Source organism: Xyrauchen texanus, chromosome 22, assembly GCF_025860055.1.
Source record: "Xyrauchen texanus isolate HMW12.3.18 chromosome 22, RBS_HiC_50CHRs, whole genome shotgun sequence".
NCBI classification, from domain to species: Eukaryota; Metazoa; Chordata; class Actinopteri; order Cypriniformes; family Catostomidae; genus Xyrauchen; species Xyrauchen texanus.
Genome location: NC_068297.1, coordinates 20,383,909 through 20,528,087, shown reverse-complemented (window position 1 = coordinate 20,528,087; position 144,179 = coordinate 20,383,909). Strand labels below are relative to the sequence as shown.

The 144,179-nt window shown below is 37.9% G+C and overlaps 3 protein-coding genes and 1 pseudogene across 6 annotated transcripts; 2 read left to right on the top strand and 2 right to left on the bottom strand.

The window, feature by feature from the left end:
* Nucleotides 1–48,725, top strand: part of LOC127662676 (usherin-like) — a 388,775-nt pseudogene extending 340,050 nt beyond the window's left edge.
* A 12,104-nt stretch (nucleotides 48,726–60,829) lies between these two features.
* On the bottom strand, nucleotides 60,830–78,931 carry LOC127662174 (BTB/POZ domain-containing protein KCTD3-like). The gene is made up of 19 exons (XM_052153250.1): nucleotides 78,571–78,931; nucleotides 76,842–76,895; nucleotides 76,678–76,723; nucleotides 76,362–76,435; nucleotides 76,185–76,243; nucleotides 75,859–75,939; nucleotides 75,613–75,759; nucleotides 74,433–74,523; nucleotides 74,153–74,343; nucleotides 73,934–74,049; nucleotides 69,966–70,053; nucleotides 67,810–67,926; nucleotides 67,530–67,700; nucleotides 67,269–67,424; nucleotides 66,997–67,093; nucleotides 66,696–66,895; nucleotides 66,460–66,598; nucleotides 64,426–64,991; nucleotides 60,830–63,977 (listed from the first exon to the last, which is right to left on the bottom strand). The coding sequence occupies exons 1-19, from the start codon at nucleotides 78,639–78,641 to the stop codon at nucleotides 63,934–63,936; spliced, it is 2,508 nt and encodes an 835-aa protein (XP_052009210.1). The 5' UTR covers nucleotides 78,642–78,931; the 3' UTR covers nucleotides 60,830–63,933.
* A 1,893-nt stretch (nucleotides 78,932–80,824) lies between these two features.
* Nucleotides 80,825–113,726, bottom strand: LOC127662175 (receptor-type tyrosine-protein phosphatase epsilon-like). 3 transcript variants are annotated; one of them, XM_052153252.1, is made up of 22 exons: nucleotides 113,613–113,726; nucleotides 105,472–105,670; nucleotides 105,245–105,379; nucleotides 104,177–104,248; nucleotides 104,003–104,099; nucleotides 99,641–99,714; nucleotides 99,347–99,480; nucleotides 99,136–99,226; nucleotides 98,382–98,458; nucleotides 97,971–98,007; nucleotides 97,304–97,401; nucleotides 96,942–97,061; nucleotides 96,539–96,702; nucleotides 95,080–95,215; nucleotides 94,836–94,985; nucleotides 86,290–86,383; nucleotides 85,143–85,219; nucleotides 84,769–84,903; nucleotides 84,505–84,624; nucleotides 84,235–84,386; nucleotides 82,469–82,604; nucleotides 80,825–81,946 (listed from the first exon to the last, which is right to left on the bottom strand). In XM_052153252.1, the coding sequence occupies exons 4-22, from the start codon at nucleotides 104,241–104,243 to the stop codon at nucleotides 81,872–81,874; spliced, it is 2,034 nt and encodes a 677-aa protein (XP_052009212.1). In that variant the 5' UTR covers nucleotides 104,244–104,248; nucleotides 105,245–105,379; nucleotides 105,472–105,670; nucleotides 113,613–113,726; the 3' UTR covers nucleotides 80,825–81,871. The 3 variants fall into 3 exon arrangements, with proteins under 3 accessions (XP_052009212.1, XP_052009211.1, XP_052009213.1); XM_052153251.1 differs by lacking the exon at nucleotides 113,613–113,726 and adding an exon at nucleotides 110,394–110,492; XM_052153253.1 differs by lacking the exons at nucleotides 105,245–105,379; nucleotides 113,613–113,726 and adding an exon at nucleotides 110,394–110,492.
* A 6,110-nt stretch (nucleotides 113,727–119,836) lies between these two features.
* Nucleotides 119,837–142,985, top strand: LOC127662671 (tectonin beta-propeller repeat-containing protein 2-like). 2 transcript variants are annotated; one of them, XM_052153965.1, is made up of 20 exons: nucleotides 119,837–119,972; nucleotides 120,507–120,751; nucleotides 122,411–122,539; nucleotides 122,923–123,054; nucleotides 123,966–124,123; nucleotides 124,401–124,707; nucleotides 124,913–125,045; nucleotides 126,968–127,423; nucleotides 128,236–128,978; nucleotides 129,498–129,681; nucleotides 130,279–130,452; nucleotides 131,620–131,800; nucleotides 133,853–133,994; nucleotides 134,981–135,221; nucleotides 135,392–135,481; nucleotides 135,729–135,962; nucleotides 140,444–140,592; nucleotides 142,231–142,372; nucleotides 142,560–142,709; nucleotides 142,821–142,985. In XM_052153965.1, the coding sequence occupies exons 2-20, from the start codon at nucleotides 120,533–120,535 to the stop codon at nucleotides 142,970–142,972; spliced, it is 4,116 nt and encodes a 1,371-aa protein (XP_052009925.1). In that variant the 5' UTR covers nucleotides 119,837–119,972; nucleotides 120,507–120,532; the 3' UTR covers nucleotides 142,973–142,985. The 2 variants fall into 2 exon arrangements, with proteins under 2 accessions (XP_052009925.1, XP_052009926.1); XM_052153966.1 differs by having other exon boundaries at nucleotides 119,846–119,972; nucleotides 120,494–120,751.
* The last annotated feature ends 1,194 nt before the right edge of the window (nucleotides 142,986–144,179 follow it).

The window sequence follows — 144,179 nt, the reverse complement described above, 5'->3', positions numbered from 1 at the left end:
TATTTAATTTTTATTTAATTTATTTAATATATTTATGTACAATTTAATGGCACATTTTATGTTAAGAAAAAAGGGGAAAAACAAACAAACAAAATATCATATTTATATATATATATATATATATATATATATATATATATATATATATATATATATATATATTACACACACACACACATATACTGTATATGTAAAACGCACCAGACTTGAGCAATCTGGTAGCAATAGTGTCACGGACAGTCTTGTGAGCGTGCCTGGACCGCCGGAGTTGGGACTGTTATGTATGAGGTTGAAGCGCATTATCTTCTGTTCTGTGGGTTATTAAGGATGTTCTGGTTACATCAGTGTTGGATAGTGGTCTACATAATTTAGCCTTGGGTACACAATTTATAATTACACGTCAATATGTCACACATTAATATAGGAGAAATGTTTGTCTCCACATGGAATGTTAGTGGGTGGGGGCACCTTATATACAGAAAGAAGGTTGAATATTTTCTTAAGCCTAAAAGATCAAGAAACACACCTTTCTTCACAGGAAGCTGAAAAACTTGGCTTGGCATGCGGTGGGTGTGTGTTCTGTAGTGCTGGTTTGAGTAAGAGCAGGGGAGTCATCACATTGATAAGTAAGCATTTACAATTTAAATGTCTCAAACAGATTAAAGATAATCACTATTCTTTTGTCTTAAATAGAGGGGCAAAATCTAATTTTGGCTAATATTTATGCACCCAATGCTAAAGATTAATTAATAAATCACATCGACAGTAATTACCTTGATTAGTCATATAGCAAATAATATTGTATTATTTGTTTCCGACCCTAAAAGATCTATGCCTAGCCTCCATAGAATTATTATTTCTTTCTCCAAATTTTCAGGATATAGGGTGAATTGGTCTAAATCAGAAGCTCATGCTCTGACAGCATATTGCCCTGCCATGGCTTTCCAACCTGACGCCTTTCAATGGCCCAAGCAATGCATTAAGTATTTAGCCATTTTATTTCCAGCTAATTTTATTTATTTAGTTAGTTCATTTTGACCCATTAATCAAAAGTTTCTTGTGTGATGTGGATAGGTGGGCTTCACTACATCTATCAATGGCAGGGAAGGTCAATGTTATAAACATTTATTGTATCCCCAAATTAAATGATCTACTACAGTCTCTCCCTTTAGAAGTTCCTCTTTCTTATGTTTAACAATTTGATAGAATATCAAAGTCTTTTATTTGGAATGGTAAATGACGTCGCATTTCAGTAAGTTACAGACCAACTGAAAAAGGAGGCTTACGCTTCCCAACATTTTGTTTTATTACTATACTTTAAATCTCAGACACCTGGCCCATTGGTCTTTTCCACCTGAAAGAGCCCATCCCTGGTACAACATTGAACAAGTGGTCCTTGTCCCAATCTCACCATGGCAAAGGCTTTCTATTAAATTGCCTAGAGAAGCAAAAATGTATCCTATTATTTCACATTTACATTCAGTATGGACAAAGGTTTCTTGCCTGTTCAGTTTTGATACTCACCTAAAAGTTTCCTCAAGTATTTGGCTGAACCCCAAATTATGTATTAACAAGTCCCCCTTTTGCTGGAAAGAATGGAATGAGAGGGGTGTTGCTGCACTTAGTGACCTTTACGAAAACGGAGCTTTGAGATCATTTGAAAATATAATGCAGATGTTTGGGATTTCTAGGTCTCAATTTTTCAGTTATTCACAGTTGAGCCATCTACTTAAAAAATCTATCAGCCCCCTAAAGCTGCAAACACCCTCTGTATGGTACTCACAGCCTTTGGAAAGGGTCATGAAGTGTCAGTGTATTATGCCTTAACTGCCCTTAAGAGGTTATGGGAAAGATATTTTAACTTGGTATTGGAGGATGGGTCCAGAATTGAATCTGTTAGGTTTCATTCTGCTCCAGACTATTTATATTGGGTTATGGGGTGCTCATTAAAGTAGGTGGCAAATATGTAAAAAGATGGGTCCAAACTAGTGTAAGGATTGTTAGACAGATAATACTTAGAGGATGGAAGTCAATTGGTACTCTCATTTCAATAATGGTTCACTAAATCGGGCAGGGTGGTGGCATTTAAAAAGTTGTCATATAAACAGCTGGCAAAATAGACATATATGGTAAAAAATGGTTTAGGTATTTGGATACTTTCTGGATGGTTCTCAGTGAGGACCATGTGGAGAGAAACAGAATTGTGGTGGTAATTTTAAATTATATTCTTTGTTGATTTCTTTTAATAATTTTTAAAGAATTTGTCAAAGTACTGTTCATTTTTATTGAGTGTAATACTTACACAATCTGTTTGTTGCGTTAGCCAGCACGATGGAGGCAAAGTAAAAAGACCCTCTCAATTCCTAAATTCCCTCTCAGATCACCTTAAGGTCCATATTCCTTTCTGCACACCTCCGGGGTCTTGCCCAGCACACCAGCTGGCTACCAATGATCCACTACTCCTTTCTTCTTCCCCCTCACACAATCGTTGTATAGTGGACTAGGATTAACTTGTACACCTGCAAGCATTGCCCAAACAGTTGCAATTATTGCCCAGTCCAAAACAAGGGGAGCAATTACCACAGGGCACCAAGTTGTCGCTCGGTAGGACCCTGCTTGACCAGCTCTGTCGGTGGGAATGAGGAACCTGTTTTAATCTTTGTGGACACTCTGCAAGCTCACAAGCACATCAGGCCAGCACTGGGCCGGCCTAGACGTAGCCGGGGGAAAAACACCACCACTCGCGGCCCTTTCCTAATAGTCTGCCACTCCTAAAGACAAGAGTTGAAACCACTAGTGACATTCTATTAGAGCAGGATATCCAAGCCTCCATTATGGCAAATTGCTCTTTAATTCTTTTTGATGTGTGTGCAGGTTGTGGCAGTGACTGTCCAGGGGGAGCCAAAGGGATTCTGTGCTCCAGTGGTGAGCACGCTGGGGCCAGGGGCCCAGAGGATCAGCTGGCCTGTGCCGTCCAAACTGAACGGCATCATCAGGGAGTACCGCATCAATCAGAGTGAGTTGGTGTCATTCATACATATACAGCGGGGGAAATGGCCTACAATGTCACAGGTATTGCACAGTGTACTGTATGTTGCTTTCTGAGCATGAACAGAAAGCTGTAGATGATTTTGTATTAATATAAAGCATTATTGCACATTCAAGCAATGCTTGCTTCCCTTGCTGGTTGCTTAAAGTGTCATTTTAATTTATTTTCATTTAATAATTTTAATTTATATAGGTGGCACTTTGCATTTGTCTGATGTTTGTTATATTTGTCAAATGGCACAAAATAATTAACTAAATTAATGTATTCATACATTTAATCATACATGAAATCATTGATGTTTGTTTTTAAAGATTTATTATGTATGAATCTTATATGTCATAATGTTTTGGGGTAGTTGATGTCCTTTTAAACATTCTTTTATAATTATAAAGATGGAAGATATAAAAATTTGTAAACAATTGTGGGGGGAAAACACTTCAAAGATATATGGGACCTTAGATTTTCACTTTCCCTAATGCATTCATATATTTAATATATACACTCACCTAAAGGATTATTAGGAACACCTGTTCAATTTCTCATTAATGCAATTATCTAATCAACCAATCACATGGCAGTTGCTTCTATACATTTAGGGGTGTAGTCCTGGTCAAGACAATCTCCTGAACTCCAAACTGAATGTCAGAATGGGAAAGTGAGTGAAAGAAAGGTGATTTAAGCAATTTTGAGCGTAGCATGGTTGTTGGTGCCAGATGGGCCGGTCTGAGTATTTCACAATCTGCTCAGTTATATGCTCAGGATTTTCACACACAACCATTTCTAGGGTTTACAAAGAATGGTGTGAAAAGGGAAAAACATCCAGTATGCGGCAGTCCTGTGGGCGAAAATGCCTTGTTGATGCTAGAGGTCAGAGGAGAATGGGCTGATTCAAGCTGATAGAAGAGCAACTTTGCCTGAAATAACCACTCGTTACAACTGAGGTATGCAGCAAAGCATTTGTGAAGCCACAACATGCACAGCCTTACATTAACATTAATGCATTTGGCAGACACTTTTATCCAAAGTGACTTACAGTGCACTTATTACAGGGACAATCCCCCCCAGAGCAACCTGGAGAATTAAGTGCCTTGCTCAAGGGCCCAACAGTGGCATCTTGGTGGTGCTGGGCTTGAACCCCCGACCTTCTGGTCAGTAACCCTGAGCCTCAACCACTGAGCCACCACTGCCCCAGGAGTGGTGTAGCCCAACCTTGAGGCAGATGGGCTACAACAGCAGAAGACCCCACCGGGTACCACTCATCTCCACTACAAATCGGAAAAAGAGGCTACAATTTGCAAGAGCTCACCAAAATTGGACAGTTGAAGACTGGAAAAATGTTGCCTGGTCTGATGAGTCTCGATTTCTGTTGAGACATTCAGATGGTAGAGTCAGAATTTGGTGTAAACAGAATGAGAACATGGATCCATCATGCCTTGTTTTCTTGGCACACTTTAGGCCCCTTAGTGCCAATTGGGCATCGTTTAAATGCCACGGCCTACCTGAGCATTGTTTCTGACCATGTCCATCCCTTTATGGCCACCATGTACCCATCCTCTGATGGCTACTTCCAGCAGGATAATGCACCATGTCACAAAGCTCGAATCATTTCAAATTGGTTTCTTGAACATGACAATGAGTTCACTGTACTAAAATGGTCCCCACAGTCACCAGATCTCAACCCAATAGGGCATCTTTGGGATGTGGTGGAACGGGAGCTTCGTGCCCTGGATGTGCATCCCACAAATCTCCATCAACTGCAAGATGCTATCCTATCAATATGGGCCAAAATTTCTAAAGAATGCTTTCAGCACCTTGTTGAATCAATGCCACGTAGAATTAAGGCAGTTCTGAAGGCGAAAGGGGGTCAAACACTGTATTAGTATGGTGTTCCTAATAATCCTTTAGGTGAGTGTATATACTCACCAAGCACTTTATTGGGAACACTATAGGTGCCCAAAGTTCTGCTGTTGTAGCCCATCTTCCTCAAGGTTCGACATGTTGTGTATTCTGATATGCTATTCTGCTCACTACAATTGTACAGAATCTGAGTTACCGTAGCTCAAACAAATTTGTCCATTCTCCGTTGACCTCTCTCCTCAACAAGGGGTTTCCATCCGCAGAACTGCTGCTCACTGGATTTTTGTTTTGCCACCATTCTGAGTAAACTCTAGAGACTGTTGTGCATGAAAATCCCAGAAATCAGCAGTTACAGAAATATTCAAACCAGTCTGGCACCAAAAATCATACCATGGTCGAAATCAATGAGATCACATTTTTTTACCCATTCTGATGGTTGATGTGAACATTAACTGAAGCTCCTGACCCATATCTGCATGATTTTATGTATTTCACTGCTGCCACATGATTGACTGATTACATAATCGCATGAATAAGTAGGTTTACATGTGTTTCTAATATTTACTCAGTGAGTGTACATACTGTATATATATATATATATATATATATATATATATATATATATATATATATATATATATATATATATACTGTATATGCTCTATACATACTATATATATATATATATATATATATATATATATATATATATATATATATATATACTCACCAAGCATTTGTAGGTCCCAAGTGCAAATTTTAGAGTATAATAATATATTGTATTACATGTTATGTATTGATGTAGCATATTTCAAAAATGTATTAACATGTCAAAGCAGGCATTACATTTCTAAAGAATATTTAGAGCTCAAGATTAGACTTAAACACAACAGAAGTATTGATAGGTACTGAATGAGAGAGACAGAAGAAAGAAAAAGAAGAAAAGACAGAGACAGTACAAAGGTGGAGTGATGAATCAGTTTAGCAGTGGAGAGCAGCTGCCCCTACATGCTGCACCATGTTGGCCCTGATGGCAGCAGTGGCGCAAGAAAGACAGCGTGGATGTGCCGTGTCTCCTCCACGTGCCCTGCCTTTATTTATGCATGCGGTTTCTGGAAGCAATCTAATGACTGAATTTACACCTGATTCCCGCAATGAACAGCCAGCCTGCCCATCACTCCTGAGGTCTCTCCTGATTTGTGGGGCTTCTTTTATCTGCCTGGGAGAGAAGCAGTGTTTCTGGCCCCAAGCCATCCGTCACTACCGCAAGGGTACGCGCAGTGCTCACACCCACTTTCAACACCACCCGACCCAGCGCAGTCTCACACATGGCAATGGACAGCTGCACAACAGCCAGCACAGAGCATACACAAAGAGAGATGGATTTAGATTAAGTCCTCACATCCCAAGGAGCATTTCTGTTTCTTTTTTATCACTAGTTGTTAATTTCTCTTTTATCAAAGCTTATACCAATTTACAAGAATAGTAATGACTAGATTTTCCATTCCTGAAGGAAATACTAGTGCTTGCATGTCAGCAAGACAGAAGTATCAAAGTTATTGGCCAAGCTTAGGTTTTAGGCTTTAGTTCTTAATAAATGAAATGCTGTATCTGAGCCACTTGTTGATTATGTTTGAGAATCAACACACAATGTGACACTACCTTGGCAGTGTAAATGTGGCTATAGATAGTCAAATAGATGCTAAAAGAAAAGATCAAACACTATTCAATATGAAAATAGATTTAAGAAAGGTGACCAATCAGAATTAAGTTACAGTGATGCCATCCCTGTCCGTTACATGTTGAACAATACCAGTAAATGGGAGATTTTTAAACTATTATCTTATAGTTCTTAAAAACAGTTTGTAAAAACCCAAACTTAATGGCACACTTCTAAAATGATCTGCAAGTTTGATGATGATAATAATCAAATAAAATCTATATATTATTATTAATAATATTATTATTACAGACAATTAAACTTGTATCTTTTTATTATATTAATTCATTAAAAAAAAATATTAGATAATTATTATATATCTGTAGAATACATGTTTTGTTTCTTTTAAAAAAGATAGCACATACAGTATGTGGCAGAATTGTCTCTCTCTAGGGGCCATATGAAACAAATAATTCATGCAGAGGAAAAGAGAGAATGCTGCTCGCTCCAGCCTGTCGACAATATCAATGACATGATTATTAAATCTGAGTCAGGCATGTAGTTTTAGGGAGCATCTGACCTCTTCCCAGTCATGATTAATCAAAAATGAATTGCATGCAGGGAGCTGTTCCTTTGAGAGGTTGCTGACTGGGAACATCACACAAAGCAAGAAAGAATGACATTCTTACTTCCTGTGTTGGAGCTTATAGGAGAGAAGGTTTGTGTAATTTATTTGAATATATTTTAGAATCTCCACCTTACGTGTAACATGTTTAGTGTTTTTCTGTGTCTTACATTTTATGCCATGTCTTTTATTTTGAAGTCTTGTCATTGGTTCACTCCAGGTTTACACAAGTTTTTGATATCAAGTGAATAATCCACCATTATGTGTCTCATGCCTAAGACCACTGTCTCTGGACTGCATAATTTGTTGAAATGCGCTGGTTGTAATTCTTTGAGGAAACTTTTGAAAAGATTTGAACAAAGTCAGGCCTGAATCAGTTTGTGTTTTTAGTGGTAAATAGATTTTAAAACCTTTTATAGGTCTTTATATAGGTTACATAGGTTTGTTCATGTCTTGTATTTTGTAAATTCTTGTTTTTTGATTGATTGTACTTTATTTGTCCCATCGCTGGGAAATTCTTCTTAGACTCTTCTGTTACAAAACAATGTAGCCTACAAACATCACATGTAACATACATCTTTGATACAATTATATCCCCACTGTCTACAATTCATTCTCACTCCCCCATATATAACACAAAGCATAGTGAGTATACCTATTATTTGTTCACAGTGTTAATAGCCATAGGCAGAAACGAGTGCTTGTACTTGTTTAGTCTGCACCATGGGACCCTGAATCTTCTCCCTGATGGAAGTAGCTGAAATTCATTGAAGAGAACATGAGTACAATCCGCTACTATCTTATGTGCCTGTCTAAGTTGACACTGTTCTTAAATCAACTGGAGAGATGTGTAGGTTTTAACACAAATGATCTTCATGGCATTTTTGGTCAAATTAAAAATCTTAAATTTAGTTTGTGTCGACAGGTTACCAAACCAGACTTTAATGCCATACCTAATGAGGCTGTCTAGCTCTGCTCTATACAACAGCACCATGATATTATGGTTGACAACAAAAGCCCCACGTCTTCGTAAAAAGTATAATCTCTGTTGTAACCTGCAGCATAGACTGTCCACGTAAGCCTTCTGTGAGCCTTTGTGTTATTTCTTTAGTTTCTTGTTCCCATTATTTTTTTTCAGGGGTGTTTCATCAAAATGAAAATTCTCTCATCATTTACTCACCCTCATGCCATTCCAGATGTTTATGACTTTCTTCTGCCAAACACAAATAAGATTTTTAGAAGAATATAATTTGGTCTACACAATGCAAGTGAATAGTGACCAACATTTTAAACCTCTTGCAAGACGATGAGTGCACCTTTAAATAGATTTTTTTGTGCTGTCCGAATTCATGTATTGTCAGAGTATGCACTGCATACTCTGCACTGCAAGAACGTACTTCGAGGTATGCAGGTGATTAGAATGCATTCCAAAACATGTTCCATATCTAAGGTTAACTTTATCCTGTATGGCAGTAACAACCACCAAAAATAATCTACTCTGGTTTTATTAAACAATTAAACCACAAAGAACTTTCTTGCCATGTGTAGCACTTACAGTTGAAAGGAGCCACCCATCTAATCATAGCAAAGAATGCAAAGTCAGACATGAGTATTGTTTATTTTATCTAGCTTTCCAAAAGAATGTGGATGAAATTCCCCATCTCTGACTACAAAGTGTTCGGTCCAATCATACTGTAAACCACGGTCAAATGTAAACAAAATAAAATGTTACCAAGACAATTTCATTTTCTTATGCCAATTATTGAACAAACTTTTTTTTTATTTTTAAACATGCAAGAACTGACAAACCATCTGGCGAAAACAAGGACTTAAATATACAAGGGAACAAACAAGGGGACGAGGAACACCTGGGGAAACAATCAGGGAATAAGAAATAATCAGGGAGAACCAATCAAGGAATAGAACTACAAAGGACTACAAAAAGCCAACAGGAAACAGGAACTAAACAAAAACTTCAACATAAAAATGGGGTTTAAAGGCAGAAATTTTAAGTTTATACTTTTATAAAAGTCCTTACATTAATTCTCCGGTTAAAACTCATGTATTATTTGAGCTATAAATTTGTTTAAATTGTCATCACAACAAGTCATTTTAGGGTTTTAGGGTTTGTTGACTTTACATCGTCATGGCGACAAAGTTGTAAAATTGGCCATAACTTTACACAGAAAAGGTAAATACTAAAATCTTGTATACATGCATATTGTTTACATCTTGTGGCTATAATTAAAAAAGGTGAGTATTTTAACATTAAAAAAGGGGCTCTCATTCACTTAAATTGTAAGTGCCTCATTGTAAGATTTTTGCTTTTTTTTAAAGAAAAGGACGGGCAAGTCAACATTTATTTATCAATATTAATATGAATCAATATTGTGCCACAAATGCTGTCAAATGAGCATACTGATTCCTGAATATTCCTTTTCTGAATATATATATAATATTCCTGAACAGAAGGCAAAACGTGTTTAAACAGCAGGTTTCCCATGTACACTACTTCTCTGTTGTTCTTTGTGCGGAATCTCCTGCCGTGTAGTTCCCCATATAGTCCTCCCTTAACATGAGGCAGAGAAACAGCTCAGACCTCCCTCCCACTCTTCAGCAGCTCTCTGCCAGAAGCTGTCTGTCTGTGCTCCAGAGGGAGTGCTGGGAAGCACCACATCTTTTGTAAATAAGCTTGAAATCAGCTGGAACTTCCAAATGGCTGGAGCTCCTCAAAGACTCACTGTTGACCAAAGATATTTCATTGAGCAGCGGCCGTAAGGGGCATTCTGAGTTCTTTCTGTTCCTCTGAAGGCCCTGAAGTTGGCTGCGACAGCACGCACCAAACCAATCAGCTAGCCTTGGATCCCGGGGTGAGCGAGGAAGGAGGTGAGGGGATCTGATGGCAGATTTGGCTGGCTGGCAGTGTGACGTGTTTAAGACTTGGCTGGGGATGATGGCAGGCGTAGGCAGACTCGCTGGTGGATTGTGCCGTAGTGCCGTTCAATCGCTGGCAAGGGACTGCAAAATGCCTTTGCTCGGGTTTCCTTTGTGGAGAAGCTCTAAAGCCGCAATGAGACTTTCATGTCCCTCTGCGTGGAGCCAGTTAATCCTCCAAGTGTTTTGTGCCATGCGGCTGGTATGAGTCGCTGTGCTCCGGCATAGACTGCTGCTGTGAAGCACCTCCGTGCTGCTTAAACCCTCCAAACTTCCTGCCCTCCCTCACTTGACATGATTGCACGCACACCAGACTGCTCATCGCTCTTGCGTTCTTTCTCTTCAACTACAAAGACACTTTAAACAACACATCAGAGTGGCATTCAATAACAGCCTTAGCTTTTTATATTTAGTACATGTGAAACAACTGATACCAAAGGACAAGCATTAAACAATTTTGCAGTAAGTTACATTACTTATTTACATATCTTACATGATGTGAGTATACACATCATTCCATACAATCAATGAAAGGCTGAAATGAATTGAAGTTGTGTGTGATGCATGGATTGGAAAGTGATCATGTTCAAACATTTCTTTGCACCCCTTTGTAACCACAGGAGCTCTGCGTACGTCCACACACACTGCGAGAGCCGGCCCTTTCATTTGACAACATTCCCAGCAACAAAGACAGTTCCTGTCCCCTTTGTAATTGTAATGAAATGAGACCAAATAAATGAAAGGCATCAATAATTAAAGCATTATTAGTTTTAACTCTGGCTTTAACACATAGGCAAAAATACAGCGAGGGAAAGATTTAAAGCTTTTTTTTACTTAACATTTTTTAAATGAAAAATACATGGTATTTTGATGTTAGGAATATTTAGTTTTTCCTAACCTCATTGATCTTAAATATGCTTATAGACTTGACCTCAAATGATTTGACAACTTTATTTACATAAAGGTGATTTTTATTTTTATTTATTTATTTTTTTTATGAATGTTTGTTGCAGCGATACATTTAGAAAATGTATTGTTGTTAAATGACCTTAACACTGACTGTTTAAATGGATTAAAATAGACATAAATAAATAAATAACAGTAGAAATGCATGCCAACACACAATGGTGCTCTTTGTTTTAGTATAATGATTTCCAAAAATGAGAAATATGCCTGAGAAAAAACTTTACATTATGTACAGCTATCAAGATGCACTTGCTCATTGCAAATTAGCTTCTGGTAAATTAAGAATAAAATCCCCAAAGAATCTAAAATATGTATAGCTTTTCATTAACTCATGCGAATTATTACTCTCAATTACATCAATTATGTTGCAAGCCATGCGTTTAATTGGACATTTGTAAATGAATTAATAATTTATTAACATACAGTACTACATTTTATTCATGTGTATTTCCTACCAGAGCTCTAATTCGTAGTAAATCTTAAATGTTTTATAAAGTTTAATGCTCTGAAAATTATTATAAACTAAGTATGAATATATTTCCAATTGAATGTAATATATTTAGATTACATTTAAGCAATATTATCTGGTCCTAGCATGAAACTTATGTAAGCATATGCATTCATTGATTAGATTTAGACCAGTCTTACCGAGTTCCCTTACCTCCCTTATCTGGCCCGTTTGTAGCTGCTTTGTCAGAGTTAAGAAAGGCCTGCTCGTGTCCTGATAGAAGAGAGGAGAGGAACCTCTACCTCCTAAATTATGCGCGAGTGGGAGGAAACTGATCCTGTAATAGGCATCAAGGGTAGTCTCCTGGCTTGGCCGACACGTGGAGCCCCCATATCACTTCATAATCCCCTCCAGACAGAAAAAAAAAACATTAAGTAATTGTAGACAGGAAGTGGGCACTTAATTATTTAGAGGTTTTATCAATCTGGCAGGTAAAGTGAGTAAGCATTGCAGACCTTTTCTCATTAGGCCGCTATATTCAGAGATAGCACCTATCAGCCATCATCTTCTCATATTCTCTAATGCAAACAGGAAATGGCAGCTTGTCAATACAAGACCTTTTTATATCATTTATTATGTCACACTTCCTCGACATGCTGTACGGAGCAATTTGACAGTTATGGCATTGTTTCACTTTGTATTAGCTGTGTGCTACAAATGGGATGGTGTCCTTCGAAGGGTTAGAGCTGAAATTATTGATTTTTTTTATTTTTATAAATTTTTTTACTTTTTTATTTGTCATTTTGATTAAAGGCGCATATGTCTTTAACAATCTAAGGGTGCCCCCTTCAGTTTGTTTGAGAATTGAAATCAAGGCATAAAGGGCTTATAAGGAATCATTACATCTGTGCATGATGTAGTGAATGGATCCATGTTTTCAGTCTGGAATAATATTCTATATATAATATATAATATTCCTATATATTAATAATTACAATTGCTGCTTGTGATTAAATATCATATGCTTTATCGAAGTCAAATTGTGAGTCCATAAAATACAGACGTTTTTAAATTCTCTAATGAAATGATCTGTTATTAAATGCCTTAATGTTCACGTAAAAAAAAAAAAAGAAATCTGAAATCTTCATGCTTTTACTAAGATTATTTCTAAAACAAACCTCCCAAAGGATAATTCTCACAAACCATTCAAAGGCTGTTTTTTTTTTTTTTTTTAATAATGTAATCTTCCTATTAACTTAGTAGATTGATCTCTAAATTAGGTTGGATTTACGCCATGCAAATTACCCAGCCCTCCTTCACACTTAATGCCATAATAACTTAGCCCTCAACACTATAATAACCTACCCCTGCTAGAATACACAGCTGGACATGTTTTGCATGGCGATGTGTGAAGTGAAGCTTTAAAGGCAGTATTCAGCGGTTGTTCCCTGTGTTTAGTATGCTCAACAGAATTCTTTACTTAACCCAAACACAGCTCAACGTTCTGAAAACATTTATCTGTGTTTGGGTTAAATGAGAGAGGCCGGCAGGCATACTAAACAGGAGCTCGGGTGCATGCGTTTCTCCAGATGTGGAGGCAGTTCTGGCACTGTGCTCGGTGGACACAGGCATGGCTTTATATGGTGAACATAGTTCAGGATTAGAGTGATATTTAAAATCTTGAAGGATTAGAACCAGATTTAGAGTTCTGACTGCCGAAGCTGCATTTTTATTTTATAGGTCTTGTGTTAGACCAAAAATTACTTTGTGTATTATACAAATATAAAATACATTTATAATTTTTTGATATTTACAATTTTGTTAACATTAAATAATAGAAAACCCAGACTCTTACATGGACTTCTTCTGGAATATCTATATACATACCAGCAACTTGTTTGTTTTGTGTTGTTTTCAGTCTTAGAAAGAAGCCAATATGTTTCTTTGGTTTACTGTGTCCAAAATGTCTCAGTTTATATTATACTAACATGCACTTTCAAATAATGCCCAAATACAACATTATTTCAGTTTCCTTTTTTAAATTATCTTAATTTATTTTGAGTAAGCAAAAAATAACAGGTAATCCCATGCCATAAAACATATTGGGTTATTTATAAAAAAAATTCAAATTTATAATAACAGATCAAAAATAGTGGCTTGAATCTGTGGCTGTTTTAATTGTTTATGTGTGTGTATATATATATATATATATATATATATATATATATATATATATATATATATATATATATATTGTTTCCATTATTTATAAAATAATTTTGTTGTTAATTGGATTAAAGCCTATAATGGGTAGATTTATATTTCAGAGTGCGAAAATATTATTCAGCATGGTTAAATCAGCTGTAATACATATTGAAGTTAATACCTTACAATTAATTTAAAATGCCAATTCTAACAAGCATCGGCGAATATGTAAGTGAGGTTGTGTACATACAGGCTAAAAGCAAGGTGTATTTTTGCTGTTTGTGTAGGTCTGCAGGCTCACACCAACTCCAGCTTCATTCTGATTGCCTGCACTCCTGCCGGCTGCGGAGCAAGTCAGCCATCTATGGGCTGCACGTTGGAAGATGCGCCAGCAGGTAAATGCACATTCACGTACACACACTGACACATACTGTAGCACACATCCTCTCCACAGTTCCACCAGAAATTTTCAATACATAATCAGATTTGTATTCCTTTTGTCTTTTTTTATATGACAGCCAGTTCACACCAAGCCTTTTACACAGGCTAAGAAATGTTTCAGGGGTTTAGATTTACATTTCATATCCATTGCAGAACCTGTAAGATGTTTATACATAATAAGATTGTATAGACTATATAGATTATAAGACTATTCTTATAAAAAAAAATGTCCAGGAACTGCAGGCTCTTTGCTTTTCCAGCATTTGAGTTCTCCCCAAAAGTGACACAATGATGTTAATGTCCAGCTTTGCCACTCAGGACCACAAAGAGACTCATACATAACTATCATACAAGTTTACAAGTATTCATTGATGCAAAAGGAGGCAAAACATACAATATAAAGAACCAAAGGTATATCTAAACTTTAAGTCAGGGTTATTAAGTTATTTTGTCTAGTGGAATACACTACAGGAATAGTTCCCCAAAAAATGAAAATGTATTTAATAACACTCATGTTGTTCAAAACTTGTAATGCTTTCTTACCTATTGTGGAACACGAAAGGACATGTTCTCTTAGTCCCCTTTAACATTTATTGAATGGAAAAAGAGCAGCAACTACATTCTTCTAAATTTCTACTATTGTTTTCAGCAGAAGAAAGTAATTTGGGTTTGCAACAACATGAGAGTGAGTACATGATGACAATTTTCATTGTTGAGAGAAGTATTATAAAAATGCTAAAAAATATTTGATCTCTCCTTTTTTAAATGCTTAATATCTAACAGAATCTGCAAAGGGCATGTAAACGTATAATAAAAGGGATATGTAAACATATGAGCACAACTTTATGTAAAACATATAACACAAAAATATACTTCAACCTGGCAGTCTATCAACCACATGTCTTCTCATGCTCCCCTTGTCTCTCCTCTCTCTAGACGTGTGGGCAGTGCCCAGATATATGCAGGGGAACTCCACTACAGTGGGGCTATTCTGGAGCCAGCCACTCAAGTCCAACGGCCTGCTCTCTCGGTATCGGTTGCTGCGTGACGGAGTGGTCGTCTTCACCAATGATAGAGGAAAGATGAGCTACACAGATGCTGGCCTTCAGCCCAACACCAGGTTCTATCTATCAGCCATCTTTAACAAGCCATTAGCACTTGATTATCGATGACATCTAATCCTATGTGTGTCTTAAAGAATCCCGGGACTCTACAATAACAGAGCTCTTCAGTAACAGAGCTGCTCTGATACCGAATCATTAAAAGTTTTTAAGAGGAGCAAGCTGGGAGGCTAGATAATGAGCAGCATTGGCTGGGAGAGTCGTAATGATCGAGCTCCCCTTGTGACTCAGGATAGGACAGCAGCCTAGAACTTTTCTGCTGTTGATGGAGAGGCAGACTTAGCTTCTGTATCTTATTCTGTATAAATAAGCAGACAGCCAAATAGGATAAATAATGCTTGCTATTTAACTTTCAGATGGGTGACCCATTTCAATAGGGAAAATAGCATAAATTTGCTAAAATTATAATATTGATTTATGTCTGTTTTTTTTTTAGAAACTGATTAGAGTATCAGATTACAAAAATCAAACACTTGCAATTAGATTAAATTAAGGCTTCTGCCTTCAAAATGTTCATGAATGCACTTTTGTGACAACTTTTGAGACTTGTTTTTGTGACGTTGATTCACAAATATAACTGGTCTGATCTGTTACGACACATGGATGGTATTTGTAATGCTAAAATTGCATGAGTAAATACATTTGATGTGCCTTTTTGAATTGTATTCATAAACAGACAAATAGCGAGTAAAACATACACACTCACACAAAACTACACTTTTAGTCATGTAATTTGTAATCAGTTCCAGATTACATTTCAGAAGAAATCTACCCAGCACTGGTTATTTTAAATATATTATTTTAATATAAATAAAATATTATGTGCAAAAAATATATATATAGTACTTTAAATACCCAAATTAATATACAGTACTTAATATATAATAATAAAAAATATAATGTAATAAAATAAAATAATATTAATTTATCAAATAAAAATAAAATAAATCAAATAATAATAATAAAATCTTACATAATTAAATATTATATACAGTATATATAAAATATTTTTAAAGTACAAAAAAGAAATAATGTTGAATAATGCAAAAAATATTTAAGAACATATTGTTTAAGTAATTATAATAATGTACATTTTATTGACATGAATGTTTATAGGAATTCAGCTGTGTTATTGTCTTATTCATAAATATATCCATTCTTAGCTTCTGTGAAATCATTGTTGGATGGCTGTAAACAGAAAATGCTCACAGGGAAGCTGTGTGCAAAATAATTGGTTAGTGCAATATGTTGTGTAAATATTTACAGTGCTTCAGTTTCATAAGCTGCTTAAGGTACAGGATAAATCTGTTTGTTTCATTATTTTACAATCAGTGATTCTAGATTGTTTAATGCATTCTCTTCTGTGTGTGTGTGTGTGTGTGTGTGTGTGTGTGTGTGTGTGTGTGTGTGTGTGTGTGTGTGTGTATTTATCACTTTGTGGGGACCAAATGTCCCCATAAGGATAGTAAAACCCGAAATGTTTGACGTTGTGGGGGACATTTTATCAGTTCCCATGAGAAAAACAGCTTATAAATCAAACTAAATTGTGTTTTTTGAAAATGTAAAATGGTTAGAGTTACCGTACGTTCACACCAGAGGCGGCGAGAGCGTCAAATCGACCGGATTCATTTTCAATGACAACCAGCGTCTCTCAGTGGCGAGAAGCGGTGCGGTGAGTCTTGGGTGGCGTGGGCGTCAGATGGAAGTTCAAGTGCAGTCAACATTATGGTAATGATCTGTGACGCGGTTCGGCGGCAACCTATTGGAATATAGAAGTGCTCCGCTCTAGCGAAGTCTAGAGAACACAACCGTGTAAACTTTGGTTCCCACCAAACATGAGTTCCGAAGATAAAATGGAGGAGAAACTAATTATTGCCGTGGTGGGTTTCCCAGTAATATATGACCAAGACCACAGTTATTATTACAAATGTATTTTATTTTGATAACAAACAACTATAATTTTAATTACTTTCTGCCATCGATCGATTTCTTATTTTCACATTTTAAAGAGTTCATGAGGATATACGCTACTTGTGATAGGTCGGCAAAAAGTAAATGGTCGACATGTCTGGATGTTTAAATTGCGGCCCCTTTAAATATAGTTCACAAAACAAAGCATTCTGAACAAACGTTACCACCTACGTCAGAGCGTCCTCGAGCGTCGAAGGCAGGGCAGCCAGAGCGAATTTTTACGCTCTCGCCGCTTCTGGTGTGAACGTACAGTTAGGGTTATAGTTGGGGTTAGGGGATAGAATATATACAGTATAAAAACATTATGTCTATGGAAAGTCCCCATAAAACATGGAAACCCAACGTGTGTGTGTGTGTGTGTGTGTGTGTGTGTGTGTGTGTGTGTGTGTGTGTGTGTGTGTGTGTGTGTGTGTGTATGTATATATATATATAGAGAGAGAGAAAGAGACAGAGAAGAGAGAGAGAGAGAGAGGGGGGGGTAAAAAATTACATGGGACAAACACCCCATAGAATTCTGTATAAACATTCTAAGAGTTCAGAGAAGAACACCTACTAATGCATGCCGGGCCGAACTAGCCAGATACCCCCTTATTGTACATATTGAAAAGCGATCCCTCAAATTTTGGACACACCTAAATTCAAGTTCCCCTAACACACTGCAACATGAAGCCCATAAAACACCAGTCCCCTTTGTCAGCTGGCTCTGAAACTCACAAACCCACTAACCCACTAACAACTAACAAACACCAGTTTCAGACCAGCACTGCTGAACAAAACCAGATCAGAATAAACCAAATCATAAAAGAAAGCAAAAATTCATATTTGGACCATTGGGAAAATGAAAGTAAAAACCAAAGCAAATTGGAATGTTATCGGGCCCTAAACAGATCATATAATCTGGCAGAATATCTGCACACTGTAAGAGATCCAAAACAGAGATGGATCCTCACTAAATACAGTCTCAGTGATCACAGTCTGGCCATAGAAAAAGGCCGACACAGACAAACATGGCTTCCAAAGGAAGAACGAGTCAGTGCTCACTGTGACACGGGTGAGGTTGAGACAGAGACACACTTTCTCCTTCACTGTGATAAATTTACAGAGGTGAGAGAGAGATACCTCCACAAACTCTCAAACCTCATGCCACAGTTTTCCAGTTTGGCAGAAACCGATCAGATGCTGGTGTTACTGGGGGAGGACCATCATGCATCAGTTGCAGCTAAATTCATTTTTGAGCTGCACACCCTCAGAAACCAATCACTGCCTTAATGTACTTCATTCACAGTACTTTTATTTTCTTATGTTCATAATGTCATGTTAAATGCATATTTTATTTTATAGTGTATAGTGTATATTGTTATTATAGTTTTTATTTTATTTGATTCATTACCTTGCACCTTATTTTAATTCTATATTATCATTATTATTTGTCTTGTCATTATCTGTTTTGTGTATTAATGCTTTGGCAATATTGTATGTAAACACAATCATGCCAATAAAGTACTTTTTAAATTGAAAAAAAAATGAAATTGAGAGAGAGAGAGAGAGAGAGAGAGAGAGAGAGTTTACCTTTTGCAAAATGCAAATCAAAATCACACTGATTTGAACTGTCAAAACCATCTGTGTCCTCTAATTGGACAGTTTGGACAGGTCATTCGGTCACCTGATCTCCCTCTCAGTGTATCTCCTCTGGTTTTGTAGCTTTAACCCAACTCAGGGATAGCCATGACGTTTAATTTGCTGTAATTCCAGATGACCTGCCATAAGGAATTCCCCTCTCCTGTGCTCTTCTCTTTCCCTTTCTTCATCCAATTTAGCTATGTAAGGAGATTTACATAGGTAGACAAGTGGTTCATTATCCAGAAGGACTATAGGCAGATGTAGAAAACTGTTAAGGAGGTGAGGGGGGAGGGGGAATTTTCTGCCTGCACTCCTGCTCATCGATTATTTATGACAATGTTGATTAGCTGTCACTTACCTCGCAATTGCAGAAAGTCTCACTGACGAGTGAAATATTAACCTTTCTCCCCTGTGGGGAAACAGGTTAGCATTGTGTTTATTTGCAACACATACATACAGAGGCACCCTATGTGTGTTTATTCACAGTTCTTGTCTTGCGAGACTTCTGGAACATGTGTGTTAAATGTATCCTCTGATAAATATCCTCCCCTAATGCTTTCATTACATGCAATGAGGGTGGTATATAATAACTGATGTGACTATTTTAAAGGGATAGTTAATGTGGAGGTATTAATGGCTGGCGATGGAGTTTATGGCAAATTAAATGCCTTTAATGTTGAACATGACCCACATACATTGCTAATGCAGACCTTTGCACTGACACCCATCCCTGTTTAAAAGGCAAATCTATCTTCTGAAGTCATATATGTCTTAAAAGAACCTTCCGCAGAGTGTTTTTATAACCTACATCAAGCATAAATACATGCACGCACACACTTCCCTTTCCATTCAAGTACATGTCCGTTCATATCATCTGTCATGCCTTTCACAGCTCACAGTAGAGAGGCTGATCAGCATTGCATTAACAGTGCCATCTGTTAAAAAGTACTACAGCATATAGATCCAAGAGGGACTCTTCCAATCAATCAAGTCTAATATTAGAAGTAAAATTAAAAGAAGGCGTAGTCATTTGAGCATTTTCTAGTTTCAAGGGATACTTGAGCCTAACACTGTATACTAACCAGAAGCAGCAAAACCAACCTGTATTTTAAGATATCTCTTCCAAATTAGAGTTTTTGCCAGCCACACCGGTCCAATATTTTCTCCTCATAATTGTACATAAAACATCAAATATGTTCTGACTGACTGTGATTATGCTGTGCCGTGCAAAAGTATTGCATACAGTGTAGACGGACTGATTGCTTGTCACTGGAATGTTACTGCATTGCTAAAAATTAACATTCATTGTAATTAATTGTTTATGGCCATTATAAGAGCTAACTTACTGTAGATCTACCTAACATACCTACTCTGTAAATCATAAAGTCACTATAAGGGTTGTTAGTTATAACAAATTATAATAAAAATGCAAATACTGCAAAACAATTCACAATCAGATTGACATTTTTGGCCTATATTTGTGGTTATAGTTAACCATGTTTCCCATTTACACTGACATTCATACTATATGTCAGCTTGTGAAGACTCTGATGAAAGATGCACATCCTCAAACAAAACTGTACTTGCTGTGAAAGACACTGCTTAATGGCAGAATCAATGCCCCCACCCCTTTCACGGATGATGAATAATTAAACGCAGCGTCGACTCCTACCTGAAATGGAGAATTTCTGAAACGGAGGCAAATTTAACTTCTGTGACAGGATAAATTAGTTTCACAGTTTATTTATTTATCTCCTATCCATCTTTGTTTCACAGATACGTGTTCAAGTTGTAGGCAAGCCCCAGCGGCAGGAGAGGCCTCAGTGACAAATATGTCACTCAGACACCGCTGTCCTCCCCAGAAAGGATTTCTCCTCCATATAATGTCAGCCTCCACGGCCACCGCCCCATTGTGTCTGGTCACCCCCAGGTAATGTTTATAACCTCATACACTATGCAGGCTCTCTATTTAGCACTCACGCAAGGCTGATTTATCCTTGCTCGGGCCTGAGAGAGTGACGGCACGTGGCAGGGATTTACGAGTAGCGTTGTGTGTAATTTACCAGCAGCCCAACATGGTCGTGATGCACATGCATCAGTGCGAGCCGGACGTAGATGGGTCCCACCAATCAATTAGCATTCATACCTAAGTGACAGCTTTTCCTAACTTCTGTGTGATTTAAAGGTGAGTTGTTTGATATGCGCTCGCCCTTCACCTGCGTGTGTTCTCCCATCACTGTCAAATATTTTCCCATTCATTCTCTCTTTCTTCACTGTTGCTGTGGACCTGATGTGAAGTTCAAGTTGGTTACATAGACACCAGAAAGCAGCTTATTGCGAGAAAACTGTGTTCCTGTTTACGCACAATGTATAAGCGGTTTATTCTTTACTCTCATATCCATGGGACTCACTCAGTAACTTAATTTCACAGTGACGCTTATGAAAATAACAAGCATGGCATGTGAGAAAGACTGTGCTATTTTATACTCTGTTGCTTCACTTTATTTCCATATATTCCAGAGTTGTTTCTTTGTTTGTTTCCTTCACTTTCTATCATGACCAGCAGCTGAATTGCACTGCAGTATTGTGGTTTCCCTCTTACGTAAAGCTCTGGGATTTTCCCAATGTGCGAGCGCATGCGAATGTGAGGGACAATCGATATTTTACATTGGTGTGTATAAATGTGTCAGGATCCTATCACTTTGTCAGTCATGTTTATAGTGGTGACAGTATCCTGACACTCATGTTCTGTGTTTGTGATTTCATGTTCCGAGCATGGTGTCTGGGTCCTAACTCAGCCTAGTTCGGTTTAGAAGGGTAAACGGGTCGGGATTCGGACACTCATGCTCCATGTCTCGTCTTTTGTGAGCGCATGGCTTCGGTTTCTGTCCTCTTGTCATGTGCTCTTCTGTCAGACTTGTGTGATGTGTGAGTGCACATGGCTGTGTTTGGTTCCCCATCACCATGTGCACTCATGTCTATTTAAGTCTGATGTGTTAGCACATGGATTTGTGTTTGTCTTGCCATGTGATTCCCTAACCCCGCCTTCTCATTACCCTCATCACTCTCCTTGTTTAGTTCTTCTTATGTTAATTGCCTTCACCTGTTCCTTATGTGCCTTACCATATATAGTGTGCTCCCTTTCCTCTTGTGTTTGTCGAATCATTTTGTTCAGTGTTTTGTTTGCTCAGCCTCCAGTCCTGTTTGTCCTTTTGTCTTTCAGTTTATAAGTTTGTTATTTTTTTGCTTTTCAGTTTTCTCCCTTGTGAGAGTATGTTTTTCCCTGTGTATTGTTTTATTTAACAAAACATATTTAATTGAACTCAATTGGGTCCTTATTCCTGCTAACATACTCTGACATGAATGGGTAGGCCTATAGTGTAAGTGATTTTTCCCAAATCTTTCCGCTTTGACACATTGTTGGGCTCCATCCTATGACGTTTGTTATCCCGGTCTGTTCTGCACTCTTCAAATACCTAGGAACTGTGCTTTTACATATTGCATTTACATGGCCAAATTAGGCCACTCAGAGAAATCTAGGTGTGTAAAAAAAGCGTTCTCTTAATCCGTTAAAAAGCATAAGAAAAACTGCATTTTTTTTTACATGACGTTTCAGAACGCCACTTTCTATTAAAACCCTGGAATAAACAATTTTCTTAAGTACATGTAAATGCGGTCACTAATGAAAGAGTCTTTGTCCAAATTTAATCCAGGTTCAGGGATTTTGATAAAATTCATGGACAATTGTGACAGTTTTCTTTATAGTTGGGCCCTCCCATAGCTCCTCCTTACAGGGCTTTGTAAGATTAGATCTGTCTACAGTCTTAGTTTGTTCACCAAATTTTATGTGTGGTTTGCCAGAATAACATAATTGGAACAGGGCTAATCTTACAAACTAATTTTATAAAAGGGTAAACATAATCTGTAGTGTGATTTACCCACAAACCTGTCTTTAAAGTAGTTTCAGCTGTAGTTTCTTTTACCTTGCAAATTTTTTTTCAAGTTTTGTAGGATGAGGTCATGTCACACAACCTGTCCATGTTGGCATTTGCTATATTTGGATTCTGCCAAGTGACCAAGGGCCTGAAATTTGGCATGGGATTGCAGGTATTGCACACAATTTTAATCATTCCCGCAAGCTCCATGTTCATCGCACGGGAAATTCCCACACAATTTTATTCACTTTGCAGTGCAGCTGTGAATTATTAAACCAATAGATACAGGGGGTCTGGTTAGCACTGCGAGTGAAGATGCTGACTACCACCCCTGGAGTCACGAGTTCAAATCCAGGGCGTGCTGAGTGACTCTAGCCAGATCTCTGAAGCAACCAAATTGGCCCAGTTGCTAGGTAGGGTAGAATCACATGGGGTAACCTCCTCGTGGTCACCATAATGTGGTTCTCGCTCTCGGTTGGGCATTTGGTGAGGTGTGCGTGGATGCCGCAGAGAATAGTGTAAAGCCTCAATGTGCGCAATGTCTATGCAGTAAAGCGCTCAACAAGCCACGTGATAAGATGTGCGGATCGACTGTCTCAGATGCGGAGGCAACTGAGATTTGTCCTCCGCCACCCAGATTGAGGCAAGTAAATACGCTACCATGAGGATTAGAGCACATTGGGAATTGGGCATTTCAAATTGGAGAGAAAAGGGGAGGAAAAAATACAATAGATAAAGATGAACAAATCAAATAGATAAACTTGTTTATCTCTAACTCTCCCTCTCTCCCACGTGCAGCTGTATACTTTTGAGTGTAGTGTAAGGGCGTACAGTGAGGGAGCGCTTTGTCCCATAGTTAGGCAGGGGACAAGGGGAGGGAAACAAAAAAAGTGTGCCATCTACACGCCGTAACGTGATCGTGCCAAATTAACAAAAATGTTTTTGTTGAAAACAAAAAAAGGAGGGAAAGGCCAACGTGAAGCGGCAGTGGAAGAGAGAGAGAAAAAAACACGTACTCTCCGGTTCTCCGATACGCTGAAGCATGGTCCTCGGACACTCCTCCACCCTCTAATGGATGACAGCCGCGCCTCCCTGGATGGATCGGAGGCAGACCTCCGGCCCCTGATGCATGGAATGCCCGTCGCGTTAATGGTGGACGGTAGGGGTCTCCCCACCCCTGGCAGCGGTAACTGCTCCAGGCGGTTGATTGGGAGCCCCTCCTCCGCGTTGTTTTATTAAAAGTGCATGAAGGAGTTGCTAAGTTTTTAAAGGGATAGTTGATCAAAAAATGCTCATCATTTACTCACCCTCAGGCCATCCTAGATGTGTATGACTTTCTTTCTTCTGCAGAACACTAAAGAAGATTTTTAGAAGAATATCTCAGCTCTGTGGGTCTAAACAATGCAAGTGAATGGGGCCAGACCTTTGTAGCTCCAAAGGAAATATAAAAACAATCCATATGCATCCAGTGGTTAAATCCATGTCTTATGAAGCAATAAAATAGGTTTGGTTGAGAAACAGAACAATATTTAAGTCCTTTTATACTCTAAATCTGCAATTTCACTTCCAGACGTGAAAGTGAAACTAAACAGGCACCACATGTGAATTAAAAGTGAAAGTGGAGATTTAGAGTTTTAAAAAAGACTTACATTTTGAACTGTTTCTCCCCCACACAGATTATACTGGTTCTGAAGATATAGATTTAACAACTGGTGTCAAACAGATTACTTTTATGCTTCTGATCACTACAGAGCAGAGATATTCTTGTAAAAATCTCAATTTGTGTTCTGCAGAAGAAAGGAAGTCATACACATCTGGGTACTCTCTTGTATTTATGGGTGAAATATCCCTTTAAGCTCCTCATTCCAAATGTGGAGAAATGTTGTCATCTCCTCTATGTCGGTGCATTAGTTTTGTAGGCTGTTAATTTAATAGCCAAAATATTTGGAACTTTGTGAATATTTTGTTGTAAGTTTGTTGTAAATTTTGGATGTTTTAGTGTTTTGAGTTTTATTCCCCACCAAAGTGTGTAAATCCCCCCCATATGAGCCGTGTGAGGTGGGAATGATACAACTTTAAGGGAAATTGCCAGAAAAATGTACCAGTATTTTTAAAAAGGTCATGTTCACACATGACCTCTAACCTGAAAAATACAATACATTTTCTGGGAAAGGCTGAATGTGTGAAAGGGGCTTACAAGAACAGACCTGCAATAAATGTTTGGGTCCCAACCCACACTGCTCTTGTGCACCCTTTCCTCTTTCTCTCTTTTGGATTGCTGAGGTTCTGGTTGTGGCTGCAGCAATAATCATAAGCCTGTTGTCATTGTTGTGGTCCTGAATGATTTACAGCACTGGGCTCATCTTCACATCCTGCTGTGCACTTGGGCCAAGCATTCTCCCACATGGCGAGCAAATACAAACTCTTCCCCCCTCTTTTTTCTGGGACTGTAGTAAACGTGGATACTAGTTCATTGACTTCATCCCAGCCCCCCCGGTCTTGAGCACACACATCGACTAGCCTGCCCTCCTGCTCTGCATTTGTGTGTAAGAAACCCTTTACATGTCAGATCTGTGTGTATGCATTCACCTGCTCATGTATCCAAAGCCTATCTTCTCAAATCTGTATGCACATATTTGTTTTCCTTCAAGAAGGCACGGGTGGCATGTTTAAGTGTGTGTGCGCATATTCACACACTCAAGAGTGATTTTATAGGCTAGATTTGAGCAGTCCTGATTGTCTGCCTCAGATGGTCCATCTTTTGCTATTATTGCCCCATTATGGCTCTCTCCTGTGAGAGGATCCCCTTAAACAACCTCAATTACACTATAAGAGCCCTTAAACAGCCCTGATATCCACAGAAAACATTTACATAGGCCGGATCTTTTATTGACTTTACATTCCCAGAGAGGCGAGCAAAAATCTATGGCTTCAAACTACAATATCTCACGCTTGGTTAAGTCAGAATGCAGAAATGGGCCCCGTTTTAAGCCACACCTGTGCTTGATGGATCAGATCTGATGGCATGTTCCTTTTTTTTTTTCTTTGTGTCATTATTTCTTATTAGAATCTCATTCAAGTTGAAAGTGCGAAAACTCCAAAGTCAGTGATTGGTTGTAAATAATAGAACTTAGGGACCTGTGCGATTGAACTTCTCGGGCAGGGAGCTCTGATCAAAGCACCATCTAATTTTAGCGGGTTTTTGTGTCTTAGGCAAAAGACTACATCTGCTCGGGGAGACGACAATGAAGGAAGTTGAATAATTTAACTTTTTCATTTGTAAAGATAATCAGCCCATTCTGAATACATCTTGGGTCTCATAAATGTTGAATACCCTATCAGCCTCCAGTTGCCGTAAATTATGAAAGATGCAAGTGATAGGAATATTAACAAAGTATGGATGCCACAACTCTCCATCCTTTAGTTCAAATGCATTACGGAGGACGTGAGTGTGTATCTGTGTGTTTCGGACAGCTGTAGGATGGACGAAACGGAAGTTCCTGCATGCCTAGAAGGATGTTAAATCAAGTGCAATGCTTCCTAGTGTGTCAAATCCACTGTCTGTCAGTGCTTACACTTAAAGAATTGTAAGTTAATACAGCTGCTGGTTGCGTGTTTGGTTTCACAGTGGATTTTTTACAAACTATTTCTGTTAGTCATGTGGCAAAAGTGAAGATGAAAATCAGTTTAATGATTTGTGAGGGTTTGTTATGCATACAAAATACATTTTTCATTTTGATATTACAATGTGATTTTTGTGTCTGGTATTGTGGTGTGTATAATTCAACTGCACCTTTGGAATATGAGATCCTGCTGAAAGCAGGCACTGAGCGGCCCCTCATCCGTCAAGTTGGACCAGAGCACGTCCTGTTACTGAAAGGACTGGACCCTAACACCAACTACCACATTCAAGTGCAATCATACCAACCAGGTATTCATGTGCCCACTGAAACATGTGCCCATTGGTGGGGTATTAAACCAGACTATATACACTATATATACTTAAATGCTATCAGTTTAACAAGAAAATAAGCCACTTTGTATGATAAAAGCACTTATATCACTTTATTCACTGTCTCCTATTTATTTATTTATTTATTGTGTGTGTGTGTGTGTGTGTGTGTGTATATAGTTGTGTGTTTTGTAGAGCTGTCAATCGATCAAATTAATAAATGGACATGACAATTAATTGCTATTAATCGCCTACATCATTATTTGCTGAAAAAGGCCCCCAAATAAAGATAATAAATATTAAAACGCTGCCAGTTATTGATGCGGCTATTTAAAACAGATGTACTTCAAGCTTGAGTTACCCGTATGGTAGGAGAATCCGTACTTTTATTATGGAATTTACGTATTCGTCAGGTTGTATGGGAACGTGTTATTTTTTATATAATTATTAGCACTAATTTAACACGTTAAATCGACAGCCCCAGTTTTTTGCCTTTGAATCAGTTACTGTAGCATACTGGTTTTACATGCAAATGTAAAAATGTGTCTATACGTACAAAATTCTTTGCTAAATCTGACAACACCTCCCTTTGGTGACATACAGAGCTGACCTCAAATGGAAAATCAATTCCTAATTATATTTTATTAAAATTATATATATATATATATATATTAAATCCTTAAAATGCAAAATGCTATTAGGGTAAGTCTGTAATAATTATAATTAGCTTTTTTAATAAAACACTCTATAGAATGCCCTCATTGTGTGTGTGTGTGTGTGTGTGTGTGTGTGTGTGTGTGTGTGTGTGTGTGTGTGTGTGTGTGTGTGTGTGTGTGTGTGTGTGTGTGTGCATGTGCGTGTATTTATCACTTTGTGGGGATGTCCCCATAAGGATAGTAAAACCCAACATTTTTAGGGCTAGGGGATAGAATATAAAGTTTGTACTGTATAAAAAAACATTATGTCTATGGAAAGTCCCAATAAAACATGGAAACACAACATATTACAACAATACTCTCATACATAGTCAATAAAACATGCTGGCCTGACCACACTACAGTATGCTGCTGACTACACAATATGTGATCACTCAGCTCTCTGATGATAATGTATACTGAGGACTCTTGTCTGCTAACCTGTGGTAATCTTCCTTTCTCTTTGTTAGAACAGGGGTTTCAGGTCTTTTTTGTCATCTTAATCCATATGGCTTAAATTATTTACTTGAGGCACTCCCAGAGATTTCAAATGCTCTATCCCTTCAATAAATATAATGAATAGAACATTTATTATTCATTGACTCATTTTAAGTATAGTTCAGAATAACATTTTGTTTTTAAACATTTTAATAAAAAAATATGCCCTTGTTATTTTAACTTGGCATTGCAATGTTTTTCTCTCAAACCCCCTGGAGTTTCATTATGTACCCCTATGGTGTGTGACCTACCCCCCAAATTGGAATAAAACATTGGAATTTGCTAACTCAGCCCTGTTTATCGTATTTTCTAAGACCTGCAATTTCTGTGCAAACTTTTGCCTCTTGAGGGCTTTCTCTTGTGCAGATCACAGGATTAAAAGTGCAGTGGAGATTGATTCGAATTTACCCACATATGACTAAAAGATTTACTTGACAAAATCACAAAATGAACAGATGGAAATGAAAAATCATTAACATAACTCATGTCATAAGCCATTTTAATATGATATCTGTCTGTAAATATGTTAATGATTTCTCTCAATGTGACTTTTTGCAGATGTCAGTAGTAGAATAAAGTTGTTTTGCTTAGAAATTATGTGAGGCCTCTATTTTCATCATGTTTTTTTTTTTTTTACATCCTTATAGCGTTTCTTATAACTTTGGCACCAGTTTTTTGTTACTGAAATTTAAAGCAGCAAGTAAACTTACATTTTTCATTTTAGTGGGTTAAAGGGTTCTGCAGTGCTAGATATTTTGGCTGTGTTAAAGTATGTGTGCTCTGATATCAACCATGACACCTTTATCAACCTCCACTGCAAATGCACTCATTGCAAAGATGTTGTCAGGGTAATGTCAGTGGAGTGCTTGCACTGGAGTGTATATATGTGTGTCCACGTCAGGCCATGTTTGAAAGGTAGGCCGGAAACGTAGTCAAACACAAAGAGTAATTATGCTGTGACCTTGAGGTGAACAGGCCAATCACTGCTGGTTACACTTGTCAACATTTCCTCTCTATTTCCTATGCAACTGACAGCAGAAAAAGGCAGAATAGAGTGCAGAGTGCTAATGTGGACATCAGCTGTATATCAGTGACTGTGGTATCTGAGCGAGAGAGAGAGAGAGAGAGAGAGGGGCTGATCGGCAGCTCTAAATGGAAGATGACATTGCCCTGCTGACTTTGATTATTCCAGGCACACTCAGAGCCGTTTGAGAGCAATATGAAACAGAATGCTATGATGCTTGCTCCCGCACAGAGGGAATAAAGCTCAGTCTGACATGGCACAATCACATCAGAATGCTTTGCTCTGCTGTTACCGGTGCTTACTTCAAGGAGAATGGGGAGCGATGCACTTGGGAGTATCTCTATCATTACCCTGCCATCATTGGCCTTTTGGTCGGAAACAACACAGTCAACCGTGTTCGAAATGTATTGCCTAAAATTGTGAATGCCAATTTAAACCATTCAGGTTTGGAGTTGAAGGATTTTAGACAATGATCAGATTAAACCATAAATTGAGATGCCTTTCCTACAGTCTCAGTCTAGTCTATGGATGGCAGTGAAAACAGTGTTTACCACATCTCCTCTCCTCTCTGCGTGAGCATAATTTTGTGTGTGTATTAGCAACTGGGTAAGGTTTAAATCAAGGGCACTGCAGCTTGTTGACCAATGTCATTCATATGCAAGGTCAGATCAGTCTAAGCCCACATAAATCTTAAGAAAATATCATTAGCATAGTCTCAGTTGCCAGGGCGTTCCAGCAGATGCATCACTGGATTTCATCTTAGCCCTGATTTGAGAGAGGATAAACTCGGGCAAATACATTTACACATTTGGAGGCAGAGAATTCACTGGTGGCTTAAAGGACTCTGTGTATTATTGTTATCTGCTCATCTTAATACCAGCGATCAGCATCATGCTAAATGTAATCGGGTTAATGTGCTACTGTGTATGCATTCAGCTCATCGAAGGTTATCTGAGATGTGAGTGTAGTGAGTGTACTCTCCTTTGGAATGTGTTCTCCTTGTGTTAAACTTACATTACACAGTGGAATGAGGAATTACCTGGGATAGTCCTTTTTTGGTTTACAGAATTACTGTAAATCAGTCCGTAAGAATACATCCCTGTTCATTGCACATGCATGTCTATTTAACAATTGCTGGTGAGACTGCTTGTCTTTAGTGATGATTCATTACTAAAATAGACAGGTTGCTTAAAGGAATAGTTCACCCAAAAACAAAAAATTCTGTCATTGTTTACTCGCCCTTATATCGTTCCAAACCTGTATGACTTAAAAATTCCTCCTTTTGTTCTCTAAAGAATAAAGAATGACCTGTTCACTGATTTCAGTAAAATGGCAGTTGATAGCGACTCACTTTAAAGTTTAAAAAAGAAGCCAAAAGTGTCATAATAGTAGTCTTATGAAGCCTTCTGAAGGTATGCAATAGGTGAGAAACAAACCGAAACTGAAGTTAATGTTATAGGTATTATTTTCATTATTAGTATTTTTGCTTTTGCAAAGTTTAAGGCCTTTTCACACCAAATCCATGACGAATTTGCAAGACGAACCTCTGACGGAAAGTTTATTCACACAACGAGTCCAGAAAAATTGTAACAAAAAATTATTTCACTCCTGTACAGAAGGTGGCGCTGTTGTTGTTCTACAAACATTTATACCTGTCTCCTGCCCACACCTCCAGCTGTTAGAGATTAATACTCAGAGGTGGGTAGTAACACGTTGCATTTACATTTACTTGTGTAACTTTTTGAAAAAAACTACTTTTAGAGTAGGTTTAAAGGAGGGTACTTTTACTCTCATTTTTACTTTATTTCTAATGATTATTTTTTTTTAACCTTTACTTCTTTACAATGGGTGGCGTTCCCGTCATTACATTACTGGTTTTAATTTTAATTAATGTGTAATTTATTGATGTCACAGTCTGTCTCCCTCATTTTCTTCAAGGACTCTTATTTTGAAGTTTTCCCCTGCACTACGTTTCCCAGAGTTCACTGCCCTAATCACTTCTATCTGCTCATCATCCGCATCTGCCTTCCATTCCCTCATTATTTTTCTTGTGTATAAATAGCCTTTAGTTTTCTTCATCATTTGTCAGTCCTTGAAGTGTTGCATTGTGTAATTGAAGTTTTGCAGTGTTAATGAAGTGTATTGGTGTTTTGTTGTCTTGTGAAGTTAGCTCCATCATTTGTTCTACTCCAGTGTTTATTCCACTCAAGCATTATAATTAAAGGATTTAAAGATTACACTCCTGCGTCTCCTCTCTTCCACTCCTAGACACCAATGTTACAATTGAGAGATTATTGAATGGGACTTTTACAAGAGTGGAAGTTCACAGCTGCGCGCGCTGAGCCGCTGTCACAGACTGGCACTCAAGTCATCAGTGCTGCAGCATCAAACTCTTCAAAGTGAAACACTTTCTTTCTCTGCAATGCCTTCATTTAACACCAAGACAAACTGATATTTCAAGATTAAATTCACTGCTCCATCTTAAGGCAGCACGCTGAGGTAAGTTTTGGCTCTAATTCTAATGCTGGCTTTTCTGTGTAATGTTATGGTTGTTTTCAGGGTGACAATGTAAATGGGCTCTTATGACATCAGTTTTTAAGTGTAAATTTTTTAAACTATGTGCTTTGTCGCGCATGTAATGAGCAGTATTTACGCATTTACCCCGCACCCTCGTGGGGGTATTGGAAACTACTTCAGGCGGATTAACTGTATAAATCCATGTAAACATCTAAGTTAAGTGTAAATAAATGTCTTTTGCTCTGCCATTTGCGTGATCGACAACGTGAGCGTGAACAGACAGCATTTCTGTGCGTGCATACATGGTGCACAGGGCGCGCGCGTGCGTGGTTGTGTCCGAAATCGTTCAGACACTGACAATTTCCTGTATAGTGAATGGCAGTTAGTGCACTATATCTAAGCAGTAAGTGAACAAAATGAGTGAGTGAATTCAGACGCTGACGTATACACAGAGTCAGAGCCCTGGGGCTGTCGCAGAAACAACATCACATATGAAATTAAAATACTTGGGCCTTACTTTTTATTCTTATTAAATGATATATTAATAAAATAAATCTTCATTCTTTTTTATTTTTAATATATAATGTGTGTTAATATAAAGAGTACATTTTGAAAATTATCTGTATGTTTTGACTCTCTGTATGTTATTATGTTATTTTAATCAAGTAATGATTTGTCAAAAAGTAATTTAATACATTCAGCATTAACTAAATGCAGGAGTGAAGGAAGCAGTAAACTCCCAGCTCGTACGTCTTCCCCGTGTTGGATTATGGGCAATTTTTTATATAATTTTCAGGGGTGTGTATCAGAAGTACGCATGCAGGTGTTTGCCAGTTGATTAGCGCCACCAACATGCTGTATTGAGCAGCTGCAGCGACTGACAAAAAGTTATGATCTCATTGGTCAGCCAGTTTTCATTGCAGTATAAAAAAAAAAATAATTATAATTGTCGGCAGACGATTTGTTGGATTCATTTCAGGTTGTTTCTTACCTAAACCTATTGAATGCCTTCCAAAGACTTGGAATATGAAACACGAGTTGCATGAGTTTACTCAGAGGTGGGCCGTCAGGGCCAGTAAGGCATTCTTTGCTGTCCTAGAGATTGTCAGAATCAGAAAATTATATTTTTATAATTTAATATATATTTCATTAGTGCTACATGTATTTTACAAAGTTCGTTCCCATCAGTCTATTAATAGTATTAACATGCTACTTCCAGTGCAGCTCATTTAAATTAGATATTTTATCCAATCAGATTTTCCACTGTGCTGTCTCTGGGTGAAAAATCTACCCCAAGGTGAAGTTCCCTTATGAATCCCCTCTGCTGTTGTAGCAAATAGGGAAGATGTTGCTGATTGTCATCTTCTTTAACCAGTCAGATTTCGAGTTTGCCATGTTGGGCATATTCTTTGACCCGCCGTAGCCTTCTAACTGTCCTAGCCGCCTACGTCAGCATTTTTCACGTGGCATGATAGGAGGAGGACCATTAGCTAACTGAAACTGAAGTACAACTAACTAGCATGTAAACTTTCTTCCATGTGATGTTTATATTTTTAGATTTTTTTACCTAGCCTGTAGTTTTATTTTAACGCACAATGGCTGAAGGAGGAGAAGAAATTGATTTGGTGGCAGATTTACTGACAAAGTCTTTTTCGAGAAGGACGACTAGGGAGAAAGGGTCGACTAACCCCGCAGCTAGCAGGCCTGTCCCAGCCAGGGAAAGGATTTGTGCGGCACTTTCAATCGACCAACTATGAAAGATACACCTGGCTTACAGCGTTGAATGAACATTGCAAATTGTATTGCTAGGAATGCCTGTTATTTGCAACCGAACGATATGGTGTTTGGAGCCACACTGGGTTTGCAAACCTGAATTGCCTAACCAAGGCCGCAACGAGACATCAAAGCACGGCAGGACACTTGCAAGCAACAGTGCTCTTGAAAACGTTCGGAGACACCCGAGTGGATCTACAACTCAGCAAACAAATGCGAAGGGAAACGGAGCTCCACAACGAAAGAGTAAAACAAAATAGGGAAATACTGAAAAGATTGTGTCATCTTTCTAGGTAAATAAGAGCTCTCATTTAGGGGACTTGATGAAAGCAAGGAGTCCACAATAGAGGTAACTATTTCGAGCTTATTTCATTTCTGGCCGAGCACGACAAAGATTTGTATTACCACCTTTCCACTAACAAAGTGTTTACTGGGACTTCAGGCAAAATACAAAATGACCTGATTAGTGCTATAGCTGAAGTGATGGGAGAGGAGATAAAAAGGGAGATCAGTAAAGCTCCTTTTGTCGCAGTTATGGTGGACGCAACTACAGATGTGAGTATTGCATTCCAGCTGGCACTGGTGCTCCGTTGTGTGACAGACACTGGAGTCAAGGAGAGTTTTGTCAAATTTGACGATGTTATGAGTGGCAAGCGGGCTGATGACATTGCTGCTCTCATTATCCGATTCCTGGAGGAACAAGAATGCCTGGATAAAGTTGTGGCACAGTGTTTTGATGGCGCTGCCGTCATGGCATCTAGATTAAATGGGGTGCAGGCTAAAGTTAAGGTGATGGCTCCTATGGCTTTATTTATACTTTGCTATGCACATCGACTTAATTTAGTACTGACTCAAGGGGCATCGAAGCTTAGAGAATGGAGTGGTGGTGGCGTAGTGGGCTAAAGCACATATCTGTTAATCAGAAGGTCACTGGTTTGATCCCCACAGCCACCACCATTGTGTCCTTGAGCAAGGCACTTAATTCCAGGTTACTCCAGGGGAATTGTCCCTGTAATAAGTGAACTGTAAGTAACTTTGGATAAAAGCATCTGCCAAATGCATAAATGTAACGTAAATGTAAATGAATGTAGGATCTGTTTTACACATCTCAATGGCCTAGCTGCATTTTTTTCCTGCTTGACGATATCTGTCAGCGACGTCTTCCTCGTGTGGCACAAACAAGGTGGCAATATAGTTCTAGATTGGTCAGCACAGTCTTTGAGAAGAGAGTTGCCCTAAAGGAGCTATTTGAGCACATATTACAACACCATGATGAGTACGACGAGGATTCTGTGCGCTGTGCTGAAGGATACAGTGCACATCTGGTTGATTTTGAGTTTTGTTTTTTGCTTTCTACGTTTCATGTGATATTTGAGTATTCAGATGTTCTTTTTGGTATACTGCAAAACACAGAACAAAACACTCGATGTACAATTCAGTCTGGCAACAATGGACGAGTTTTGTGACAATATTGAGAGGGAGAGAGGGCGATTGGTGAGATTTATGAATCTACTTTGCACGAAAAAGGTGGGCCACGCACACGGAGAGGCCAAGCACAGGGGGACATTCGCGCAAGGTACCAGAAACTCCACAGCGACATTTTGGACAACATCATAGCCCAGATACAGAACCGGTTTAAAGACCACGAGAAAGTCATGTTTCTCTCCCACCTCGACCCTCAGCGGTTTCATACATACCGGAAGAAATTCCCAGATGAAACCTTCACCAGATTAACGCAGAGCCACGGAACTCTCTTCGACCTACCCCAGCTTAAAACAGAACTGACTGTAATGTATGCCATGACTGATTTTGAAGGAAAAAGCCCTGCTGACCTCCTCGCTTTTCTTCAGCAGAAAGATCTATGCGGGAGCATGCATCAACTTTACGCATTGGCATGTTTGGCGGTGACCATCCCAGTATCTACTGCCTCTGTAGAGCGGACATTTTCAGCCCTAAAACGCATTAAAACGTATTTAAGAAATAAGACTGGACAGGCTCGACTGTCAGCACTGGCCTCCATGGCAATCGAGAAGGAACTTTTATTGGAACTGAAACGCACCGATGTACTGTACAACCGTGTCATTGAACTCTTTATAAAGAAAGAACGGAGGATGGGCTTTTTTTCTTCAAATGATGAGCAGCTTTGGTAAGTTTGATGTATTTTTATGTATCTTTACTAGCCAGGCTGTGAAGTTAGTGTTGTAGGTTGCGGTCCATAGTACTGAAACACAGCGGAGGAGATCGATAGACAGACAGATTTAATCTTGGCGCCGGGCCTGTTACTAGCTATTTATTATCATTATTGCTTGCTTTAGATCGTTGCTACTAGTGTGAATAATGTTCAGATTCAGTGGCCTGTCTGTGCTTTTGAGTGTGTGTGAGTGTGGCATGTGCATTTATGCCCAGCAGCTTGGCTAGAATCTGGGAAGCCTGTTGATTCCTGATTGTGTTATTTGTGTTTTATGGCATTTTTGGCATTGAGTCAATGTGGCTAGTTGTTGTGAGTTTGTTCTTGATTCTTTGGTAAATATTTATTTGGGCTATGTGATGTCTTTGTGATGCAACATCCTTTCATACTGTGTAATAGTGGTATGTAATAATGATGGTTTCCTCCCACAATTAAAATTAAATTAGCGGCTATGGGGTGGTTACGTCGAATGACACTATTGATTAGCCTATAGACCTGATTAGTGTCAGGGTGAGGTTATTCGAAGGCAGTTTAATTGCGGGAGGATAGCACCGAAGGCCTATGTGTAAAATGCATGGCCTGCCACTGCTTTTACACCTTTCATTTTAAATTTAAAGTGAGCTACTATCAATGGCAATTGTATTGAAATCAGCGAATGAATACAATGATCAAAAAGAATAGGGACATCCTTTAACGTATCTTTTGCATTTTGCAGGAAAAAAGAAAGTCCTAAGTGCGTGAAACAAAATGAGAGAGTACTAAATAATGACAATTTTCATTTTGGGATGAACTATCACTTTAAATATTTTTTATGTTATTCATATCATTATTTTTGAGCATTATGTATTTAGAATTTCAGAATTACATAAAATGTCAGTTACCACCATGGATTAATTTCAGATTATTTTACTCTGGATAGGGGCACCCGGCACAGTTGCCCTCTTTCCCCACTATTGTTCTGTCTTGCCCTGGAACCATTAAAAGCTGCGATAAGAACGGAAGATGATATTCCAGGGGTGACGGTGGAAGGTATGGCACACAAGCTTTTGTTTTACGCAGATGATATTTATTATTCGTCTCCGACCACACTAGATATATGCCTTGCCTCCACAGAATTATTAATTCCTTTTCTAAGTTCTGGGGATACAGAGTTACTTGGTTTAAATCCGAAGCTTTGGCTCTGACAGCGTACTGCCCAATAACAGATTTTCAGCCGGGCGCCTTCCAGTGGCCCAAACAGGGCATCAAGTATTTGGGTATTTTATTCCCAGCAAATTTGTGTGATAGAGTTAATTCTGACCCTTTAATAAATAGGTTTTTGAGTGGTGTAGGCAGATGGGCTTCATTACATTTTTCTATGATTGGGAAGGTTAATGTTATTATAGCAATTTGATAGCATAGCGAAGTCCTTCATCCCAGATTACATTTCAGTAAATTGCATTGGCTGATTAACATAGGTGGGCTGGGACTACCCAAGATTTTTATTTATGCATTCGGTCTCAGACATTTGGCTCACTGGTCGCTTCCACCCGAGTGAGCCCCTCCCTGGTTTTGTATTGAACAGGAATTTATTGCCCCTATTTCGCCATTGCAAAGCCTTTCTATAAAACTAACCGTAGAAGTTAAGTCTCACCCGTTATCACGCATTTACACTCGGTATGGACAAAAGTGTCCAGAGTGTTTAATTCGGACATTCATTTAAATGTTGCCTAGAGTATTTGGCTGAATCCAAAATTATGTATTATTGAATCCCCTTTCAGAGTGGATTGTGAGGGAGGTTAATGCACTTGGTGACCTATATGAGAGTGGATTATTGAGATCCTTTGAAAATTTGGTTCAACATTTTGGGATTCCCAGATCTCAGTTCTTTAGGTATTTACAGCTGCGCCACCTGATCTAAAGCAGCAGATACTCTAGGAGTGGTAATTACTGCTTTTGGAAAAGGTCATGAGGCATCAGTGTATTACTCCCTGCTAATTCAGAGTCTGGGGGACAGAGCTTCAACCTCTCAAGAGATTATGGGAGAAATATTTAAACTATGGAGGAGGGCATGTGGGCTAGCATTAAATTTTTTTAACTTGGATAAAAGCGTCTGCCAAATGCATAAATGTAAATGTCAAAGACAAGATGAAAAAGGTGCATCATGAACATTATTCAATGATTTTAATAAAGCATTCTGTTGATGAAAATATGACGATAAAAATTATACTGCAAGGTAACAGTGCAGTTCCGGCCCGGAATGGAAACTTCAGAGTAGAATATACTGGCTGTAGCATTGTTATCGGAAAAGCCAGTATTTCAATTTAGCATGTTTCCTAATTCTCTAATGACATATTATGGTAATTTTATGATTTAGTATAGTAAAAATATTACATATAGCACCTTTATTCCAGTATGTTGGGCATTTCTCCGATTGAGCTGCATGAGTTGAACTTGCTAACACCGGCAAAATTAACTGCTTTAAAACGGGGTAAATACCTCATTTATTTGCATCCTATTTATACATGAGATTCATCAATATATCCACAACATTTATGGAACAACTTAGCATCTGCACAACAAAACAAATGATCATGTGAACTTAAATTAAATTATGTGCTCATCAGGATATGCATAATTTGTATTGCGTAACTTTCGTTGTGAATACACTGTTTCCATAAGAATCACGCCACACACTGTAATACCTTTTCACAGAATATAAATAAGTCTCTAAAGCATGAAGAATTCAGAATATAGGCTAACTTCTTTTAAGCATAGGCAGTACGATTATGAGAAAAATACATGGTAAAGTGTGGTGCTGAAGATAGACGGCAGTGAGCCCCTCCCCGCTTGCGGTCAGCGGTCTCAGACCCCGCCGCGTTTCAACGGTAGGTCGGGGTCTTCTCCGCCCCTGGCAGCGGTCCTGACCGCTCCAGGCAGTCAGTTAGGAGCCCTTTCTCCCCTCGCGGCTGCTCCGTTGGGGTGGATGGTAGCAGCGAGAACTCCACTACAACGTATCACCCCTCCTTCCCGGGTCTTCGGCACCAGTGTAAAGGGGTTCAATGGAAAGGAAGAGGCAAGAACCGGCTTGACAATATTAATTATATTTTAATGGTAAACTTAAACAAAAGACACAAACATCAACACAGCCTTTATCCGTCGGAGGCTTAATTAGCCTGATAAGGGACCAGGTGTGCAGCATCACGACCTGGCCCCGCCCTCCGCCCTGTCACACTTGCATATAAGTGCATATCAGAGCACTTCCCTAGAGATTATCTCAGTGTTGGCCATGGGTTTCTGGATGCAACTCATGGTTTCCAATTCAGCTTGAGCATCTGAAGTGTTACAACCTCTAGCATCAGTATCTGAGATCATCCATCAGTGATCAGCTCATTGCTTGCATGTTAAAACAGATTCCTCATTCACCAATGTTCCACCTATTAGAGTGGCTGCTTCATGACATTCTTGTGTTTGAAACAAGGACAAATAGTGTGCTGCTTTCCCCACAGATGCTCACAACTGCATCACGGCCAAATATAAAGGCTCCAGCTTCAGCTCCTGTACAAAAACATGTGCGAACAGAGCAGGCTTGCCCCCTGATAGCAGCAACACAACAAGGGAATGAATCCAGATCCCACTGCGGAGTTCAGCTTCTCCCACAGAGCTCCAGATAGATGCCTGCCTAATAGACAAATTAATTATTTTGGTAGCAATTAATGAACGTCATCCAGGATAGGCCTTTTATCAGCACCCAGAGTAATTTACAGTTGCACTTCTATTCTCTTGGCAGTCCTTTGAGTTTGTCTTGACCTCCAGAGGTCGGCTTCAGTGGTGAATGTGTGACGTCAGTTTGCATTTAATCAGCTCGTAATTAATTTTTCACGTATCCTCAGCCCTCTTGATTTATGACCCTGGCCTCCTATTGGCTGAAGCAGATTTATCATTTTGTAAATGTTTACTTAAATTATTTTTTTTAATCTAAGATTAAAAATGAAAACTGTCACTTTTTCCTAATTTATGCAGTCATTTTCAAAACAATTAAAGTTAGGGAATAAATATCATGTACAGTAATTAGATTAAAATCTAGTTAGGAATTGCACTGGCATTTTCAGTTTTTTATTTTTATACTGACATTTACATTTATGCATTTGGCAGACGCTTTTATCCAAAGCGACTTGCAGTGCACTTATTACAGGGACAATCTGTTCTGCCCCCCTCTTTGGACCCATTGCAGTTTGCCTACCACAACAACCGCTCCACCGATGATGCCATTGCATCTACAATACACACTGCTCTCTCCCATCTGGAAAAAAGGAACACATATGTGAGAATGCTGTTTGTAGACTACAGCTCAGCATTCAACACCATAGTGCCCTCCAAGCTTGATGAGAAACTCCGGGCTCTGGGCTTAAACAGCTCGCTGTGCAGCTGGATCCTGGATTTCCTGTCAGGCAGACGTCAGGTGGTTAGAATGGGCAGCAACACCTCCTCATCACTGACCCTCAACACTGGAGCCCCGCAGGGCTGTGTTCTCAGCCCACTCCTGTATTCCCTGTACACACATGACTGTGTGGCAACACATAGCTCCAATACCATCATTAAGTTTGCTGACAATACAACGGTGGTAGGTCTTGTTCACTGACAATGATGAAAGAGCCTACAGAGAGGAGGTGCACACTCTGACACGCTGGTGTCAAGAGCACAACCTCTCCCTCAACGTCAGTAAAACCAAGGAGCTTGTTGTGGACTTCAGGAAGAAAGACGGAGAACACAGCCCCATCACCATCAATGGAGCACCGGTGGAGAGAGTCAGCAGCTTCAAGTTCCTCGGTGTCCACATTACTGAGGAACTCACATGGTCCGTCCACACTGAGGCCGTTGTGAAGAAGGCTCACCAGCGCCTCTTCTTCCTGAGACAGCTGAGGAAGTTTGGAATGAACCACCACATCCTCACACGGTTCTACACCAGTACTGTAGAGAGCATCCTGACTGGCTGCATCACCGCCTGGTACGGCAATAGCACCGCGCACAACTGCAAAGCCCTGCAAAGGGTGGTGCGAACTGCCAGGAACATCATCGGAGGTGAGCTTCCCTCCCTCCAGGACATATACACTAGGCGGTGTGTGAAAAAAGCTTGGAGGATCATCAGAGACTCCAGCCACCCGAGTCATGGTCTGTTCTCACTGCTACCATCAGGCAGGCGTTATTGCAGCATCAGGACCCGCACCAGCCGACTACATGATAGCTTTTTCCCCCAAGCAATCAGACTGTTGAACACTTGATCTATCAGGATCAATAATTAGCACTGCACTTTATTAATCTATAATCTCACACTGGACTGTCAACATATTCTCCTCAATATACTACTTCATATACATTATATATATATATATATATATATATATATATATATATATATATATATATATATATATATTTCATATACTCCTTACTTATTGTATTGTATATTGTGTATTCTATATTGTGTGTATTGTATATAATTATCGTGTTGTGTAAGTATGTGTACATTTGATATGTAAATTGTGTTGTTTATTGTAACTGGTATATGTCTCGTCACTGTCATGACTGCTATGTTGCTTGGAACTGCACACAAGAATTTCACCTACTGTTGCACTTGTGTACATGGTAGTGTGACAATAAAGTGATTTGATTTGATTTGATTTGATTTGATCCCCCCCAGAGCAACACGGAGATAAGTGCCTTGCTCACGGACACAATGGTGGTGGCTGTTGGGATCAAACCGACAACCTTCTGCTTAACAGTTTAGTGCTTTAGCCCACTACGCCACCACCACTGACAAAATGGGATACACATGACATGGATTTTAGATTTGATAAGGTCTGTCTGTCAAATTACTATGGATCTATGAAGTGGGAAAAAATGGACAAGCTTTGTTTAATATATTTTGAATGTTAAATTGGTATGCATTATGTGTAGTGATATTTTGTAGTACTAGGATGTTACTCCTTTTCAGCACAATACCAAGTAGTTTAGAATCAAATATTAATTTAACTGCATTGCCCTGAGTTTTTCCATGTTCCTCTGCTCAAGACACTGTCCAATCACAACACCTGCCATGGGGAAATTGTAGTGTGGGTATTAGTGCAATTTCTCACAGCTACATCTATAATCCATCGATCCTGCTGAATCTTTTTCAGACCCTGACTTTGTGCTATATCAGCTGTCCGCCTGCAATGTCAATACTTGGCCTGCGGTGGGGCATCATATTGATTTTGGTGTTGCCAACTGTTGAGTGGCTACAGGTTAATGTTCTCTAAGTTGTTTTTATTACTGAGAATAAAGGATTATGCATAGAATAAATTAGTCATCACTGCTATACCATATAGCTATTTTTAGTCTGATAAGGAAGTTACATTCAACCAGAGAAAAACATGCTGTAGGTGTACAGTAGTACAGTGTTGGGGAAGCTAATTTGAAACTGTAGCTTGTCAAGCTTTCAGAGACAAGTTACTTTTAATCAGTGATAAGTAGAAAAATTAGCTTGTTACTCTAAAAGCTACTGTCTTTTGAAAACAGCAAAATTGCTGTCACGCAATTAGTCGTGCCACTGTTTTTTTTTTAGTAAATGCCCAACATTAGTGTAAATCAAATCAACACTAAAATGTAAAATATTTAAAAATATTTTCTGCTTGGTTTAGTAGTTGTTACGGAGATGCTCAGCATCACTTGAGCAGAGTGAGACTGATCTGAGCATGCCCATCCACTCTCACTCTCTTTTTATTTTGGTGGGCAGGGCTGCTATTGATCCCTGGCTATGCTGTGTGCTGTAACTCGTGCCAGTGTGTGTGAATAATGTGGACATCATGGTGGCAGGACTGAATGAGGCTGTGGAGCACAGGCGGTCTGAGTCGCCAAAAGCTGCCTCCCTCACCATGTGTGCAGACGCTCTTCATTACCGAACACTTATCAAGCCTACATGAGAGATTAGGCAGGCCCAGTTACAGCCAGCACCAGACCCGGCTCGTCTTGCTCTCTCTCTCCCTACCTACTTCTCTTTTTCCTTTTTCTCATTCTTGCACTTCCCTCTTCTTTTTCCCTAGCTCTCTTTTCTGCTTTCCATACAGTATGTAACCCCCTCCATTCTTTTTACCTCTCTCTCTCTTCCCATCTTGTCCCCTCCTGATCTTTCCAGATGTTGCACAGCAGCCCCATGAGAGCCCCAGTGATGGGAGATGTATTAATACATCCTATTGATTAGATCAGGACCCCTGACAGTCATTTTCAGAGATACCATCTGGCTGCTGTTCCAATGCCTTCACCCAAACAGGACGTGACACCTTTTTAATCTCCACCGGTGCTCTATAGATGCTTCAGCGTTTGCACACAGAACTCCAACTCTGTCGGAGTGGCAAGCAGAGATGCAAGCAGACCTGAAGGGTGCAAGAAATTAAGGTTATTACACAAATTGTGCCATATGGTCCAAATATTTCAGAGCTGAAATTTACGGCAATAAAAATGGCTCCTGCCTTCCTAATGGTGTAAATTACAGCTTAACCATGGCTCTAATGATGTCCTTCTGCTGCCTGTAACCACTCTAACATGAAGGACATTGTTTAAAAAATGCACAGGAAAATAAATAAATAAGGGGGGGTTGAAACACTGGCAGCATGTTTACAATCTGTTAGTTTATCATTAAGAACACAGTGAAGAGTGCATAAACATGATGGCAGAGCGTTGGACCATGTCTTTGAGTAGACTCATATATGCTCTATTGAAGTTGTGCAGAATGATCCGAGCAGAACACAGAGCAGCTCGTTTGGGCCCTAGTTACATCCAGTTGCACTCCTTTTCTGAAAGGGCAAACAGAGAGGAGCTCCCAATGGTCTACAGGTTTAGATTGTGTATTCCTCTGAGCCTCCATAAGTTTTTATCTCATTCAGGGCTTTACCCAGTCAACTGGCTTGGTGACACAGAGTACAGTGTTTTAATTTTTATATATAAACCATTCACTTCAAGATTCAACCATGTGAACAGAGGTTGGAGCCTTGGCTGCTACATGTTTGATATATTAAGCTGAGGTGCTCAAAAGTGGCCATTGTGACTTCAGATTTGGTTCATGTAAGATCGTGATCTGATTCTGATCCCCATACAGAAATCTAAAATATGAGGATATATATATCATTTAAGCAATATCACACAAGCAAGAGGGCATTATGGCTCTACGTAAGCACTGCTGTGATTCGGTCACAGGCAGCGTGTCGTAGGTAATCACAGCAGTGCTGATTTAGGGCCATATAGCACGATTGTGAGTGTGATATTGCTTATATACAACAGTTCAATGAACAATTCAATTTTAAATTTGTACTTTACATACAGTATATTGCCATTTTTCAGGTTTCTGTGGGGGAATGGGGGAACATGTTAGAACAGGGCCATTTTCACATTTCTATGCTAATTTTGGGGGGAAATCTGCAGAACTCTGTGGAATACATTTAAATGGTCAAATGTGTTACACTGAGGAATAGACTTTTATTGGTAGCTGAAAACAATTAATTTAGTTGAAATATTTAATAAACAAAAATACACTGAGTGTGCAAGGTGTAGAACTTTGAAAAATGACGGACGCAATAATTCTCTGGAAATCTACATGGCGTTGTGTGGAGCTCTGTGAGAGCAAAATCCATGTGGGCCTGTGTATAAAAAGCCAAAATAATAAAATGCCTATAAGTGAATATATAGTAACAGTGCAATGAAATTCCTACACAGTGCTTAAGGCTGATCTCGACTTGATCTTGTGTTTCTTTTGTAGTACCATTTAAAAACACTCTGGGAGTGCCTGTTAATCTAATTTCTGACTTAAAGTGCTAAAGTTAGTGGGACGCTTGACTGCATGCTTCTATTCTTATTTTCTGAATACAATTTCCATAATTTATAGTCCTGATTGTCATACATATTTGACCACATTCAGAGGACGTAAACGGTTCTGTGTCCACATGTGTGATTGCATGCATGAGGGTTTCCTTAATCAGACATTGGGCTAGTCTGAAGAACAGCACAGTGATTCAAGAGCTCTCTGTCTGATTGAGGCTTTGTCTAAGAAGAACTTTACATTTAAACCACAAATAATTAATCGTGTCGAGGGCATCTCAGGAATTGGGTTGTTGTCTGATATTACTACAGAATAAAAGGGCACACTTTAAAATAGAAGCTTCAAAGTCTGTAGAACCATTTAGCAGTTGAGCTAAAGGTGAATGCAGGAGTTGTGATATAGTTCCATTAAAGGAATAGCAGGATTGTAGATAATCAGATGCATTTAAAACATTTTCTGCATCTGTATCATGGGGATCCCTGTTCTCAGTCGGCTTCAGTATAATCAGGCCCAAACAGAATCTACCCCCATTCTGGAAATGTGAAATGCCAATAATCCATAGACTGCCAACGGCCCTTGACACCCCCTTGTTCATTTATTTATTATTTTATCTAATACTTTCAGTTACCAATAATTAATTTAAGCGTTATTTCACAAATCTTTTACCATTTAAATCCATTCCAATAAATTCCACATTCTTTCCCTAAATATCTGAGCAGTAAATGTGAAGTAAGCCTAAATGTAGAGCTTAAATTTGATTATATAAAAAGATCATATAATAGACCATATAAAGTACTTAAAGGAAATATTAAGAACTTTAAGAAACAAATACATTTAAAATGACCATTTTCCAAGATCAGTGATAAAGATCTGTCATTTATTTTTGTTAGCAACTTAGAAGCACCCAAGCATCTGTGCATTACCTTCTAAAATTTCCATAGATCTCAGACAATACATGGCAATAGATAACTCTATTTGATGGTTTTTGTTGAGGCATGTCCTGGGTTCTGTAGCTGTTAGCGTAATACTAATAAAATCCAGCGCAGGGTAAAGGCAGCAGTGGCAGGCCTGGACAGTGTGTCTACTGTATGCAAATGAAGCAGTCCCACACCTTTGAAGGGTCAGGAATCTCCACTTTCATCTAATCATCATAATTGTTGTGACAAATCCACATGGTTATTCTTAATTAAAATCATCCCCTGGCCCAAGCAGCCCCCAGCACTGTCACAAGAAATAACACATATGTTAGCAGCTGATGAGACAAGGGAGACCTGTGCTCAGTTGAAAGAAGAAAAGAAAGGGGTATAGGAAAAGGTTTTAAAATACTTTTTTCCCTTTATGAATCCCTGAGCTAATGCTAAATGTGCTTCTGAGACCGATACCTCTTTAATGTTTAAAGCAACGAGGCCTATTTCTGGCTCAATTACTGGAACTCCGCTTTGAATCGTGATAAAGTGTAAACTGTGCTTTTGTCAAAGAGAAGAAATCTGAACACTTTTGGCTTCAATATAGAAACTCACACAACCCTGTGGATTACAAGGTTATTAACTATATTTTATTGCATAGCTTCTTTTCAGTACATTTACTTACAAGAGGAAAATTGCATTATGTTTATAATGTCAGATTTTTGACTCTTTTCTATGCATCCTTATGCTATATATAGATTGCAATATTTAGATTTTGATTTATTCTCTCTTTGCTACAGTATGCTATCAGGGGCGAAAAATTCATCAAAATGTTGGGGGGGACAATAAACATAACAATTCTCAAGAGCAATTTTTGAAGGGGACACCATGGGGTTTTTTGTTGTTGCCCCGTTTGCATTTGTATTATTTTATTTCTTAAACAATTATTTTAAGAATATATCATTATATTATTTACAATACACATATTTTAATGATATTTTAGGGACAACTGATGGAGTCCTGACCCCCGACACCCCTCGATTTCCGCCTATGTATGCTATTAAAACATCTCACTCATCCCCTTTTAAAAATAAGAAATGTGATTCTATACAGCTGAGAATTTGGTCATTTATTTACAGTACAGTACGGTGGATCTATGCATAACCAATTCTTTTAATCAAAACTTAAACAATTCCCGTTTTTTATTTGCAAATCTATAACAAAAATCAATTCTCTTAGTTACATTTTAATGGCTGCCTTGTGTATCCTAGATGAGTGAGCGTCTGCTTGTTAATGTCTTGGTGCCCGTGTTTAGGAAAGTGTTTGATAGCATTGCCATCTAGGGGCAGGATATAAGTCTCTGTGCTGAAATAAAGTGAATGAAACAGCTGTCTCTATTGACAATGTGCATATGTTTGATGCTTTATAGTCCAAATGTTCTAAATTTTTCAACCACATAAAAAGGTAAATGCTCCAGTGCCTCCCAGCGATGTAATAGATTGGGATGTAATATTGGCAAAGGTATAGTAGAGAGGGGGGAGTGCAGGTTTGCTGTTTACTGAAAAAAAAATGTCTTTGTTAATTTGGACATTTTATTCCAGTAATAAAAAATGCTGTTAAAAACAAACACCTATTCACAAAACTCTGATTAAACATGACTTGCAACATATGTTGAATTCCTCTTTAAGAATATAATTTTGTGTTTATTCTATTTAATATTCATAGTTTTGTATAGTTCACCTTTGCTGTTAAATGCTGATGATTTTATATAGCTTAAGTATCCCCAGTCTTGATCTAGACATAAGTAATACATTCATGGAAAATATATTTTAAAATATAATTTACTTTATAATGTGTCTTCTGTTTAATTAAACATTTATAAATAAATAAATGTGTTCTGCTACAAAATGCATATGTTATTATTGTTTATTTTATTGACATTATTTTTAAAGTTATTAATATAAATTATAATTAAAATATAACTAATATGACATATAATATATGATATAACTGATAATAATTATAATTGTTGTATTATTTTTGTTTATTCATTTTAATTATAATTTATATAAATAATAATTATTTATTATCATTATTATTATGAGAGTTTATGTGCATGTGTATATTTATGTATGTTACTGTGTGTGTTATTTTTGTTTCTTTGTGCTGTGTTGTAGGGCTCATGTGTTTGGGATGAAGCCATATACCACATTCAATGTACGTGTAGAGGCAGTAAATGGAGCTGGCCAGGTGTCCACTGGACCAAAATTCTTGAAGCCTCTCCCAGTGGCCTGGCAAACTTTAATATGGAGAAAATAGAACATGGTCGAGCTCTACTGCTACAGTGGCTTGAACCAGCCCTTCCAAGTGGAGTAATCAAGGTATGTTGACCTTCATGAAGATAACATTGCAATGTCATGCTCTAGAATATGCCTTCAATTAACCTTGTTATATCCACAGATGTACTACATGTACTACAGCCAAGATTGTTTTCATTGAAAAGAACACCCAAGCTAACCACTTCTCCTACAATATGTCTGGCCTGCTACCCTGGAGCAGGTACAAGTTTCGTGTTCATGTTTGAAATGTGGCAGGATATACTGATAGCCCCTGGCTCATGGTTCACACTAAGCAAGCTCCTCCAAGTGGATTGACTCCTCCAATTGTCAGTCATATAGAAGGCAAGCCCAATGAACTCTTTGTGTCTTGAACACCTACTTTGAAGCCCAATGGTGTTCTTCTGACCTACAGGATTCAGAGGGACAATGTTGGCTTTCATTTCAGCTTTGACAGTGAAGTGTGTTCAACTTCACTGAAGTAGATTTAACTGCATACACTCTCTACATCTATGCAGTCATTGATTGCACTGTGGCTAGCTGTGTTACCAGTGAGCCAACACAGATCATAACATTAGAAGTTGCCCCCGCTAACGCAGAGCCACCAACTGTATCTGACCTCACTTCTAATTCCCTAAATGTGTCTTTCACTCTACCATCCTTCCAGAATGGGGAGATCACTGTATATATTCTCAATCAATGACGAGGGGGTCTACCAGGGAAAACGGTTGAGCGTGCTGGTTTTAGATCTACAACCACACATTAACTACAACCTAATCTTAACTGCATGCACCAATGGTGGCTGCACTGCCAGTTTGTCCATATCAACACAAACCAGGGAAGCTGTTAAAGCCCCAACAGTTAAAGTCACAGGCCCAGAATCAGTGTAGAGTAAAGTTATTTCTCAGTGTAGAGTAAAGTTACACTATCACTGCCAATAACTGTCAGGGTGCAGCTACCAGCCCACTTGCCATGGCCAGGACTCAGCGCCCTCTGGTGTAGCACCCCCAAGATGGCAGGCTGTGAAGTAATTCAGCATCATGGTGCAGTAGGACCCCCCGCTCAACCTCAGTTACTCGCTTTACAAGAAGGACCCAACTGAGCCAAACGTGAAAGGCTTTATCTTTGCTTCACAGCAAAATGTGCTGAGCCAAAGTTTCTCCCTCTGCACTTAAGTCCTACAACAGGAAATAAGCAACCCTATAAATCTAGGGGCTCTTTTGTCTTGTCCCAGGAGGCAACCAACCAGGACGTGATTGCAAATGCCTAGCAATAATAATAATCACCTAGAACACTATAGTAATGTCCTAGCAACTACCCAGAACACCACAGCAACCACCTGGCAACTCACAAACAGCCACTCAGAACACCTTGGCATCTGCATGCCAACACACTGGCCACCACTTACAACACCCTAGAAAGACCTAGCAACCAACCAGAACACTATATCAACACCTAAGCATCCCTAGCAATCCAAGGGCTGTTTTGACTTGCACCAATAAGCAACCCCATACCAATCACCCAGAACACAGTAGCAACCACCCAGCAACTTGCAAATAACCACTTAAAACACCTTGACATCTGCATAGCAACACTCTGGCCACCAACCAGAACACAAAACCAACACCCAAGCAACACTTTCAATCTAGGAGCTCTTTTGTGCCAGTTGACAACCACTTGGCTACCAACCAGAACACTCTAGTAACATCCTAGCAACACCCTAGCAACCACCAAGAACACTCTAGCAACCTCCAAGCAATTGCCCAATACACCCTAGCAACCACCCAGGACACACAACCAACACCCAATAAACCCTAGCAATCTAGGCTCTTCTGCGTAAACAACCACCTAGCAATCACCAAGAAAACTATAGTAATGTCCTGGCAACACCCTAACAACCACCCAGAACACTAGCAACCTCCTAGCAATCGCCCAATACACCCTAGCAACCACCCAGAACACAAAACCAACACCCAAACAACCCTAGAAATCTAGGGGTTCTTATGTGCCAGAATTAAACCACCTAGCAACCACCCAGAACACAATATTGACACCCTTGCAACCCAAATATTCTAGGGACTCTTTTGACTTTCGCCAAAGCAACCATATTGCAACCACCCAGAACATCCTAATAGCTGCCTAGAATTGCCATAGTAACCACCCAATATAACCTAGCAACAACATGCCAACACCCTAGCCACCACTCAGTGCAACAAAGCATCATGGTGACAAGTTTCACATTTTCTACTGAAAACATAATCTAGTTGATTTATTTAATGAAATTGTGATTTTAAATTACAGTTCTTTTTTTGTGTTGAGGCTGAAGATTCAATCCAAATGAGTGTTTTATTCTTTATTACGAATAAAAATATGTATGCAAGCCATAGTACACATTAGCTCCATAGTTCCCATTTTAAAAATTCATTGATAAAACCAAATGAGAGAAGAAAAAAGAGGGAGAGGGAGAGAGACAGAATCGTCTAGGGCAAGGGAAGGAGTTAACCTTGAGCCTTTTGTAATGTTTCCATCCTTGGCATAGACAAAGGCAGTCACAAGGAGGAGGCACTCAGATGAGGAATGACTAAAGTCTGAGCTGTGTACGTATGCTGAAGTGAAATCCAGATAAGTGGGGTGATGATAATGGTTCATCAACATTATCAACTCACCACTCATTGCCTCTTCAAACGACCTTCCCTCTATTCTCCTGCTCTCCTCTTGTATCTCTCTTTTCTCCTTCAGTCCATCGCTGGTGACCTACGGAAGGAGAGACCTATTCACTGTCTATTCTGCCAAATATATTGGAAAATGGACCAGAATATCATACAGAATTTGGGGTGGGCTCTTGGCCCAGCAATAACCCACCTAGAAACCACCAGAACAAAGCAATTGTCTAACAGCACTCTAGCAACCAACCAGAACACTCAAGCAACCACCTAGCTACAACCTAGCAACCAACCATAACATCATAGCAGCCTTGCAAATCACTATATACAAAAAATACCCTTATTTACTTAGATAAGCAAATAAAAATATGTTTTTGTTTATATTGGTAATGCATCAAGTAGACTATAAAAACTATATAATGGTATAAAATCATAACTTAACTATTATAATTATATAACTATAAAATATATAATAAAAAATAAATAATGTTAGCACTTGGATTTTAATATTTATTTATCTGTATTTTATTTTTATTTATTTATTTTATTTTTTTTATTTTTTTAATAATGGTAGAAGCCTGATCCCTACTTGTGCTGCTGCTAGAGACTGGTCTTCAATACAGACACATGAGGCGTCCCCTACTGGCCAACCTGCTCCATTGCTGGAGCTACAGACCAACACTAAGGTCATACAGACCATCTTTCTGTTGTCCTGGTCTCCTCCAACTGAACCCATTGGCAAACTACTGCACTACAGGCTGTACCGGAAGCAGGTTTCAGACACATAAAGCCGATCTGCATCTACACTGGTGTACCGCCTCTCCTCAACCTCTAGCCACGATGACAAACTCCTACCCTACACAGCCTACGAGTACAGGTCACACAGCTGTTTAGTTTTTGTACTTTGTGCTTAGTTTACACTCTGGGTTTCGGTCATTAGTGCATTTGATTTTACATTTTTATATTTACTAATTTACTACAATACAAAAAGAAAGAACAGACTTATAGGAATAGTTCACCCAAAAAATATATTTTTTGTCACCCTTTATTCACACTCATGTTGTTCCAGACCTATAATACTTTCTTTCCACTGTTAAACACAAAAGGAGATGTTGGGCAGAATATTTGCCTCAGTCTCTGTTCACTTTCATTGCAATACTCACTTTCAGTAGTATTACTGACCGGTACTACCACTCCCTATATGCATATTACGCAGTAGTGCACCTACTCCTTATGGGGGCACCATCTTCACCGACTGCCGTTCCTTGCACATACGAACCACGAGACCCCCACCAAAAAATATTAATAATTCTCCCTATTTTTCACGATCTGATGTTGGCAGGTATGGTCTTGCTAATGAGAGTCTTTATGGCGTGGTGTCAGATTGGTGTTTTAAAAATGTGTCTCAAGACTAGAATATCATTCATCAAGATTTGTAATACTTCATAACATATCAATGCATAATATTTAAAGTAATCATGCTACAAAACAAGATTAAATATGCCAGAGAAACTGCTCCTTAAGTACATTAAATTTGCATGATTATTTGTTGCAGCTGTGTTAAATGTTATGCTCATCCATACTCTCTCATTCACATAGACATGTGTTTAATCTAACTCACAATATTCATCGCACGAGACCTTTCTTAATTGACAGCCTAGCCTTTGGAGCAAAATAACATTAGCATTTGACTGTCAGACTTGAGAGGCATGGGCTGATCAGGGCTAAATTGATAGAGTTTGCGTGATTGTTCCATCTTATTTATGAGCGGTAATTTATGACAACTGGCGGGCGGAGCTGAGTGATGACGGACAAGCGGCAGGGCCATTAATCTGGCCCTTGGTGAATGCTGACGATAATGATCGAAGCCATTGAATTAGCTGTTAGGCCTCCCAAATGTACAAGTATTGGAAAGACCTTTTAATGCCTATTGGCTCTCCCCAGGGAGGTTGCTAACTATGGATTTGTGTAGTCACTGAAAGGATGTCCATGCCTGCTTATACTGTGGTCCAGTTTCTGTGACATAAAACACTGTTCTTAATCTGTCCGTGCTGTTTTTTTAATTGTCTTTCTATGTAAATATGTGCTGAACCGACGCCTTTGACCGTTGCTGTTTTTCAGCGTCTCGCGTTGTGCTTTGTTTTTAAGACACAATCAATTTATAAGACCTTTTAAAAACACAACTCGAGACTTTTTTTTACTCAAGAACATGTTTGGTCTGAACAGCCCCTTAGGATTCATTTTAGACCAGATTCTTGGACCTTTTTGTCTTTTGTTCATTAACAGTCCTATCAAGAATTCTTAAGTTCCCCTTTAACCACAACACACTATTATTTACTCATTCTGTTCCAAGCCCGTGTGACTCTTTGAGGAACACAAAAGGAGATATTAGACAGAATAAAAGCCTCAGTCAACATTCAGTGTTACGGCATGAAAAAAAGAGGCAATGAAAGTGAATGGTGTTTTCTTTTGTGTTCTAAGGAAGAAAGTTAATTGAGTCATATGCATTTGGAAGAACATAAAGATGAGTAAAAGAGTTTTGGGTGAACTTTCATGACTTTTCCTAAAAACAGTCAAGATTATGGCTGAAAAACAGACTCACCACATATCTTTTGCTACATAGGGACAACTTGCACATATTGCACACATTATTTTGTTTTATTTTCTTAAAAATGAACTGTAAAAATCACAACATATTTTTAATCTATTGACTTTAAAGATGCACTCAGTAACTTCCGGGGCTTAATCGTGCTTATTCGGGGCTAATGGTTTTTGGGCTGCCGATTACCCTTGGGCCAAAGAAGGTCTGCTGGGGATTGAGGTAAGGTCAAAATCACAGGCCGAGTTTAGCAAGACACTTGTGCTGCGTTTCATTCAATTCGGATGTGGGATATTCCTACTTGAATTCTATGAACTCCGACCATAAAGGAATTCCATTGCCCAATGCTTGGAAAATTACGTTTACACAACCAAAACTACAACACTTCCATTAGCATAAAAATGTTTTGACTGTTTCCTAGCAACCCAACTGATAAATAACGCTGCTACGCTAGCATTTGTGCTACAGATGTAAGATCATCAAAAGAGAGTTTAATTTACTGTGTAAACCAGTCTCTGTAAACGTTTGTTAAACAAGCATTAATATTTTGTAATGTAAGAACTTTTGCTCTATTTATCAATATAATTTCATAAAAGTGAATGTTTATCACTAACTTTGTACATCTCTGGGTGCTGACATATTTGTGACATCACTCACCTGCATCTCAGTGAAAATAATTCCGGACACATTACAGATCCATTTAAAAATGTACAATGGACAAAGAGGTGACCATACGAAGAACTTTCCATGGTTCGAGATTATGGACGGTGTGCTGATATGTCCTGCTGTTAGTGGAGAGACCACTCGGGACACCATGTCAGTTAAAGTCAGTGAGTAGTCAACGTTAAATTATCCTGTTAGCTAGCTAACATTTCCATACAATATAAACTTGATATTCTAGATAACTAGATAACATGTGTTACTCTTTTAGCTTGTGAAATGGGCGGGGTATGTGACATGTGCACCAGGGTGGTGTATTAAAGGTGGTTTTTAGGGAAATGCTGTGGGGCTTTTGGCCCAATGGTGGGAATACAGAGCGATTTTGGTCTCATAGCTCGTGGCCCGAGGCTATTGACCCCAGCTGACCTTTTTGGTTAGTGACACCTAGTGGCGTGGATGCAGCATCATTCAAAATCAATAGTTTTCCATTGTAGAAATTCACTATTTACAGTCAGCCATGATTCATTTAATCTAAGTGTAAAAGTGTCCAATAACAAAACAGTTACTGAGATTAAGTGAGTAGTATTCAGATGGTCATGTGATTTTTAAAATGGCAGCACCCATGAGGCCCTGTCGCATGTAGCATAAAACTTGATTGATTGTCTATTGCCCTATGCTAAAGTAATTATTTCAGTTTTAGATAACTATTTGCTTGTTAATGGAACTATCTTTAATGTTTTTGTCTTACCTTGTCCCCTTTTGTTGTCTTTCACTTCCTTCGTTCTTATACAAGGGCAAGTGTTCCAGTGAAATCAAACCCATCCCATGTTAAGAGGCTACATATTTTATTGACACTTTTATGTCAAATCTTAATTAGTCTAGTGCTCCTAACAGAAAGGGAACTTTTGTCCCTGTGTCCATGACAGGGGCGTGGCCACAGCCAATGTCGCTGGGCAGATTCAGTCCTTGCAGTGTACACCCACATCCATTAGAGCTCGCTCATGAAATAGTTTTATTTTCCCGCGTTAATTACAGCTCTGTATGCAAGTGCTCCAATAGCTATAAAAAGTCTGCACCTCATACAAGGGCACCAAGATGTCCTGGCTGTCTCCACTTTAAAGCATAGCGCCCATATCTCTTTTCACTAAATTCTTATCCAGCAATCATAATGATTTATCAGGGAGTCATTTACATAAGGTTAATGCTCTTCTTTGTCCTGTGCTCATTCTTAACACTGCTTTTCTGCACACATGAACTGTCACTCTTTCTCTTCATCTCTGTCTTCCCACCACGATGACCTTTTCTCTCTTAGGGTGACAAGATACTGGCTTCGTGACCCCCCCTTCTCTTCTGTCACCCCATGACACCCTTTTCACACCCACCCCCACCTCACACACACAAACACACACACTCTGACACATCTAGTCGTCACTTTGGCAGTAGACAGGGTTCAGATGGAAATGTAAAATCAGCCAGTGCCTCATGCAGTCCCTACATATTCCCAATTAGATCTATCATCTGGATTGATCACTGTGTAATTGGTTATTATTGAGGCTAATTTAACCCTATCTACAGAAACATCCATCTGCCTGCGCTATTACAACTGACAATCTACAAATTACTTACCCATGCAAATAGCGACCCCACCTGACCTTTTAGCGGCTCATCCCGTGTAATTATACAAACAGCTCATCTTGTAAATAAGATTACTTCAACTTTCCATATGTTCATTTACGCCTTGATAAAGGTGAAATTTAATTTTCATGTAGATTTAGACCAGAGTGATTCTGTAATGGATGCTGATGTTCTGGTTCTTAATGACAGCAGGGCTTAATGGGAGGAAGACTACTGACTCCTTAAAGCAGTTGGAGGGGTAGTTTCCTTTTGCAAAAGGCGCCAGAGCCTGGCTCATCAGGTGAAGGTGACTCTTTAAGAGGAGGAAGGTGTCGTGTCTCCATTCTGTCTGCTGGGCCATCACATAATCAGTGTCTGTATCAGATCCAGCCTTATATGGGACTACAGGTTTGAGAGACCACAGATGTCTTAATGCACTCACCTGTAGCTTTGCATTCTGAGGTTCCATCCTTTAATACGTACCTACAGTATAATCTCTGATCCACGCACACAAAGCTTTAGCACACAGTAGAAATATTGTAACTAACTAACTAATCATGCTTAATCTGAAGACTCCTTCCAGCATAATCAGATGAAATTTAAAATGCAAAGAATACATAAATGTATTATTTTTAAACGCAGCAAACCCTATATGTTGTGCTACAGATGATCTAAAAATAGCTACTAAACTACTGAAATCGATTAACCAAACAGGTAATATACAGTCTGCTGGTCAATCGCAAAATAAACCCCAACAGTTTGTTGTATATATGGTAGCATTTACTTTAAATTGTTTAACTTGGAAGTACCAAGTCTCCAACAGTAACAGTTATTTTATTTAATTACTTGCAAATGCCTGAAGATAAATCGCACAACCACCCAGACTATTTCACAGACAGTCCAGGCTGCAATACATATACAGGGAAGGTAGCAGCTGGGAGTCTGTGATGCACAGCACACTCTATAAAAACACACAGGTGAACTTTAATCCCACTCAATTCATTCACTATTTACCCAATTCACCACAACGCTATTATCATTGCCCACCCATAGAACGAACTCAAGTAAAATTCCCCACATAAGTCACCACCTCTCTATCCTCAACTTCGCCCATGTTCCTTCTTAAACGCTTCCGTTTCGCAACAACACCCAGGTGCAGGCAATCAAGTCCGGATTTTCTTCTTGCATACAATATTTTCAAAACTGCAATTTGCACTTTCTTCAAATATCCAGAAGAGGGAGTGCTAACAATTTTCTTGCCGTTGCCTCTGTATGGTGATGTCATAAACAAAACTGTCTACACACATATACAAAACACCTTAATAGCATATTAAGATATTTATATAAAAATAATAACATAATGTGAAGTTATGTTTCAAACAATATAAACAAGGTTGTATTTGTGAACATTAGTTAGCTATATTAATAAACATGAACTTGCTTTTACAGTATTTATTCATTTTAAACTTGTCAATTTCAAATGATACCAATACATTTTTTTATGTAAAAGTTTCGTTCGCTTCATTAACGTCAATGCATTATGAACTAATTTGATATAACAATGAAAAATAAGACTTTGACAAATTAAGATTAATGTAAATTTATAGAACCTTATAATAAATTGTTAAAAATATAAATTAATTTTCTCTTTGAATTAAGTTTCTCAATTATGTTCGATTTCTTTGAAAACAAGACTGAATATCTTTTCATTTTGCTCATCAATTAAACGTATCTTTAGATATTTTTACTCAATACAAGACAAAATACATTAAGTAGTTTTATTATTATTAATAATTTATTTATTTTTACATAGCATTACCAGTGGGAAAGAATAAGCGGTGTACAAAATATGTATAATATCTTACATATTTTGAAATATGTATGTTCACCATGGGCACTAGGGGGCAGGCAATGATCGCTATATTACAGGTTAACAACAAGAGGGACTCAGTTAGGACAGGAGAATATGTTAGAAAAGAGAACTAATCATTTTAATAGCTGTAAAGGAAATGTACACTAAAGGCCTATTGAAATATGTTCATCTGTGCAGTTCAATCAAAATACTTCATGGCCCAAATCATAAAACATTAAATAACATTAGCAACATATATAAAAACTTTATCTACTTTTCTGGCTTCTAAAAGCCAGCTTAACACTTCTACCCATTTAACATCTCTGTTCCTCTTTAAATCTACCACCTTTAACTTTCTCTGTCCTGGCATGTGCCTGCTGCTCCAGAGACCTTCCTCAGAGCTCTGCTCTGCTTTAGCCTGATGAACCCATGGTAAGAACTCACCCACACCCCCATTCTTCTCTGGGGTGCATTTATACTTGTGTGTCTGATTTTATTTTTTAGCGTCTTCTTTACCCATAGTAAAGAAAACACAGTCCCAGCAAAAGTTCACACAATTAATGAAAATCATTCACTCACCCTCATGCTGTTCCAAACCTGTATGATTTCTCTCATCTATGGAGCTTAGCAGAATGTTGAATTCAATGAAGCAGTCAGCTGAGGACATGTGAGGTTATCCTCTTGTTTAGTTGTGTCTGGTCTTCCACATCTCTAATATTGACTAATATTGACCCCAAGACATGCCAGTATATTGCATACTGTTGCAACTCAAAAACAAAGACAATATTAAGCTTAATTTAATGAACCAAATAGCTTTCAGTTGTGTTTGATATGGCAAGTGATTTTCTAGTACCAAATAGCAATGTAGCATGATTACTCAAGGATAAGATGCTGGATTGATAGCTGTTGGAAATGGGGCCCATCAAAAATGACTTTTTTCAAATAGTGATGGTGCTGTTATTTACATCAGCAATGTACTGACTATACATTGTGATCAGCTGAATGTCACTTTGGTGAATTAAAGTACCAATTTCCTTCTGAAACACCAAAATCTGTACATTATTCCAAACTTTTGGCCGGCAGTGTGGGTTTGGAAAGATATGAAGGTGAGTGAATGGTGATATGATTTAAATTTTTTGTGAACTTTCCCTTTAAACAAGTGGTAAATCTGGCATGGGGTTTGAGCAGATTGTGTACTGCTGATGATATAGGTAGGATTAAATGACTGCGGTACCCTTATCATCTTATGTATTGTTAACCTCACAATACACAACTTTCCTCAATCAGTGGCTTGTTTTTTGCCATTTTCTCATCTTTCCTAAATTACTCGCCGCTGCATGGAGATTGAAAGATCAGAGTGTTCAGTGGTGTGTGTATGTGTGCTTTGCTTTGGGTGAGTAACATCCATTGTGGATCTACATTATAAGGGTTTGACTGACACTAAGATTGGAGGCACCAGCAACCACAGCTACCAGACCTCCATATCTTTGCTGTGTGTTCCCAGTCAGAGCCAGCTCAGCCATGCTTATTCTCAGAATTTTTGCATCAGTGTCAGTCAGCTAATTGACACTCAAGATAAGAAATCTCTAGGCGGTGGAGCCTGGGATGCTTACCTGCAAGGCACTGACAGCGGCATGGTGAGATGATAGGGGTAGAATTTTTGATGTGACAAAGTGATAATATACCATGTAGTACAAATGTAGCACCCATGCCTTTAAAGGGATAGTTCACCCAAAAATGAAAGTGCTGTCGATATTTACTCACCCTCATGTCGTTCCAACCCTATGACTTTCATTTAATTTTAATGAATATTCCGATGCATCTATTCAATACAATGGCAGTTGTTAGTGACTCACTTCAAAGCTAATAAAAGATCACGTTCCAGATCTTCTGAATCCAGAGGATAGGATTTATTCATAAACAATCCAAAAATGTTGGTTGTAATTTTAAATAGATGGACCGGGATATTGATTAAAGTTTTTCCTTTTGTACTACGCATAAGAAAGAAAAGCTTACAGGTTTGGAACAACATCAAGGTGAGTAAATTATGACATAATTCTCATTTTTAGTTGAACTATTTTGTTTGAATGTACATTTTATGTAAGTCTTCCAGGTTAATGCATGCATGCATGTTACAGAAAGATTTTCCATTTAGCCATAATCAAACTGGGTTAATTCATTTGCCTTGGGAAGAAATTGCCGTTGATAATGACTTTTTTCAGCATGTGGGGGATGAGGAGTTTGTGGAGGCAATGAAAAGCTACAGTTCAGCGAAGAAGGATCAGTGCATATTTACAGACACTCACTTGTAAAATTTTCACACAGATGCATATTTATTTAGCTATTTTTGTTTTAATGACATGCCATAGACTTATTTTGTTTTTATAGAATAGTTATAAATAATACAGAATGACCTCTAAAAGAAAACTTCTAAAATGTCCTTTTTTATTAATACTTTTTCCAATTGAGGACATTCCCAGATGTCCCCAAAGGGCGGTTTTGTTAGATATAGCTAACGTCTGAGGGCATTTTTGTCACAATTTACTCCAATACTTGCTTACCTCAATTTTCTTTTTCTACATCTGACAAATGGCTGAGTGAATATGTTATCACATTAACAACTAAATAAAAAAATGACCTGACTTTTAATTGTGAGTAACCGTTTTAAATTTATCGTGTCTTGAATTCAGAGGAAAACATAAATCATTTGTTTGGAAGGTACCTTCGTTTTATTTGGCTGACCATGAAAAACATGTATCAGTTATTCATCATGCTGGAACTTTTTTATTAGTCAGCTGGTTGTGAGTTAGACGTGACGGTCACTGATTAGAGTGCACACTAGATTGTCTTTCCTCTGCAAATGTTGCAAGTGTTGACTAACTCTTAATCTATGTCCAGCTCTGATGTCACTCCGTTGCTTCCAATTTAATTTTAAGAACGGTGCTATATCAAATTTTTATTAATTTTAATCAACCATTGGCTATACGTACTCAGACACACTCAACTGAAATATTTGCCCCACAATGCTCTTAATCTTCTCACAAGTGGAGAATTTTATTCTTAAACCTAAGGAATCATTTAGGGGAGGTGAAGACTTGCAGGATGGACTAAACTGATCTGGTAATATACTTGTATGGAAATTTTTGTTAAATCAGAAGTGTAATTCTACCTATTGAATTGAACATAATTTATCTATGCTATAATTTATGTTTAGCATTGATGCACAGCATACCCTTCTGAAAATAGCACTACATTATTGAAGCTATAAATGGAAACTTTTGACCGGCAGTGTAGCTATGAAATATTACCGTAATCATAAAGCATTCATGGACACAGTGTCTCCAAATTATTCATGCCAACATAGAGAGCACATCCTCAGGCTACAGGGGAAAGTAGAAAATCCAGTAGACATGTCCTTTTCTGTCCGTATTAATGGATAGTTCTGCTAATGTGGTGTTTTGCCTGCTAGACTGAGCAATAAAGTGTGAACATTTGTGATGATGCCAAAAGATCAAGGGTCTTAAATGTGTGAGAAACTCATTGTCGTCAATGTCGCATGTTGATGTTAGACGTGGTATGTGTTTTTCAGTAACAAAGGATGTTTTAAACCTGTAGAGTGTGAATATATTTATTATGCATAATTATTTCAAACATTAGAAAAATGAAACACTATCCTATAAAACATGGATTGTTGCAATAATGTATTTTTTTTTTATTAAAAGTTCTTCCTCAGAGGTCTTAGTGGAACAGTATGTGTGGGGATGGTGTATTGTACTCTGGAACAAGTGTTTCTATAGGTGATCAATCATTGATATATCAAACATCAAGTTTGCAATGTCAATGTGTCCATTCTTATTAAAAAAGTCTGAGAAGGTGCTACATTTGGTTTACTTTATTGTGTCACTGGAAACGTACAGAAACTGAGTACCAGTATGTAGAGCACGTGCCAATAAGAGTTTCAGTCCGATTCCACACCTGTACTTTTAGACACGCATCATATAACATGAACATGATCCATGTTTAGTAGCAGGCCAATTTATCTACAACTATTCTTGTTAGATAAAACATCATTTATTGAGCCATCTTGCATACAGTAATAGGCTGAAAACACACAGAAATCAGGTTGTGACAGTATTTCTGAAAGCAAGCATAAGGTATTACACTTTTGTCGATAAAACATTCCTTAACGTCGAAAAATCTCAGACAACCTGAAATGATCAATGGCATGAAAAGCGTATATTTGATAAAACAAAAATTATTGACCAGTTATGCACACAATATATTAGACTAAAGGTCAAAGTCTTGACAAATCATTAGTGCATATTAATCAGAAATTGTTTTAGACTTCATATCATGTTGTAATAATAACCTACATGTAGGTGCAAACAATCACAGCAAACTAGAACATTTTAAAATTACTTCCAGGATTCCAGAAAACATGAACAACTTATTTTTTTAGTAAGTGTCAAATGAGAATTATTTAATTCATTCGGCTATATAGCCTACAGTCAGCACTGTCACCATGAAAATGATTGAATGTTTGCATAGCATAATTGAACTGTGGGACCTTATAACTTCATATCATTTCCGTTAAGTACTTTGTTAATGGCTATGATTCGGACATAAAACAATTTAAGCAATAACCTCACTTAGTAACATAGATTAACATTAATAACCTATATTGGATATCCATCATCGAAATATAGGTTTATACTATATATTTCTCAGTGGAGGCATGAAACTTGTACACAAATTGTAAAGGATGGTAAAGAAAGTGACTATGCGCATCAGTCAAAATAAAATTAGCTTCATGTAAAATATAAACAATTCTTTACAATTTGAATGCAAATGATACATTTATGCTTTGTGATATTCAAAGCATGATGATTTAGGAGGCCTGTTCAGACCTAATGCATTAGTCCAAATTGTATGTTATTATATTAAAACATGCAATTGTCAAAACTATTAATTACAAAATTATTATTTATTAATTAGTATATTATTATTTTTGATAATTTGATGTGTTTTGTGAGAGGGCTGCTTGCCTGGGTGCCTTTGGGGTTTTATCATAAATTTACCAATTTCAAGTTTTGATTTTGGTAACACTTTTCAATAAGGTTGTTTTCATTTATATTTGGTAACTTCATTAGTTAACATGAACTAACAACAAGAACAAAACTTTTACAGCATTTATTAATCTTGGATAATGTTCATTTAAATAACTGTAACATTATTTAATGCATTAGGAACTAAACATGAACTCACATTGTACAATACTATGTTCTAAAATGTAAATTAATATTAACCGAGATTAATGAATGATCATGGTGAGCACCAAATTCATTTATTGATGTTAACAAATATCAAAATAGTAATTCAATTAACCTAAAAGTTCTATTTGAAAAAAATAATTAAAAATATCACTGAAAAACTGTTCATTAGAACTTTAATATAATATCAGATAGCTAAAAATGATCCAAGATCAATTATTCAGTTTTTAATCATGGACTTAAATCTGGTTACTTTTTACTCTTACAAAAACTTTCCTTATCCTATTTTAATGTGCAAACAATAACTTTAGTGAACTAAATTACTACATTAACTATAAGTTTACTTCTACAACTATAAGTAAGTCATTTCATAGGATGACTTCCCAAAAGTGTAAAATGTGGCTCTGTGGTGCACCCAAAACCAATGCTGTGAGTTTGGGATGTAAATGTAAATGTAAAAGTAGTTCTAGCAGGAAGATCTTGGGATTCATTTATCAGGCATCACATCCAATCACAATACAGCCTCCAATTTATAAGCCTGCCAGGTGCCTCTCATTTTTCACATAGTTCCGTGTTTTCACCAGTTTAGGTCCCGTCCTGGGCAGGGGTAAGCTCCGCTCCCCTGCCGTTATTGCCTCTGGCAGGATCTGACAGTTCAAGCTGCATCACAGCCCTAAACTGTAGGACGGGGCTTATGCCAAATGATACAAGTATCTTTTATGGTATTCCAGTAATCTTGAGTCTTTCTGATAGAACTACAGTACCTGTTTAACCAAACAATGGCAGATGGGGGGGTCGGGTCCAAAGGGGCATTAGAAGTGTTTGGGAAACCTGTTTGGAAATAATGATTGTTGCGATTCCTACAAGCACAGAATTTATCCAAAATATACTATATATTATTTTATATATTGACTGAATTAATGGTTATATAACTTCCAGGTGAACTACCTGTAAGTTATATAATAATTAATTAATTCAGTCAGTCTGTGATGTTAAAATAATGCATGATGCTGATATTTAGATTTGGGCATTTTAATCTGTAACTCCAGTCTAAAAGTCTGTTATTTTGGTTTCACTTAAATAAATTGCACGTCTATGAGAAATAGTGAAAGAGAAAAAAAAATGGTTATCTCACAAGAACAGAAGCTATCCAAATTAGTAAAAGGCACTGAATAATTTCAAAAATGTCTAGAGCAAGTAAAAGTCCCTTTTATGAAATGCAATATTAAAGGCTTATCATTCCTGCATCCCTCATGGCAACACAGAATTCTAATCTTCATTTCAAACCTGTTCATTATTTGTAGTTTATCCGCTGAATCCCCATTTCATTATAAACTGACAAATAATGATAGACAATAAAGTGCATTGCAGTGTTTAGAAAGGTACCGTTAGTGGATAGTAGCAACAGAATTGTATCATTCAATTAATATGGAAAAAATAGGATAAAAGCTCATATCATAAAATTACTTTTTATATTTTGCAACAAAGGTGCATGCAGAAAAAACTGCAAATGTTATGTGATATGATCATTTAACATTTTCTTCTATTCACAGCTCATCGTAAACTATTCTTTCATGTATAGCATGTTGATAAATTTACATTAATGAATGAAAAGTCGAACATAAGCAAATATAACCTAAGCTTAAACGCTTGGCAAAGCCAGGAAGAGAATGAGGCCCAGATGGTTGAAGTGACAAAAGCACATGATGTTTTCACAAAATAAAATTAGTCAAGATTATGCCTTCGTCTTTCCTCTGAGTGAAGGAAACCTAAAAAAAAAAACAACAAAAAGGAAAAACAGTTTCTGTACTGTCTATTTTCCCTTTCATTTTATCCACAGTAGTTAAGGTTTTTAGCTGCCAGCTGATATCCTTTCTAACTTATTAACATTCACATTAACCCCTCTATGATCAAATACTCCTGAAATCAGCCAATCATTGACCTTCTTTAATCTGTCTGACATTATTATATGTGGAATGACTTCTGTTAAAACATGCGTCCTGCTTCATCATTCTGAGTCACTTTGACCCAGAAACACATTTGATTTGCACTATAGATAAAGGAAAGTCCCAGCTGTCTAATGGCATAAATCATGTTTCTACTCCAAACCACTACTGAGGTATAAACATTTACATATTTGCAGAGACTTTACCCAATAAACTCAAAATTTGCCACAGGGTCAAAGTGAGTCACAAATCAGTGCAAAGCATCACTCACATGCACTTTCAGGGCCCTTGCGATGGCGTGGAGATGTGGACAGTTTAGTTGGAGATGGGGAAGCAGTGCTGGATGAGTCACTGCTCGCTCCATCGGCCCCTGCAGGTGGGGAGCTCAGTTGTGGAACCGGAGGTGCCTTTTTTCTACCCAGAAAATTAGCTTCAAATGCCGCTCTCCTCCTCCCTCCCTCTGGTCTGGACTCCAAAGCCCCCTCATCCATCAAATGGGACCTCCATCGTTGGTCTGCAGGGCTGTCTGGGGGTTTGCGTGCAGCTGCAGACTGGGTTTCAGACACTCTACTCCCCCAAAGCTCCGTGGTGGAGTTTTTTTTGTCACCATCCTCAGCAATGCTCTCCCCCATAGATGGCCGCATCTCGTCCTCAGTGGATCCACACTGTCCGGTGTTCTCCAGCAGGGCCTTGGTCAGGTTTAGGCTGTGGAAGTCTCGGTAGCTGTGGAAGCTCTCTGTGCGTCGAGCACGGGCCAGTAAGGGGCTCTCTCGGTAAGGGCGCAGGGCTCCGTAAGTGGCTGTCTCAGGGATAGGTTCGTGAGCTTGCAATTGAAGACTGTAAACCACAGAAATTGTAGCACTTTATATTAGTACATGATTACAAATGTATTAAATCTAATACAGTGGGTGCTCTATACAATACAAGCTGCATTGACAGCATATGTGGCATGCAGTTGATTACTAAAACAAAATCATTTCAATGTATTTATTTCTCTTAGTTTGAAAAAATAAAACTATACAGTAATTCACAATGTTAGTCTAAAAACAACAAAAAAGTATAACATGTTCACTAACAATTTCTCAAATAAAAAATTGCCATGTCCAGTAGCAAATGTTTGTAATTCTCTGATTCACAAATTACCGTACATTTTCTGATTCCTCAATAAAAGTGCAATGTTTTACTGGTATATTAACACTTAAAAATCCCCCGAGTAAAAACTAAAAAAAGACTGATCATCGCAGTATGATATTTCAGACTTGATTTTATGTGGATCCAATGTTTCTTTTTAAATCTTGTTGTGCATGTTTTGTATGCTGAACAAATTGGCGTGAATAAACTGTTAAGGCCAAAGCATACTTCAATGTTCTGCATGCCGCTACGTTTCGTCATCAGCACAGATTTCCGCATGCAGCCAAGGTTTTCTAGACACACGGACAGCCCCCTTCTGTGCCCATTGTCTGCCCTGCACATGCACCTGCATCTCCCGTTAACTGTGCTAAAAGACTATCGCAAAGCAGTCAAAGTGAACATGCATCAATGTCCATATGTGCTTCAAACAGTGTACTTCGAAAGCCTGAGTGATTGACCATGTGCGAGACAAAGCAGCACGCATGAAAAAGTATACTCTTGTCCCAGGACCCTTGGGGGGCCGCAAGGGTGTGCTAGGGGATCTGCTAGGGGATCCGCAAAAACTTTCAGATAAAAAAAAAACTGTTCACAATTTTTAATTATTAGACATTTTTACCATTTCATTCTGAAATCATTAGATTTATCATTAATATTTTATTGTATAGATCCTTTTTATTGTAAAAAATAATCAAACAAATTGGTATATCATTTCATACATTATGAAAAAAATAAGGGTTGTAATTCACTATTTTCTGTAAAGCTACTTTTACAAATGTATTTCTATAGTGCTTTTCACAATACATATAAATATTTAAAATAAAATATTTGTATTATATTATTTTGTAAAATTTTATTATTAAAAAAAGTTACTTTTCTTTTAACATTACTTACCATCAGCCTAATAAGTAAATATTTTCAAGATAATATTTGAATAATGTTTGGGGGCTTTAGCAGTACAATGACAATATTAAAGCAAATTATTTAATTTTGCAAACAAGAAGTCTTAATATCATGTTTACCATTTTTCCTCACACAAGGGGTCCTTCGCAAGGGGATCATCAAATTTGGGGGTCCTTGGTATTAAAAAAGTGTATTGCCTTAGACTTTATACTCTATTTCTCTCATTAGGATGAGCTTGTTAGGTTGTAAGGGATCAGTGGAGGATGTGGCAGACCTGGAGGAGGACTCCCGTAGTCGGCTATGTTGAAGCACAGAGGGGGCAGGGCTGATGTTGGGCGTGGCACAACGAGATGTGCTCAAATCACATTGGTCAAGGAGCTTCAGCAGCTCCTCTTCAGTTGGACCTCCCACCTCTGCAAACAGGTAACAGAACATTTTAACCCTATAAATCCAGGAGGGCTATTTCCCCACAGTATATCCTACAGTGTGATAATCGATTTTTTTCAGAACCTGGCTCTCGCTTGCTCTTGTCTTCGTTCTTGTTGACCATGTCCATGGCTGTGCTTAGGTCCCACATCTGAATGCTGCCATTTGCGTGGCCAGTGAAGAGGTAACGGCGGGGTCTGGAGCCCATACGGCTGGAGCCCTCACACTCTCGCACTGTGAAACATGTGATGGTGGTGCCGTCTACTGCCTGCACTTCACAGATCCTGCCATTCAGACAGAAAAAGATCTGTAATCTGAAGTATTTTACTTTTACTCCACAGAGTCACGCTGGTCATAGTTTCATAGTGCACGTTTTAGCATGTACCTTTTCCCGGTAGAAGAAAGACGAACAAAGAGTTTGTTGGTAATGGGAATGACTTTCTGAATGAACACCTGCTGGTCGTCTCTCTCTCCAAATGGACCTGCATGGAAACAGCATATCAGATACTTTCACTGGCTTGATACTTTCATAGAGGCTGTTGGCTCAGTGCCTTTTCCTCACCTAGTCCTAATATTTATGACAAAACTAGATATTACTAGAACTTTCAATAGTGCAATTTTCCTGAAGTGCTCAAAAGCTATGAACAAATCTCTCACCGATGTCATTGCCAGAGGAATAGCTGCTGTGGCTCTCCGTCTCCTCCAGTGAGATGATCTTAAAGGATGCCAGTGGAGTAGACCCTGGTTGGGTGGAGATCATGCCTCTGAACCGTGTCACCGTCCATGTGCGTACATGGTTGTTGTCAGCGCACACTTAAACATGCACAGGGCCAAATTAATGAAATTGCAGTAATTTCAGGCCATTTTTAGCATACTGTCCTCAACTCTATCCTCATACAGTTCCAGAGTATTTATTACCTGACACTAAGTGCTTCTCAGAGAGCATGATCTTAGTGACGGGGCTGCGGTGGACAGTAAAGGTCTGGAAGAGCTGTGGTCCAGATCCTACAGTCTCTGGATGCTGTACGATAACACGCACGGCACCTGAGCTGGTTCCATAAGCGATCTCAATCCAGTTCCCACTCACACCTGCAAACAGAGCTAGATCCCTGACCAAACTTGTTGCTAGGATTTCGAAAGTATACTACAAGAGCAGTTGAATTCATTGAAATCAACAAGATGAAGAAGATGAACTCACTGGTTTTAGGAGTCAGGTAGACGCTGAGGGCTGTGATGGCATCGTTGGATGGGTCGTGGTACAGGTCTGTCACCAACAAGTCATTGTCCTTCATTCTCAGTGGAAACTTCTGCACATCTGAGAGTGGAGAGAAAAGTTATTTTATTTTTATTTTTATTAATATTAATTTAACATATTACAGATAGATATTACAGCTATATAACAGAAACAGTGACACAACATTGCAATTCTAAACACATAAAGGGCAAAATCAATTACTCCAATAACTTATGCCTTATTAATGTGTTACTTTGTGAATCACAGCAGTCCATTTGTATAATGAATTTTACATGCATTTGTGACCTATTTACTACTTGAGGAATAATTGACCACGGACCATTGAATTATTGAAAATAACCCGAGGTGGTAATGCAGTCACGACACAAAGCGGAGTTATTTAAATTATTAAATGGGCCGGAGTCATTTATTCCACTTATACCACAGTTACCACACCTTAATACATCTTTCAGGATTTCATCAAGACATTTTCTGGTTTTCATCCCTAAAACGCTCTTATGAGAGGAACTACTTACTTTCACTACACATTCAGTGTCTTGCTTTAATACAGTCCGAGCCATCGTTGCTAGTTCCAAACCGTCACTTTAGAACTAGCAACGGAGGATTGTGAGGCTTGCGCTGCTTTACATGAGGACTAACTGGAGTATTAAGGTAGTGTGTTTGTGCGTGTGAGTGAGTGAGTATGTGAGTGTTTGTGAGAGTTTTTATTTGAGGGATCGAAAGAGAGAAACTAAGAGATTTCTCAGAGACATTTTTTGTTGCAGCTCTCATCAGAAGTAACATCGTTTAAAAATCGCCACAATGTTAGATTAAGCACTTCTCAGCAGCAGTGAGTGTCACCATATTTCTGTTGTAAATGTTAACTTTTTGTGAACCCCACTGAGATTCAGGAGTGCGCTGACATGGTGGCTCTGTTTTTCGCTCGGGAGTAAAAGTGTGTGCGTAATGCGTATAATGGATGTGTGTGAGAGGGGGAGGGGCACGAGGGTTTTTCCCACTGATATTTCAGATAATATAGAAGTTTTATTGATCAAGTGTATCTAGCTCTGATCCAGCTCAAGCCTTCGTTGCTAGTTCGAAAACGTCACTTTAGAACTACCAACGGAGGATGCGCTTCTTTTCGGCATTGAAGTGACAAGGTAGTGTGTGTGTGTGTGTGTGTGTGTGTGTACAATCCCAGTGAGTCTCGGGGGTGTGCAGACTTTGCTCCCGAGAGTTTGGAACGGTGCTTTTCACTATAGCTATGTGAGGCTGATTAGGGCAAAATACACTGAAACATAAAAAGTTTCACATATTAAAAGTTATTTTGGATAATAGAAACTGTTGTATTTATCAAGTCGATGAGGTTCAGCTCTATTTTGTGTGTGGGTGGGTCTGGGTGGTTTACAAGGACATTTATTTAGGTTACAAACTGGTAATTACAAGGGCATTATGCTATAAATGTGGTTTATGAGGAAATTTCTAGTGTCCCCATAATTAAAATCGCTTAAAAAAACATACTAAACAATGTTTTATTATAAACAATTATAGACATTGTTTGATGTTCTTAACTTAATGATTTACTTTAACCAATGTCTTTGTTTATATGGTTATTTTGCTGTGGTAGGATTTATGGTGTGTGGGGGTGGGACAGGGAGAGAGCGAGAGAGAGAGAGAGAGCCCAAAGATGCTTTTCAATCAAAATCTAAATAAATGTAGGATATTATAGACATTGTTTGTCATTTTTATCCAGTGTACTTAACCAATGTCTTTGTTTTAATTGGTTATTTTGTTGTGATAGCATGTAGGGCTCTTTGAAATAACTGAAATAATTTGGTGAAGTGATATGGAACTGTTTTGCAGTCAAGACCTGGAACTACTTCATAGCTGTGCATTTACATGAAAAATAATTGCACACCTTAGAACGTCCGTCAACCAATCACAATCAGGCATTCAACAGACCCATGGTATAAATTAAATTAATTGCACTGATGTCCATATGCAATTGTTATTACATTACAACACAGATTCTGTTACTGCCGATTTCGCATCTCATTAACAACTCACGTCAAACGAAATGCACACACCGTCTGCAGCCCAGGGGAAGATTAGCTGCTTACCGATATAATAAATTGAGCCATTGTTACAGCCAAGCAAGAGGAAGGAGCCAGCAGTGTCACAGCTTGTAATGGGCACTACATCCTGCACCTGTAAAATTTATAGTACACAATGTAAACATCAGAATCGTGTCTTCACAATATTACCAAACCTAGTATGAAATGGGCTCTTTAGTGATGCTGAAAGATTTTATGTATTATAGAGATAGTGTATCCAAAAACATTGTAATATTTTCTCACCCTTGTGTCATTCCAAATTATTCGTTTACATCAAATTGGTTCTTGTATGTCTTTTGAAAGTTTGTGAATCATCATTGACAACAAAACTGGTGCAACACAACTTACAATTTTGTTTCTTAATCTATCATATGACCTGAATATATCACGCCAGTCGTAAGGACGTTTATGGTGCTTTTTTTGTCGTACAATCCCAATTCGAAAGTTGGGACAGTGCGGAAAATGCTAATAAAAACAAAAAAGTTGCGATTTGTAAGTTCTATTCACCTTGTGCTATACTGAAAGCACTACAACAACACATTATTTTATGTTTTACACTTATTTCAAATCAGATGATTGCTACACCTCCAAAAAAGTTGAGACGGGCAATTTAGGACTAATGCGTAAAACATATGCATCCATATAAATTGAGCTTTTATTTTGCCGTTTCTGTTTGTTTTTGATGGTAGTTTTTCACCTCCAGATAAGTGGTTTACTCCATGGCCCAGTGTGATTATTAATCCCAGTAAAGCTGTGATTCAATTATGTAAATACATAGTCTGTATGTGCTGCATACTTCAGGGTGCTGTCTGTCATCTTACACACTCAAGAGTGCGTGATTATAATGATGAGGTGTTTTTAGTGTATGAGCAGCCGGCTATACACATTCATGTTGAAGCACACGTTCCTTGTAGATTATTTATTTATTCCATTAAATAATACATTTTTTAGTTTAATTATCACACTAGGACATATCAAAATTGTCATTTGATTAATTGTACATTCAAACATTAATTTACGTCCAAATATGTCATATTCCACAACGTTCTACATTTTATTACTAATGCCATTTTTACGACTTTTTTACAAAACCATGGTATAAGCTCATTTATAATAAGCTTCGATTGCTGAATTATTGAAAATTCATTCACATCCCAAGGTATTAAGGCTGAATCACCATGCTACCAACCCAGTGTGAATAAAAAAAAAAAGACAAATCAGTGGTCCGACTGTCATCGTAGTCTAAAGTTTATAACTCACTGGGATGCAAACTCATGAGGGGCAATAAAGGTTAGACAAACTCTGATCGATGAACAGGTTTTTTTTTTTTAAAGAATAAGCTAAAAGCACCAACTTGAGCTATTTTAATTCAATTGAGCAGAATTAGCAGCAAAAATAAAGGGTATTTTGGTGTGGCTTACTTCTGTTTCACAAATTTGTTCAGTTTCAGTAATTGACTAGTTTAGTGACCACTTGTGGAGATGCTGATATGTGGTGACAAATGAGCATCTTATGTGCTATGAGTGTTCACATCTGAAATCTGCCAAGAGACTTTAAGCATTATAAGAACAAAGAAGACCTAGAATTTCCGTTCAGTTTGTGAACTGCTGAGCATGACTTTTCAAGACAACAATAATAGTATAATAATAATAATAATAATGAGTATCAATAATGTCCTTCTCCTTTATTCAAATTTGCATGTCAAATCTACTGACTTTTAAGAACAAAGCAGATCTAATGTATACATTTCCTACAATATTTAAACTGCAGAGCGTGACTTTTATCAGAAAAAAAACAATAATAGCCAAATAATAATAATTTTGAGTTTCGATAATGTCCTTTCTTCATTGTAAAGTGCATTTCATATGAGTTGAGGCGTCAACGTTCTGCTCAATGCCAGCATCGAGTGGCGCTTTGCCATTCACATGAAGTGTTGAAGTAAGCGTCGTGGAGGGACAAATTACAAGCTTGTCAAGCAAGAAAGCAGGAGGTGTGCACAACAAATATTGAAAACAATTATTTGGAAGATAAAAAAATTTCAATTGCTTTGATTGCAGAAAGGAAAATGAGGACTTGTTCATGTTTAGGTCTTAATGAATTTTTCTGGTGGATGTAACTACTGTAGTTCAATAACTGGGGTCTCTTGATACTCTCCATAAATTTAAACTGTTTAAAAATATTTATTGTAGCTTTGTCCTCTCAAAGACACTGACCCGAGTCATGTGAATGACCCTCCACATGTATAAACATCAGTCACTTTTACACATTAATAGCTCTTCCACCCTTTTCTCTCCGTGATGAACAAGGTGGAATCACATGCCGATGCCAAAGTAAACGAACAACATGCCCCTCCAATTCAGTCTCACGGTACATGTATCAGGTCATTCAGTCTGTTTGTGAATGAGAACTTTCACGCTTCTGACTGTGCACAAGCTGCTGTAGCCAAGCACATGATTGTCCATAGCTGTAACAATCAAGCGATCTGCCTCGGTTGGGGCGCGATTGCCAAGCACACGATTGGCTGCAACTGTAATCAATCATGAGGTTGAAAGCGCCATTAATCGCTGATGTTGTTTCATAAGCAAAGCCATTGGCAGTGACAAAATGATACAAATTTGTGTTTTTGATTCCTTTTCCGAGTCACCGTCTTTACCATGTTTTTGTAAATGTAACAGAAACCTTGCTAGCAACACAGTCAAACCGTTTTATTATACTGAAATATTTTCTAAGACAAATAATAATTTTCCAGGACATTTAGGTATTTTTCAAATTTTCCATGACTTTTCCATGCATGCACTGCAGTTTTCCAGGACACGTGGGAACCCTGATCACTTTCTTAAAAACGGTCATGCATCTGTAATAAATAACATGACATGGGCTCTGGAATACTTTGGTAAACATTTGTCATTAATCACTGTTCCCCACTGCATCCACAGATCCAAGTTAAGGCTTTACAATGCAAAGCAGAAGCCATACATCAACACTGTTTAGAAATGCAGCCGACTTATCTTTGCTCGGTCTCATCTGAGATGGAAAGTTCGACAGTGGAATCATGTTTTGTGGTCTGACAAGTCCACATTTTAATTAGTTTTTGAATAAAAAAAAAAAGAAAAAAAGAAACCAGCCATTATGTTCTCCGGGTCAAATGGAGAAAGGACCATCCAAGCTGTTATCAGCATCAGATCCAAAAGCCAGTGTCTGACATGGTATTAGGGATGTGTCAGTGCATATGGGTAACTTGCGCATCTGTGAGGGCACCATTAATGCAGATATGTACACATTTTGGAGCAACATATGCTGCCATCCAGACACCCTCTTTGCCAGGGACATCCCTGTATTTTCCAGCAGGACAACAGAAATCCACATTCTGCCTGGATTACAAGTGCATGGCTGTGTAAGCAGAGAGTGCGGGTGCTAGATTAGCCTGCCTGCAGATCTGACCAGACTACAATTGTGAACGTGTGGTGCAAAATATGGCAACCAAGGCCCTGTATAATTGCGAAGCGTAGTAACACTAAATAAGTGTTATTAGAAGAAAAGGTGATGTTACAAAGTTGGAAACACTCGACTGTCCCAACTTTTTGTAGCATGTTGCAATCATCTGATTTGAAATGAATTTTTTTATATATTATCAAATAATATGTTATTTTAGTGCTTTCAATACAGCACACAAATCCATTCTTTTAGTTTTTATAAGTATTTTCAATACTGTCCCAACTTTTGGGGAATTGGGGTTGTATATTGAGCTTACTTTCATTGTACTGGAAAGAGCAGCATGGACATTCTTCAAAATGTCTATATGTTCCACATAAGAGAGAAACTCATATTAAAAATGGGTTAAAAATGACATGAGAGTGAGTAAATGATAACAGAATTTTCAATTTTAGGGTGCACTATTCCGTTAAAACAACTTGATTATCAACAAAATATAAACTGGAGTGACTGTTGAAGTGAAAAAATCGGAATTTCTCTACCTGCCAATGCTGGGTGACGGCATTCCACACTCCAACCTTTCCTGTGTGACTGGTGGCAACAAGTTGACTACCAATGAAAAACAAGGAGTCAACAGGCACTCCAAGGCTGAACACACCTTCACAAAAACACAGAAAAAGAGAGTTATTATAACAGAAAACCAATAGACCAGAGAATGAGGTTTAATATGTAATGATATAATTTCTGTTCTTTGCTCCCACCTATTTCACTTCCACTCCCTCCATCCTGGATACTCCAGAGTATAATGCTGCTCTCAGAAGATGCTGCAACCATCTTGTCTTTGTCTCCATGTGGCCCGCCCACTACTTTAGCATTGAGGGCCACCCGCTCAGTGGCCCAGTCCAGGTATGGGCTGGAGAACACCTGCTGCCAGCCAGATGATTCCTTTATCCTATATACCAAACACAGTCAACCTATGGCAAGTCACGACCCTTACTATTTAATATAAATGTAGAAGTTATCAGTGTGACGTAGATTTACCTGTAACAAATGACAAAATGTGCATAGGCAGCTACAATCCAGTTATGATGGCCAGCAACAATCAGCACCTTCCTAGGGTCGACTGGTGATCCTGTTGTAATGCAAATAAAAATGGAAAAAATACCACAGTATTTTGAAACACAAGCAAGAGTAAATTTTAAGAAATTCGTCTTTAAAATATCAGCAAATATACAGTTATAAGGCCATGACTCTGTGTGGATGATTATTATTTCTAAAATAAGTTAAATTAGTTTTCTCACATGACTTCGCTGGGTACTGGGGAAATAAAAGGCATTTTAAGATGACCTCACCCTGACAACTGCACTACTGCTTCTAAGTGGCCAACTTTGTCTTCATGGGACCCCCCTCTCTCTCTCTCTCTCTCTCTCTCTCCGTTTTCAACAGCACAATACCAGAATGGAACACATGCTATAAAGACAGCAATAGCAAACCCAATTCTTCAGCTCTCTCTCTGCTGCCTCTGGTTTACTGGTAGCTGTAATTATGAAAATTTGAAATCCCACTTAAACTCTGTTCTAACATTGCATTGGGTGGTGCTGGAAAATTCTGTCATCATACAACCCTTTTGAAGCCATAAGATAGCATTGTGTGAGGATCAGGCTGAAATTAAAGTTGCTATGCAATTAAAATATTCGATAGATTTGACGTAGATCTCATTTGTGACTAATGATTTAAATTGCAGTCTGTTCACTACACAAAGTTATCGTATGGCTTCAGAAGACTTGGAATATAGCGCATGAGTGGTACAGATTACTTAAGTCGTACGTTTTTGTCATTTATCATTGTATGGGAAAGAGCAGCATGAACATTCTTCAATTTTTTTCTTGTGTTATACAAAAGAAAGTCATATGGGTTTGGAACAACATGAGTATAAGGTTTATGGGTTTAGGTTTATGAGGACATTTCTAGTGTCCTCACTAGGGGATATAATCTATATTTAAACCCATCACAATCAAGTATTCAACAGACCCGTGGTATAAATTAAATTAATTGCACTGATGTCTTTATACAGTTGTTATTACATTACAACATTGATTCTGTTACTAGTAATAATGATAGCAGGATTTTCATTTTTGGTAGAACTATTCCTTTAAATCCCTCAAAAGTGACTCTCAGTTTCATTGTAACTACATCTTGGCATTGAAAGGATTGTGCTCACCCAGTCTTTGAGGTCCATCTGCCCCACTGGGTCCAGGGAGAGAAGACTGTGGGGAAGAACGTGAGAAACTCCCCTCTGCTCCACTGGGAACCGAACGCTCTTCCTGGCCTGCAGCCTGTCCACCAGCAGTGCTCCGGGCTGGGATAGCTGAAGAACAAATAAATTCATGTTTGGCACATAGGAAGAAGGTTTTCCCTCTTTCTTTAGAATGTCAGAGATGTTTCTACAGATCTACTGTAACCTTACCTGGTGGAGGGAGGTAGCCATGAAAGAGCACACTTCCACATGAAGATCGTTCCAGTTCTTCACAAAGAAGTAAACGTCGAACTAAACATATCAGTGACAGACAGGAAAATAAGAAAGAATACTATATAAAGCACCAAATTCAGGCAAATTTGTTTAAACTGACTAGTTATAGTACATTAGTTTACACAAACAAAAGTAATTTTAAAAAGTAATATCAGGTAGAAAGACCTCCTTAAGGTCCATAAATAGCTCCCAAACAGACCGTGTTTACTTTTAACAGTACACAGACTAGATAGCTAAATGCTTTCCATCTGGTTATGTCTTACCTAAAGGTGTAATACCATAGAACTCTGCTTCATGTCTCAGGATGCTTATGTTAACCCCCCTATCAGAGGAAGCCGGAAAATGACACACATATGAGTATTATTTGTTCAGTGTTGTCTGCAATATTTTCTCAAATCCTGTTTAGTGATGGAAATTTCATTGGAGTTGTCATATCCTACCTTAAGTCTAATTCTTTTGTTCGAAGGAAGTTTAAAATAGGGGCAAATGTTGTTGGGTCTCTGTCAATAAATATCTAAAAAAAAAGATTTAATTTAGAGACTTAATTACAAACTGGTTTTGAGCTGAACAACATTTCAAAATTTTCTGGCGTAATGGATTAGTCTGAAAGGTCTATTTTTAACAAACAACACACAAAGCACACTTTAGTAATCAGTGTTTACATCATTTGTTGTTGTTTCTTTCATTTTTAAGGTAATTACAGTAGGTACGTAAGACTTTTGGTTAAGTCAGAGCATGATACAAATTTCCACTTACAGCTCCAGTTTCATCCCGTAGCGTTGATATTCTCCCACTAAGTAAACTAGGGAGCAACAAACAGATTTACACAAACTTATAAAATGCTGTTTATAAGATGAATGAGTGTGCATATCCAATATATTTACAAAGCTCTCGGTGCAGCTTCAGACATCTTATTTTACCTTGAGAAGAAAGAGTCAGGAATCCATGTCAGAGTCTGTCTTGATGTGCTGAATCTGAAAGTATGAAAATAAAATATTATGATAATTTTCTTTTTTTCTTTGAATTCATGAGGTTACGTCACAAATGATTGCGTACAAAGAAAATGTCTGTAGTAATTTGGCTTTAGTTTGCTTAGGTCTACAGCTACAGTAATCTTTTATAAACAAAAACAAAAAAGGTAAATGTTCCTTACCATGCAAGTGAATGGTGACCAGAACTCAGAAGGTCCAAAAAGGACATAAAGGCAGCATAAAAAAAAATCCATAGATTCCAGTGGTTAAGTCCATATTTTGTGAAGTGATATAATAGGTGTGGGTGAGAAACAGACCAATATTTAAGTCCTTTTTTACTGTAAATCTGCACATTCTCTTCCACATTCTGGTGTCGAAGTGACTTTAACTTTCACATTCAGCCACCTACTGATCGAGGCTGGTCAATGGCGGTGTTTCTGTTATAGTTGTCTTGTTTATGATGACATTTATCACCTTTTATTTAGTCTTGCATATTTGTTCATAGGGAATCAGAGAGTGTGAAAGGTGTGATGAGTCTGAGGGGTGTTGGCAAAAGGTGTTTGAACATACTTTATTTTTGTAAGTCAGTTTGCAGCCACTAGTAACACAGAAATTACACATTTCATCTTTTAATATTAAATATAAATAAACAAACTTAAATATTGGATCTGTTTCCCACCCACACCTATCATATCACTTCTGATGATATGGATTTAACCACTAGAGTTACTTTCCTGCTGCCTTTATGTCCTTTTTGGACCTTCAAGTTCTGGTCACCATTCACTTGCATTGTGAGGATCATCAGAGCTGAAATATTCTTCTGAACAATTTCATCTGGGATGGCATGAGGGTGAGTAAATGATGAGAACATTTTCATTTTTGGCTGAACTATCTCTTTAAGGTCAAACAACCTAACATGGGGGTTTAATGCAATACTAATAGCAAGCATATGTATGCATAAATCACGTTAAACTAATCAATATTTGAACACTTGCCCAGCTTGAAGCTACATTAAAATGGCTATTTCTGTACATACAATAGTGTATAGGCCCATATCCTATAATTTATGTAGCTTCCTACTATCATTAAAAGAAAAATTGTCTTGAAAATATTAAGGCAGTATTCAAGCAAATATTAAAATAAATAACCATAAAGAACAATCCCCTGTTCTTTAGTCTTATTTGCATATGTCATTTCCAGTTATTTCTCCTTCCAAAAATGTAACATTACTTTTCAATACAATACCATCGTTACAGCAGTGCAGTCAAACTAGTTATACGTGAATACAGGATAAAAAAATAAATAAATAAAAAAATAAAAAATCCTGCCTGTTTTATTATTATTATCCATGATCATGTAGGAACTGGGGATGAAGAACAGAATAGTATTTTACTGTTACGTAAATTAGGGCACATTAACAGTTCACAAATCTAAAGACAAGTGGAGAATACTGGTCATATAACCCAAATCAATACCAAAACAATAATAATATTATCTTGATATTTATTGAAATAGGACCAGAATTTGACAGGTTTCGTGAGAAACACCATATCTGACTCTGTGTTAGGCCTTACGACCTTACCACATCAAAGTCAAAAATTGCGGCGCTCTGACGTAGCCTGAAATAAAACTATATTATGACGTCGAGTATATCTAAAGAATCTTGACGTCAGCGTACCTCGTTCCACCGACATTTAGTTGGATGATATCACCAATTCCAGATGTTGAACTGTTACAAATTCCAGCCATCCTTTTAATTCCGCACGGTTACCGAGGATGAATAAACCCGATTCTATCCAGTTTCTGCATTTATCCAAACAAATTCCTGAAGATATTCTTGATCCTTCCTCACGTCCCAGCGAGCTCCATAAATTATGCGTCATAAGAAGGGCGTATTAGATGGAGATGTTCGCATACAATGTCCCCCATATTCAGAGCTTTAATAAACGATTAAAAACATTGCCTTCAACTATTTATGGCCTTTTTCAGTAGCCTGTGCAACATGGGAACGTTACATGTACCGCTGTGGCCGCCATATACCGATGCTGGAGCACTGTGTGGATTCGATCAGAGCGTCAGCCAATCGGATAGCGTCATTCCTAACACAGGATGTAGACCCCGCCCAGTGTTTGTGAGTCTTGAGCACACAGTTGGACCCATACAGAAGGCAGAGGCTGATGAAAACACATTCTCCAGTGTATTCTGAAGCAAGGAATTATGTGAACCGATTTTTCAAGGCATTAGTAACTTCAATACTATTAATGATAGGCCTAATGTTTAGCAATTTAAACCACTGCAGTGAAATGTGTGAATATAATTATTTCAATAGGCTCCCTTATCAAAATATCTTTGAAATGCCACACTATTATGACATAATACTGCATTACATACAAATGTATATTATATGTACAGATGTTGCTGTTTCAGTAAATTGGTACATTAGTTCACCAAAGTGCCATTCAACTGACCATAAAGTATTGTCAGGTCACATTACTGATGTAAAACAAAAACAACAACAACAACAACAAAACAGCACCATCACTATTTGAAAAAAGTAATTTTTTATCAAATCTAGACAGGCCCCATTTCCAACAGCCATCAATCCAGCAACTTATCCATCAGTAATCATGCTACATTGCTAATTTGGTTCTAGAAAATCACTTGTCATTATATCAAACACAGTTGAAAGCTATTTGGTTAATTAAATTAAGCTTAACCTTGTCTTTGTGTTTATTTTTGTACAGTATGCAATAGACTGGCATGTCTTAAGGTCAATATTAGGTCAAAAATGGCAACAAAAAAAAACAGCTTTCTCTATAAACTCATCAGTCACTCGTTGTTTTGAGGAATGATGGCTAGACAATCCTTGAAATTGCCAAAAACCTTTTCATACAAAGGTGTAATTTTGACCAAGAACCTGATGGTCACTCTGACTCAGCTTCAGCATTTCTCTGTGGAGAGAGAAGAACCATCCAGAAGAACAACCATCTCTGCAGCACTCCACCAATCAGGCCTGTATGGTAGAGTGGCCAGACGGAAGCCATTCCTCAGTAAAAGGTACATGACAGCCCGTCTGGAGTTTTGTAATATTAATTGTTCACATTATTAATGTCCTGACTATATATTGTGATCAGTTGAATGCCACTTTGGTTAATAAAAGTACCAATTTATTTCCATAAGAGCAAAATCTGTACAACTTTTGGCCACCAGTGTACATATCCTGCACAAATATAGAAACAAATGTTGCTCCATAGACAAAACTTTTTGCTGGTTATTGAATTATAAGAAAAAAAGGTTATTTTAATTGTGAGCATAGAAAAATTGTACACAACATTAAGTTTTTAAGTGGATGATTGATATACGTTTATAATAAATTTATATAAAAATGAATTTTTAATAAATTCCTTATAAATAAAATAGCAATGCCAACCGGTTTTATGCAACCATTTTCCTTACCATTGTTTATTTACAGTAGGTCAAACTGTCCAATACAGTTTTCAAGTTAGTTTAATTAAGTTCTGAATAATACTTATGGATCATAATGTGTAATTTTATTGTTACACTTTTTGCAGTAGCCTATGTACAAAAATTTTAGTGAGCTAGGTATTGTGCATTACAAATTTAGTTAAAAATAAATCAATAAAATAAATAATAATAATAAATACAAACCAATAAATAGCTTGGTTGTCCGTTGAATTTATATTTTACAATCATAGAAAGTGGGGTAAAAACAAATGTGGAACATGTCTTCCACAATTCATGTCAGCAGAGGTCATCATCGATGGCAGTTTTGAATATTCAATTTAGGTGAATCACTTCTATTCATTTGGTGTGGAAGGTCTTTTTATGTCAAAAGGTGTAAATTATATAGACAAAAACTCACAGACTAGAACACAAAAACACAAGTATTAATTAAAACATTTATTGCAATGTGTTAACCAGGAATAATGTTGTACAATTAAGGCATATATGTAAGTCAATTTCTCTCCATAATTTATCACCCTGTTGAAAGAACAAGGTTTTGATGGCACAGAGGACTTTATCTTTGACCTTATTCTACAAATGAGCAGACAGAAAGTGGGGTATTAAAAGAAAACTATTGTAACTCTTAATGAAAGTGTCACAAAACAATGCTCTTGCTGCAGCATGTATTAATGACTTCAAATGTAGCAACTACCAAATATCAATACAAGATTTGTTACTTCCTTAAAAAAAGTCTTATGTTTTAATCCATATCTGACCTTGTATTATCATATTTATAGTCTGTTATGAACCTGCCATTAACTTAAAAGGGTCCCTATAGCATCTCAAACAGGATCTCTGTTGCATCTTGTTATCTTGGTTGGCTGATTGGCTTGAAGTAATAAAGAGCATTACTCTACATAAACTTTAAAGCCTGCTAAAGTTTCATTAAGTGGTTCGTCAGGATATGTCAGATGAGGTGAAAGATGAAGAACATTTATATGGTACAAATGACATATCATGGCTGATACAAATCTGAATCTGGCCAAGAATTGCTTTATAATTCAAATTTGGATGTATCCTAATAACTTATAATATAAGTACGCACAAATAATCATGCTACATTTTTCGGGGAAGCAAGCAGCAGGATAAATAGAAGGAACAAGTACTGGTAATGTAATTCCTTACAGTTATTCAATCGTGGAAATAGAAATGAACATCAACAACAATTTTTCAATATCATTTTGTAGTAAATCATGTTAATGTGCACAAAATATGCTGGTCAAATTAAAAAGAAAAAGAAAATATTTCTGTGCATATCAGAATATTGACACATACAGTATGTAACAAAAACAATGCAAAAGAATTGATGTGGTAAAGCCACATTTCTGGTCATATCCAAAATATTACCATACTGCATACAAATAAGAAGAATAGGAAATGTCAAGAGCATGGAGTTTAAGTAATATTTTCCTTCTGTTTAAATATAATAGAAATTATTTGTTGGTAAGTGGCATTCATTTGAAATTAGCATAGTCAGAGTAGATGTCGACAAAATCCTGTACCACTCTGTAGCAGAAGTCATACTGTTCCTGTGAAGAAAGTGTTAAATACATAATATCAGAATTCCCATAATTATGTGATTTTCATCTGTGTGCCCAAAGAATATAGAGAAACTTATGCCACACATAAAGTGTATTTCATTGCATTTGGTACAAAATACCAAAGCAAGCTGTATCTGCAAATAAATTACTTTCTTTGCTTTTCTTAGAACTAACTTCTCTTTTTTTAGGCCATTTTTGCAACTAATGGCACTTCAGGCCAACTTAACCCAAGGACATTTAATGGATGAATGAAGTCAGTTTGACAATCAGAAAGTGTCTAAATACTTTTTGTCTTTGTTTTGAACAAAATATCTGTTGTTTTACTTTGTATGGCATGAAAATACTGTGTGCACTATCTTTCTTTAAATTGTAACTTACTGTTTGATACTGTTTTTGACTGATATTTGATATGTTGTTATCTAATACAATGACATTCACATTTGTGACATTACATATATACACATATTTTTGGGTACCACTGTATGTATGTCAGGCCAGTTATATTCTCACCACAGTTTGGACCATATGTGGTCTCTGAGTGCGTAAACTCTTCACAGTCTGGAATACGTCTAGTAACCCCTCTGCTTTGACCCGCTCTAGGATGTTACTGAGGGCAACGAAGGTTCCGGTCCGGCCTGCACCAGCACTGATGTCACCAAGCAAGAGAGATTATTTTAATACCAGGTTTGCACCAGTTTGTTTCTTTTGCCTTAGAACAAAATTAAAGTCTGTTCAATTATGCATTATTAGTAGGTGTGTGTGTGTGTGTGCGTGCATGTGGGAGAGAGAGACAGAGACATGTAGAGTAGTGTACAGTGCATCCAGAATGTATTCACAGTGCTTCACTTTTTCCACAATTTGTTGTATTACAGCCGTATTCCAAAATTGATTAAATTAATTATTTCCCAAAAAATTCTACAAGCAATACCCCATAATGACAATGTGAAAGAAGTTTGTTTGAAATCTTTGCAAATTTATAAAAAAAATAAAAAAAATCACATGTACATAAGTATTCACAGCTTGGCACACCTATTTTTGGCCAGTTTCTCCCATTGTTCTATGCAGGACCTCTCAAGCTCCATCAGGTTGGATGGGGAGCTTCGGTGCACAGCCATTTTCAGATCTCTCCAGAGATGTTCAATCGGGTTCAAATCTGGGCTCTGGCTGGGCCACTCAAGGACATTCACAAAGTTGTCCCGTAGCCACTCCTTTGTTATCTTGGCTGTGTGCTTAGGGTCGTTGTCCTGTTGGAAGATGAATCTTCGCCCCAGTCTGAGGTCCAGAGCGCTCTGGAGCAGGTTTTCATCAAGGCTGTCTCTGTACATTGCTGCATTCATCTTTCCCTCAATCCTGAATAGTCTCCCAGTTCCTGCCGCTGAAAAACATCCCCACAGCATGATGCTGCCACCACCATGCTTCACTGTAGGGATGATATTGGCCAGGTGATGAGCGGTGCCTGGTTTTCTCCAGACATGGTGCTTGCCATTCAGGACAAAGAGTTCAAACTTTGTTTCATCAGCCCAGAGAATTTTGTTTCTCATGGTCTGAGAGTCCTTCAGGTGCCTTTTGGCAAACTCCAGACGGGCTGTCAAGTACCATTTACTGAGGAGTGGCTTCCGTCTGGACACTCTACCATACAGGCCTGATTGGTGGAGTGCTGCAGAGATGGTTGTTCTTCTGGATGGTTCTTCTCTCTCCACAGAGAAATGCTGGAGCTCAGTCAGAGTGACCATCAGGTTCTTGTTCACATCCCTGACTAAGGCACTTCTCCCCCGATTGCTCAGTTTGGCCGGGGGCCAGCTCTAGGAAGAGTCCTGGTGGTTCCAAACTTCTTCCATTTACGGATGATGGAGGCCACTGTGCACATTGGGACCTTAAGCGCTGCAGAATTTTTTTTGTACCCTTCCCCAGATCTGTGCCTTGATATAATCCTGTCTCAGAGGTCTACAGACAATTCCTTGGACTTCATGGCTTGGTTTGTGCTCTGACATGCACTGTTAACGGTGCGACCTTAGACAGGTGTGTGCCTTTCCAAATAATGTACAATCAACTGAATTTACCACAGGTGAACTCCAAACAAGTTGTAGAAACATCAGTGGAAACAGGATGCACTTGAGCTCAATTTTGAGTGTCATGGCAAAGGCTGTGAATACTTATGTACCTGTGATTTTTTTTTCATTTTTTATTTTTAATAAATTTGCAAAGATTAAATAAAAACATGACAAACTGTGGAAAAAGTGAAGCGTGTGAATACTTTCCGAATGCACTTTATGTACCTGCAATGCACCACTATAGGGTTGTTTCCAGATTGCTGCTGTTGTTTCTGCACTGCAGCAATAATATCAATCATTCCCTTTCCATCTGATGGGATTCCAATCTCTGGCCAGCCGTGGAAGTGGAACTGTCTGATTAAGCGAGTCTGCTTCTCCTACAAAGAGCACAATTCAGTCTCAGCACGGACAACAAATTGTATCATTATAAAGGAAGCTCCTAAGTTAAGCGTATGATGGATCATAATATACTTCTTTTTAACACTGTTGACTTACATATGAAAGCAGCATGTCTCGAATGCTGAAAGTCTCACACAGTGTGTCTCTCTTTAGCTCCAGTGCATACTCTCCAAATGAAACAACGCCCTCCACTGGCCAGTAACGGACACACTTCTCCTAGTGTCAGAGTACAAGCGAGAAAATGAGAGGAAGTGAATGTCTGAATATTTTCACTATACCTCTTTTATCAAGTTAATTAATGTTAATTATGTAAACTAATATAAATGTATAAAGATAAATATCTAAATGCATTAATTGTACCTGCTCTCTCTCTTTAAGCTCAGTCAGCATGACAATAGAGTGGCACTTCCATTCCCAAACCATGCGCCAGAAGTCCTGCACAGTGTGAACCAATGGTGCCTGAGTTGCAATATAGTAATCCTTCTGCCTGTAGCCCTGCAAAGGTAATGCATACTGTTATAAGCTCATTTTGTAAGGCCTTTTTTAAATATATTTACTAATACACACAGAAAGAAAGTGAACAAATGCCATGTTAAATGTGATTGTTTTTTCACTTGAGTGAACCAAAGGTATGTTCTTTGCGAGGCCATTATTTGAAATATCAGAGATATTTTATAATAGTATTTACAGTATTGTTACATATTAATAGCATTGTTGTTTTTACAGATACTTACATCTATGAAAGATGCATTAATGTAATCTGTGAATTCTTGTCCTCTCCTCATGGATAATATTACCCTGTTGAAATCATCTAGTAATAAGAAAGTATAATGATTACTTTAGGAAAGTTATGGATCAGTTTTTGAAAGAAAGAAAGACTTCACCAAAAGGACTGAAAATAAATCATATAGAACTGGATTGCTCATGACATCAAAAAAAGTGAAGCGACTGCACCACCATATTGCTATGCTCAAATGTTCCAATGTCTCTATTGACTTAATAAGAAATCATCTCATTTCATTAGTCATTCAATCACCGATTTTATATCTGAAATATGCATGTACATTCCTACAATGCAAATGACCTACACATGCAATTATTTATTTATTTAGATACTTTATGTCTATTTTCAGACTTATTTATTGTGAACATCGAAGCGTTTGTTCAGAGTTGTGTTTTCATCAAAAAGTGCCTTTTTCTCGCAGTCACTTGAATAAGTGTGCGCTCTCTCTCCCTCTATCACACGCACAGCGGGCGCGCAGAGAGGGAGACACGCAAAGCAAAGTTGGGTAAAATGAAAATGCTATACTAGGTTTAAATGGCAAATTAACATGTATATATGACATGTATCCATGTATGACTACAGAGAGCACTTCAATATGAAAACAAGCAAATCCTGGGCATTTAAGGTGATTTAGAAATCCTGGTCTGACCTTTTTAAAGTCCCGTTCAGGGGTAGGATGTACTGTCACCCTAAACAAGCAGATATTACAGCTTTTCCTACTTGCGTTACAACTTGTGGACAGTTTTGCTGCTTCCTTTGGTGATCGTTGTGCTGCACTGATAGGCTGAACGCCGGGTCAGGTGACATCACAATCCACCTACATCTTCTCCCTCATAATGAATATTATCAACAACAAGCTCATTTTACATTAAACATGATTGTCATAAGAGGGCGAAATGCGACTGTTGTATCCAGAGATCAGAGATGGTGAAACGGGTGTTTTAGCCTGTCAGTCATTGATGCTCTATGGCAGGTTTAGCAAACCAAGATGGCTGCTAGAACACTTCTGGTGACTTCACCTCATGCTGGTAGTTTACTATTGCGTCAGCGATCCAGTTCTACATTTATATCTGTGATCTGTACATATATCTTCTCACATGGGATGATCTGCAGTACTCTGTTCTTTCTCATGTTGGCAGGAAGATTTCCAGTTCTCATGTTCTCCTTCATTATGCGGACATTAGTCAGTTTCTATAGAGATTCAAAACAAAAGTTCAGGTCACATACGTTCAGGTTAAACACAACTACATCATCTGCCAAAGCTATTAAAGGGATAGTATGTCATTATTTACTCACACATGTCATTCCAAACCTGTATGACTTTCTTTCATCCAAGGGAAAAACTTGTTTAAATCTTCTGTTTTTTTTCGTCATAAAATGAAAGTGAATAGTGAATGTCAAGCCTCATAAAGGATAAAACACACAATAGAACCACAGTAAAATAATCTATACAACTCTATTTTACTATTTTATAACTATTTTACATGCAATCACTGGTAGGGTAGTGATAGTACACAAGTACAGTAGTGATAGTAGCGAAATAGTGATTAATGACTTCAATTTTGGTCAGTTCATCACACAAAGTGATCATATGCCTTCATAAGCCTTGGAGTATGATGCAAAAGTAATGTGGACTACATTTGTGACACTTTTGGATGCTCTATTAAGCTTCAAAGTGAGCCAATATAAACTACCTTTGTATGGAAATCAGCAATCAGAACTTTCTTTAAAATGTTTGCTTTTGTGTTCCACATAAGTAAGAAGCTCATACAGGTTTAGAACAGCATTAGTGTGAGTAAATGACTGATTTTATTTTATGACTTTAAGATTTGTCATAGCATGGTCATTATTGTAGCGAATCAGCTCTATATTCTTCCACCGTTAGGTAGTGAATCAGTTCTATGAAATATTAATAATCAATCATAACTTGTTATAATCGATTATGAATATTTGGATCAGTTAATCGGGTTAACTTGATGTAGCTACATTAACATTACAACCAAATACTCGGTTCATCCCGTGAACACTCAATTTTGGTTATTAATTAATTAATTAATAGAAATGTACATTTCGGGGCAAGGGAAATGTCTTTCTTACTAAGTATTAAGAGCAAGTAGTCAAAATCTATGATTAGTGACTTTAGATATGAGCTTGAGACACAGACAACTTTACATGTGACATGAACAAGACTTTATTAACTAGACTAAACATTTAAACTAATCTAACATACATATACATACATTCATACAGTTTACCAAGGGAAAGAGGGCTGAAGCAGAATACAGGAAGGCAAGAAGTTATAGCATTGTTTGAAGTTCAGCAGATCAACAGCCTGAGCAAACCATCATATTAGTTCTGACTACGCCCTTTTTAGAAAGGGGTTAAGGATACTTAATGTATCAAATAATGAGACTAAGTTTGATACTTGCATGTCCCATTTGAATTAAACTGTCCTGATGCAATTTGTTGAGGCTCCAGTTGATCTTTGATGATGTTGTCTTGATGAGAGAGAGAACCAGTGAGAGTCAGAGGATCTTGGTGAATGGGCAGTCGAGGCCGTAGCCTGGCACATGCTTGGGAGTCCTTGGGGCCTTTAGTTTGGCATCATTCAGCGAGAGAGTGAGAGAGCACAAGGCTCAGAGAGCAAGAGAGGCTAAGAAGAGTTGGTAAGATAAGAGCTAAGATGAGAGGAAGTGGGCGCAGCAATTTTATACCCTCGGGAAACAGGTCCCACCTCTCATTGGCTCGACCAATAAGAAGGGTTTGAGTTCTAGGCGGGAATTTGGTTTATTGCTCTTTGTTGTAAAATTGCCCATTGCATGTGCAAGAAAGAAAATAGGAAATATACTTTTAATACTAATATGTTGTTGTTATCGACATATCATGTACACAGTCATTTCAATCTTCAAAATACCAAGTTATAGAGACCAAATATGCCACACATATGATTTTGGTTAACCATAGTATGCAAAGTCTGAAACATTAACCCATTAGTTTGCAAGAAAACATAGATCAAGCACATTTAAGGGAAAATGTGAGATGGCACATTAGATACATGTCAATATTTATCACATGGATATATAGAATATATATATATAGGATTAACAGGGTTCATTTCTCTTTCTCAGTAAGAGAATGAAGGGAGGGTCAGCACTTCTCTGAACATTCCTTTGGAGGTCGTAAAGGCCTCCATTACTCTGGGCAGGAGAATGATTCCTTTGTCAAGGCTCATTTGCATGTTTCTGGCTGGGTTTATGACGGTAAGAGATTTTGGGCTGAATGACTCAAAAGATAGTAAAACATCGCGTAATATCATTCTACAGAGATCTTATATTCGAATTCAGCTCGGACAAATCGTAAGGTTTAATTTGATACCAAGAAAGGTATATTTAGTACAATTAATAAGGGAATATACACTGAGGCTATTAAATATGAGGCCTCAGAGTTTAAAACACACAACGAAACAGTTCTAACGAGTTTGATATACCTCAGAAATACACAACATACAGGGATTACACGTATTTCATTAGCAATATGCAGTTCTGTGTTTAACTGGAAAACACACACACACACACATTTTTACGTTCAAAGTTTCCCCCTTCCTGTCCACATGATAAGCACGTGGTGAGCATGCGGATGTCACATGCGGTTCTCTGTCAATAGTTCATTGTCTCTTTGTCAATACATTTATTGTGCTTGTGGAGGCTGGTTGGCGCTATTTCAGTAATTAGGGGGTTTTTAACAGTAAGTTCTTGTTTGTTCGGGAATCTGTTAAGGCACTGATCCTCCGCCATACCTTACAGTCCCCCTTTTTCGCCAGGTGGTGTCCCTGTTGGAGACATCATCGGACGACAATCATCACAATGGCGGATGGCAGGTGAATCATGAGGGTTTTGTAGCAGGTGGTTGTTCCACGGTGGGTGATGTAGACAGTAGCCACATCCAGGTCTCTGCAGCAGGTGCAGAGGCAGCAGGTGCCTTGACAGTGTGTCACCTGTCATTATGAAGTCAGTTCGTTTGAGGCAGGTGCTTGTTTGTGGCTGCAGGGAGTGGTTATGGGCATTGTGTAGTGTGGAGAGAGTTTCAGACTGACCTAGTACTGGTAGCAAAAGGGCAGCAGGTGGCCGTTCAGCCCTTGGTTCGGCACCCAGTCACCAGGTGTCTGAAGTCTGCAGTGTTACTCTGCTCTGGCAGCAGTGCTGACTTGAGCTTGCCTGAGTGGTGTTGGGCAAGAGTCAGAGGTTTGTTCTTCCCAGTACTCCTCAGGGGAGTTCTGTTCCAGGAGCTCTTTTGCTAGTGCTAGCAGCTCTTGTAACTCAGTAACAGGCGTTTCTAGCTGTCTTTGTGCAGCCTCTGTTTGGCACCTGTTTGAAAGGTGTACAGGAGGATGTTGTTGTAGACTGCTGTGGGACGTCCTGTGGTGTTTGCTGGGTGAGGCCTTGTGTTTGTTAAAGGCCTTCTGTGTCAGGTCACGCAGTTGTTGGATAGGCATTGTGTGGGGGCAGGCCATAATGCCTAAATGGTGACTTACCATAGGATGGAGGTTTCGGAGGAAAAGGCTCTTGAAGCTGGTGTCCTCCTCCATCCCAGGTTTGTTGCGAGCTCCGAGTAAGCTCGTCTGAGTCTGTGGTAGTAAACATAGGGAGTTTCATGCCGACCCTGTTTGGTGTCTAGGGCAGCGATCAGTCCGTTTTTAGACTCTGAGAATTCCCTTATGATGGCTTGTTTCAGCTGCTGGTAGTTAGACTGGATGTTTTCTGGCTGTCGAGCCAGAAAGCGTCGCAACTCTGGGCTGGACGTGATCCAGATCAGATGGAGTCTATCTTGATGGTTCACACTCATCAAAGACTGCAGGTGAAAGTCAATGTCTCGCAGGTAAGCGTGGACGTCGTGGTCTCCTGCAAGCTCTGGTGTAAATGCAGGGATATGTCTGGCCATTCGGTTGAGGTCTTTGAGTGTCGCTACACGTGTCGTTTCAAGATTCGTCTGAATCAATCCTTTTCCTTCCGCGGCTGCAGAAGCTTTAAGGAAACTGTCCGATGACGTGTTAAGCAGTGGGGTTTGTCTCCCCCTTTGTAAATCTGTGCTTGGCTGGGGAGGTTTCTCTGCTGATTGCAAGTGGGGAGTGAGATGTCTCTCCTGCTGTGGTTCCTTTTGCAGCAGGTAAGAGTGTCTCAGTTCTCGTTGGACCATGTCAAGTTCATCTTTGGTGTTGTCCAGCTGCTGAGTCAGCACTTTAACTTCAGCTCTGGACACATTCAGTTGACCTTCACAGGCCATGATTCTGGCATCTTTGTCCAAGAGTTCAGAATTTGCTGTTTTTAACAGTGAATCTTTGTGAAAAAGTACCTTTTCCAGGTGCTCTCTGCCTGTCTTTTCCAACTGCTCTTGTTGTTTAGCAGCTGTCAGAGCCGTTTGAAGTCTGTGGATTACCTCCTGTGACTCCCTTCTGCCAGGGTCCTTGTGTCTGTCCTGAGCCTCCATCTCTAGCTGGTCTATGCGGTTTTTAGCATGTGTCAGCTCCGTTTGGGACTCAGTGATCTGGCGTTTGAGGTTGTTTACCTCCTGTTTCAAACCTGTGAGGTTGTGGGCCAGGACGATAACCTCAGTCAGATATTTGTGCTCATACCTCTGGTTTGAGTCGTCTGTCATTAGTTCTTTTCCCTCGTTTTCCAGTTGCTTTTTGTTCTGTTGCTGAAGGTCGTCAGCAGCCATGGATAAAAGGGTGTTCCTCAAAACACCTAGCCAGTCCTTTTGGCCTGCCATCTGGGCAGTTAGGCTGAGCATCTGCAACATTTTGGCACACTTCTGGTGAGAGTAAGGGCAAGAGACTAATGCAAGATCAAACAGAATTTGGAGCTAAAGGCAAAGTGAGACAGCAAGGTGTATAATGTACAGCTAGGTTTTGCTAGGTGTGGTTAACAATTGAAATGTGTTCCTGATTATTACTATCTTAGCTGCAAATAGCAGGATGCTCAGATTTGTGTGGATCTGAGTGGCTTTGCTAAAAGAGCGTAAGCCTAGATTTAATAAATGACTTAAGATGTTTCTTTGGGTCAAATTATTTATCAGCACTTACTGATAGCATACAACAGGCTTGATCTTTGAACACATGAAGAGGAGAAAGAAAGAGGAAGAAAAGAGCTTTCCTATTAGATTGTGTCTATTAGTGTTGCTCAAAATTATGCCATAGAAATCGTCTAGATTACTAGTGTAGCTGGCTCATAAAATTTAAGCAACTTGTTGCAAATAAACACAAAATCGAGAAGAAAAGTATGTCTAGTTACTTTTGCAGTTTTATGGGGAAATAAAACCACACTAGACCAAGAGGGTTAAATGGGAAAATGAATAGCTGACTTCTATTATTAGTAAAAATAATAAAAAGACTTGAAGAAGTGATTAAAATAGCAGAATAACCTTGTATTGGGAATAATCAATAGCACTTATGATTAACAATTAGATTTGCTTTGGACATCATTCTATAGTTGGTCACAGCTGTTGCGTGTTCAAGACCACACAATGTGTTTGTCCCTCTATAAAGTTTAGTCAACGTGCCATTGAAAGTTCCCAATAACTATAAAAATTATTCTCTATCTAAACAGTTTACATGTAATTAAGTTTTTAGATTTAATTAACAAAGTAACTGCAAATTTAGCTGAACAGCGTTCAGTAAGGGATGCACCTGAAAGGTGCAGGTGAAGTTAGATGAGAAGAATTAAAGTTAAGGAAAGAGAAAGTGAGAATTCAGAAACCAGAAATGGGGTTAAAGGAAAATGGTTTAGATCACTTCACTCTGCATGCACACAAGCTGTAGATAAAGGCTTCATGTAAATTATGCTAGCAGCTAACTGTTGAAGCTATTAGTTAGCTTAGCCTAAGCTAAGGGGCTGCTAAGTTGGGTTAGCTTAGCCATCTAGGCTGGTTTGTTTACAAAATGGCGTCGGAAGGAAACACGTGCTATCTGGAGTGAGCACTTCCTGTGACAAGTCGTTGTCATGGGAACCAATGCACTTCAGAGTTTCAGTGAGTGAAACACAGGTTTGATCACCAGGAAGCTAAGCCTTTTAGATGCACAGATAAAGTTTAGATGAAGGACATCAATCTAACTATAATTTGTAAGGCCTTTATACTGTGAAAAGGGAGCATCGCCCAAATCTACATTTATATAACACTGTACTGAGATTTCTTCATCAGAAACAGGTTAAGCAATCAATTCTGGTACAGTTTACATGCCGCTGAGCTGAGATTCCTTCATCAAAACAGACTTACACTTTAATACTGAAATTAGGGTTTCTCCGCTAAAATCATATTACTCGTACACTGATACCTTTTGAAAATATGCTTAAATGTGTTAAGACTCTTTCAATTACAGTAGAGATGTCAATTCAAGCCATCACTTTATCCGCATCCAAACAAGCCAGCAACTAGTGAAGCAAATGCCGTTTCGCATGTCATGTCCTATTCTGACCGGAATTATTCAATGCACACTTTTAGGTTGACAGTGGTTCAAGCTCATAACCTTTGTTTAATCATGCCCGCAGCATTCTCCACCATTATGTAGCGAATCAGCTCTATATTCTTCCACCATTAGGTAGCGAATCAGTTCTATGAAATATTAATAATCAATCATAACTTGTTATAATCGATTATGAATATTTGGATCAGTTAATCGGGTTAACTTGATGTAGCTACATTAACATTACAACCAAATACTCGGTTCATCCCGTGAACACTCAATTTTGGTTATTAATTAATTAATTAATAGAAATGTACATTTCGGGGCAAGGGAAATGTCTTTCTTACTAAGTATTAAGAGCAAGTAGTCAAAATCTATGATTAGTGACTTTAGATATGAGCTTGAGACACAGACAACTTTACATGTGACATGAACAAGACTTTATTAACTAGACTAAACATTTAAACTACTCTAACATACATATACATACATTCATACAGTTTACCAAGGGAAAGAGGGCTGAAGCAGAATACAGGAAGGCAAGAAGTTATAGCATTGTTTGAAGTTCAGCAGATCAACAGCCTGAGCAAACCATCATATTAGTTCTGACACGCCCTTTTTAGAAAGGGGTTAAGGATACTTAATGTATCAAATAATGAGACTAAGTTTGATACTTGCATGTCCCATTTGAATTAAACTGTCCTGATGCAATTTGTTGAGGCTCCAGTTGATCTTTGATGATGTTGTCTTGATGAGAGAGAACCAGTGAGAGTCAGAGGATCTTGGTGAATGGGCAGTCGAGGCCGTAGCCTGGCACATGCTTGGGAGTCCTTGGGGCCTTTAGTTTGGCATCATTCAGCGAGAGAGTGAGAGAGCACAAGGCTCAGAGAGCAAGAGAGGCTAAGAGCAGAGAGTGATAAGAGTGGAAGATAAGAGCTAGAGATGAGAGGAAGTGGGCGCAGCAATTTTATACCCTCGGGAAACAGGTCCCACCTCTCATTGGCTCGACCAATAAGAAGGGTTTGAGTTCTAGGCGGGAATTTGGTTTATTGCTCTTTGTTGTAAAATTGCCCATTGCATGTGCAAGAAAGAAAATAGGAAATATACTTTTAATACTAATATGTTGTTGTTATCGACATATCATGTACACAGTCATTTCAATCTTCAAAATACCAAGTTATAGAGACCAAATATGCCACACATATGATTTTGGTTAACCATAGTATGCAAAGTCTGAAACATTAACCCATTAGTTTGCAAGAAAACATAGATCAAGCACATTTAAGGGAAAATGTGAGATGGCACATTAGATACATGTCAATATTTATCACATGGATATATAGAATATATATATATAGGATTAACAGGGTTCATTTCTCTTTCTCAGTAAGAGAATGAAGGGAGGGTCAGCACTTCTCTGAACATTCCTTTGGAGGTCGTAAAGGCCTCCATTACTCTGGGCAGGAGAATGATTCCTTTGTCAAGGCTCATTTGCATGTTTCTGGCTGGGTTTATGACGGTAAGAGATTTTGGGCTGAATGACTCAAAAGATAGTAAAACATCGCGTAATATCATTCTACAGAGATCTTATATTCGAATTCAGCTCGGACAAATCGTAAGGTTTAATTTGATACCAAGAAAGGTATATTTAGTACAATTAATAAGGGAATATACACTGAGGCTATTAAATATGAGGCCTCAGAGTTTAAAACACACAACTGAAACAGTTCTAACGAGTTTGATATACCTCAGAAATACACAACATACAGGGATTACACGTATTTCATTAGCAATATGCAGTTCTGTGTTTAACTGGAAAACACACACACACACACATTTTTACGTTCAAAGTTTCCCCCTTCCTGTCCACATGATAAGCACGTGGTGAGCATGCGGATGTCACATGCGGTTCTCTGTCAATAGTTCATTGTCTCTTTGTCAATACATTTATTGTGCTTGTGGAGGCTGGTTGGCGCTATTTCAGTAATTAATTAGGGGGGTTTTTAACAGTAAGTTCTTGTTTGTTCGGGAATCTGTTAAGGCACTGATCCTCCGCCATACCTTACATTATCCTACATGAGCTCTATGGATGTTTTTGCTTAGCAAACCAATTTTTGTATGAGCACTTTAACTGAAAGAGGAAAACTGGTCACTGATGTTATTGAAGGCTGGAAAAGTGTTTCTTACTCTGAATTCTTCCTCCAGTCCCACTCGGTCCATATGTGTGTGTGTGTTGTGGAGTTTTTGGAGGTGGCCCTCTAGTGAGGCAATGTCTAACTCAGTGTCACCATACAGGTAGTGCTCCAAAAGTGCCTGGTAAATAAATGAATACTGCATCTGTGGGCGAGAAAGAGCAATGTCAGTGGCCTTGTACAGCTGAAATGATGAGTTAAAAATCTGCACAGCAAAAAGGCTGCAGAATGTCCTTTACATCTGTTTGGATGAGCTGACAACGCTGCTTTCGTATTCTGGATACGAAGCCGAACACGTCCACCCTCCCTTCAGCGTGCATCATATCCATCATCGCATCAATCACAATGAACGTCCCGGTCCTTCCAACCCCAGCACTACAGAGAGAGAGAGAGAGAGAGAGAGAGAGAGAGAGAGAGAGAGGACTAGAAAATATCCTCAAATGAATAATTTACTCACTCGGGTCATTTCAAACCCAACACAAAAGGATGTTTGGCAGAATGTTAGCCTCAGTCACCATTCATTTCCATTATATTGAAAAAAAGATGCAATGAAAGTGAATGGTGACTGAGCATATTATTCTGCCTATAATGTTTGATTGTATCATGAGGTTGATTAAACTTCAAATAAACGCCACATATCAGCTCTAACTTGTTTTAATATTGGAAAATTGTAATATATATTATATAGAGTGTTATGCCTGAAAAAAATTTATGCTTAAAGTTATGTAAAACCTACCACTATTGGTCTCACACATGGTCACAAACAGGAAGGGACAATTGTAAGCTTTCTGACTTAAAGGTTGGCTTGTTATTCCACTTCAGTGAGGGACTTTTCACACAGCTTTTTAACAAGTGGGCAAATCTGACATTCTGGCTAAAGTTGTTAACAATCCCACATGAGGGGACTGGCTTTTTAAAACAGCTGAGCTCTACACTCACAAAGTGCCAAAAGACATCTGTGTTGTGACTGTTTGCTGTAGTTTAAGTATTCAAGGGTTAGACTGAACTCACTCGCATTCTCAAATGCCCCTCTATAGATCTGATAGATGAAAAACAAGAGACAATAAGATTTTAGTCATGTCATTAGTAGTGTATTCTTTATTTGTTACTTATAGTATAAAATCCCTGTTTTGTTTTGAGGGAGGGAACACACGTTCTTATAAAATGTATGTAGGATTTTTTGGCAAAAAAACACTAGATGCAGCCAAACGAATATAGCAGAACGCAAGTCTCTCGCGACACAGCGTCTAAAAAATCTGCCTCTCCTATGCGAGGCACTGAACAAACTGCAATTCATGGCACAGAGGTCAACGACATACGTCTATTGCATGCTTAAATAGGATAGCATTTGAAAAACATCACAGAGGGACACAAAAATGTGCCGCTTTGAATGAGTGTCTACTAAATTCATTCATGTAAATTTACATATATATATTAATTTGTATAATTAGACCTACCTACAATCTTACCTACAGTACATACACTCAAAAATAATAATATAATTAAGTGTATGCACAAGTCATATTTCAAAATTTTTACTAGAAGTGGTATTGCAAATTAGTTGTTGCCTGTTGTGTTGATTTGTAATGAATAAATACATTTCTATGGACACATTTTGACATTTGCCAAAGCACAACAACTTAATTTAATTAGTCTTTTATTGCTTTTATTGAGAGTAAATCTAGTGAGCTGTCTTACCTACAATGCACTATTATTGGTCCAGCATGGGCAGGATTGACACTCTTGACTTTCTTAAGAAACTTGAGCATGCCAATAGGGGAGAGGGGTACACCAAAATCAGGCCAACTGGTGAAATGCAGCTGAGTAACCAACCTTGGAGGTCTCCAACCATCAGCAGCATGCTGCAAAACCACACAGGTGTTACCAATGATAAGACCTTGCATTCATTCAAAACACTTATTTAAATAGAACATTGAAATTTAAAACAATATAATTGGCTGACTTATTCCACAAGAGTATGACATATGTGGCTACTAATTGGCAGGCCTGTCAGGAGCATTACTGTACTAGAACATTAGTGTAGTATGTAGGGCATTTGATATCTGATGCTGTAATGTTTAGGAGGGAAATGACATCTCACGTGCTGCACAAAGAACTTCCTGATCGTGTAGTCCACCAAGACAGTGACATCTTCCATTGCCACCCTCACACAGCCATAGATCCAGCAGCCCTGCTCAGGCCAGTACTGATGGCACTTTTCCTAAGGGTCAAACACAGAAAACTCAGACATTAAGAGGAGCAGATTTTGATCTTACTAACGCTCAAGGGGTATAACTGCATGTATTTTGGAAATAAACAAGTTTACTTACTGCAAAACATTATGAGGATAGACATTTGATTAAACCAACACCCTTCCTTCCCTGATTCTGAGCTATTATTTGCATGTTAACCCATTTGACATTGAATTTGTCCCTGATGTGACTTTGTGATGTACTCTCTTACCTCTTTTCTTTCTCTTGTGTTGGTCAACATGACTATTGTAGTAGATTTCTGCTCCCAAAGCATCCTCCAGAAATCCCCCACTGTCTCTGGCTTTGGACCTGCATAAAGAGCGAAGGTGAAATAGCAACATACTCTCACGATGAAATCGTCAGGATTCTAACGTCTTTTCTAAATTTGCCTAATTCATATGTTATTGTGTGACTGCACTCGTTTGAATTCCTACGACTTTCACTACAGCCAATGACGTTGCTGGACATTGTTTCCATCTAATATGCAACAATTACTTGCTTCTGTCACACACAACAGCTTCCTTTCATGTTTACTCACTCTACTGATTGGTTAAGTTTAGATAGGGGGTTTGGTTAAGGGCATAATATTAATAAGTATGTCCTTAACGCCGGAAATCGTGCTTACTTCCGCATTAGACATCCGGGAATTTGCAACTGATGGAGTCGTCTGAGTTTATACAAACAACATTGTGCGACATCACATGAAATAGCCAACTCCTGAAATATGTAAGACTTTTAATGAGATCAGGTTGGGAAATAGGAAAAAAAAGTAAAGGTAAAACTAAGGATTGTAATGACTGTGTTCAATTAATAACATTATCTGCTAGTAAAAATACATTTCTTCATATGGGAAGAAAAAACAGCTTCTTCAAGCTTACCTTGAGCTGCAATAAATTTGTTCTTTTCTCTGTAACCCTAGAGGAAAGATAAAGGAATCAACACTAAGACTAAATACAGAAGAAAAGAAAATGTCACCCATGTATAGCAGTAATTCATTTACATGGGCTTCGTGAAAAGCTGTTAATTATTACAGTAAGCTGTCGTAAGCAATCCTTTAAATTCAGCTGTTTTTGATATTTGTGATTTTATGGTGTTCTGTATACAAAAAATGAGGGTACTAGTATTTGATAGGGTACAATAGTAGAGGGTAATTTAGTTTGAGAGAGGGTAAAGGGTATAACTTATAGCAGCATTAATATCACTACAATTCAAAATTTGACAACAGATAGGGTGAGAACTTGAAATAAATCCTACTTAATGTTTTGAAAAGCACTGAGAGAAGTACTCACATCTATATAAGAGGCATTTATATAATCTGAGCCCATATATCCATCTATGTGTGAAAGCAACACTCTGGAGTGGTCATCTGTCAAGGAAATAAACATTTTACTGTAAGATTCAGGACTATTTTAGTGCACATGATAGTGAACCTTTCCAGACCTGTGTAACTCCCCCTACAGAACTGAGATTTTCTTCTAAAAATCTTTGTGTTCTTTAGGAGAAAGAAAGCCATCTGTGAGTAAATGATGAGAGAATAAAAAAAAAAATTGGTGAACTATCCCTTTAAAGGTAAACTGAGTCATTTTTATTTATTGCACTCTGGGCAATACGGCATTTGTCTTGGACTCACCTAGAGGTGTGGATGCAACATCTTGCAAAAGGTTTCGGTCACCTATTCACAGTCTGACATTATTAATTTATTCCACAAGAAAAAGTGCCCAATAACAGGGATAAAGTGAGAAATGTTCGGCTGGTCATGTGATTTCAACACAGCAAATCCCATGAGTTGACGTGCTCCATGTAAAATAAATCAGCTTTTATTAGGCTACTAATATTGGGTCTTCATCTCATGTGAGTGTACATGATTTTAAACATGTTTAAAAAATATATATTAGGCCTATGTAAAAACGTTTTAATGAAGGAAATAAATACAGAGTGCACCTTTAAAGAATGCAAGAATACTGGACCAAAAATAAAAAAAAACAAGTTCCTCCACAATATTTGCAATGTTTGTGCAGAATAGAGAGTGAGAGGAATACTTACAGGGGAGAATATTGGGATATCTGTTTTTTTCTCTGTTCTCCTCTCTGCTTGCCTCTTCAAAGGTACCACAGCCAAAACCACAAGGCAAAGACTATAAAAGAGCAACAGAGTTAGAAAGAACTTTATAAGAGTATAAGATAACAAAAGCGAGGGAGTCTATACTCTATGTGAAGAATGGGGAAGATATATGTGCCTGTGTTTAAGTTCCTACATTAAATTCTTCTCTGAAGAGTTTGCTGTCATCTGCCATGCGTAGGCGAAATTCTTCCTCCAGAAAGTCAAGCGGCATGGGGAAATAACGCTTTGATGGAGAGGGTGATCTTGGGAGGAGCACCACTGTTTGTTCTGAGAGAAAAAGATAAAGAGATGTATTATAAGATTTATTTTAATATTTCTTTCTCAATGCTGCTAGAAACTTCTACATTTTCAGTTATAAAAATATAAACTTGTAAATAAACAAATAGCAACAAACAGTGAGACAAATCAAAATTGGAGGTAAGCTTACCTTGATCTTCCAAAAAGCCATTTGGCAACTTCTTGTCAACTGATGCAACAAGATCCTTCCTTTGCTCTCTAAACCTGTGAGTTTTTGAAATAAGTAAGAAATTTAGAGTATATATATATATATATTTTTTTTTTTTACTTTTAAATTAAAAGTTTACAATACACACCAAAATCTAAAGTTCTTTCTCATGAGAGACTGTTTGGTTCTCTGATTCATCAGAGCAGCTGAGACAGAATGATTTCCTGACACACCATCACAACTGCTTTCACATTTCACTAAACATGCAGCTGCTGCTGGAGCATCAAGGCAGGATCACAATCACACACACACACACCTCTCTTCTCATGAACCAATAATGTAATATACTTCATTTTCTTGCAATAATGGTGGGGAAAATGGTGCAAAAACAGTAGGCCACATCTCTAATTTATACATTCCTGCAATTCTTTCTTAACAAATGTTGTGTGCCATACAAAGCCGCAATTGGCAGAGCAGTTAGTCAATATGTTACAGTTTTTTACGATTGCTATGACAAATTTTTCAATACTTTTAACAATTTTCCAAAACTCTTAACACAGTTAGCACTACATCCGTCTGTGTAAGCTATACTATTAACACATTTCTTGTTGCTTTAACACAAAATGCATACAATTAACACAAATTTAAAATGCTTGAACTTCTTTTACACACAAGCTCAAACAAGACCAAAACAATGGATTTTTACTGCCAAATTTACCAATGCTTTAACACTGTATGTCAGAACAGATAACCCTATGTTCTAAACCTAACCTTACAGGCTAAAGTCAAGGTAAACAGCTGTTTATATTGTGAAGTGAAACACAAATATATCCCCTGTATTTTATTCTATTGTTACTGAGAAACAGCTGATTGAATTATGCAAATATATAAATCACAGCTGATTCCCATCTAGGAAACACACTCAGGTGTTGAGGTTCGCATGACCCAACCCCATATGGTATAATGTAAAAGAGGACCTTGTGGGCTGATCTTTTGTGGAAAGGGAACAATATAGAGCAACAAAAGAAAGAAATAAAAATGTCTGCACTAGGTAGAGGAAGACGTATACCAGGACAAGTGAGAGGAGTGGGACAAGGACAAGGGCAAGGGAGAGGAGTGGGACAATGTGGCATTCCACCATTCCTGTGCAGTCACAGCATGGTTTGATGCCCATCCTAGGATGATGTCCCTTTTCCTTGCTCCTTACTCCCCTTTCCTCAACCCCATTGAGGAGTTTTTCTCATCCTGTAGATGGAAGGTTTTTGACCATCATCCACAGGACCAAATGTCCCTCCTGGATGCAATGGATGCTGCATGCCAAGACATCACAGCTGAACACTGCCAGGGGTGGATAAGGCATGCCAAAAGATTCTTCCCACGATGCCTTGCCAGAGAAGATATCAGGTGTGATGTGGATGAGAACATGTGGCCAAATGCAGAAGACCGGGCAGATTAGACTCTTTCTTTTCTTCTTTTTTTTATTCTTCTGGTGCTTTTTCTGTTCGTATATCTTGCAGCAATGTCCTTTTGCAAATAAAGTCTTTACTGCAGCAATTCTGTCTCTGTCTTTTTTTTTCAGAAACTGTACATTCTATAAAGCTACTCTGAGATGGTCATTCATTTTTTGTATTGAAGTTCTGCAGCAAAAGAAACAAAATGCATGCATTTACTAAACCCAACAAAACAAAAATGTAGAGAGGTTCAAAAGAAACTACAGTGCAAAACACAATCTATGATCAATACAATATACTGTCTATTGTATAAGGGCAGACCTGACACATAAAATAATGCAGTTTCTGTAATTTCAGCTGATGATAGTGTTTTTTTGTCATTGTGTTATGATTGACTAAATGTTCCTGTTGGACGAGAACATGTGTTAGTGTTTTGAATAATTATTTGATTTTGAAACATGTTTGCAGTGTTTTGTTAGACATAGTGTATTGTGTTAGTGTATTATTGTATTTTGAAAATTAGTTTTGGAATTTAGTTTACAGTGTGTGATTTTGAGCATGAAATTAACCGTTTTGCCAATTGTGTGTTTTAGGTGTGTTGGTGCGTTAAGAGTTTAGGAAACTTGTTAAATGTATTGAAAAAACTGTCATAGCGATTGGAAAAAACTGTAATAAAGGTACTACTGTTGTATTTAAATGCTAATAAAAACATGAGTACAAAAAACAAGGATGCTACCATATTACAGGATTCAGTTGAAGGTTTTATTGTTGGTACATAAGGGCCTCCATGGGCTGGCACCACTTTATATTTCTGAACTTCTCCATAAATATCAGATTCCAAGGTCTTTAAGATTGTCTCAGTGACTACTGTTGTGTGTTCCAAGGACTCGTTTTAAAACCATGGGTGATTGTTCTTTTTCTGTCATGGGCCCTCACTTGTGGAATGCTTTGCCACGATTGATTAGGTCTTGTCCAACCTTAGATCTTTTTAAGTCTAATCCAAAGACCTACCTGTTCTCCCTTACTTATGATACATTGTAACATATTGTGCAGTATTATCTTATGGTGTTATTTTATATATACTATTTATTACATTTTGGCCAGTTTTGTACAGCACAATTTGGCCAGTTTGGTCAACATTTGTTGTTTTTAAGTGTACTATAGAAATAAACTTTGATTGATTGATTTGCAAATTTAGTGCAAATAGTGTTGCAATGTTGCATACCAATCATATTTGAAAGACGATTTGAGTTCAAGATAGTCAGACAAGATAGCTTTAAAGGGATAGTTCACCCAAAAATGTTCTCATTATTTACTCACCTTCATCCCATCCTAAATATGTATGACTTTCTTTCTTCTGCCAAACACAATCAAAGATTATATAAGAATATATCAGCTCTGTAGGTCCTCACAATGCAAGTAAATGGGTACCAAAATTGTGAAGCTCCAAAAAGTAAATAAAGGCCTCATAACATTTTCCACACTGCTCCAGTAGTTAAATGTATATCTTCAGAAGTGATACAGTAAGTGTTGGTGAGAAACAGATCGATATTTTGTAGCATCAAAATTTTCATTAGCATTGTGAGGACCAACAGAGCTATCAGATATCAGAGAGATGTTCTTCTAAAAATGTTTGTTTGTGTTCAGCAGAAGAAAGTCATACACATCTGGGTAGGAACGAGGGTGAGTAAATGATGAGAGAATTTTCATTTTTCTGTGAAATAGTACTTTAAAACTATGTAGTGTTGATATCATTTTCACTACAGATACAATTCAAGAAGAACTGGAACTGTGCAAGTAGGGTGAGGGGTTTTTAAGTACCTTAAGCACCTTTCAGGATCAGAATCAGAATGAGCTTTATTGCCAAGTATGCTTATACATACAAGGAACATGTCTTGGTGACAGAAGCTTCCAGTGCACAAACAATACACCAACAAGACTTAGATAAAAATATATATATATATATATATATATATATATATATATATATATATATATATATATATATATATATATAAAATTAAAATAAAAGGGCAGAGAAAAATAAGACTATATATACAGTATATAAATACATATGTACAATATACAAATACAAATCTGTTATTCAGAAGCAAGGGAATGTAATGGCAGAAGAGGTATGGTATGTTGAATAAATATAAATAGACTAAGCTGTTTATTGCACATAATTATTGCTAAATGGGGCAGTTTTAGCTGTTCGGATAGCCTGAGGGAAAAAACTGCCTGATGGTTCTGGTGCTCAGTGCTATGTAGCACCGGCCAGAAGGCAACAGTTCTAAATGGTAGTGGGCTGGGTGAGTGGGGCCAGAGTGATTTTTTTCAAGGTTCAATTATAAAGTGAATCTTAAAGATGTATGTTTTGTAACATACTACATTTGAACATAACTGGTGAGATGGTTATAGTGATTAGGAGTTTAGTGTCAACACTGAAGCAAGGATGGACAAGTTTCAGGAACTGGACAAATGAGAGAACTGGCAGATCTACTTGAGGGAAAGACTGAATTCTGTGACAGATAATGTTTCAGAAACATTTCACACTAGTCCGGCTAGTGCACATGCGCACTCCACATTCTAGAATAAACAAAAACAATCAAAAGGGCGTTTTACTCTTTTATTGAGCATTGTGTTTTCTCCCGTTCATTTTTCTATTAGAAAATGTAAGTAGCAGGTTACACTATTGCAAACATTATAGGCCAGAAACAGTGCCAAGTAAGGAACTAGAACCTGAGCAATGAGCATTCTCCACTTTGATCTCTGAACATAATGGGACTGCACTAAATTGTGATAATATGAAAATGTATTCTTTTTGTTTTTGATAGACCTCTTTGTTCTGCATACATTGGTTTATTTTTGTTCATGTGTGTGTGTTTCTTACCTCAGAATATAGGCAATGAGGAGAAGAAAGATGACGAGCAAGAGAGAGGTGACGAGGCCTGAGGCTAACACATGTGAGCCCTGAGGAGCTGGAGACTCTGAACAGACATAGAACAAGACTGTGAAGAGAGAAACTATTTTGAGTGAGAAACAGAGGCATTTAGAGAAGACATACCTGTGGTCAGGTTTCCATGAGAAGAACTGTTTGTAATAAGAGCTGCTGAAACTAAGAACAGCACCATCGTGGCTGCACAGATGAGGAGAGAAATAAACAAACAAAAAATGTGAGAACACAAAGAAAAGAGATTTAGGAATTTACAATTATAGCATTATTTGCTGAATATACTGTACACTGAAAAAACTGTGCTTCATGTGGTAATATCTAAATTAACAGGGTTTATTCAAAATAATGGTAAACAACAAAGGTTACACCAAAAAACTAATTGTAAGAGTTATATCAGATAGAAAGCTCTTTAAAGAAGCAATTGCAGGTATCCCTTTTTGACAATGTACTATATATATTATATATACTATATAAGTTCAATTTGATTGAATGAAATCATAAATCACAAATGTGCAATTCGGAGCAAATACTTTAAAAAAACCTCTGCAGAAAGTGGTTCCCAATTAACCCATATTTAAACATTAACTCTTCTTTTCATGCCATTCCCTGAGAACCTTCCCTGTACAACAAATCTAAAATTAATTTCAATTAATGGTCTGGAGAGTAACGGTCCCTCGAGATATACCGCACACAACCAGCAGCTGCTAAGAAAAAGTAGGACACGAGAGGAGAAGACTTTTACTTCTAAATAATTATAACATCTATTTATTTCTTTATTTATTTTTTAAACAAATACCAGTGCGAAAATGCATCTCGCAGATGGTCACTTCCATCAATTGACATATAATAAAATAAATATTATGTATTTTATAAAATTAGCTTGGCCTTCTGAAATGAATGGCACTAATTGAAAAATCTGCCTCATAAAATGAATAACTCAAATATGTATTTTTGTCACTTCTTCTGTTTTGATGCAAACTAATCACTGCCCTGTGACTTTATGTCTCATCTGCCACAATGGTGTTGTGCTAGAAGATTGTCTTTAGTGTTTTTAGTAGTTTGGTTTTCCTTCACTATTTGTTCAGTTTAAGAGTAATTATACACTCTGAACCATTTCGTTAACTGTGTTAAAGTAATTATGTAATTGTGACCATATACTGGAATGCATATTCTACATACTGTAGTTTGTCTCTGTCCCTCTTGATGCCCTGTGACTTTTTCAAAGGCATAGCAGAGAAGAGCTGAGTGGTTTCACATATTTATCCTCTCAAAGTTGGAGTGTAAAAACGACCTGCCACCAAATGTCTTTGAACTCTGTAAAACATGAATGTTAAATGCAAGCCTACACACACACACACACACACACACACACACACACATGCACATACAGACATAATAGTACTCACAAATGTGAAATATGTCTCACTCCGAGCCAACTTCTCAATCCATAGCTTTCAAGAGAGGAGACATTAATTATTATAATACTTTTCCAGAAAGTCTCCAGGAGTCATGATATCTGTGAAGGCACTTCTGTCCTTCAATAATGTATAAGTGCAGGTTTTTTCATTTTCCTGTCTGGATGGGCTGTCCTTAGAAAGCCACTACCTGCAAAGAACATAAAAAAGTGTACGACATGGAGAAAGGGAGTGCAGAGTGGGAGGGAGATGAACAAACAGATCTATTTTTTATCTCTTCTCTGGCAATAAGTAAAAAGCCCTTTGACCAGAATTGCTTCTATTGAAGAACTTTATTCTGTATATTCAATATAACTTTATTGTTGATTCTGTAACCTAGCATATAGCAAACCTTATTCATTGTCTGCAGTCATCTCTACCAGTCATGCTCTAACGTACAGTAGCATTAAACTTCAGCGCATAATCTCTGCAGTTGTTGATTAGCTATTCATATCACAGCAACACATTCCTGACAGTAGCTGTTTCTTGATAAACTGTTATCTGAGATTAAGACATAAAGCGTTTTGAAAAGTATGCACAGGCTCAGACTTTAATATACTGTGCACACATCCTGTGTTAAACTGGGCCAGACATTGTAGGTCATCTCAGTGACCTGATCAGGTCATATGAAAGCAAATCAAATCTGGAAAGCTGTCAATCAAAACCTAGTAACAGTGTACTTGGGCTTTAACAGCACTGAAATCATTTCAAATGATCATGACTCATGACAGTGTCAAGCCATATATTACATGGATTAAATATTGATGTAGAATCTGGTTACAGTCAAATAGATATTCATTCAATTCTTTTTTTTTCTCTTCCTCCAAGATCTAATTGTGGATTACAATAGGGCATTGGCATCTACACACAGAGAATTCCACTCCAACTGTGGGAGTCTGGAAGCTTTTCTAATGGCAAATTCTTATGAAAAAGGAAAAACATACAGACAATATCAAATAAAACAGTGTCACCAGGAAGACGGAATAGCACATACTGAAACACCACAAGCAAAAACCAGCATCTCAAGCAGTGAAACCTGATCTGATTGTCAATAAGACACTCTGTGACCATGATAAATGCATGTTGCTACTCTGCAGATCATTCCAATGTAAACTGAAGGCATATTGTTGGTGCTCCAAAAAATTGAATAAAGAATAATGTGAGACAGCACTATCACTGATGAATAAAATCAGTAGGAACCAGCTGTTCCATTAAAACTAGGCTATGATCAAGCCTCTGCTTTGTGACTCTGCTTTGTGAGCTCTAGGCCTTTTAAGCACTAATTCCATATTTTACATGGATCGTTCTTATTTCAAAACTTTACCTCCAGATACAACATTTTTATTTCATTCACTTAGATGACAAAACAACGGACTTTTCTGTCTCTAGTGAAGCAGTAGCTTCTCGTCATCCACTATCCAGATCCAGTGAATACAAAACAGGAAGAGATTTTTGCTTTCACTCCATAGGCTTCCTGTGTTAATGGGTCCTTTATATCTATAACCAGGATGTTGCCTCCCAATACTTGCTTGAACTGCTGCTATTAGTCAATTAAGAAAACTGTTTTCAATACAATACAAAACCGGTTCATAGATTTGCATTCTCTTACATTATTAAATCACACTTGCCAAAACTAAACCCAGAACCGTTCAGAATATGAATTTAAATTAGGTTAGAGGGTCCTGAGCAGATCAAAATATTACAGTACATGTAAAGTGTGCAATTTTGCACAATTAGCATCAGCTAACAAAATTGCATAATTAATGACTGTTAACAAAAAGATTTCCATAGGGGTGTAACGATTTACTCATCTCACGATTTGGTTCATTTCACAATAATGAACTCATGGTTCGGTTCACGATTCTTTAAACTAAGGCTGAATGTTTTTATTTATTATTATTATTACTTTAAAGAAATGTGCAAAGCAGTTCCTTTCCTTTAAATTTTGCTAAAAGTATTTTATTTATTTTTTTTAAGTTGTAAATGATCCATCAGAAATGTACTGGGACTAAAAATCTGCCCAAAACTGGGCAATGGTGACACCAAATTGAAATATTAATCTGCTTGCTGAAAATACAGAATGATATTAGATACATATGCTGTTTACACACTGTCACTGATTACATATAATTTACTCGCCCTCATGCCATCCCAGATGTGTGTGACTTTCATTCTTCAGCAGAAAACCAATGAAGATTTTTAGTAGAATATATCAGCTCTTTTAGTCCATACAAGTGAATGGGTGCCATATTTTTGTAGCTCCAAAAATCACACAAATCTGCATAAAAGTAATCCATATGATTAAATTAAGTGGTTAAATCAATGTCTCCAGAAGCTAGTTGATACTGTAGGTGTTGGTGAGAAACAGATCAATATTTAAGTCCATTTCTACTATAAATTCTCCTCCCTGCTCAGTCAGTTTCTACTTTCACTTTCACATTCTTCTTCTTCTTCTGTTTTTGGTGATTCACATTCTTCATGCATTCTGCCCCTACTTGGCAAGGAGAAGAATGTATGGCAAAAATGGACTTAAATATTGATCTGTTTCTTACCCACACCTATCATTTCACTTCTGAAGATATGGATTAAAACACTAGAATCATGGATCACTTTTATGATTCCTTTGTGCTTTTTGGAGCATAAAAATTTTTTGTTGATATATTCTTCCAAAAAAGGGCGGCACGGTGGTGCAGCGGTTAGCACTGTCGCCTCACAGCAAGAAGGTCATGGGTTCAAACCCTGGTTGCCCCGGCCTTTCTGTGTGGAGTTTGCATGTTCTCCCCGTGTCTGCGTGGGTTCTCTCCGGGTACTCCGGCTTCCTCCCACCATCCAAAAGACATGCAGGCTAGGTTAATTGGTGTCTCCAAAAAATTGCCGTGGAGGTGGATGTGGAGGTGAGTGTGAGTGTCTGTCTGTCTGTGTGTGGCCCTGTGATGGACTGGCGACCTGTCCAGGGTGTCCCCCGCCTTTCGCCCAATGTTAGCTGGGATAGGCTCCAGCCCCCCCGTGACCCTGTACACAGGATAAGCGGTTGACGATGGATGGATGGATGGATGGATATTCTTCCAAAATTTTAATTTATGTTCAGCAGAAGAAAGAAAGTCAAACACATCTGGGATGGCATGAGGATGAGTAAATGATGAGAGAATTAAACCTTTTGGGTGAACTATTCCTATAATATGACTATTCCTTTTAAAACGCTAAAATAATATATATATAAAAAAACATCCCACGTCCATGATGCGCATTGTCACATTTTTTAATCACAATGTATCGTGCCACTATAAACCTTCACACCCCTATTTCCCAAACTCTCCCCCCATCTGTCACTGGTCAGAAAACAGATAATCCCACCCCAAACTCAGTACATTATGCACAGTTAAACGAGATACAGCCGGGTTTTCGTAGTCGAGCTATACTCTTCATCTGTTTGTAAAAGTATACATGACCAACCTGGTGTCATAAAATCACGTTACTACACCTACTTTTTTGCTAAATAATTTTTAAAAAGGTGAACAAAATTAATGTTTTTAATCAGTTAAAAGCCTAATTGAGTTTTTGAAATACAGGAGCTGAGCTGAAGTGTTAAATACACTGTGCATGGCCACTGTATTTCGGAGCATGCACACAACGACAAGGCCAATTGTGGTTCGATTAATATGTGGCTATACATGCTCGATGAAGCCAAGCTACAATTGCATTATCTAAGTGTGTTAGTGCGACTTTGCAAAAATCGGGCTGTACTATATCAATCAGACTGAAATGTGACATTTTAAAAAGTGGAATTTTTATTTTAATCCAACTGAAATGTAACTTTTACAGTGCATGTAAATGTGTTGAATGGCAATGTCAGGCTGGTCAGGATTCTCATAAAAACAGAGCAATGTTTTGATAGAAACTACAAATGGCTTCTTTTAGAAATCTGCATATTAAGATGGGATAGAAGAAAGTATCTAAACATTGAAAGAATTAAACACATCACCTTTAAACTGCTTAAAAATATTTTGAGAACATCCTAGCTAACAGACTGTGTCCATTTTGATTCATTTCTTCATTAAAGTTGCAGTGTGTAAGATTCAGAAACCCTTGTTATTAATGACACCTTTGGCCGTTAAGTGAATTGCAGCCAGCTACCTGTTGCTCGTACTCGTTCACACACTTCATAGGGACGCGAGCGAGCATCGACCAAAACAATGACGTGACGTACAAAGAGGCTGAACGCGATTCACCGACATCATGCTGACAGATGAATTACACAATTATGATTGTTTTACCACAAACTTTGAGACTGCATATTATATTTGACTCCAGTGCTGGAACAGGGCTAAAACAAAGTGTGAAAATAGATCTGACTATACAAGACTGTAGTTTGAAATAATCACTTTTCTTTGCATGATACCTTGACTGCATTTATACGATAGCCTATGTCAGTGTTAGCTAGCTTTAGTGGATGATGACAGCAGCGGTTTATAAAATAGACTGCACATTGTCAATATGTTGACACAATTCAGTATTGATGTGATTCCATCACAACTGTCATTTTGATATATCGATGCATATTGTTTTATAATGATATAATGTATATATATTTTCTGTATAACCAAGTTACGTTACACTAATGAATGGAGCTTTTTCATTATCTTGAACACTGTCTAGCATTCATTTCGTGTGTTATTGTAGTTTACCTTGCTGAATAATTACAGATTAACATTGACATTAACCTGACTTTTAGTATAAAGAGAAGCTCTTTGAAATTATTTGAAAGTTAGCTTGCAATTCGCTAGTGTTAGCAGACAAGATCAAGTTAGCTAAAATTACACAGATTAATACTTATGCCACTATATTTCACATACTTAGCAGTTATGTAAACTTACCTGTCCTATAAGAAGAACACCAATTCAGGGTCGGTTTTGATCCCCAAAACCGGTTTTGATCCCCAAAAACTAATGAAGGTCCCTCCAGGAATCAAATGCCCTGCCGATGTTCACTCTAGTTTTCGCTCGACCAAGATCACGGTCTCGCTTAGCCAGATGGGATTTTTTGTGTAGGAGTCGGTGCTGTGCTGGGAGCCGGACGTTTGCTGAATTCCATCTCTAAGATAACGTTACCTAGTTTTGTAGACTGTATGTTTATGCTGTTGAATGCAGAAGAGAAGCGATTACTGTCTGAGGCAAGGTTCTCGGGAGCGCGCATAAACATCACATCCTTTGGATTTTCCCGGCAAAAGTGACCCGCTCCCTTCACATGAAAATCAGACTACAGGCTTTAATATGCAACCTAGGAAGTCCGGGAAGGGCTCATTGTTTAAGTTGCGTTACAAGCAGTTCACACATTGCCAAAAAAAAAGGTGAATATTACATGAACATTTTTACATACTGCACCTTTAACTGACAAATAATGCTCTGAGCAGATTTTATGGATTTTAGCAGCATAGCTGTAAAGATAACATACATAAGATATGGTCAAAGTAACCATATATTCTCTTCAAACTCAGGGACCAGATTGGATTTAGAGATGCTGACCAGCACACAGAAGGCTGACTCTGCATTATGACTGACCTCCCTGTCAGAATGAGATTGCAAGTGTTTTCAAGAGAGAGAAATGCTGTTTATGCAGATCAAATGCAAATGCTTATATATAGTACCTACAAAGCCTCCTCAGCCAGCTGGCTATGAAAGCTTAGACGTACTTTCAAACTTACAGTCTATATATGATCTACCTACGATTCAACCTTTGCAAATGTGGTTCACCGCATCAGCAACTGACAATTCCAAAACTAATTTAGACAGATAATCCATAAACTTCATTGACTCTCTGGAAACAAAATGATTTGTAACAACTTCACATTGCTCGCATGCAACTGAATGTCCTATAATTAGATTAAATCAATGATAGACCTGAAGCATTGGTGGAACAGGTCAGATGCATTTGTTTCTTGTGAAATATCTACTCAACTTCAAGTGCTCCAGGGCTACATTATGGAAGAATGTGAACTTGAGACAAGAACTAACAATGAATCAGATTCCAATAAGTCTTTCAAATCTCTGATCAGCTGTTTTATTTATTGTGATCTCCTGGCCTTCTGAACTACGGGTCTTTAAGCCAAAGTGTTTACAACATCTTATGCTTTCAGATTAGAGTCCTGAGCATAAGTAATTATGAAATGAATCTCCATTTAAGAGCATGTTGCTTTAATCCTCCCGGCTGTGCTCTCTCTACTGGAAACAAGGTCACATCACACCATTGTTATACATAATGCATAACCTTCAGGAAAATGCATCTGTGAGATATGCTAATATTATTAAATCCATTTTCTTAGACACATATTCATAGTGATAATAAGATTCAAACATAATCTTTCTTTAAAATGCATTTGAGTTTAAACAGCTTTGGTTTAATCTCTGTAAAAGCTGGAAAATATTCAGACAGAACAGCTTAATGCTATATTCTAGATTAAAAACACCCACAAAAACATAGTCCTTAAAAAAATGCTACAAGAAAGATATTTGTGGCAAAATATGCTTGCAAAAACTGCTAACTACTTTAAAGCAGGGTAGCTCAATCCTGCCCTAACTTGCAAGTAAACCTGAAGACTTTGATGAGATGCTTCAGATGTTTGGTTAATGTTATAACAAAACAAAAAAAATAAATGTTTCATGATTCACATAAAACATGTCAAGAATATGTCCTGGTCATGCATTATATTTTGCAATACAAGAAAATGAAACCTACGTTTAGGACAATTCTGACTTTTTGCAATGTACCATAATTTTTAGGACACTTAAGCACAATATATCCCCAAAGTCTCATTACCATGCATCTAGATGTTTTACTTTTACCTATTGTTTTAAATGTTAATTTTCATAACTTTGTAGTTTATTTATTGTTTTACAGTATTTTTGTTAAACAGGACCAGGACATTTACTTTAGAGGTTTTGTGAGAAGCAGGACTGCTCTACAGTTTTAGGAATTAAAGGTGCACGTACACTCAGTAACTTTTTGTATGTGTCATCTTGTGGATGGCGCATCATTCAAACACAATCGTTTTTAGTTAAAGATTCCATCATAGAAATTCACTATTCACAGTTAAACCAGGATTCATTCAGGGCTGTTACTGAAATTAAGCGAGCAGTATTCAACTGTTCACTTGATCCTAACATGGCAGCCCCCATGAGGGGGACCCTCTCCATGTAGAATAAAACAGCTTTTTAAAGTAACTGATCCGACTGGAGTCTTCATATTATGTGAGTGCTCATGACTTTATACACATACTTTAAAATTAAAATGTATTTCTTAAAAAGTACAAAAAATAATAATAATAATATTTAGGAAAAATACTGAGTACATCTTTAAGATGTGTATATCAAGAGCATCACTCCCCCTCCCTGCCTCACCCTAACGGCCTCTTTTTCCAAACATCAGGTCCATATAAATAAGTTCATAATTAATGCTCCACTTACATTTGCATAAAGGAATAACAGATATAGACAAGGCTTGAAAAAATGTCGGTCAACTGTTTTCATACGTGAAACCAGCTGATCCAATAATGCACTACACAGAGCGCTGACATTCTCCCTCCCTGTATAATCTCATAATGTGGACGAAGAGCTGTCCAGACAGCATTTTGAGCATCACAGGAGTGTGTGCAGCATTTAAGGTCATCCTGTGCGGTCCAATTCAGCTGAAGAAATCTACGCCAGCTAAACCAAAATACGCTGTCCAGGCAGGCAGCTCATCAGGCTTTGAGAAACAGCCATTGGCTCCTGATTCTCGCGCGCACATCGACAAGATATATCCATCGTAATTGCCATCAGAATCAACACTGAGACAAAAAGCACAAACTGACAAGGGTTCATCAAATCTTGTGTTTAGACGTTGCGGGTATTTAAATGCAAAGCGAGATGAAACGACAAGATGGGCGATGCTGACCCACTGATTCAGTTTCAACGTATCGGCATCGCGGACGTCAGGCCCGTTATAAAAACATTTCCCCTGACTGAAAATATATTTAATTCATGCTCTTACTAAGGCTACGAAAACCATCAGTAAATTAAAAAGCGTATATTTCCCCAAAGTAATAATGTCGATATTACCAGTGTGATGTCCCGGTCCATGTGAAGTCTCAGTATATCCAGTGCTGTTCAGTTCTGTTGGATAGGCTACTGGTGGTATTTTGTAGAATGGTGTGGCATGTAGTCAAGTGTAGTCCCTCCTCTACGCGCGCCGGTGTCGTGTGATGCTGCGCCGCCGGTGCGAAACTCTCATTTCAAGAGTGCAATCATTTGTCCCAGTCGTCTACATCCACTCTAGATACTTGAGACTAAGATTATTTTAGATGCTATAAAACAGTAATTTTTAACCTCTGGGTAGGCCTATAAACGAAGAGATTTGAATGAGCAATTTCAGATTTGTAAAAATTAGATAGAATAGTTTTTATTATTATTACATTTGTTTTTGTATCTGTTCACCTTGAATTAGAAAACACCAGTCTGACTAGTGAATTAATAATGTAATTACTATATACATTGCTTAATGAGTGAATGGCAATAACCCTGTTGCTAGGGTTTGGCACCATACGCACATTTTAGCACAATGTGTGGACATATCAGATGGTCCCTTAATCACCATGGGCAAAATTTCCAACTTTTATCAATGTTAAATTGGTAACTGGAACGATTTCACTGTGATGCCATCTGACCAGCAGATCACCAATTTAAAATGAATATAAACTGGAAATTTTGCAAATGGTGGGTAAGGCACCATCTGAAATGTCCACACATTGTGCTAAAATGTGCTAATACTGTGGAGGGTGTGGTAAGGGACCATCTGAAATGTCCACAAATGATGTTAAGCTGTGTTTTCTTTTTGTTTGTTTTTTCAAATAAATGTTTAATAAGACCAAGCAATGTATGAATAAGATCATAAAGACAAGTACAGGTGAAGGAATTTTTTTTTTTTTAATTATATAAAATATTTTTAAAATATGCATAAACCATCAAAAATGTATACATAAATAAGATAAAGACAAATAGGCTGATCGATATATATATATCGTCATGGGTCAGGAAAGTTCTAATTTTAGCATTTAAGAAAGGATATAACATTTTTATTAATAACGCACGCATATTAACTCATTTTTAATGCATTTATTGCTAAAACTGCCTTCCATTTAAGTGTCCCTTGTTTTAAAACGTGACAACCCTACCTGTTGCATCTCCTTGTGGTCCAGTTATGAATTCAATTCCAAAAACCAAATTTCTCTGTAGAACTTATTACACATTATGTGTTGTAGTCCATGTAATAATCCTATTACTGCATCCTGATTGGAAACAAGTATTGATCCTGCCTTCTTGGCACCAGCAGGGTCAGCTTCCATGTGCAGTGTTCTTTCATGCTGTTCTACAGTTCACCAAACAAACCTTTTGGGGAACTAGTTTTGGGAAAAGTTGCATAGAGTTGCATGTGTTCTCTGACCTTAAAAGGTACCAAATGTAATATTTTTACTGTATTAAATCATAAAATGTCCATAATATGTCATTAGAGAATTAGGAAACATGCTAAGTTGAAATACTGGCTTCTCCGATAACAATGCTACAGCCAGTATATTCTACTTTGAAGTTTCAATTCCTGGCGGGAATTTATGTTTATGTTTTGGCCTGTGTGATCCTGCCCACTGCCCACTCACCAACAGTATTCAGACACCGCCGGTTGCCAGATTTGAACAAGTTTGCAGGCAACATTGCATGCTGCAGCTATGGAAGCCAGCAAACAAACTGGATCAGGGATAACAGATTCAACACGTCACGACCTAAAAAGCCTCGCCATCCGTCTAAAAACCACAATGACCAGAGGCATAGGAAAACAAGGATAAATAGTGGAGAAATCCTTTAAAACGGATGTTGAGTTAGCTAATTTGCGTGTCAACATTATGGCAACCCGCATGAGCTTTGAGTCTGGGGCGGGGCAAACAACTCTCCAATATTTAGAATTTGGACTGCAGTACCCATTTAAATTGCTTGTTGTCGATCTTACATATAGCCCATTTAAATGGTTTGTTACTGTACATTTAATGTATGAATTCATGTAAGAGTTAATTAAATACATGGTGGCCTGCAAACGTCTAACCCCCTTATAATGGTTGTGCTTTGACAAACTCTGTCATCCAGTACATTATCTTCAGTGCTGAGTAGTAACGGATTATTGTAATCTGAGTTACATAATCAGTTTACAAATTCAGGTTCTTGTAATTGTATTCAATTAAATTTTACATGAATTGTATTCAATTACATTATTACATATTAATCAGGCAATGGCAGTAAATTGTTGATTTCCCTAATTCTTTTTTATATATATATTTTAAATGTTTCTTTCTAAATTATCTTACTGCTTAAATAATTTAGACCATGCCTTCTCATGATGAATTATTGTGCAAGTTACTAAGAACACTGCTGATGTATAGTTGAAAAATTTGCCTACATCAGATCCAGTGACCTTCAATAATGATTGATTCTGTGAGACTGGACATATAAAAAAGAAAAAGTCAAACCTGGAGGGCAAGAGTTTAAAAAAAATCCTCTTCTAAATAAAAATCATTCATGGCATTTATTTTTCCAACATAGCGAGTAAAACACAAAATTTGTATAAATTCACAAATTTTTATTAATTGATTGTTTTTTCTTAAATTTAAGCAACAATATGTCAAAATAGATTATCCTGCTATGTTAGATCAGACATATACTGCAAAAGTAATCCAAATAATCAGATTAGATTACTTAAAAAATATTATGTTATTGATTATTATAGTAATGTAATTTGTAATCAGTACCAGATTGCAATGCTGAATAAACTACACTGATAATCTCCTGTCAGTGCTGTCGCTGTGTGCATAACTTCCGTCTTTTCAGAACTTTGTGTCATAATGTGAAATTACGGCACATGAATAGTGTGTAATTCAATTGCAACTGTTATTGAATGTTATAGTCTACATCAACCTCCCCCTCCTTAGATAAATACAACATCATTTGTGATAAATTATTTATGTGCTGTGTTTGTAGGCTATTGTTGCTGGTTTTAAAATAATAATTATTATTTGTGTGCTATTTGTTTTTATGTGTTTCTTCTGCTTTAATTCATTTTCCTGTAAAATGTGATGCAAAGATGTAAATAAACTCAAACAACCTTGACTATCATATGCATTGAAAGACATGACTCAAGGCAAGCCAGTAAGTTTCACATCAAAAACAAAAATTTAATCAAAATTCCTAATGACTTTTTGGTCACTGAAAAGTCACTTAAATTTGATAAATATAGCCTTGGGAGGTAGCCGCTATAGGATGCGATCTTTGGAGGGGAATTTTGTACTTGGGCAACTTTTTATCAATAACAATTGTTTTAAGAGTTTATAATGATGTGTTTCTTTATTGTCCCCTACAGAGTCATACCAAATGTGTAACATTAAATTACCTTTCTATTTATGTACATGCTTGGAGTAAATAGGCTATATACACACGATCAGCCACAACATTAAAACCACCTGCCTAATATCGTGCAGGTCCCCCTTGTGCCACCAAAACAGCTCTGACCCGTCGAGGCATGGACTCCACAAGACCTCTGAATGACGTCAAGACGTTAGCAGCAGATCATTTAATTCCTGCAAGTTGTGAGGTGGGCCTCCATGGATTGGACTTGTTGGTCCAGTACATCTCATAAATGCTCAGTCAGATTGAGATCTGGGGAATTTGTAGGCCAAGTCAACACCTTGAACTCTTTGTCATGTTCTTCTAACCATTCATGAACAATTTTTGCAGTGTGGCAGGGCGCATCTGAAAGAGGTCACTGCTATCAGAAAATATCGTTGCCATGAAGGGGTGTATGTGCTCTGCAACAATCTTTAGGTTGGCGGTATGTGTCAAAGTAACATCCACACGAATGCCAGGACCCAAGGTTTCCCAGCAGAACATTGCCCAGAGCATCACACTGTCTCTACCGGCCTGTCTTCTTCCCATAGTGCATCTTGCTGCCATCTTTTCCCATAAACGGTGCACACGCACCCGGCCGTCCACATGATCTAAAAGAAAACGTGATTCATCAGGCCACCCTTTTCCATTGTTCCATGATCCAGTTCTTATGCTCACGTGCCATTTGTAGGTGCTTTCAGCGGTGGACAGGGGTCAACATGAGCACTCTAACCAGTCTGCAGATACGCAAACCCATACGCAGCAAGCTGTGATGCACTGTATGTCCTAACACCTTTCTATCATGCCGAGCATAAAGTTTTTCAGCAATTTGTGCTACAGTAGCTCTTCTGTGGGATCTGAACAGACAGGCTGTAGCTTCGCTCCCCACAAGAATCAATGAGCCTTGGGCGCCCATGAGCTGTCACCGGTTGTTCTAGTGATGGGTTTGTTCATGAACGATTCATGATTTTGAACGATTCTTTTATGTGACTCAGAAGAACGAGTAGACCCTGAGAGTGATTCGTTCATTTTGTGTTAGCCGCACATGTGCATTCCGCAACCTCCATTCATTTGTTACATGAAAACCGCATAGGCTCTGGGAAACAGAAATGATTAGTTCACCTTTCACTACACAGAGGTGAACTAGGTGAACTAATCATTTCTGTTTCTCATAATTTGTCCATGGCTGCATTATAAATTTTTCCTTATTGGGACTATAATCGAAGTTTGCGTAAGTAGACGTGTTGGGGGAATTTGGCTATTGAAAATGTAAAATTTTCATTTAATTCTGCTCAAATGAATGAAATGACTTGAATAAAAATTTGTTAATTTTATGAATGATTCAAGTCAGTAAAATTATCCGATATTCTCATCATTAGGTTGTTCTTCCTTGGAACACTTTTGGTAGGTACTAACCACTGCATACCGAGAACATCCCACAAGACCTGCCGTTTGGAGATGCTCTGACCCAATTATCTAGCCATCACAATTTGGCCCTTTAAAATTCGCTCAGATCCTTACGCTTGATTTTTCTTGCTTTCAACACATGAAATTCAAGAACTGACGGTTCACTTGCTGCCTAATATATCCCACCCCACTGACAGGTGCCATTGTAACAAGATAATAAATGTTATTCACTTCACCTGCCAGTGGTTTTAATGCTGTGGCTGATCAGTGTATATTCATGGCTCACAGACAGACCCTTTAAGTCAGTGGATCTCAACCTATTTTTGATGAACGCCCCCATATTTAATTTCCCTCCCTCTTTTTTTGTACCAAAAAAACAAACAAAAAACCCACAAAACTCAATATTTGTGTAATTTGCTTAATTTTCTCAATGCAAATTCGATGCATTGCATAATTTTAAAGTTTTGTTAATACATTCAGCAGGCTTACACGTCACGAATGTGAGACCAAACCTTGGGATTATTGAATTCAAGCAGATGGAGGCTATATCTGTAGCCTATAAAATGAAAATGTGAAGACAGAAACTAATACTAAGTAATATTTTAATTAATAATAATTAATGTTTTTTTTAGCTTTAACAGTGGTATTTGTAACAATACCTAGTAAACACATGGAAGCATGGATCTTCTTCACTGCGATGGTTAGATAGATGTAACATGATTTCTATAAAACAAACTATTGCATTTTTGCAATTATAAACAGCAAACCTACTCTAAACACATGTAAATACAATAAATACAACATATAAATATATATAAGTTGTAACCAAATTTTTTAATATTCCCTAACTCCCCTGATGTAGCCTTTGACAAATCTGTAATAGAGCTGAAGTGTGATATGATCATATTTATTATCAATCTATTTCTGCCTAAAGTACAATTAGTGTCACTATAGTAAATTCAAGGGTGGTGATGTAGAATTCTGTACTGAATTCAAATGGTTTCCGCTTCTCGCGTCTTGTTTCTCAATTATTTTAACGCACCTTCTTTGCGCTCACCCTGCTCTGTCCATTGAGGCGTATCCATCTACAGAGCCATACAGGTGCATAAGCCAAGGTTGTGCCTCTGCCTGTGTATTTTACACTGCTGAACCAGATACTTCAGATGCTTCACTAGACTTCGGCGGTACAAATGCGTACCAACCTGTAAAATTGAGAACCAACTGATATACTCCAAGTCTAGAAGTTTTAATGCAAAAAGGAACTTGATGATATATTTGATTATTATGACTGATAAATACCCCCCATTTCTGTAACCTTAGGCCCTCCTCTACTAATTTGCTATCAACGACCCCTGGCATACTTTGAACTCCCCCGTTGAGAACCTCTGCTTGAAGTGTTGCGTGTTTCACTTACCCTGCGGTAGGTGTCGCTGGAGTCACATTTCTGTCCCAACCTAAAACAAAGAAGAAGTCACGTTAGACTGTCAACAAGAGTTATCTGCTGTAAAAGCAGCAGAAATGTCAACAGATCGCCCTCATCTAAACTGTCAAAGGATTACGGTTCAGAATTAATGTGAAATTGTCCCGGAGGTAAGTTTTTGTCACCAATATGAAAGCTCGGGTAGTTTACTGCATGTGTACTGCAAGCTAACAAGACAACCTGACCATCCAATGTTCGCTATAAACGACTTCTATTGTTTTGACCTATTAGGATTAATGCATAAAGAGGCTTTGCTTTGGAATAGAAACTGAACAATTTCGGAAAGTGAAAGATGTACATAGGTGTGATTAATTTCTCCTCACTGAATTTGCTACTCAGACCTAATGCCCAGGCCACAAATGACAGCTTACTGTATTAACATATTTATCATGATCAAGCCTCGTAATGTAGTGCATAAATGGGGGAAATATACTCTATTGGATTGTGTACATTATGTAAGGTTCGGTTAGTAGTCTTGTGGGGTGTGTTCACTGGTTAGATCAGTAGATATGATCTGTTTAATTTTCTCAGCAACCTGAACCTGTCACTGCACTGCACCCTATTTGTTCTGACTGATTAACAATGCATACACTTCATATAATTCTGTATTTGAAAATGTTGAAATGTTGAGATTTCTCCATCAGTGGGAAGATAGATCCATAGGCTGATCATGACCACCCATTCAGCACCATTCCCCTTGAGGGAGTTCTGCCCACTCTACTACCTTCTCAATGCCATCCCTGCTAAAGTGCAGAAAGGTTTTCGTTCTGTGTTGGTCTACTTGACCGCTTTGGACAGCAACACTGATTATATAGCGATTGGCAGCAGCATCGGCATGCTGTATCTCTACTGCAGGAGAGTGAGCCAGATGAATAAATACAATTTAGAGGTAAGACAGCATTGCTATTTCCACACTAGTTTGCACTTACAGTTGATCTGATGTGAGGATATAATTGAGGTACAGTTGAAGTCAAACGTTTACATGCACTTAGGTTGAAGTCATTGAACTAATTATTTAACCACTCCAGAGATTTAAAATGAGCAAACTATAGTTTTGACAAGTCGTTTAGAACATCTACTTTGTGCATGACACAAGTAATTTTTCCAGCAATTGTTTATAGACAGACTTTTAATTGATTATATCACAGTTCCAGTGGGTCAGAAGTTAATTGTGCCTTTAAGCATCTTGAAAAATTCCAGAAAATTATGTCAGGCCTAGACAATTAGCCAATTAGCTTCTGATAGGAGGTGTACTGAATTGGATGTATTTTAAGGCCTACCTTCACACTCTGTGCCTCTTTGCTTGACATCATGGGAAAATCATCACCCATCAGCCTCAGAAAAAAAAACTGTGGACCTCCACAAATCTGGTTTATCCTTGGAAGCAATTTCCAAATATCTGAAGGTACCACGTTAATCTGTACAAACAATAGGACGCAAGTATAAACATTCCATCATACTACTCCGGAAGGAGATGCATTCTGTCTCCTAGAGATGATCATATTTTAATGCGAAAAGTGCAAAACCCAGAACAACAGCAAAGGACCTTGTGAAAATGCTGGAGGAAACAGGCAGACAAGTATCTATATCCACAGTAAAACGTGTCCTATATGGACATAACCTGAAAGGCTGCTCAGCAAGGAAGAAGCCACTGCTCCAAAAGCACCATAAAAAAGCCAGACTACAGTTTGCAAGTGCACATGGGGACAAAAATCTTTCTTTTTGTAGAAATGTCCTCTGGTCTGATGAAACAAATATTGAACTGTTTGGCCGTAATGACATAATGTTTAGGAGGAAAAAGTGTGAGGTTTGCAAGCCGAAGAACACCATCCCAACAGTGAAGCAGGGTGGTGGCAGCATCATGTTGTGGGGTGCTTTGCTGCAGGAGGGACTGGTGCACTTCACAAAATAGATGGCATCATGAGGAAGGAAAATTATGTGGATATATTGAAGCAACATCTCAAGACATCAGCCAGGAAGTTCAAGCTCGGTCAAAAATGGGTCTTCCAAGGGGACAGTGACCCCAAACATACCTCCAAAGTTGTGGCAAAATGGCTTAAGGACAACAAAGCCCTGACCTCAATCTGATAGAAAATTTGTGGGCAGAACAGAAAAAGCGTGTGCAAGCAAGGAGGCCCACAAACCTGACTCAGTTTCACCAGCTGTCTGGAGGAATGGGCCAAAATTCCAATAACTTATTGTGAGAAGCTTGTGGAAGGCTATCTAAAATGTTTGACCCAACCTTAAAACAATTTAAAGGCAATGATACGAAATAATGACAAAGTGTTTATAAACCTCTGACTCACTGAGAATGTGATGAAAGAAATAAAAGCTGAAATAAATAATTCTCTCTACTATTATTATGACATTTCAAATGCTTAAAATGAAGTAGTGATCCTAACTGACCCAAGACAGGGAATGTTTTCTATGATTAAATGTCAGGAATTGTGAAAAACTGAGTTTAAATTTATTTGGCTAATGTGTATGTAAACTTCAGACTTCAACAGTATATTGTTTTTTGCAATAGACCTGTTTTCTGTTGTTATAGGGGAAATGTGAGGCCATCACTGCAGTGAAGTTGCTGAGTTGTTTTGATGATCTTGTGGCTGTTGGGACAGCATCAGGCCGAGTTGCTTTCTTTCAGCTTGTGTCACCATTACCTGGCAGAAATAAACAGGTACAACTGGGTCTCTCAATATAGACACAAAGGACAAAGGGTTTAATTAAATAAGAGACTTTAAAGTGTTTACTATATTTATTATTATTAATTGTACTTAATATTTTATTAGAAATTGATTTTAACAATAATTTGACACCACATTTAAATAACAATTATTGGCTGTTTAATAGTTTAACTTCACATGTGTGTAATTGCTAATATAAAATGTAAAAATATCATGTAACATCATTATTCAAAATATGGCAGTAGTTCAAAAGTATTTTTTCTGTCCACATAATAAAAGAGCATAAAATGCTAAGATGTGATCTAATATAAAATTGTAAAGTGATTGACTGGTTAAGCGGGCATTGTGTCACACTGATTTTGTGGTCTTGTCACAGCTGAGAAGGTTTGATGTGGTGGGCTTACACAAAAGCACAATTACAGCTCTAGCATGGAGTGCTAATGGCATGAAGCTCTTCTCTGGTGATGATAAAGGGAGGGTGGTCTACTCTGCTGTGGACCTGGACCAAGTAAGCCTTGATCTTGAGTATATTTTCTTATGCCGTATGCCTGATATTAGCATTTAGATGGACAAAATAGTGAAAGTTCACCCAAAAAGGGAAATTATCTCATTGTTTACTCACCCTCATGCCTTCCCAGATGTGTATGACTTTCTCTCTTTTGAAGAACGCAAATGACGATTTTTAGAAGAATATATCATCTCTGTAGGGCCATACAATGCAAGGGAATGGTGGCCAGAACTTTGAAGCTCCAAAAAGCACGTAAAGGCAGCATAAAAGTAATCCATATGATGACAGTGGTCAAATTCATGTCTTCAGAAGCAATATGATGGGGTGAGAAACAGATCAATATTTTAGTCCTTTTTTACTATAAATATCCACCTTTAACTAGCCCCGACCAGTAGGTGAAAATATGCTCAAAGAAAGCACATCTAAAAAAACAAAAGAAGAATTTGAAAGTCAAAATGGATATCTATAGTAATAAAGGACTTAAATATTAAGTTTCTCACCCACACCTATTGCATTGCTTCTGAAGACATGGATTTAACCACTGGGGGTCATAAAGATTAGTTTTATGCAGCCTGTATGTGCTTTTTGGAGCTTCAAAGTTCTGGCCACCACTCACTTGCATTGTTTGGACCAACAGAACTGAGATTTTCTTCTAAAAATCGTAATTTCCGTTCTACAGAACAATGAAAGTCATACACATCTGGGATGGCGTGAGGGTGTGTAAATGATGATAGCATTTACATTTTTGGGTGAACTATTCCTTTAAAAAATTAATTTGCTAGGTCCAACTCCTGTACATATTTCTTGCATACTTATATGCGTAGCTTTAAAAAGCAAGCAATGGTTTTGGAGGGTAGAATTTTTTATAGTGTCCAATGACTGAGAATGTGTGTATGTTCTGTGTCCTTTAGGGAGTGTGTAACCCAGTGATTCTCTTTGAAGAGCCTTCAGCAATAGTTCAGTTGGAGTACAGTCAGAAAGTCCTTCTGGTTTCATCCCATCAGCGTTCAGTGCTATTCTATACACAAGAGCAGTTGAAACAGCAGCTGGGCACTAAACCACGAAAAAGGTACAACACCCTCAATCCATGTTCACCTGTAAGGGACGTTCAATTGTTAGAGTTGGAGTGTTAGGGGTCATTCACACCAAACATGTCATTGCATCTAAAAAAGCTAAGTAGATAGAACATAAAGCTGGTGACTCATTTAAAAAAAAAAAGATTTTACTTGACATGGTTGCATTCTGTGTGAACGGCCCCCTACTCATATTTTCCTCCCTTTAGTTCATTAGCGAGTTATGCTCAGTGTCTTAACTCAGTTCTTGATATTTGTCTTTCATTTTAAAAGCAATGGAAAGTTCGGTGCCTGCTTCCAGCCAGCTCTGTGCAAGCAGAGCGATCTGGTGGTATATGCTGCCAGGCCAGGGTTGCGTCTGTGGAGGACAGATGTGCGAGGTCGGGTGGGGGAAACACACGTCCTAAAGCCCCTGTTTAATCAGGAGGTCCCTCAGTTTGAGATGTTCCCACGTTCAGGCCCCACCGGTGGATACAGACCTTCAGAAAGACAGTTGGGATTGGTCAGCTGCTTCCTGAAAGAGGGCTGGGTCCTTAGCTGGAACGAATACAGTGTTTATGTTGTGGACTGCACCAATCAGGTTTGAAAATGTTTCTGGATTTGCGTGTGAAAGAAATTCAGTGTATCAACATTCAGTGTGATTCAGTCTATAGCATTGTTTATGTTGTTTTAATCTAAGGATATACTGTACTTAAGATCAATCAATCAGTATATAATCTGAAATGTGCTTTGAGTGTTTGCCAATGCAAAGATAATTTGTGATATTGTTTCTAAATCTTTCTAAGGTTATCATTGGAGGATTGGAAAGCAGTGGAGATATAGTGTCTGTGTCATGCACTGAGAATGAAATCTTCATTCTGAAAGGAGATCGGGACATTCTGCGAATCTCAAATTGCCCTGAGGGATTGGTTTCTAATTGTGAGTTGCATTTCTGATGCCATAATGGTAGATTTAGCCATGCATTCTGCTCCATCAGCAGTACTCTGACATTAACACCCTGTCTACATCGGACCCGAGCGAATCAATGTTGATGTCTACACTGCAAGTGTCCGTTGTGTCACGTCGGGTCACACCGACTGTAAATGTGTGTGCTGTTCCATTTTGCAGTACACATGCTGGTGCTACTACTGCCAACATAATAAACAGTTTACAACATAAGTGTAGGCGCGTCCAGTGTAGAAAGCCTCAATTTGTTGTGTTGCATCACGTCAATGGACGCGCCTGATATAGATGGGGAGTAAGGGATGGGGAAAAGCATGTTTTGCCCTTGGCACATTAAAAACTGCAATGGTTTTACTGCTTCATAGAATGATGTTTATTGATTCATTTATTTCTCTCTCTCTCTCTTACACTATCTACTAGTGCCCACAATAAGTGTTTGGACACTTAAGCCAGCTTTACAAAACATGAATTTTATTGCATAAGATTGCAAAATATAAATTACAAATTAAGCTTTTTCTCAGAACTGAGCACTTTTTAAACCAATTTTGCAATTATTTTTATTTTGACCCAAGGTAATGATTAGTGAATTTTAAGTGTCCCTGACTTTGAAAACCAGTGGGTGTCCAAATAACATTTATCTTTATTTTTAACAGTATCTTTATTCAAAAGCTATATTTTTATATAAATTCTTTTTGTGAATTTTGTTGCTTGTATAGTGTGCTTTTGCTATCTTTCTTTAAAATAAATGTCACTTAGTTTGATATTTTGTTATCTAATGCAGTGATTCCCATCCGGGGGTAGGCGTACCCCACGGGGTACATAAACAAGTCCCAGGGGGTACGCAAAAATAATTGGATTTTGCTATGTTGACCCTAACAAAGTGAATGGGACAGCGGATGGGGTAAACAAATATAGATTTTGCATTTAATCGCAACCTTCATTTGAATGATCCCAATGGCGATATTTTACTCTATGCAAAGTTAGGCACTGAGATCTTTTCACCGTGTGCTGAGAGTAAAAGTTAGGTTTAACTTTAACAAAGATGAGGTCAACACAATCCATTTGTAATTGAATAACATCTCTTTTAGGACCCTTTCTGTTCTTTACAGTTTGTTTGTCATAAACAACAAGAAAGAAACATTAATTCTAATCATACATAGCACAGATGCGTTAAAGAATCCGTGCATGTGCTTAAAGGTTAATATGCGCTCATTGGGTGAACTGCCTACAGTCTTAAAGAGACAGTACTGTTTTATTTCTTGTTCTACATATCAATGTAAATAATGAATCTACAAAAATTTACATGTAATAAAACTTATGTATGCAATTTAGTATATGTAATTTCAAGACTTTATATTGATTTATGGAATACATGGAATTTGTTCATTTTTAAAAAAGTTAAAATGTGACCGAAATTATGAAAAACTAATGATAATATAAAATTGGTCAAATTTAAATTTGTACTTCAAGTTAGAGCATTAGCTGGGAGAATTTATTTTATATGTAAGTAAAATGGACATTATAAATTATTTAGACCCAAATTAATCTGAACTGATCAAATCGGGAAGTCTTTTTCTGTTCCCAGCCCTAATGGGGATTGATAAAGAGATGTCAATAGATAAAACCAATACTGATTAATTAAAAATAATCAATAATAATGACAATACTAAATTATATTTAGTATTTAAATATCTTTGGTTTTGTGTCGATCAAGGGGTACTTCAGCCTTACTGATTGTGCTGTTGGTGTACGTAAGGCAAAAAATGTTGGGAAACACAGATCTAATGCAAAGACATGAATACATTTTAAGCGTGTCTTAAGTTTAAAAAAATATTTGGGGACTAATGTATACTAATCTGTCTTTTTTTTAAATCTCTCTCACTCTTTCTCTGTCTCAGTATTAGACCACTCATACCGTTTTACATCCCCCACCATTGTGCTGCCCCCTAATGGCGCCGTGGAAACAGCTCAGCCAATCAGAACCATGCCCATCATTACAGAGCAGGAGACTCGAGCCAGTCCCAGGTCAGAGAAGGTGCGTGAAGGGATTGAGGAGTCAGAGGAGGTGCAGGAGGAACAGCAGCATGAAGAATTCAGTCAAGCTGACAAGGCTATGGTAGTCTCTGAGGATGTGGAGCAGCAGCAGCGGGTTAGCGTGGGGACCCTTGAATCCTGCAGTCGCAGCAGCTCCATCACATCATGGGAGAGTGCTCAGGGTATGTTGACTGCCACGGAGGCCTCCATCTCAGAGCTCTCCTCTAGCCGATACAGCACCATCACCCAGGAGGACTTCCAGCAAGAGCTGGTGGTCAAGGCCATAAAGCTGAAGAAGAAGGGCAAGAGGAGAAGGCAGGGTAAGAGGATCAACGCTGCAACACATGTAGCACTCACCATGTTATGATATGTTATAATCACATAAAGCAACAATGATAGATGAGAAAACATTCAGATGTGGCAAAAGCGCCGCAAAATGAATTGATGCTTAAAAATGCCCTTTCAATTCTGAACAGTAGTCAACATGAAAACAAAATCGACTCTATATACACTCCTTGTCTTATTGTGCAAGATTCATCAGTGCACATATTCCTAAGACATTTTCTTTCATCTTTGTCATCAAAATGTAATAACTTCCTCTGCCTCTGATTTTCCTTTTCCTCTGATGTCACCAACGCAAAACAGTCTATTGCAGTGGTTCCTATCCCTGTTCCTGGAGGCCCCCCAAAACAACAGATTTTGGATCTCTCCCTAATGAAACCCACATGATTCAACTCATTAGCTTGTTAGCAGAGACTCTGCTAATTGGGTCTGTCAGATAAGAAAGATATACAAAATTGTGCAGTGTTAGGGGTGCCTCCAGGAACAGGTTTGGGAACCACTGGTCTATTGGTTAAAATGAACTAATAGTCAGATAGCTATTTGGGCATTGTTTTAGCAAACTCACATTTTGTGATTCAATCAGTTGCCAATGAATAAAACTCCCACCCTTCATTTTTTCTTGTTAAATATTGTATTTCACTCAGAAATATGTCACATGACGCTAATGGGTTGCAAATGCCATTTCAGGTTGACTTTAATTACCAACTGATAAAAACGTGTTCCTTTAAAGCTAGTTTATATCTCTTTGTGAGTCCAATGATATTTTCCCTTCCTCTTTGTGACTCTGTAGAGAGTGGGAACCGTGTTAATGAGCGCAACAGCTGGTCGGAGAGCCTGTACAGTCAGGATGGTGCAGGTAGTGATGTTCTTAACACACCCATGAGCGAGCCTCCTTATGAACACAGTAGCCTGCTGTACAGCAGCCTCGACCTCCACAGCACCTGCTCACCCGACCAGGAGGACTCAGTCTATGGAGAAACTCACAGTTCTGATGCCTTCCCTCTTCAGGGCCCTCCAGAACGCTCACCCAACCAGAACCAAGAGCCTGATCAGGGCTCAGTTAACCAAACAGTAGAAACACATCCCTCTTGCCCATCATCACTCCCTATGCAAGACATGGATTTCCAGGCATATAGTGAAAATGGGGATGTATTTGCGGAGCCTCAAATTGCAGCTACGCCTGATGTGGACATACTCCTGGAATGCACATTTTCATATATGCAGACAGCTGATGAGCAGGACGTTATTGGGGAGCACATGAAGGAGGACAAGGACCCCCAGCAGGATTCGGAGCAACAATATACAGAGATTTTACATGGTGACTTTAACTTGGACTTATCTTATGATCCCATTAGGCCACTGGGTTACTCCCCTGAACCCGAGCCAACGCCTTCTAGTGATGAGGAGGACATCTATGCCCATGGAATGCCATCCAGTGCCAGTCTGGGGGATGGACTAAATGCTCTTAGTCTTCAGTGCTCAGCTGCTAAGCAGAAAGAGGAAGATGAGATGCAGCTCCTCAAAGCTGACCAGGTTAGAGTGCGGAATAACACGGTTCTCAAGGGGGAAACATTTTGGGTGCTAATAAATCCAGAGACCATTATCAGATCAAAATGTAGGCTCTTGCTTGTTTTTGCAATATACAGGGGTTCTGCTAATTTTAAAGTCTTAAGAAGTTTTAAATTGTCTTTTTTTAAAGAGCTAGATTTCTTACATGTATGATATAACATTATTAAATGTTGTATATGTATTTACATTATATGTAAATAATGATGTATGTTTTCAGGCACTTCTAAATAGATAATTTGTAAACTTATTAATCTTACCATGCATATATATGTTATGTGCTCCCTAGCATTTACATTTAAAAATACCATTTTAAAACATATGTTTTAATAAATATGTAAAAAGTAATTACATTTTATTAACATTTTATTAAGCCTAGTCAAGAATTTTCTTTAATAATGCTGTATTACTTGCTGTTTTCAGAAATAAGTTTGTATAGTATGTATTCTTAAGTATAAAAATATATAAATGTATTTCTCTTTAAAGTTGGCTGAAAGCTGGATGGGCTACAGTGGGCCTGGCTGTGGTATCCTCAGTCTAGTTGTTACAGACCGTTATATCTGGTGTCTGGATTTTAAAGGAGGCCTTTTCTGCAGTGGTCTCCCAAATGGTAGCTTGAGCTGGCAGAAGTTTGAGGAAAATGTCCATCAGATGGCTTTATCCCCATCAGGTAAGGAGTGGATCGCCTGAGATTTGGTTTATTCAAAATCTAAACAAGCAAGGACTAGTTGGTTTTCGGCACTCTGGACTAATCTTAGTCCTCAGATCGTTGTATTAATAAAAGTTTAATAATTTCTCTTAAAGGGACAGTTCACCCAAAAATGAAAATTCTCTCATCATTTACTCACCCTCATGCCATCAAAGATGTGTAGGACTTTTTTCTTCTGCAGAACACACACACACACACACACACACACAAAGAATTTGACCACTGGAGTTGTATGAATTACTTTTATGTTGCCTTTATGTCATTTTTGGAGCAATAAAGTATTCACTTGCATTGAATGGACCTGCAGAGCTGAGATATTCTTCTAAAAATCTTATACAAATCTGGAAATGAGAGAATTGTCATTTTTGGGTGAGCTATACCTTTAATCTCAGATGTAAGTATGTAAATATTTATAGGTAACAACATTGTTACATCTTTTTCAGTTCTGTATTTTTAAAAGTTATTTTACAACAGTACTTATCTTTTAGATGTTATTTTCTGACAACCATAAACTTTAATGTAAGTGTTTGGTCTGATCTCACTGTTGTGTTTTCCCAGGCTCATTGCTTTGGAAGGTGGAGCAGAAGACTATGACTGCTTATGCTTGTGGGAAAGTCACCATCAAGGGAAAGAGACACTGGTACAAAGCCCTGGATGACACAGCTTTTGTTGCACTTGGTGATGACACTGCATGGCTCATTCGCACCAATGGTGATCTTTACCTACAGACAGGTGTGAAAACTTTAGCACATTTTGATAACCTCACATTATGATTAATATTTACTTAAAGCTCATAGTTGAGTGTTTTGCATTGACTTTGAATTGATTATAATTTTTTATTCTGTAAAGAAATACTTTCACTCAAATTTTTTAATATTTTTGATCTGGTTTGACAAAACTGTAAAGTGCATTCTGTAACTGCAGATAAAATCAACCTGGGCTGTCACTTTGTGGCCATTAGATGGTGCTGTATGTACTTGGTAAATAACCCATTGTGTTTGTAAAGCTAAACTAGCCACAATGGCAAAAGTAATAGTAATTGTGCATCTGGCATTTGTATGTGCATTGATATACGGGTTTCCACTGATTTATTTACTCTAAAGGAGTGTAACTTTTGTCTGGGCTCTGCTTTGGATCTTATGTAATAGTTAAGAACATAATCATGGGTAGCAAGCCTTGTGCTGCAGTTCCAGTTACCTTACAGCTCTGTTAAAGCCTTATCATCCCATAATAACCCCTGCCGCTCAAGCAGAGGTTATAAGCTGCAGTACTGTATATTACTGTAATATTGAACATTTACAGTGGGGTTCAAAAAGATGTCCACATTGAAAATCTGGGATTCAGAATCTAATTTAAGCCTGGAAATAAACTAAAAGTATTAGGAAAATTGTATAACAAAGCAATGATGTAAATGATGTTAAATAATTAAAAAACCTGCTCTATATCTAGGTCACTAATCCAATAAGGCACTTTGTTATATTGACCAGTCTTTCTCACTTTGGGATAATGTGGATCATGAGTTTTCCCATGTCAACTTGGGTGCATACTGTCATTGAAGCAAAAGAGGGACATGCCAAACAGAAATGTGTCTTCATTTTTCAGTCAACTTTTCATGTAAATTGTTATGGAGAAAAAATAAACATTTCAATTTGAAAAATGTTAAATTAAGACCTTTAAACCCCTCCTTCCGCAGAATCTAATGTTTACAGGAATCATGTATTGCAGGAGTCATATATCTGGAAATGTGATGTGAAAGTACTGTTTCATGCCAGTTCTCAATAGTTTTAGATTTCATCAGAAAATAACCAACAAGACTAGTTTCATACTTTTATATACCATTCATTTAAAGTATACATTTAAACAGCTCAAATACTACTACTGTTGTTTGTGTATATTCAGGGCTGAGTGTGGACAGGCCATGTGCGCGGTCAGTGAAGGTGGACTGTCCTTGCCCAATGGCACAGATGGCAGCACGAGGCAGTGTGGTGTGGGCACTGAGTGAGCAGAGGGGGGTGTTCTACAGAGAGGGTCTCAGCAGCTACTGTGCAGAGGGGGAGCACTGGAAGTATGACACTGTCAGGTATGTCTGTGATCTCGATTTCACATGATCAGATTGTAGACAGATGACTTCAGAAGTTTACATACACCTTAGCCAAATACATTTTAACTCAGTTGTTCACAATTCCTGACATTTAATCGTAGAAAACATTCACTGTCTTAGGTCAAACATTTCAATATTTGTTTCATCAGACCAGAGGACATTTCTCCAAAAAGTAAGATCTTTGTCCCCATTTGCACTTGCAAACTGTAGTCTGCCTTTTTAATGGTGCTTTTGGAGCAGTGGTTGTTCCTTACTGAGCAACCTTTCAGGTTATTTCGATATAGGACTCGTTTTACTGTGGATATAGATACTTACATGCCTGTTTCCTCCAGCATCTTCACAAAGTCCTTTGCTGTTGTTCTGGTATTGATTTGCAATTTTCGCATCTCTAAGAGACAGAATGTGTCTCCTTCCTGAGCGGGATGATGGCTGCGTGGTCCCATGGTGTGTATACTTGCTTTACTATTATTTGTACAGATGAACGTGTACCTTCAGGCATTTGGAAATTGCTCCCAAGGATGAACCAGACTTGTGGAGGTCCACAAGTCTTTTCTGATTTCTTTTGATTTTCCCATGATGTCAAGCAAAGAGGCACTGAGTTTGAAGAGAGACCTTAAAATACATCCACAGGTACACCTTTAATTCAGTACACCTCCTATCAGAAGCTAATTGTCTAAATTGACATCATTTTCTGGAATATTCCAAGCTGCTTAAAGGCTCAGTCAATGTAGTGTATGTAAACGTCTGACCCACTAGAATTGTGATATAGTCAATTAAAAGTGAAACAATCTGTCTGTAAACAATTGTTGGAAAAATTACTCATGTCATGCACAAAGTAGATGTCCTAAACGACTTGCCAAAACTACAGTTTGCTAATATGAAATCTGTGGAGTGGTTAAAAAAAATGAGTTTTAACGACTTCAACCTAAGTGTATGTAAACTTCTGACTTCAACTGTATAAAGGACTGCAAGCAAAGTCTGTCCTTATCCAATATAACTTTATTATTTTTTATATAAATGCTGCATGCAAAATGAATATTTCATAAATGGGCTGCCAACTTTAAGATCTTGTGATATGATGATAAATGTATTAGTGTTGTCAAAAATATAGATATTTCGATAAATATCGATACTGAAATATCTGAACGGTACCAATACTAATTTCCCTAAGTATCGATACTAGCCGAGCTGTCACTTTCACTTCTCTCCAAAGGCGCGTTGACAAACACCACACACACTCGCACTCCTCTCATTCGCTCTGGTTAAATAGCAAAAGTGAAGTGAATGTAAAGATGGCGAGTGCATGCGGCGCCCCCGCGACCAGTTTTGTTTGATAAAGAACACAGCAGGAGTGCTATCTGGAAATATTTTTTATATGAAGCCAGACATCCCAAGTCTCCCGGAAGTTCCGGAGTCTCCCGCATATTGATAGCTTCTCCCTGATGCCCGCAATTTAGTTCAAATCTCCGGAATCTATAGCGCACATGCGAGACAGAACATACTGCACGCATAACATAGATAGCGCGCACACAACATACATAGCGCGTGCACGGCAGAGAGGGAGAGAGCGAGAGACCTTATGAAAGCTAGTCAACCCCCCTTGACGTTTAAGTAGCTTTTGTTGACATTGAGATTGGATTTGATTTGACTTGGAAATACAAAAGATTGCACTTTTTATTTACTTGCACTTTATTGGTTTTTGAATGTATGGCAATCTGAGAGGCTTTTGAACAAGTGCAATACCTCAGGACATTTTGTTCATGTAAAATATACCTCATTGTCATGTTCTAGACAGTTCTACCCTCTTAATATTGTGGCAGTTTTTTTCTCTGTGGTATCGAAAATGGTATCGAATATCGATATTTTTCAAGGTATCGTATCGAAGTTAGAAATTCTAGTATCGTGACAACACTAAAATGTATTTAAGGGGATGTTGATGCCTGTTGTACATAAGTGCATTAAAGCAAATATTACTTTTTTTGACAGTTTTTAAAGTGAAAATATATTCTAATGTTGTCTGTGTGTTCTCAGTGAGAGCCAAGGACTGGAACCCATCTGTATTGCTCTGGGTGAGAACAACACAGCCTGGGCACTAGACACCAGTGGCAGTCTTTGGTTCAGAACAGGGGTCACAACTAAAAAGCCCCAGGGTGAAGATGAACACTGGTGGCAGGTACATACGTTAAACACCACTTTTTGAAAAATTTCCACATCAGTGGTTCTCAGTCTTGTTCCAGGAGTGCTCCAGTACTGGATATTTTAAATGTCTAACTTGTTTATCAAACTTGATTCAGTTGATCAGCTCGTTAGTTGAGTTTCCATGAACTGAGCTGGGTGTGTCAGATAAGGCAGAAACCCACCTACAGTGTTGCAGTACACCAAGACAAAGATTTAGAAACACAGCTCTAAATTAACCACTCTACATTCAGTGTAAAATGATTGACAGCCAACATACTGTAATTATACAGACTTGGTTTTTTGTTTTTTTCTGATTGTAGTTCACCCTAGAGCTTTCGAGCTACATCCGCTAAACTCGGCACAGACAAAGTCTTTTTAGGAAGTCAGTTAACTTGGCGGCCATCTTTGGAACAGTCAATGGCAGCTATTTGTCTATGTAAACAAGTGATGTACAAGTGCAGCTCCTATCTAATTGAATGGGGAAAGATAGAAATCTCCAAAATGGTTGGTCAAGATTACAATCAAAGACCATATATTCTCATAGAACATAGCTCAGATTACGTAAAAAACAAAAACAATTCCAGTCTGAATCTAAATTGTTATTGGCTCTTTTATCTGTAAGGTGGGACTACCTTTCCTACATCCATTGACCATTGGTCATTCTCCCATTCATTTTAATAGAAGTGGCTTGTCTCCTAGATATAGTCCCTTGCACAGATCTTCGGGCAGTTCTGACTGTGGTAGCTATGACTTTGCTAACTGATTGTAATCAGGTTTTCACACAGTGGATGTTCAAATATCACCAAAATTCCATAGACTTACACTAGAGACTATTTAGCAGAGATGGGCCACTTCTATTTAAATGAATGGGAGAAATTGAAATGCCCAACCAAGAAGCTCTAGCACCCAACGGTCAACGGATGTAGAAAGGAAGTCTCACCATCTCACGGTGGTCTTTTTCTTCAATATTTTTTCAAATAGGTAAGCATCACAGACTATGTGGTGTTTGATCAGGGCAGTCTGTTGCAGACTTTGATCCAGGCTACACAGACCGTTGCCACAGCCACTAGAGCTCCAGTGGAGCGGGTGGCAGAGCGCCTTCGTGTGGCCTTCCTCTCCCAGCACTCCCAGTGCCAGCCCAGCCTCATCAGCGTCAGCAGCAGTGGTGTTTGGATTGCTTCTGGACGCAATGAGTTCCATGTGGCCAAGGGCAGCCTCATTGGTACGACACATAGCATGGGCAAAATGGTAGCTTAAGATTTAAACATTCAGTTTTATTGGCCTATGTCCTTTAGATTATTTCTTTTTTAAATATTATAAAGCCACTTGACCCAAATTTTTGCTGCCATGTTCTATGGTGATGTTCATTATTTGGTATTTACTTTCATGCAGGGACATTTTGGAGAAGTGTTGTACCCAGAGGAACTGCCTCTGCCACAAAATGGACCTTTGTGTTCTCCTCTGCTGTTCCAGCTGAAGAAGGTATGTAGACATCCCACCTTTTCACATTCATGCCCCTGTATTATCTGATGTCAAACAGGAAGCCATGAAACATAGTTGTACTTTGGCTGCACAGATCAAATCTGTGTAGACTGCCCATGTTTGTTCCTTGATATTTCCTCTTTCTAGCTTAACTTTAGCCCAACCACATTTGTAAGAACCAGCATAGACTCAATGATGTCCTCAAAAACTTTTGGCAATCTCATAGTGTGTCTTGGTGTCTCCACAGGGAGTTTCCTGTGGTTAGGTCAGAGCAGGAAAGACCTGTTCTGCATTCGGGACCAGGACAGCCATCTGCGGCCCTTCACCATTCAGCTCCCTCCAGATGTAGAGATGGTGCAGCTCTCGGCCTGCCATGATGCTCTGTGGGGCTTAGATCACTATGGCCGTGTCCACATCCGCACTTTATCAGCCAGTTGTGCTACGGGCATGCACTGGACATTGCTGGATCTCAGCCAACTCGGTGAGAGAATTTTCTTTCTGTAGACAATGGTTTTATCAGTGGATCATATGTCGGCTAAATATAAACCTGTGAAAATGTGAAAGCACCGAACTGAAACACCAATTCTTGGTTTAAGTGTTCGAGTAAATCCCTCAAAAAACATTTCCAAGTCATATTTGACCTGAAAATCTAAAGAAAAAATGCCAAAAAACGCTGCAACTGGTATAACACCCACCCTTAACACAGAGTACTCTCATTTTAAAAAGAACATCATTAACCATTCTTTTATTTCATTCTAAACGGTTACCATATGGAAAGGAAAAATAGCATTTCTGCTCAGAACGAACCAAAAGTAAAAACATCTTTAGTTCCTCGTTACAATGCACAAAATGGTCCTGAAATGGGTTATATAGCTAATATGGTTTAAATAGTTTTACATTAATTGGTTAATTATCTTAATGTAGTAAAGATTATCTTAATCCTAAAATTGCCCTTTTTATAGACAAAATATAATTTCTTATTACTTTCTTTAGATTTTGCATTGATTTTGGGGTGACCCGGACATATTCATGACACACTTCATAAGCTAGCTGATTTTATTTACATCATCCTCATGAAAGAGATCTTTCAAAATAAAGAGAAATATCTGCCACAATTATTTTTGTGCTGATGTGTGTGTGCTTACTGTGTAAGATTATATTTTAATACTCATCCTCATAATGGACATGTTAGACAAATGATTCTGATAAATTGGTCAAATATTACTGCTCAACAAGGTCTCAAGTGCCATTTGCACAGGTCATGTGTGACAGAATGACGCATGATACACATAACACACAGGGGACCCTCTCCTGTTCCCTCCTGCTTCAGATTTCCATGTCCTCTGCCTGTTCATGTGGTATGCCACTAACCTACTTCTGTCATATTCATGAGCAACCAGCCCACTTCCACTCCCACTCAGGATATACTTTTCCTTAGTACTCTTTGCATAACTTCTTTCACTTTAAGAGGTTTGCGGTGTATGTGTGTAATGAAATTGTAATCCCTCCCTTTATTTAAATTTCTTGGAATTGGTGAGATTCCACCTGGTTGAAAGGAAGGCAACGTTTCATGTATCAAAACCGCATGTTGCTAAGGGTGCTGTTTGAGCAGGTGGTTCTTACATAATACACGTTTTGTAATAAATCTGGTTAGTTTAGTGCCAAAGTTCATGAATGTAAGAGATTGAGTTTTGCAGTGATTATATTTTAGGGATGGGCTAAATACACAGTCAATCGGCATATTGGAAAAAAGTTAACAATGTCAACCTATGTCAAACGTAAACAATGCAGCCATCCACACACCTCTATTTGTTAACTGCTCAAGTTTTCACTGTGAAATGACAATGCAGGCTGATCTAATCCGATTACATCAGACATATTTTAATTACATGGCTTGCACTTTATTACAATCAGTGTAAAATCAACAGTGTGAGGAATTTGTTTATGAAGTGCAAGTGTGTGTTTTATGTCTGTGCAGGAGTGTTTGTGTTTGTGCTGTGACAGGATGGAGACACAAATAGGCAGAGCCATTTGATGGGAGCAGCTGTAGCTCTGCCCGTTTCTGGTTGTTTGCGTGTGAACGGCAATGTGACAGACGAGTCTGGGGCTAGTCCTGGCTGTATGGTCTTTTTAAAACTTGTTACAAACTGACTGAGCACATGATGTTTCCTTTGCTTTTAGACTCAGGCCTACGGACCAAGACATACAGTATCATTTATGTTACTGGAGTTCAATTGGTCTAATGAAGTGACTGGATATAAATGCAGATTCTTTGGATGTTAGCTAAGACAATTAATGAAAATATAATCTAAATTACAATTTTGGTTGCCACAGGTGCATCATTTTTGAGATATTAACATCAAACGGAATTGCAATAATAATCACTGTTTTCAAACCGATTCCAGAAAACTCACCTTGTCTTCCATTAGTTGTACAAATAGATAGTCTTGCCCCAAACTCGCACCATCAGTTTAGTAAGTGTTGCTGGAAGGGCCATTCAAAAAGAGGAATGTTTTGATAACACCACAGGGCCACAATGTTACACTTTTTGGTGAAATCAAACTACAAGTAGCTCTGGATATTAAGCTGGGATATAAGAAAAAAAATTACATAGATTAATTACACTTGATCAGTTAAATGTGAAAAGTGTCATTTACAGCATTCCGTTAAAGATTTAGTTCCTCCAAAAATTCTCTCATAATTTACTCACCCTCATGCCATCCCAGATATGTATGACTTTCTTTCTTCAGCTTCAACACAAAGATTTTTAGAAAAATATCTCCGCTCTGTTGGTCCGTTCAATGTAAAGGAATGGTGGCCAGAACTTTGAAGCTCCAAAATACACATAAAGGCAGCATAAAAGTAATCCATACAACTCCAGTGGTTTAATCCATGATTTCTGAAGAAATATGATAGGTGTGGGTGAGAAATACATCAATATTTAAGTCCTTTTTTACTATAAATTCTCCTCCCTGCCCTGTAGATGCCGCAATGCCTGAAGAATGTGAATCGCCAAAAACTAAATAATGTGGAAGTGAAAGTAGATTTTTATAGTAAAAAAGGACTTCAATATAGATCTTTTTTCTCCCCCACACCAATCATATCACTTTTAAGTCAATTTAACAATTACTTTTATGCTGCCTTTATATGCTTTTTGAAACTTCAAAGTTCTGGAAACAATTCACTTGTATTGTGTTCAGCAGAGGACATTTACATTTACAGAAAATGTCTGTTGAAGAAACATCACCTGCCAAAAAGAAGCTTTACAGCCAAAGTGAACATCAGTCTTGGCTATATGAAATTGTTTTGGATTTTCAAGATTATTTGGAGTTTTTAAAAACTGCAAATTAATAATAGCAATAGCAAGCACAATTGAAGTAAATAATTATGGTTTCTGTAATAATCATGCAGCCCTAAGTCTACATCTCTTGAACCTTCTTGTACTGCAGCTCACACACCCCTTTTCTGTTTTGCATGTACTCTGTCCCTTATTCTAATTGAGACGTTTTAGGAAAACCCTTCTAATGCTACTATATTAAAAAAAAAACCTGATGACTTTGAAAAAGTCCATCCTGTGAACTGAAGCATCAACTTTGCTTTATCTTGTTATGTTTGCAATGATTCAGCACAGTGTACAAAGAGCTCTTGCGAGTAAAGGTCACAGATGTGATGACATGTAAGCATTCTATTGTTTTCATTCATTGTGTTCATCAGACACACATAACGTTCTTTCTATTGATTTGGTAGATATGCGTGTTTCATCAGCCCAGTTAAAGAATGTGAAACAACACATCAATAGGAGATAAAATAGATTTGTGGGGGTTTTCAGTTTTGGATTGGGTGACAGTTATATTTAAACAAGATGTACACAAGATGTGTATGAATTTCAGTTTATAGATACTGTAACATAATATCAAATCAAGTGGCATCTGCAAACTTTTTTACTTTTGTTTTCTGTATTATCTATTTTGTTTGACAACTAGAATGTTAGTATATTTACCAAATATATTTATTTTAATTTGAAACAGTATGCCTATTTGTTTATAATTTTAAAAAAAGAAATTGTGAAATGTTTGCTTAAAAATGATATCTTTCTTTAAAACAAATGTCACTTGGTTTGATATTTTGATGTGCATTACAAAGATATTCATGCATTTTTAAGTGTCCAAATATTTTTGGGGCCACTGTATATGAACTGTGAATTTGCAGTGCCCGTTTTACAGATATTACATATTGTTCAACATAATTGTTACATATTAAGCACACATTTACATTCATAATATGTATTATTACCTACATATGTAATTACACTATAGCATAAACACTGTAATTCAAAATGTGATGACATGGCCAGGACAATGTAGATGTGAAATGGTGTGATGTGGTAGATGTGCGTCAGTGTATCGTATGTTATGTTAAGATTTGCTATCCAAGGCCTTAAAACAAAGCCATCATTATGTTCTATGAAGTTCAGGAGTCATGTCAAGGCTACCCTATCATATCAAACAAGAGCACTGTAAAGTTCTACACTCCCCCCACAGTCCTGCTGAATGTTGGCTACTGTCCAAAGGACATTGCTTGATAGACACAGGGTTTTAGTTTGGAAAAATGACCATGGACGTCCTTGGCATACACATTATTGAAATGGCGCCAAATGTGATGTATGTTTCAGGAGCTTAAATCAGGCACACTGCGCAAGGTCACTGTCCGTTCTGTCAGTGACCACCTGATGGGTTGTGATGGTTGAATATTAACACTTGCCCTAATCCTAACCATTTGCTCAAAGTCATTGGTTGCAATTTGGTTATGGCAAAACTTTACATACTGTACAGCTGGGTTTTAAACTTCCAGGGGTTTCAACCGTCTGAAATGAAGGTTATAATGTGTTAGTTCACCTGTTTATATTGAAATATTTCTCTCTCTCTCTCTCTCTTCCTTATTCTCTCTATTGCTCGCTCACAGGGCATGTGAGGTTTCTTAGTTTGTCCTGTGGCAGTCAGAATGTTTGGGCATGTGATGCTAATGGTATGGTGTATTTCCGTGTTGGAACTCAACCTCTGAACCCCAGCATGATGCTCCCTGCATGGATCTGCATTGAACCTCCTGAGCAGGTAAACAAGCAACAGTTTCCCCAGTGCTTGACTTTACAAGCTGCATATTAATCTCTGCAAGGTACACTCTGCTCATATACAGGCTTACATGCATCCGTATGGTATATTACTTGAAGACAGATCAAATGTATATCATATTTATTGTCTGTACAAAGTTTAATGTCTGTTTTCCTGTTTGAGTAGTAAGCAAATCAGTCAGGCAAATCAGTTATACCTCGAAAGCAGTAAGTTACATTATTCTTCACAGTTGAGCATTCAGTGGTTATATCTCACCTACTGTAAAGCAGTCAAATTCTGAATCTACATTTGCATACTTTTGAACTGTGATTTTAATATTTCCACTGAACAGTTTCTACCATGGCCTTTCATTTGGTATACACCCTGTGGGATTATTTGGTCCTATGAAAAATAATTGCATTCAACAAAATGTGAAAATTCTGTAATAATTTACTCACCCTCATATCGTTTCAAACCTGTATGACTTTTTATGCAGAACATGAAAGGATTTTTTTTTAAAGAATATCAAAGTCATCATGTCAATACTAAGGCTACTGATAGTGACTCACTTTAAAGGGGTCATGGCATGAGGAATCAAACTTTCCTTGATATTTTGACATCTAAGATGTCATTGTTCTATAAAAACATACTGTACGTTTTTGCTTCTCTAGCTTCCTTTCCGGTCCAAAAAGAGCATTTATTGTTTCCACCCTGCAAAAATGACTCATTTTGAAACCGGCTACATCGTGAAGTCACAGTTTAGCATAATTTGCATAGTCCCCACCTACACAACATACGTAATTGTCACGATGAGTTGACAGAGAAAGAAAGCGGCTTGGGTACTCTAACACTAAAAGTGGTATTATTGTAACTGTAGTTTGCTTTTAACAATCGAAAAGAGTAATGTAAGAGCCCCAGACGTTGTTGTGTTCTTGGATTTAGAAAAACGGCATCTCCGCCTAGCCCTCTTAAGGATCCCAACATTAGGAATGACTGACTAATTCAAAATGAGATTCCTGAAAGTGTCATTGTGAGATTATACATTTGGATTCTTTAGATTCATGGATGAATTCTTCTGAGAACCAAGGATTAGGTTTTGCAAAGAAACTTGAATTGAAAGATGTAGCAGTGGCAAAAATATTGGACAGTAATGCCATTAATGCCAGTGAGTAACAAGTGTAATTCTTATGTTTCTTTTGCTTTTCAACTATGTTAGCCAATCATAATAGTGGGCGTGTCTTAAAAGTGAAGTACACTGAAAACCAAGCATTTCAGACAGGGCCTAAGACAGGCTAGAAAAGGTCATGTAATACAACATTATGATTGTTTTTTGTGCAAAAAACTTTACTAACATTATAAGTGAACCCCAAGGAAGAAAAAAAAAATTATCCATGTCATGACCTCTTTAAAATACCCAAATAATCATAAAAGTAGTCAATGCGACTACTGCATCACATTCCAAGCAAGCCCATGACATTTCTTAAAATATCACATTTTGTGTCCCGCATAAGAAAGAAAGTCATACTTTAGAACGACACGAGGGTGAGTAAATTATGACAACATTTATATTTTTGGGTGAACCATTCCTTGAATTCTCTAGCTGTGTGTGCTTTTTTCTAATCATCGTGTTCTTTTGAGCAGCCTGCTGGGCTTCATCTGGTGAAAATTCAGACCAGTCCTAATGACCGCATGCTGTGGGCGCTGGACAACAGAGGCAATGTGCTTGTACGCACTGGTATCACTGAAGAGATGCCCGTTGGGACCGCCTGGGAACACATTCCTGGTTAACCTTCATTACACAATCTCTTTGTCTGTTTTTTCCATTGTTTGGTGTATTATTCCTGCACTGCGACTGATTGCCTGATTCAAAGTTAAACTCATTTTCGTAGGTGTTTAATTAGAACAGTAATGTGTTTACTCTGTTGTCAGTTCGAATTTGATATCAAATGAAAATGTTTTACTAATTGTAGGTCTTCAGGCGAGTCACCTGGTTTTGAGCATGAGGACTGCTTGGGTTCGCCTTCCTAACGGTGAAGTGGCTCGGCGATACGGTATTACAGATAAGAACCCAGCTGGAGACTATTGGAAAAAGATTCCAGGATTGGTCAGCTGGCTTGCGGGTGAGTATTTAGAATCATTTAGAGCTAAAACGTTTTCTAATTGCCGATTTGCCAAGTGACCCTCAACATATAGAATCAAACAGAACTGACCAAGATGCCCATCTTTTGCAGTGACTCCTATGGATGAACTATGGGCAGTTACTCCTGCTGGTGCTCTCAGCCAGCGACTCACAAAAACTCTGCATCACAATAAGGGTAAAAACCATGGCAACATAGGTTCTCTTAGTGGAGAGGAGCTGGAGGAAGAGTGGGAGGTGATTTAGACACCACAAATTGTGTCAAACCCCCCCAGAATCACTGGTCTATGAAAGCTTTTTTATTTATTTGTAGGCACTTTAGGGTACATAACTGCAGAAGAATTGGTAATGTTTTGTCTCATGTGTGTATGACACTCTACTGAACCTACCTGCAGGTTTAATTTCATAGGTACATTATTTGAAAAATACCACTTTGCATAATGTGTTTTACCCATCTTGTTTAATCCAACTCATATGTATTATGTTTTAATATCCACATGCACAGTTAGTCAGTTTACATGCTAATGCACTTTGCTCGCTACATAGGGAAATATTTAATGTGAATCCGTTTTTAGTTGTGTTCTGCTGCTAAAGATGCATACATTATGTAAATAACTCTATATTGACCAAACACACTTTAACACATTATTGGTAGTGGAAGCATACCGTATATCACAATATAGTTCAGACTAACCAACAAGTGGGCAATTGGAAAGGAAGAGTCTTTTTAAATCTGATTTTAGGTTTAACGTGAAGTGGAAACATAGGATTTCTTTGGCTTTACTTTAGGAAGTTAAGGAAGTCAGCTTTATTTGTAAATACACTTGTACCTTGTGGAATACTTGAGACATAAAATCATGGTAGCATTTGGCACACAGACGTAACATGAGTCTTAAGGAGAGCTTTGTGTCTGATTTACCTCCATCTGCACTGTAGTACATGATGCACTTAAATGCGAGGCATTTTAAACGGACGGTTTGACTTTTAACACAAAAACTAGAAAAACTATTTGAATTTACCACTTGGTTGATAGAATCTATCATAGTATCTTATGAAAAAACTGTATCTTAATGCTGGACTAGCATTCCTCATATACGTCCATATAAAGAATGCATCTTGATGAGTAATCTATCATAGATAACTAAATATGAATTCAGTGCAAAGTCTAATGTTTTATTTCCTCTCCTATTACTTTAGTGTCTGGTATTTGTAAATCTTCCTTTTGCCACCTTAGTAATGCATCATATGCAAATAGGAGATTGAAATGACCATGCAAGCATTTTTTCTACTTTCATTTGGTTTGCTTTTGGCTATCTGAACATTACACATGCCATTGCTTTGAACTTGTCAGACCATTCTACCCCAATAGAGTTTCAGTTCCTCTTTTATTTGCACTTAGACCATATTATATGTTAGATTAAAGTGATAGATGTGGTACGCTGCTACGCCAGTG

What these genes read in the sequence shown, in the direction of transcription:
- LOC127662671 (XM_052153965.1), top strand. Translation starts at nt 120,533, where the DNA reads ATGACCACCCATTCAGCACCATTCCCCTTGAGGGAGTTCTGCCCACTC. An exon ending in TGAATAAATACAATTTAGAG is followed by an intron (nt 120,752 to 122,410) that starts GTAAGACAGCAT and finishes CTGTTGTTATAG; the next exon opens with GGGAAATGTGAGGCCATCAC. An exon ending in TTGTGGACTGCACCAATCAG is followed by an intron (nt 124,708 to 124,912) that starts GTTTGAAAATGT and finishes AATCTTTCTAAG; the next exon opens with GTTATCATTGGAGGATTGGA.
- LOC127662174 (XM_052153250.1), bottom strand. Translation starts at nt 78,641, where the DNA reads ATGGCTGGAATTTGTAACAGTTCAACATCTGGAATTGGTGATATCATC. An exon ending in TGGCTCAATTTATTATATCG is followed by an intron (nt 67,927 to 69,965) that starts GTAAGCAGCTAA and finishes CTCCACTCTCAG; the next exon opens with ATGTGCAGAAGTTTCCACTG. An exon ending in CTACCTGACTCCTAAAACCA is followed by an intron (nt 67,701 to 67,809) that starts GTGAGTTCATCT and finishes CTCTGTTTGCAG; the next exon opens with GTGTGAGTGGGAACTGGATT.
- LOC127662175 (XM_052153252.1), bottom strand. Translation starts at nt 104,243, where the DNA reads ATGGTGCTGTTCTTAGTTTCAGCAGCTCTTATTACAAACAGTTCTTCT. An exon ending in TAAATGCCTCTTATATAGAT is followed by an intron (nt 98,008 to 98,381) that starts GTGAGTACTTCT and finishes TCTTTCCTCTAG; the next exon opens with GGTTACAGAGAAAAGAACAA. An exon ending in GACTGGAGGAAGAATTCAGA is followed by an intron (nt 86,384 to 94,835) that starts GTAAGAAACACT and finishes GAATCTCTATAG; the next exon opens with AAACTGACTAATGTCCGCAT.